Source organism: Pongo pygmaeus, chromosome 10 (genome assembly GCF_028885625.2).
Source record: "Pongo pygmaeus isolate AG05252 chromosome 10, NHGRI_mPonPyg2-v2.0_pri, whole genome shotgun sequence".
Lineage (NCBI taxonomy): Eukaryota > Metazoa > Chordata > Mammalia > Primates > Hominidae > Pongo > Pongo pygmaeus.
Window position 1 is genome coordinate 69,529,123 of NC_072383.2, and position 144,179 is coordinate 69,673,301.

General features: G+C 37.7%; 3 protein-coding genes, 1 long non-coding RNA gene and 1 other non-coding gene across 14 annotated transcripts; 3 read left to right on the forward strand and 2 right to left on the reverse strand.

Annotated features, from left to right (window-relative positions):
- Positions 1-2,616: 2,616 nt before the first annotated feature.
- On the reverse strand, positions 2,617-57,403 carry ZFC3H1 (zinc finger C3H1-type containing). The gene is made up of 35 exons (XM_054445430.1): positions 56,026-57,403; positions 49,895-50,311; positions 40,734-40,798; positions 37,860-38,058; positions 37,077-37,300; positions 35,440-35,563; positions 31,413-31,510; positions 29,853-30,062; positions 29,493-29,657; positions 28,445-28,582; positions 27,701-27,822; positions 27,152-27,301; positions 26,266-26,440; positions 25,891-26,022; positions 24,977-25,519; positions 24,782-24,891; positions 23,822-23,953; positions 23,600-23,721; positions 22,610-22,711; positions 21,922-22,041; positions 20,757-20,940; positions 19,260-19,446; positions 17,104-17,292; positions 16,356-16,593; positions 13,184-13,289; positions 12,899-13,097; positions 12,284-12,378; positions 8,227-8,337; positions 7,855-7,959; positions 7,556-7,721; positions 6,356-6,456; positions 4,804-4,905; positions 4,077-4,116; positions 3,714-3,776; positions 2,617-3,584 (listed from the first exon to the last, which is right to left on the reverse strand). The coding sequence occupies exons 1-35, from the start codon at positions 56,621-56,623 to the stop codon at positions 3,447-3,449; spliced, it is 5,970 nt and encodes a 1,989-aa protein (XP_054301405.1). The 5' UTR covers positions 56,624-57,403; the 3' UTR covers positions 2,617-3,446.
- LOC129011074 (small nucleolar RNA SNORA17) lies at positions 32,356-32,482 on the forward strand. The gene has a single exon (XR_008493202.1). It is a non-coding gene; the product is annotated as a small nucleolar RNA SNORA17 (small nucleolar RNA).
- On the reverse strand, positions 50,320-56,009 carry LOC134737598 (uncharacterized). The gene is made up of 4 exons (XR_010122629.1): positions 53,285-56,009; positions 52,367-52,566; positions 51,631-51,732; positions 50,320-50,654 (listed from the first exon to the last, which is right to left on the reverse strand). It is a non-coding gene; the product is annotated as an uncharacterized LOC134737598 (long non-coding RNA).
- THAP2 (THAP domain containing 2) lies at positions 56,988-73,666 on the forward strand. The gene is made up of 3 exons (XM_054445432.2): positions 56,988-57,588; positions 67,244-67,439; positions 69,696-73,666. The coding sequence occupies exons 1-3, from the start codon at positions 57,518-57,520 to the stop codon at positions 70,113-70,115; spliced, it is 687 nt and encodes a 228-aa protein (XP_054301407.1). The 5' UTR covers positions 56,988-57,517; the 3' UTR covers positions 70,116-73,666.
- Positions 73,667-78,809: 5,143 nt separating this feature from the next.
- On the forward strand, positions 78,810-125,052 carry TMEM19 (transmembrane protein 19). Of its 10 annotated transcripts, XR_008493077.2 has the most exons (12): positions 78,810-79,825; positions 82,594-82,707; positions 89,422-89,559; positions 90,262-90,516; positions 91,862-92,071; positions 93,802-93,995; positions 94,905-94,977; positions 96,906-97,259; positions 100,357-100,425; positions 113,039-113,157; positions 124,066-124,269; positions 124,436-125,052. XR_008493077.2 is itself a non-coding variant. In XM_054445433.2 (7 exons), exons 1-6 carry the CDS (start codon positions 79,696-79,698, stop codon positions 93,963-93,965), a joined length of 1,011 nt encoding a protein of 336 aa, XP_054301408.1. In that variant the 5' UTR covers positions 79,102-79,695; the 3' UTR covers positions 93,966-93,995; positions 96,906-108,349. The 10 variants fall into 10 exon arrangements, 4 of the variants coding, with proteins under 4 accessions (XP_054301410.1, XP_054301412.1, XP_054301408.1 ...); XR_010122631.1 differs by lacking the exons at positions 100,357-100,425; positions 124,436-125,052 and adding an exon at positions 120,150-120,268 and having other exon boundaries at positions 79,102-79,825; positions 124,066-124,293; XR_010122632.1 differs by lacking the exons at positions 100,357-100,425; positions 124,436-125,052 and having other exon boundaries at positions 79,102-79,825; positions 124,066-124,295.
- The last annotated feature ends 19,127 nt before the right edge of the window (positions 125,053-144,179 follow it).

Sequence of the window (144,179 nt, forward strand, 5' to 3'; positions counted from 1 at the left end):
AATGGATTCTGAAATGAAAAAAATGCCTGATTCTCTTCATGAGGCTTCTGAAAAACATGTTGTGGGGTCCCTCTTGTGAAGGTCACCAAATGAGAAGTGGAGACAAACTCTATATCCATTTTGCCATCTGTGGAAGACAGAGGCAAGTTTCCATTATCTACCTCAAAGATGTCAGAAAAAATTGAAAAATCTTTTCACATTTATCATAATCTAAATCAAGTAGTACTGAAAAAGTAGTGAGGAAGGTTATGTGAATGATGGTGGAAGATGGGAATGAGGACAGGACGGAACAGCACGTAGAAAGATGGAACACCTGTAGAAAGGGAGCATTCTGGTGGCATATGGAATAAACCCCTCTATCCCCCAAAAAGATGAAAGAAAGAAAAAGCTCTTTTTCAGCTTGACTCTAACACCTGCATTAAGAAGCATCACAGCTTGGAAAGATACAGTCCTAATTTTGAACAAAAAAGAAACAATATTAGAAATGTTCATCAGAAGCTTGCCTTTCTTGACCAGCTCTTGTTCAAAATGTTCTGTATAATAATTACTGCTAATATGCACTAAACGGCAATGATACACCTGCAGGCATAATCCTCAAACCTGAAAGGTCACTAAAATTGTATTTCCCCATTCTTCCCTCACATTAATGTTAACATAGACATGAAAGCAGACTTGAGGAAATTAGGACTTATCTGTGAACACATGACAGCTTTAACCAAGAATATTGGCCCTGCTTTGTATTCTAGCCACATGTTCCTACTTTTTCAACAACCTTGAAAAATAAATATTTGAACTACAATCTTCAATAAAGTCCCCCTACATTTGTTGTCAGTCTTAATCACTTTTTTCTTGTCTGCTTAGTGCCTTTAGCTCTTAGATGTTGCACCTGGAGATTCTTGCTTACTTTATGATGTAGGTTTATACACCCTTTAATTGAAAGCAAACCGCCTTAGATAATCGAGTGAAAAACAATGTTACAAGGTCCACTTTCCGTTAAAAGGCAAATAGAAATATTAGGCTGTTCTCTAAAATGAACAAAAACACATAAAAATACATCATCATCTACCACTCCATTTCCTTTATCAGAGATAAAATCTCACAGCCTAAAAAGGCCTCTTTTGTGTTCATGTTTTGTCCCCCAGCAGGGGTGGCGGATACAAGGGACTGCAGTTCTCAATGACTAGTCTTTTCTCTGTCCAAAAGAAAGACTTTAGTCACACAGTATGTGAAATCTTTTTATATTCATGTTTCTACAATAACCATAAAAACTTTAACCCAAATTTGTTTAATACTTTAATTATCATGTACTGAAAGCACTTCATTAAAAAAAAAAAGTAAAACTGATAATGGAAGGATGACAGGAACATATACCTCACCCTTAAGCAGTGTGTGTGATTTTTTTTTAACGTGAAGGTTAAAGTTGAGTTTATAAACTGACAGGAAAAGATATGAGAATTTATCTTTAAGGCAATATCATTTGTATAAGATACCTTTAAATAGCAATATGACAACGGATCAAAGAGGAAACAGGGCCTATTCCTACATGACTGTGCGGAACATGTGAATGGCCATCCCTAGAGTTGTTAGTGTACAGCCTCCATGGATGGACCCTGTGACTGCATGCACTGAGTGGAGTTCTACATACACCAATGCAAAGAACTCATTAAAAAAGAGACAGAGACAAAATAGTTACTGCTGATGAAAATGTTAATGCAACAAAAGTTCAAGCTTAGCACTGTCTCCTAAAAACTACTGAGACATTTCAGTTAACATAAAAACTGTTACACTATGTATGGAGGCACACACTGGAAATATTTTACTAAGTACCTAACAACTGTTTTCAAAAAATCAGAGGAGGAAAAGCTTTCAAAGTTATATAAAGTTAAATGCATACAGTGAGTAGATATCTATTCCTCTAGGGTTACTATTTTCCACCCACATTTTTCTGGTTTTAGGGAAAAACCAGTAAGCCTCCAGCTTTCTTTTTGATTAAATGAAAGACACTAGACAAATGGATTCCATTCTTGACCCCATCAAACAGCACTTACTAGCCAAATCACCCTGTCTGGTAGGCACAGAATAGGGACTCAAAATATGGTTCTATTTTTAGTGAGCATTATACAAATGTAAACACGTACAAGTTTCCTAGTATTTCATGGGGTTGCTGCTCTGCCTCTAACAGTTCAAGCACATGTAGCTGTAAGATCAGATTTGTGGCCGTGTGTGTGTGTCATTAACATTTTTCCTGCCAAGGTTAAAACCACCAAATATAAACTGAAAACAAAATAAAAAGCAAGGTCTCCTTTGCATTCAATCACACTGATATTCGACATAAGATGGCATGTCACTAGGCAAATCATTCAAACTACAGTTGGGAGGCACTTTCTAAACACTGAGAATTTGAGAACAAGGAATTTAATGGTAGTGCAAACCTCTCTGTTCCCTGTCCTCACAACAGTATCCATCTTCTCATGAATTAAAAAGTCATTAAATTTTTTTTTTAATGGGAAAGCAGTTTCAAGATAAAAAAGTATTGCTATAAGTTATGGTGAATATCCGTATCTCTGACTTCAACCCTTTCCCACCAGTGTGAAAAGTGAATAAAGACAGCAAGAGTTTTTAGAAAGTTAACTTATATTAAAAAAGTATATAAACAATTTTAATACTACAAAGTAGTATTTCAATACAAAGCAGTTCAAATATTAACTGTTCTTTAAACTGTTAAACTTTATTATAAATTAAAATTTCTTTACAAAAAAATTGCACATAATATTTGACCACTCTTAGGTTCTGATGCACTGGCATTTGCAATAGTTTCTTTAATCTTCAAGTTAAACAGTCTCGGCAAGGAGTCCAGAACGTAGAAAGGGTAATAAACAACCCTGATAGAGCATTCAAGTGCAACTAGCAGACTTGTGGCCATGGCAGTTACACTTTCCTTAAGATGGACTGCTATAGTTTTAAATCCTGAAATGAAGAATCTCAAAAAAATTTAAAAAGGAAAAACTAAAAGGGACTGCCTGCTTTTTTACTGTAAACACAGCCCTGGATATTAAATCCCAAACAGGAATCTCTCAGGCATCAGAGAGTGTCAAGTGAATCAGGAATAACACAAAATAAAGGAATGGGGGAGAAAATAAAAAAAAACAAAAAACAAAATTAAAATAAATGTCAGTCACTTTGAGGAACTATACTTACGTATATGATGTTATGAGAATCTGGCAGGGCCTAGAAGCAGGCCAAACAGGAAGTTCATTTATCCAACCGAAGAGGATCATGTTCATTGCTTCCGGTTTTGAGGACAGGATATTGTAGGGAACTTGATATGATCAATAACGCTTGTCTGCCTTACACAGACCTTAGCCAGGGATCAGCCTAATCTTGAAGAATCATTCAAATAATTTTGGCAATTATTATAAGGACTTAGAACTGACTGCACCCAGTGTTCAGTGATTCTTGCTTTCTGTTTTGTTACTGTTTAAATTTAAGAGCTCATTTAGGCTGACTCCAATCTCTTGGCACTTGGAAACTAGTTTTCTCAGGTTATCAGTTTTACCTCCTTCTGATGCTTCAAACAAGAGTTGCTGTAAAAGACAGGGAAGCATAGAAGTAAGACTTAGCTAGAGTTTGAGCATTACCACATCAATGGATATGGCACATGCAGAAAATTTACAGGAAAACATCGAGATAAAATAAAAGATAAAAAGCATTACATCTTTCCACAGTGATGCACAAAGAGGTAACTTCTGTAAGGCTCTCTGATATAAACGGTGGACCTGTAAGATAGATATAGACACAATTCCATCAGAAAATATAATGAAAAACACCTTCATAATTCCATCTGTTTAAAGAATGGTAATTCACAGTAACATCTGAGACAAAATGGTTATGCTGAGTTTTGGAGTTTCTGAATATTTGGTGCTCTTAAAATGTTAACTACTTTTGTTTCCCCACCTGGTTCTTAGTGTGCATGAAATGTTAACTTCTGCGCTTTAATTCTTTTAAATTGAGAAGTCAACAAAAGGGGCAGAAAAACTTTTTAAAAGTGACCCATCTGAGATTCAACCATGGCTTACCTCTCTTTGTCCCTTTAGAACAATCTCAGCAGCAATGGCTCTAAGAGAAAAAAAAAAGAAAAAAAGAAATATAGAAAAAGGAAAAGAAAAATTTATATATCTTTGAACAAAATGAAAGACCACCACTGGCAGAATACTGACTGTGGGAATCTGAGTACAAAACTTCCTGAAAGTTAACAGGCTAAACTTCCAAGGAGGAAAACCTATAGTGAAAAGAAAAATTCAACAATTTTTATCAACTTTACAAGAAAAAAGCAGACCAGTGTTTTGAACATAAATAACGTTCACGGGAGGAAAAAAAAATAACAACAACAACAAAAAAAAAACACCTCATAATTACTAGTCAAAAATACCTAACACTAACACCTTTAAAAGAAAGAAGAAATCAGACTACAACAGGGTAGACACACCACCATTTCAAAAGAGGTGGTCTTAAAATGTCTGTGGCAGATTTGTTTGATAACAGTACTGTTACCTAAATGTTCTCCTTCAAAGAAATTTAAAAATCTATGCTTTTTGCTTTTAGAGGCAATTCTTAATGAGTACTCACTCTCATTAAACCTCAGTAAATGCTAAAAACAAATCTAAATTAAGAGTAGCAATCTGTCCAGGAAAAAAATAAAAATATATATATATATATAGACGTCATTTCAGATTTACCTGTCTGGAGCAAACCTTATAAATAAAAGCAATAGCTATAAAAACATGTACATGATTGTTGCATTACATTTTCCAGGTGGCCAGGCATGTTGGGATATTATATGTAAACATCTTGGCTTGAAGTTTCAGAATCTGAACATTGCTTTCTTCCCATTCATGTTGAAGTAACCTGTAAAGTACATTCAGGAAAATGAACAAAGCATTGCAAGTATAGCGAACCCCAAATGTGCTCTATGAGCACAATGACGAAGTATAAATTTTTGATTAGTTAAATTCCATCAAGACTACCCAGCAAATATTTTAGAATGCCTCTTACAAAAATTACCCTGGGACAGGAATATGCAAACTACGAAGAGGTCAAGTCAAGATCTATGCTCATCTTACCAAACTACACTAAGGTCCATGTATTTCTATAGGACATGAAAGCATTCCCTCCAAATAACAGTCCCTGTTTCCCACCCCAATTTTTTTTTAAAGTAATGGCTTTTTAGTAACGCAATTTCCTGGTATTTTTCTTTCTTAGAGTATGATCAATCTTGAATGTTTCTTGAACTAAAATGCATGTATAGTAACTATTAAAGTTCTTTATTCTCCTGGAAAAAAAGAACAGGGATGACCAGAGGAAATAAGTATCAAAACACAGAGGTAGGGATTTACCAACAAAATAAACAAGTAAACTACCTATATTCTAAAATGCCTATCACAATAGAAAATAATCTCAAAATATGACCACATTTTCTATTTCACGTTTTATCAAAGGTGTTTCATAATTAACATTTCTGTAATGAGCTTCTACAGATTGGCAGGCTTGCTAAGAAAACTGTAAAATACTACCATTATGTTTGTCTCAACTTCAGTTTTTAAACTTTTATACGATTTTCCCCACAAACATGCTAAATGAAATGTAAATCCTTTAAAACATAAGGGAACATTTCATAAATATTTTAGGCATCTTATGATCCATAAAACGTTAAGATACAACTGATGCAGTGGGAATGACTGCACAAGTGGAAGCCAATGCATTAGCATGCAGGGTACCTTTTTGAATTAAAAAGCATAATTCTTGTGGATGAAAGTGGGTTTGCTGTATCAGAGCAGAGAAACTACAAAGAAAGGCTGAGAAATCTCGTTCTGATTGAATATATGAAATCCCTAATCAGTGCTTCAAAAATGTGGTGTGAGGGCTCAAGGTCAGGAATCTACATTTTAAATGAGCATCCCAGGAGATTCTAATGTTTGCCAATATTTGAGAGCAACTGACCTAGGTGAAAATATGAAAACCTCTTAAATAATATTCCCTTGCCATGGAAAACAAGCTTACTGCTTATAATGCACATGCTGAGGACAGATGGTGTGTGTTTAGGGAACACAGATGAACTTTACTTGAATGGAATTATTTGCCCCTTTGTAACCTAAAGTTTTCTGAAGCGACCAGAATTTTTACACTGACTTTTGAATGAATAGCTAAATATTGGCTTAACAACTCTGAAATTAAGTAGTATATATTCATGAGGACATAGTGGAACAACAGACTATTTTTATCAAGTTTTCAAGAATAATCTTATATAAAGAGCCTATTCCATTAGGCAGAGGACCAAAAGAATGTTACTTTTTCTTACCTCAATGCAAGTCCAGAATTAGCTGGCATAACTGAACAAAACCGTTCCAAGGTTTTGGAATGCTGGGTCTTTGGAACACAGCTCAAATAAAAGAAAATAACCTGTAAAGGTTGAGGGGGGCGAAAAATGAATGCAACCAAAATGTGAAATCCAATTACCTATGTGTTTTAACACGAAAACCAAAATGGTCTTTAAGATATGAATTATAAATTATAATAATGTATGATGTTGTGAGTTACAGTTCCTACCATTAATTTTATTAGTGACTTTCCAAATATGAATTAGGAAATATGGTCTAGCGATGAGAGCCATGGGCAGAACACTGACAAGAAGCCAGGAGCCTGGGTTTTCATTCCTGAGTCTACCTTTACTTGCTGTATAGCTCGGCAAGTCATAGGGCTAATAATACCTGCCACATCTTGCTCATGGAATGCCCGTGTGTAAATGACTTAATGTCCATAAAGTGGTTTGAGATCCTGGGATAAAGAATGGCATAGAAGTACAAAGCATAATAATTGGTTATCCTGATTAGCAACAAAACCACCCCACCAAAAATAAATAAATAAAACATACATATGTTTTAGTCTACAATGAGCTTTAGCAAGGAGCTTTTTAGCCTATAATGCACTGAATAAAAGTGGTGTCTGAAAAAAAATTTTTTAAAAAGATAATCACAAAACTATATCATTAATTAGATTCTACTTTTAGAATTATAAGCAGCACCTAATTTTAAACTTTCTTATGCCTTGTGTATAGCTATATTTGCTTGACAAAATACTAACAAAAAGAGCAGCTACAATGTATAAGTCCATTCTTATTTATTTTGAAGTTACTAAATTTTTCATTCAGTAGAATTTTCAACTACTCAAGCAAAACATTACAGGTATTACAATAGAATCTTTTATTTGACATGTTTTTTCATTAATATGTATTACACCTTAATATCCCTTCAATTTTGCTTCAAATGTTAAATTTTCATAACCATAACATAATAATTGATGCACATTTTAATTGAGCCTTAAAGGGCTCTATTGCTAGACTCTGAATAGATAAATAAGAAACACAGTCAAGAATAATAGTGAATGTTAAGAAAGTAGTCCTAGGAAAAGCTCTCTTGATATAAAACAGGAGTTTTGCTATCATTTTTAAAGTCTCTTTGTTTTACACAAACATCTAAAGAAAAAAGTTTTGAGTTCTTACCCTATTATGAAATTCATAGTTGGACCAGTAATCAGCACTGCTAAAAGGAATGGGGTATCGGGCAGGGACTGTAACCAAACATCTATTCACTAAATCAGTAAAAAATTTGAATTCTTGAACTTTGTTTCTGGATCCAGCAGCTCTATTATTCGCAAAGACAAGATAACTGCCAAAAGAAAAATATTATAATTTAGAATAACTAAGACAGTAGTTCTCTCACCAAGAAAGCTGATCACCCCTTTCCCAATCATACCCCTTTATCCCCAAATCCCATTCTTATCAAGAAAAACTAAACTTACTCCATCCATATCTTCTGTACTATATCACATCTCATAGCCACCCCTAATGCTGCCTCATATGCCTCCACTGTCTCTTTAATACTTGATTGAAGAGGATGACAAAGGCTGTTTAATAAATGAAGGAAAAACATATGTCTATCATTCATTTCCATCAGGTGAAGGAATGACAAAGTATTTTAAACATTACAGATGTTATTAAAATAGAATCCTCTTTTGACCCTTCTTCTCTAGTATATATTAAACCTCAGCATCTCTTCAATTGTGCTTCAATGACTTTAACATCAAGTTAATTATAACAAACACAGTGTAATTCAGTAATAAATAGCAAATGCAGGCCTAGTATGCAATATCTCTCCACAGTGGATGTCTCACCAGTAAATCAGCCACAAATAAGGAACTTGGTGGTTAAACATATCATCATCAAAATTCCCTTTACATAAACGAGATGGAATGTCAATTGGTCCTGGAATATTTAAGAGATACCTGAAAAAAAAAATCCAAATATTGTTTTAAATTACACCTACACACACATGAATTACACACATATTTTTTAAAATCATTAGTTTCACTTAAATTTCATTGAAATATTTTTTAGAAAGCAATGAGACTTTCTTTTCATATGCATACCATACTTCTTTGGTCACATCTCTAGGATTACACATTACTCAAAATGCTTTTGTTTGTTTGTTTTTGAGACAGAGTCTTGCTCTGTCACCGAGGCTGGAGTGCAGTGGCGTGATTCTCATGTCTCAGCTTCCCAAGTAGCTGGGACTACAGGCATGCACCACCACACCCAGCTAATTTTTGTATTTGTAATAGAGATGGGTGTTTCACCATGTTGGCTAGGTTGGTCTTGAACTCCTGGACTCAAGTAATTCTCCTGCCTCAACCTCCCAAAGTGCTGGGATTACAGGCATGAGCCGCTGCGCCTGGCCACAGTTTTATTATTTTATACCTATATGAAAAACTCTCCTCCTAAAATGAATTTTTTATTCTATCCCCAAGATTAAACAAAACACCATAATCCTCTAATTAAACTTAGTTTAAAAAGAACAAATGAGTCTACCAAGTATCTGAAATTTTCCAATGAAATCTGTACTTTCTTGTTAAAAAAAAGATTTACAAGGCCTGGGGCTGTGGCTCACACCTGTAATCCCAGCATTTTGGGAGGCTGAGGCGGGTGGTTCACTTAAGGTCAGGAGTTCAAGATCAGCCTGGCTAACAACTTGGGTGAAACCCCAAGATCTCTACAAAAAAATACAAAAATTAGTCAGGTGTGGTGATGCACACCTGTAGTCCCAGCTACTCCCGGGCTGAGGTGGGAGAATAGCTTGAACTCAGGAGGCAGAGGTTGCAGTGAGCTGAGATCACACCACTGTGCTCCAGCCCATGTTATAAAGTGAGACCCTTTCTTAAAAAAAAGATTTACTAAACCTTATATCTGAAAGTAATCTCTCTCACATATAGCCATACACACATACAACCCATTTAAGTTTAATTTTAGACATGATATCAAAGTGTATTCTATAACACATTAGCCTGTAAGGTACCTGTCAAAAGATCTATGATCAAATAAGGTTGGGAAATAATTACAAATTATAGCCCCTTCTTGAAAAGCCACAATACTTACTGGGATTCTAAGTCAATCCCAGTGACTCTTAAGAAGTCAATCAGTATAGAATTCTACTTGACTAAGTCCATTTTCCTTCCAATGTATTTTAATCTGTGTGTATGATACTTACCACCATCTTTAAGAACAATGTTTTTAAAGGAAATACATTGATTGCAAAAATGACAATCTAGTATAACTATTGGTCTTAAATTTTTAAATAATTGCAAGGGAATAAGTCTTAATGAATTAGATGGGCTGTATGGGGGGCAAACACAAGAAAGAGAAGAAATAGAACATCTAGAAGTTAGGTTATCATCCTGACTTTGCCAAGACAAGCTACATTACCGTGAGTTAATCCCTTAACTTCCTCACTGAAAACTGAGATGGTCAGAAGAGATGACTTCAAATCTAATCTACTTAAGACTATAATCCCTAGTTTAACTTTACTAAAGTAAATGAAATCCCCAAATTAATTTTTCTGCCTATCTACTTAATCTTCAAATTGACTTGAAACACATGCAAATTACCCTATCTAGTTCTTTCTGCCTGCCATCTTTATACTAAATGTCACATAGAGAGTTGACAGAATTCAACTCCAGGTAAAAATTATAGTGCTAAGTATTTTGTTTAACAATTTCTACTCACGAAATTTTAAAAGTATTTTGAACCAATTAAGAGCAGATGTCTCCTATTAATAAACATTGACAATTTATGAATTAAAAAAACTTGTATCAATATACAACAAGTATGGCAATGCCAAAAATTGTCTCATCTATTGTCATTCTCTTAATATCTGATGAAAAAGACTTTCTAAATTAACAGAAATGCACAATCTCTGTATAACCAACAGTTTCACTATTGTCTAAATAAGCTATAAACAGGATACCTTTTTCTCTTAAGTCTCAGTGAATTATGACTATTTCCACAAAAGAATTTAATAAAGATGACTTAGTAATGAGAATATATTTGGAGACAACTCATTTTCAAATTTTTATTGATGCTTATTTATTCTGCCTAATTAAGCTGGCATCAAGAAGATCTGAAGATCTTTGATTAGTTACCAAGGCAGAAATTGGTGGCATTTTCTTTTAAACTAAACCAATTATCTCTGTGCCCAAGACCAGAACCAGCAAGTCTCTAAACAGTTTGGTTCAGCCTTGAATTAGTCCTTTGCCTGAGCTTGAGATGTTAAAGCAAACTAATTTAAACGAGGAAGAAACTGAGTATGGAGAAGCTGAAAAATCTCTAAATCTCTTATGGAAGTTTAATTATTTTATATTAATTTGCATTTAAAATTATTTCATTTCTAATTATTTGTAAATATTAATCTGGATGTAACAGAGCAGAAAGAAGGGCCCTTTGGGAAGGGCACTAAAATCGCTATGGCAATAAACTGGCTACCATAAGAGGACATATATAAAGACTCAAGTCTGGGAGGGAATAGTGTCCCCAAATCTTAAATAAAACTGCCATGTTCACAACAAGTTCTAGGGTGGGCCGGGCGCAGTGGCTCACACCTGTATCCTAGCACTTTGGGAGGCCAAGGCAGGCGGATTGCCTGAGCTCAGGAGTTCGAGACCATCCTGGGTAACACGGTGAAACCTGTCTCTACTAAAATTTAAAAAAATGAGCTGGGCGTGGGGTGTGCACCTGTAATCCCAGCTACTCGGGAAGCTGAGGCAGAATTGCTTGAACCTGGGAGACGGAGCTTGCAATGAGGCAAGATCGCACCACTGCACTCCAGCCTGGGAGACAGAGCGAGATTCCGTCTCTTAAAATAAAATTAAAACAAAACAAAACAAAACACAAGTTCTAGGTTGGATAGATCACTTACTTAACAAAATTTGGGCTTTAAGATTCTATTTTCACTCATCTGTATTTTCTACAAGAAATTTTTTGGGGAGATATTCAGCTTAGGTCTTTCTTCTCTTGTTCTTCCTAATACAAAATAATAGAGTATGTCATGATAAAATATTTTCCTTTTGATGCTGCTTTACTTAGGATCGGCAAACCATGCCTATTTTTGTAAACAGTTGTACTGGAACACAGTCATAACCATTCATTTACATTTCATCTATGGCTGGTTTCTCAATAAAGCAACATAGTAGAGTAGTGGTAATAGACCACATGGCCTGCTAACCTAAAATATTTACTTTCTGGCTCTTAAGAAAAAAGTTTGCTAACCCCATAAAGAGATGAGGAGGACAAAGGAAAGATAATTTTAAGAGCCTCCCCCCAAAAAATCATTATTCAAAATCTGCCATGACCTCTTATTGTTGGAATAGGAACTCTCAGGAAAGACAGTAAGCACAGCTCTATATGAGCTATTAAGAAATTAATGGTTGAGAAAAGAATCCTCTGAAGCTTCTTACTCCGTAACATTTCAGAGGCTACAGCAGTTCTCTTCAGAATTAAAAAAAGAAAAAGGCATATTATTTATATTCACTTTGATGACCTATCAAATAAATGAAAATATATTTTGTAAAAAATCACTGAGATTGCCTTGGGATAATTAAGTGCTATAATATTAAGTACTAAAATTAACAACAATAACGATAAAGTAAAAGAATGAGTTACTATGGTGTTAATATATGCCTTACTTTGTACAGTGTGTTTAATCCAAAGAATGTTAAAGAATTTTCCATCTTGCCTCCATTTTTATTGTTCTATTTATTCTGTTTCGAGTATTCTGTTAAGTGGGTACTCAAGTACTAAAAAGTCAGTCTAAAATGTCATCATATAAGAAAAAAACTGTAATCTTTCCACTGAACTGTGCTATCGCTCATTCCTCTACAAACTAAGAATTCTACAACTTACCGAAACAGATCCAAGTTATTATACTTCTCAAACCCCGGTTTAAAGAAGGATGCAATAAATTTCCGCAAAAATGGAAGAAGATTATCGCCTCGATTCTATTTTAAAAAGAGGGAGGGGGATATATATCAGGCTTACAATGTTTAATTAAAATGTCACAAGGGAGAAAAAAGGCCTTAAAAAAGTACTAATTAGATTAAGTTTCTTGGGTGGGTAAGGGGCACAGGGGATAAGTTTGAGACATACTCAGAAAACTTTTATTATATTTTACTCTCTGAATTAAGTTCAACTAACAATTAAACAGCTTAACCTCTAGTATTACCACAAGCTCACATTTCATCCACCAATTATGTATTAGCCATCCAGCACTGTGGTAGGCGTTGGGCTGCAAATATGAGTAAACATGTTCCTTGCCTTCAAGAAGTTTAGTAAAGTATATATTAAAGCAGCTAGGAATAAAATTACAAAGCACTGTAGTAAGTGCTATGGCAGAGAGAGAAGGAACACCTAACACAGCTTGCAAAGGGTAAAAGGACCAGGAAACACTTCCTGGTGAGGCCAATAGCAAAATCTGAAACATAAAAGCATCATATTTAAGAATTATGCATCATTTTTTACCTGTAAGATGAAGAATTTGCACATATGATAAAAAACCTCTGCATTCTGAGGATTTTTTTCAAATGCAGTAAGCCACACTGCTCTGGCTTTGTCATGCTGATTTGTTTGCAAATATAATGCAACAAGGGCTTCCAGCAACTGGCAGTTAATGGGACATGATTCCAATAAAGATTTACAAAGCTCCATTGCAGCCTCATACCTTAACAAAAGAGAAAAAAAAAAGGCTAAAGACATGAAAAGATCACTTTTTAATATACGGTTAGCTGCTTGGCAATTAAGTTGTACCTCTCCAGGAGTTGGTGCAGAGCAATCATGTTTGTGTAAAGTGGAAGGCAGGCCTCTATTCTTTCCTCAACAGTAAGGCTCTCATCTGTGCAAGCTTTCACTGCATCTACCCAAAAACATCACAACAACATGAATCATGTCAATCATAAAAATGAAATATTTGACTGTGTTACTTCAACTCTGAGAGACCAATGAGAAAAGATGACCCCTCCCTTTGATTACCCATCCATCATCTTATTCACCTTTACTGAGCTTCTGGCTTTTACTCAAAGGAAGTAATTCAAGTAACCTCCAAAATCCTAAAATTCAATTCCTTACCCTCAACTTTCCTGGTAAGAATAAAGCCATCCCATATGAGCTTTTGCATCTATCAGTGTTTTCATTTAAACAAGTATCTCTGCAATTATCCTAAATTCTTTAAAACCCATCTCAAAAAAAAAATTACAGAATAAATTATCTTTTCATCTTTCCCTGACCACTGCAAAGGAGGTCGTGCTCTGCCGCCCCACAGCCATTTGAATGTCTCTCCAAACTAGATCCTTTCCTTACTCCATCAAAACACACTTTTCCCCTTGTAAAGAGTTCTTTCTTGATCTTGTTGCTACTTACTAAACGGTACAATGTTTTACTTTGCCCAGCTGTGACCATTTCCTCCTTACCCAATGGTACCACAACTTCCCAGATCTGTGGAGTTTAAAAGTGAATGCAATCACTTTGAAACTGTGCTCTTGAAGTGCATTCATAAGGACTCATATCTAACCAAACATAAAAGCTCACCTCTACCTTCATTTTATTTAACATTTGACAGTGTTCTTTCCCTTCTTTTTAATTTCTTCTTGCCTCTGCTTCCAATAGATTGTTTAAATTTCCTCTTAGTCCCATTTTAATGACTCTACTCTCCCTTTTACTCCTTACTGTTATGCTTTTAAATCTCATTTCCTTAGAAAAAATATCTCATAGCCTCAACTACTGCATAATTTACTTCAAAAGCACATTATAAAAACTGTAAAGCACCCTCTAACACAGTAACTTCTATGTGAATAACACTCAAATCCACTTATGTATTGATAATTGTCCAATTAAGGTCCACTTCCCTTTTTTTTTTTTTTGAAACGGAGTCTTGCTCTGTTGCCCAGGCTGGAGTGCAGTGGCACGATCTCGGCTCACTGCAACCCCTGCCTCCCGGGTTCAGGCAATTATCCTGCCTCAGTCTCCCGAGTAGTTGGGATTACAGGCACACACCACCATGCCCAACTAGTTTTTGTATTTTTAGTAGAGACAGGGTTTCACCATGTTGACCAAGCTGGTCTCAAACTCCTGACCTTAAGTGATCCACTTGTCTCAGCAGATTATCAAGTGCTGGGATTACAGATGTGAGGCACGACGCACGGCCAAGGTCCACTTCCTTATTTCCTACCACCAACAATCATTTCCACTTGAATGACCAATTACAATCACAAATACTACTCCTACCATCAAAATCAGTCTTCCCAACTTACCAGTTTTCTATTAATGACACTTTCCTTTTCCCAGTCTCAAAACCCTGAAATCTTTGTTTACTCCTTCTCCTCTTCCCTGACATTTAATCTGCAACGCCCCCGCCTCACTCCCACGTATTTCCATGTGATAACTTAAAATATCTCTAATATCCTCCTTCCCAGAATACTTTTCTTGTACTTCAGTTACTGCCATCAGCTTCTGGTTGGTTTTCCTACCATTGGTATAATTTCTCTTCAAGCACATTCTCTTTCTTAAAGAACCTCTACTGCCGTCAAGTCTATCACATTTTCAAGATTCTTGAAAATCAAGTATCATTCTACTTATCAAGCTTAATCACTACTATTGTCCAGCACAGAATTCTCAGTCTGATAAGACCTATCCCTTTTCCCAATCACACTTCAAATCCATTGCATAAATTCCCTTCTACCTGTTGCTTTTTGTTTATTTAACTCCCCTAACAATAATGTCCTTTCTTTTATTTCCTTCCTTCACTGGGTATTTAATAAGCACTTAATAATTTGCCAGACATCCTTACAGGCCCTTAGGAGTAAAATGATAAATAAGACAAGGGTCCACCCCCATCTCTGACGAGACCCACTTTGTCATATTGATAGCCATGCTTCAACATCTAGTTCCAGGTCCCCATTCTTCTATGAAGACTTCCTTGATGATGCCAATCTATAATAATCTCTTCCCTTTGGGTTCATGGCCTGTATCAAATAATTCTATAAATCACAGATCCTAGTCTCTTTTTTTTTTTTTTTGAGACTGAGTCTCACTTTTTTTTTTTTTTGAGACTGAGTCTCACTCTGTTATCCAGGCTGAAGTACAATGGCGTGATCTCAGCTCACTGCAACCTTCGCCTCCCGGGTTCAAGCGATTCTCATGCCTCAGCCTCCCGAGTAGCTGGGAATACAGGCGTGAATCACCACACCCGGCTATATTTTGTATTTTTAGTAGAGAAGGGGAGTCATCATGTTGGCCAGACTGGTCTCGAACTCCTGACCTCAGGTGATCCGCGCACCTCGGCCTCCTTGGCTGGGATTACAGGCGTGAGCCACTGTGCCTGGCCCTAGTCTCTTTTACGTAGCATACAATTTAGACTATATACTAACACACAGTTATATGGCCTTGTATGTTTAATAATTATGACAAATGTATAGATTTTATCTTCTGACTAGGCTATATACTTCTTTTAGGAAGAGGCTTTATATCTTCTAATGTGTTCCACAATAGTCGTATCATTTAATATAGAGAAGCAACCAAACTCACTGACTGATGAAGAAAATATTAATTGGCTGAAAAGATATAAATCTTTAAACTTCCACCTTAACGGACTGCTAAAAAAAAAAAAAAGTACCTAGTTCTCTGATTTAATCAATTCATCAAACTTTCATAATTTATTTTCTCTACGCATTTAACAGATATCCTTTGCCACAATCAGAAAGATAAACAATATAATATCACGCAGTTACTGGTTTTCAAAGATGCCAGTGTCCATCTTCTCTGATTCAATACTTAATCTGCCTAATAAATTGTGAAACTAAAACTTGCAATATAGAGATATAAATTTGTTCCACTTAATTACGGAGAATCACAATAATGGGTAGTTAATGTTCTAAACACTGATGTTATAACAGTTGATATTACAATTTATAAACTTTATACTTACCTTCAAAAACTGCTAACAACATGTCAGGATTGGTCTTTACATCTTGAACTGCTTGCCATGGCATTACAAATGATTCAGTGTTAACAATTCTTGAAGGATTATCATTAGATGGATCATAAAATTTTGAAGGGAGAATGTCGAATTCAATAAGATGTATGTAGGCCAACCATGCCAAACATCGATCACTGGTTTTAAGGTATTCAGCTACTATTCCATCATTAGCAGATTTCAATGCATTCTAGGTAAAATTTAAAATTTTTTGATAAAAAAATTATCTAGAGATGTCAATATCAGATTAACATAATTTTTACTATGCTAAAGTTTATGAAATAATAAAAAGGTCACATTTATTTGTACATTTTAAGTGTCCTGATACTTAAAATCTAATAAGACAAAGACAAAACAGTAAAAACAAAAAAAAATTTTTAAACCACACCCATATAGATTATTTTCATCAGACTGATTTTTTTCCCTTATGGCTTGAATCTTGAAGTTTATCTGTGGATACTTAACATAAAATATTTTCATTGAAAACTTACAAAAACTCTAAAGATATTATACCCATCAGGCAAATGAGGAAATAAAGTCATAAACTTACCCAATGTCACATGACTTACTAGTAAGTGGAAAAACAAGGATTCAAATCCAAATCTTGTGCTTTCAACCATTAAATAATGCTATGGATAACGGTGTAGACCTTTTAAAGTTTTTCTACAAAATGCAATTAAATGCTGTAGCAAGTGCTTACCTGTAAAATTGCCAGTGCACTTTGGCATCTTCCAGTAAATATGTGCAGCTGAACTCTAAACAAAAGAGCCTCTAAAAGCTGAAAGGACAAAATATTGGATGTTTCCTGCTTGGCTGCTCCCATCAGAAACTCCAACATTCTCTCACATACGTAATCCTTTTCTTCAAAGGTGCTTTCTAGGTGTAAAAACTGCCCAAAGGGCCTTTATATTATTAATCTTGCCTTTCGGGAATAAACCAAAACTATAGACTTTTCACATTTCGTTAAGAAACCATCTCATAGTAAATCTTCAACTTCTGCAAAAAGGATAATTGTAAAAATGTATAAATCCATCTTCTAGTACTACAACCTAGACTCCCTCTTCTATCACATATCGAAAAGTGGAATCAGATGAAAACTAAAACAATACAGATATACTCTTAGAGACATCACTGAAGCAATTTCATTTCTCTTTTCTCCGATTTAAAAGGTAAATCGCAGCAAGATCATGATGAATATCCAAAAGTACACATTTATTATCACGTACAATTTGTGTTGCTTAGGTGTGTGACTGTATAAAAGTTTTGAGAATAGATTTATGTTAGAAATGTGCTGGATGTGGTGGCTCATGCCTGTAATCCCAGCACTTAGGGAGGCCAAGGTGGGTGGATCACATGAGTTTGAGACCAGCCTGGCCAATATGGTGAAACCCCATCTGTACTAAAAATACAAAACTTAGCCAGTCATGGTGGTGCATGCCTGTAGTCCCAGCTACTTGGGAGGCTGAGGCAGGAGGACTGCTTCAACCCGGGAGACGGAGGCTGCAGTGAGCCAACATCACACCATTGCACTCCAGCCTGGGTGACAGAGCGAGACTCCGTCTCAAAAAAGATTAAAAAAAAAAAGAAAGGAAATGCATTACAAAACACATTAAAGACCAAACAACTTCAAAGAAAAATATTACATCTTTTGAATATTCCACACCCTATAAAATCCTGTAGTGATAACAGCATTCACTTTGGTACAATGCTCTAGGTTAAAAAAAAAAAAATCAAGCATCCTTTACTATCCAAATCTGTTCACTACCTGAGTCCAAAGAGTAAGAAATAGAGTAGCAAGTTTATTAAGGGGTATCATGTTATCCAAATCTATCTGGTTCACAACTTCAGTTGGTAAGTAAGTGACAGATCTGACAGCAATAGATTTATTTAAAAATTTATCTGAAACTAATGGCTCCCAAGTTCAGGTGATAAAAGTTCAGGTGAATATTTATTTTATTTCTCAAGTGGATCAATTATAATTTTAAGTTTGGGTAAAAAACATCCCATTCTTGGCTGGGCATGGTGGCTCACATCTAAAGTCCCAGCACTTCTGGAGGCCCAGGCAGGAGGACTGCATGAGCCCAAGAGTTCAAGACCAGCCTGGGCAACAGAGCAAAAACCCATCTCTACAAAAAATCTAAAAACTATCCAGGCATGGTAGCACGCATGTGCGGCCCCAGCTATTCAAGAGGCTGAGTCCAGGAGGACTTGGGTCCAGGAGGTAGAGGCTGCAGTGAGTCACGATTGCACTACTGCACTCCAGCCTGGGTGACATTGTGAGACCCTGTCTCAAAAACTGACAGCCAAAAAAACCATCTCATTCTCTTGGAGAAAGAGGAAGAGGCCATTTTTTCTCAATCAAATGTTTTTAGCTTGGCAAGTTTAGATATTAGTGTGAATTACAGATTGGGATTATTTCTATAAGCAATGGAAACAAATAATAAAAAGACAAAAATGTTTCCTGGCAGTCATTATAATTTCATAGAGGCAATTTAAGATAAATTTAAAAGAAACAATTTTTTCAGGTGTTTTGCAAAAGCTACACTTAACTTTGCCCAAACTAAAACTGTGTAAAAATAGGTAAGTGTGAAATTTTTAATAATTTTACATTTTTTCTTTACCAATAAAGTTAACAACAACAACAAAAAAATCACCTCTTCACTAAATATTGTCTTCTTGCTTAGTCTAAATTCTGATCCAGAAGTGACTTTGTGGTTACTAGAAACTGAAAGTAAGGTTATTATGTCTATATTCAGATAAGGCATATGCTCTATTAAGCTACTTATCAATATTTAAGATGATCCAAATGATTATACACACACACACACATACACGTACGTTATCTTTTCTACTCACAGTCCAAAAGCTTTGATAATCTGGAGCATATTCAACAGCTGTTTCACACATTTCCTGCACCTCATCCTTGGTTCCTCTTTTTGAGAACAATCTGAGGTAATGGCACCAAATTTCTGGATTGTCTTTGTTATTTTCCAATGCTCGCGCCAGAACATTTAAAGCAGAATCCAAGGATTCTGAGCACTCCCTGTATATATAAAAGAAAAGGCAGAAGTGCTTTTTAGAACCTGCTTGAAAATTTAAATAGGGCTAATCCAATGAGTCAATTTTAAAATTCCATTTTCTACTAGAATTTACCAAGAAGTCAGGATCACTTATGAAAAGGGGTACTAGATTAAGATTAAATCACATGCCTAAAAGTTTCTGATTTTCCACAGACCCAACAATTTTTTTAAGCGACTGTTCAGTAAGCATTTACCACAGATAAAAGTACAATGTTATAAAACCACTAAGATTATCAACTTCAAATGTGCTTTATGTCCATATTCAGCAATACCTTTTATGATTTACACTGTTCGGGAATGCGAAAAGTTAAACAACTCTCTCTCAAGGCCAGCTACTGAAAGTACAAAATATCAAAGCTTTCAGTATAATAGTTCTTTTCAACGGTCAAGGGCTTGCTATCTCTTGGAGAAGATAATTCTTTCTCATGATCCTATTCATAAAATAATGTACGGTTCTTTTGGCCTTCACTCAGTAAATGAGTCAGAAAAGAAAACACTGTAACTTATCCCATTAACATGGAAATGACACACAGGAAAGTTAAATAAGCAACACATCCAGGCATGTGTGGGTTTATTAGCACTCTGCAGCACTGCCTTATTTAAAAGCTTTTAAGATAGTCAAATATTTCAAAGAAATGTGTAAAAAAAAAAACAACCCTTGAATTATTGTAACTATAAAGTTATAATTACGAAAAGATTATTCTTGGCTTATTTCTACTACCAAGAAGTTAGAAGATGCCATTTGCAATATAAACTATTGGTTGTATAAGTTAATTACTATTTACCTTATTTAAATACATATAATTTAATATGACACAGAGACAAAAAGAAAATTCGCCATAATTTGGAGGTTCTCAGATAAGCTTTAAATATCCATTACAAATTAACAAAATTTAACCTGCTCCACCATTATTTTATCATAATTTTATTAACAAACTATGACTACTATGATTTTTTAACAAAACAATAATCAATCATTCCACTAGTCAGAATTTACTGTTTTAACTAATCCTACTTTGAAATAAGAGCCTACTGGAGTAAAAAACTTTAGTATAATTTATTACCCATACACTGAGCCATGCACACAAACTCAAGATCTAATCTTAAACTTGTCTAATAGCTTTTAAACAATAAAATGCTTTTGGCTTTGTCAAAAAACAAAGACTCCATTGATACTAGGAAAGAAACCTGACTGATTACCATAGGTAAAAAAACCTCAAACATAAAAATATAAATGTGCAACTATTTACACAAAGATTTGAAGCTGACCTACCCCTCATTCTGATTCAAGTACTTGTACGCAAGCTTGAGCCAAAGTTGTACATGAGAAGGATTTTCAAGCACACTTGCTTCTAAATTAGTGATGTCATCAGTCTCATTTGTAAAGTATCTGACATCATCTGGAGTGACAACTGTATCCAGAGCTGGAACATTTATTTGGTTCTCTGGCTGGAAAGCTATTTAAAAAAAAAAGTATTATTAGCTTCACATTTTCTTTAGTCCACAGATGCAAGAAAAAGAAAACAATTGGTCTCATCTTTAAAATAACTTAAAAACCTAAAGATTCTAATGATATGTACTAGCTCATAGCTTTAAGGTAGAGCTATGACATAATTTATCACCCAAACCAGGACCCTTCTGAGTGGAAAGAGGTGCTACTAAAAATTACACCAGAATAAAAGGAGTAATTAGGACTCTGCTATTTTAAGGCTAAGTGACATTACCTTTTCAGTCCACTTATCAGTAACTATGATTCAACTGCTTTTTCATTATTATCAAATGAATTCACATTTGTTAAACTGCAAATTATAATTAAGAAATTAAAAGTCATAATTTATAAAGATTATTCTACTATATCTAAACTAGAAAAACAGTGTTACATTAGTGTAAATAAGTACATAATAGCATACATCTCTTGGATACTTGCTAATTCACAAATAATGCAAACTTGAAATTAGAAAGTAAAATGTGCCTAACATATAGGCACTCATTCATACATTATTTTGTTCATTAGTTCATTCATCATTTGTTCATTCTCATTTTTTGAGCCTTCTGCATGTCAGAAAACATATTCAAAGATGAAGTAAAATAGAACACCTGCCCTTAAGGAGGACACAGGCTAGGCAGTGGTTCTCAAATGGGAGCTACCTTCCCCACCAACTAGTGTATGTTTGGAAATATCTGAAGCAGTCATAATTATTAACTAAGCAGTGCTCCTTGCATTTACTGGAGAGGAGCCATGAACACAAATATCCCGCAATTTCAGAGGCAATCCTGCACAGTGAATTAACTGTATTGTCTAAAAACCCAATGGCATCGTTTAAAAAAAATTTTTTTTAACCAGGCAGGCTGATACACCAAAGGATTAGCAAAGTGTTAAATAAAGATGGAACACCACAATTTAATAATGCTGGATCTTAAATTACATAACTTCTTACCATACTTAATTGGTCCTGTAGACTGTTCCTCATCACTACTGAAGCTATTATCTGAAACAGGTTTTCTCCAAAACTTTGGCTTCCACTTTCTTTTATCTTTGTAGGTTGTAAATGGAGGAGCTAAAGTAGATAGGAGAAGATTGTTAATTGATATAACTAGTTCTTTTTTTGTTTTAACATTTTGAAGGATACTCAAATAATATTTGAAAAGAACTACATTCACTCCATCTTAGAAATGATATGTATTTTTTTTTTTTTTTTTGAGATGGAAGTCTCACTCTGTCACCCAGGCTGGAGTGCAGTGAAGTGCAGTGGCGCGATCTCAGCTCACTGCAACCTCCGCCCCTCGGGTTCAAGTGATTCTCCTGCCTCAGCCTCCCGAGTAGCTGAGGCTGCAGGCACACGCCACCACCACCTGGCTAATTTTTCTATTTTTAGTAGAGACGGGGTTTCGCCATGTTGGCCAGGCTGGTCTCGAACTCCTAACCTCAAGTGATCAACCCACTTCAGCCTCCCAAAGTGCTGGGATTACAGGCGTGAGCCACCGCACCCAGCCTGAAATGATATGTATTTTATATTAAGAACATAATACCAACAAAATTTCTGTCATACAGAAACTAAAAAGTCCTTTTCAGAAAGAAATACAGTACACACACACACACACATACACACTTATATATGTACTTACTATGACCTTTACTTTCATTGATATTGCTAACAAGGAGAACAGCCATCTGGTCCATTGACATTCGATCTTTGTTTACTCCAAAAAGTTTCTCAACATATTTTTCTGAAATAAGAGCAATGCAATCTTCATGATAAATATCAATTACAGAGACTAGGATAATTAAAATGTATGACGTGAATTAGTTTAAGAATTAAAGGCGATTATATGGTACTAGTCAATAACTCCTATGGCATTTGAAAGGGCAAAGCCTGTATTATCTTAACTACTATGGCAAATCCTACCACATCATATACCCCATTTGGGATTAAAAAAAAAAAAAAAGTAGTTCCTAAAATGAACTAAGTAATTAAGTTAAAGTCCCAAATTGGGAGCGATAAAATATTCAGTGACATTACAATCACTCTGGGCTGTGATAACACCAAATTTAGTAATTATTATTTCCTTTACTTCCAAAAGATTTGTAGCTTGAGGTTTATTACTTGGCACCAAATCTGAGAAAAAGCTTAATAATATTTGCTCACAAGTGTATGAAGTCTTATTTCATTATAGAATTGGAAACAACAGCCATCGTAATTTCCAGCCTTCCTCTATTTTTTGAAAACAATAAGTAAAAATAGGGTCCTATGTTAAAATCAATAGTAAAGTTTCTATACAAATAGCTTAATATTTTCTTTTAAATAAATGGAACTAAATATTTAAATGAGCTCTGTCCAAAGAACTTTCTGAAATGTTGGAAATGTCTTAAATCTGTGCTGTCCTACTGGCATGCATTTGCCACATGTGGCCATTGGGTACTTGAAATGTGGCCAGTATAACAGAGGAAGTAAATTTTTACCTTAATTATACCGGATACAGCAAATCTAGATAAAGTATTATGGGTAAATATACTGAATTATAGTAAGTATTTTACAATGTCAACAACTAATATAGAATTTTTAAGTTGCCTAAATTCAATTTTCATTTGGGAGAGAATAAGAAGTCTTTAAAAACCTGCTGAAGCAGTAATTTCTTCATTAGTACTTGTCTCTGCACAACCAATCAAAGACAGATTATATGACAGAATGTCCTGGAATAACTGTTTTCGGCTAAGTGTATAGTCTTGTATATGCTGCCTAAGATAAAAAAAACACAGAAAAGATAATCATGTACATATCAAAGTTAAGCAAACAAGACCATTTTTCAAATTACAAAATGTTCACAAAAACTACTCACCATTGACAATCATCATCATTACATGTTCCTGTTAAATCAAAACGGCAGAAACACTGATCCGGTTCAATCATATTACTGTATGATACTGAGCTCAGGGGAAGTTTTTCCTTGGTTCGATAGTATGGACTAAATCTACGGCGAAGAGAGTGAACAGGTATATTATGCCCAACAAACATTCCTCAGAAAACTAAGAAAACTTTAGTTTTTCTTTCTCAAGTTAAAATTTCCATACTTACTATTTATGAGCTATTTATCTAATTAAATTAATGCCAAAGTTAATTCAAGAAAACACCCAGAATATCAAGTAATAGAAACAAGCCACTTTTATACCAAGAACATAAAATAGTTGAAATAGAAAAAAAACCTTGTATTCTAAAAGTAGTTTCTCACCACATGATAAAATACTATATAATACTGGTATTTCTTACACACATTACCAGCCAAGACAGGAAAATCTGGAAAAAGTCTATACTACCTGGAAGGTGCTTTACAATTTTAAGATAAAAACATGCAACCCTTTAACATTCTCACAACTTTTAAAAGTCTAAAAACTTTGGGGGACCCACAAAGTTAATCATATGAAAATGTCTAAATAAATTTTATGAAGGCTGGCCAATGCACTTCTTAGACTGAATAATAGTAAAATTAAAAATCAAAAATTAAAAAAAACCTCTGAGATTCCAATTATTTTTCTTAAAATCCCTAACAAACAGAAATCCAAAATTCTCCACATTTCTACCAATAGCCAGAAACTGGAATTTGATATGAACTGATAAATCCAAGAGTGTGGTTTGAGCCCAACGGCAGGACACTTAATTTTTACGTTCCTTAAAAGGGTAAGTCTGGTTATCGATAGCAATGATTCAATTGCTTTTTCATTATCATCAAATATTCAAGATAAAATATTAAAAACCAAACAGAAATCCTGAAATTCAAGCTTATTGAATCTTTCTTTTATACCTGTAGGACTTAAAAACTAGAAGAGGACTATGGTAGGGTCTAAAAGGACATGGCTTCATTTCCATTGTTTTACTTTGTGCTGTGACAAAATCCATATCTACAGAAATCTCCTGCAAAAGAAAATAATAATTCTGTAAGGCAAATAAGGCTGGGGTGAATTCCAGATTTTAGAGAAAATATGAAATGTTCAATTACCTGACCATGCAAAACCTTCTCTGTAATGCCTGTGGTGGTTTTTAAAATCAGCTGTTTTAGGCTGTCAGCTTTTGAATATAATTTTTGCAATTCACCAATTTTTAACCCTAGAAAAAGTTCTGGTTTTTCTACAGTATTTTTATTAAGTTTGTTTATGCATTCTTTGTTAGCGGTATCAGTGTGCTTAAGGTTAGGTTTAGTAAAATAATTGGATTCTAAAAAAGATCTTCTTCGCTCTCTACTTGAACCAGACAAAATTTCATCATCAATATCATTTTCTTCAGTGTCCAGGGTTAATTTATCTTGTGTCAGATCATGAAGTGAGGGTTGAGGTAAAGAAAATTCAGGTTCCTCTTCCACAACTGGAGAGATATTTTGTTGTTCCTTTGCTTTAAGGGCACGGGCTTCTTTTAATTTTTGAATTTTCAGGGCATATTCATATTCCAGCTTTTGTAACCGTCTTTTCTCCATAGCAATTAGTTCTGCTGAATGCTTTCTTGGACTTGATACTGGAGAACTGTCCAGTCTCATCATTTTGTTTGGCTAAGGGAGAAAAATGATACACATATTTTACATCACTGTGATTTTATAAACAATTTTTGGTAAGATAATTGTGCTATCCCCACCATACAATGCCAACATTATAAAACTAAATCAATATGGAGAATAAAACAGAGTTTAACGTAAGTAGCCAAAAGTTTTGCTAGTTAATCTATGACTTACGAAAAAAACAAAGTCAAGACAAAATAATAAAGTAGACATCCAAAAATGTGGATGTCATTTAAAAACAAAGCTTTAATCTTAATCTCTTGGAATTTACAGCAAAGAGTTACTTTATATATACATCTTACCCTTAAAACTATCATAAAAACTTTCTGCTTTCCAAAAGTAAAATATTTCTATAAAAAGCTCACCCCAAAGCGATCTTGTTCCAGTTTACGTTTTCCTATTTCTTTACTAGCCACTGCCTTTGCCCGAGCAAGCTCTTCTCCATATTTTAGAGTCAAAGCTTTCTTAATTGTAACACGCTGTTGAACTCTGTGAATCTGAAAAATATAGAATAATCCTGAAAATGTAAATGAAAACCTTAAAACAGGAAATTTCTTCTCAAACACCGCAGCTTTACAGCATTCAACTGAAAATAAAAATATTCCAATATTATTTCTCAACGAGAAACTATAGGTTACACATATTTTGCTGGCTTTAGTATACGGTGGTTTGTCTTACAGAAAATTTGGCCTATAAAAATGTGTAGTAAACAGGAGACTACAGTATTTTAAAATAATTACTTGTTCCTGAAGCTTCTTCAAAAACATTCTGTTAACATTAAGAATTTTTTCAGTTGCTTGAAGCTGTTCTGTAAGTTTTGTAATCTTTGCTTCAGCATTTCTAACAGATTCTTTCTTCTTAGCTTCTTGCTGCACTAAATTCTTTAAAACAGATTCATCCTTCATCAAGAGAATCCTAAATGAGAAATAACAAAATTCTTGTTAATGTCTCCCTACGAGAGCAGACTGTCAGAATAAAACAATTTTCAAAGTATTAACACAATTTTTAAAAATGCATCTACGAGACACAGATAAAAACTTAAAGGGATGAATATTTTTATATTCATCACACGGGTATTTAAATTAACATTGCTACACTGATAATAGTAACTATGAGACTGATCTTTTAAAAAAAAAAATATTAAGCCTGAGGTATACGTGAATTACTGTTGAAAACTTACAGTAAATATTCAATGTTGGGCCAGGCGCAGTGGGAATGCATTTCCCCAGTTCAAGAGATTCTCCCGCCTCAGCCTCCCAAGTAGCTGGGATTACAGGCATGCACCACCATGCCCAGCTGATTTTTTTGTATTTTTAGTAGAGACAGGGTTTCACCATGTTGGCCAGGCTGGTTTCAAACTCCTGATCTCAAGTGATCCACCCACCTCGGCCTCCCAAAGTGCTATGATTATAGGTCACTGCGCCTGGCCGGTATTTTTATTTAAACATTAATTTCATTACTTTATGTAAATGTAGTATCATTCAACAAAATGATAGACTTCTACATTCTACAAAGTTTAAGTGAGAAAATGTATAATCTTATAGTATGCTTATTAATAACATACACCACAAAAATGTATTTCTCTACCACAGGAACAATTAGATATGTGAAGATAACGAGGCTCACCTATGTTTCTTCAGTTTTGATTCTGCATCTGTAACCTGCTTAGTAACCATTGCTATCCTGCCAATACCATCAATTTCCACATCAGAGTTTGCTGGGGATGATGAACTTGTCTTCAGCTGATCTGATTTAATCAAACGCTGTTTCTCACGGCTAAAATTATCAAAAAGGATATATGCATTACACCCAAGAATAAACTTAAACAATTTTTAAAATGTATTCTATTTCATGCAGTAACAATATTAATCACACCGACTAATAATAAAGATGATGACCAATATGCATGACCCAAGTTAGCATTCAAAGTTGATAGTGGAGTCGTCCTCTTTGAGTGTTTTCGTCTTTTTTCTAAGCTGGTTATGTCTTAGCACATCACTCTATTCAAGTGTATGTATGACCATCCAGCACCCTCTTCTGTGTGAGTTATAAAACATTAACTCTGTATCTTAGACAAAAGCATCATCACTCATTTCCCAGTGCCAATAAACTCTATAAGAGAAGTTTTGAAAACATCACATACTTTTAATGTTAATTACATAAAATTACACTTACTTGGCAATCTCTTCCTTTAACAATCTATATTCAATCTTCTTTTCTTCAGGCAAAGCCTCCGGTGTTCGCAAAGGATCATTTTCTTTTTCAGATTTTGGAGGTACTTTCGGTTTTGAAGCTTGCTAAAAAAAAAAAACATTTGAAGTCAACTAGATCATCAGCTTTCCAAAATTCCATACTAAGATTTGTATTTTACATTGCAATCCAGTGTACACTGAATTTATTTAGAAATACCTGAATGTCTTCATCATTTTCTATTCTTTTTTCTAAAACAATGTTGGTTGATAACTACTAAATTGTATACGCCACCAAGTAGTGAAGATCTACAGTCTGAAAATCATTGAATTAAATCATAGCTAAACAACTACTGAAATAGGGAAAAAATGATAAAAGTTGTACTTAGAGAATATATTTTAATAAAAACTGTTTTCCGGTAACACAACACAACTCTAAAACAACAACAGTCTCCTTACCACACAGAGCAATTATCCAACCAATTTTACTATTTTGAAAAAGGAAATACTTAATAGGAAACACAAATAATGGAAACTTTTAATAGTAAAATCAATCTACATTGATACATGCTTCATTATATAAAGTCCTAATACCACAAATACTTAAAATATTTCCACAAATCAATGTTATTAAAAATCTATAACTTTATGGTTTAATTTTCAGGAAAAAATAAACTTTACTGATTGTCAAAAGGTCATCTTTCTTTCCACCTTTAATTATTGCACTTACCTCAGCAGTTCGTCTTGCTTCTTTAATCATGGACTCTAATCCACCAAAAACACTATTTGTTGACTTGGAAGCCTCTCCATCAGATTCACTATCATCTGAATCATTTAGTGTTACAACCACTGATTTATGCTTTGGAAGCTGCAAAGACAATATATTTATTATTCGTGATAACAAAAGGATGTCATTTAACCTCGTTCAATTTCAATCCACAAAAATAATGGGCTCCAGGTAGATCGTCTATGGCTTCTTCTAGGGTTGTATTACATAATCCACTGTGTCGACCAATACTGGTTATATGACTGAGACATAAAATGCTGTATATTCTTTAAGTCTTTCTATACTATAATTACTCTCATTAAAATTTTATTTTTGCTAACTTTCTATTATAAAGAACCATAATGCAATTTAAATTAACTCTTTTAAAACCAAAGAAAAATTTTGTTAATTTTACATAATAATTATCAAAATTCTGTACTTTGTGGTTACATATAGAAGGTAAATTGCCAAAACTGGCTTACCTAACAGAGGTAAGATTTCAACTTGTCTTTGTTCTATTTATTTTATTTTGAAGCCATTAGAAAACAAGGTAGAAACAAACTATCATTTCAACCTCCTTAATAAACATGATAAATAATTTCTTCCATCATAGTGTAGTCATTGGTTGGAAAACATACACAAAGTATACAAAGAGATGGGAGAAATAAAAAACATGCAATTTGTTAAAATTTTGACTCCAAAAAGATAGAAAATCCGAATGAGCCAATTTCTATAGAAAAAAAGCTGAAGAAACGACAGAGGAAAGTACACCACTCTGATGAAAACAATACCTCCCCCAACACACTATCACCAAACTCTACCAGTTTTCAAGTGAAGCTGTTGCTCTCATTTTATCATTAATAAATTAAAAATAAATTTTAAAAATTTGTATTTATACATGAATATATGTGTGTATATAAATAAAGCAAGGGGTAGAAAACAGGACAGCTAAACTTCATAGAAATTTCTCACAACTGTTTGAATAAAAGTAGCATTAGATTTTTGTTTTTACCGAGATCACAGTTCGTGGAAGACGGGGTCCTCTGTGAAACTTTGGATTCTGTATCCTAGGCTGCGACACTGTGTTAATACTGACTATTGATAGATTGCTTCTTGGCACAGGATGTGAATTGTTCAGAACTGGAGGTGAAGGTGGGTCACTATTGCTGGATGTTTCCTATATAAGGAAGAGAAAGATATGAAACATTCCTAAATAAAAATAAATTTCTGCCACCTTTAAAAATCTTGAGCATGTTAGAATTATCCCCACTTTGCTGAAAAGCCCAATGAAGCCCAAGTAACCAGAAAAAAGTAGGACTACCGTAAAGCTAAGCTCAAGAGCACCACCTAGAGGTTCAGGTACCTAAATTACCTCTGGCTTAAAAGCTCTTTTATTTGCTAGAGATTTAAGTAGTTCTTCTCGAAGCAGCATTTCTTCCTCCTCTTCCTCATCTGCAAAAGGTGGTTTTGGAGGCTGTTCTGGATCTTCAGGTGGGAGAGGTGGTAATGGTGGTAGAGGAGGTAGAGGTTCAAGAGAAACACACAAGCCTTCCACATAAGGCTGGCTCAAAGGTGGCAGAGACTATTTTTTAAAAAAGAATTACAATGCAAATTTTATCAACTCAAATCCTTATCTCTGCAGCAATATTAAACTAGAAAAAAATAAACTTTATACTATTATTTTATCTGTAAATATAGTAAGCTAAGTATATGTTAACCTCAAAACAAACCCAGAAATCAATAGCCAACCACGAAAAAGTGTTATTTTTACAATTTTTTAAAAAATCAACAATATTTGAAACATTGATTAACTTCAAGGAAAATTACAGAAACTTCTCTGTTCCCATTCTTATATCCATTTAGCATTCTAGAAGATATAGATATCAAACTGTACAGGGTCCTTTCTTCTAGATGACTACCTGAAAGCAAGTAGATACTGAAACCCAAGACATAATATTTCAGTAAAAAATAAAAATTAGAAACCAAGGGATTCTGTGAATAATAGTCCAGAGTACTTTAATCATTAATTAAGTATCAAGAAGAATCACTACTACTCTCTTAAAAGGGCTTCTTAGAGAATATCTGTAAAGGAAACTAATTTTACACAAATACCTAAATTTGGGTATGTATTTGCATCAAAGATCTTCCAGTATTTCTCTTGGCATTTAGTTCATTTATTCATTCCCAAAAAGAAAAACATTACAACAAAGAAAGTGCTGTTTTCTCTCTCACTATCAGCTCTAATATTCCCCTCACCATACATGTTCTAGAAAGACACTAGATGTCTTTCCTGATATGGAAAGGTTCCCTCTTACACCTACTGAGAGATACTCAATTTGATCTCTAGGCCCTCTCAATCTAAAAACAATGTCAAAACTTTTAATGTGTGATTCCTCTACTTCCTTTTTTTCCTTTTCCTTTTATTGTTTTTGTTTTTTTGTTTTATTTTTAGTGGGAGGACTGGAGACAGGAGGAAAAGAAATTAACTTCATAGAAAATGCTTTTCTTTTGCTGGATTTTCAAGTTAAAAATAACCATTTTTATGAAAAGAGGAGAAAGGAGAGTATTAATTTTTAGAAGCATCCTAATGCACGTAAATTCCAATTCCCTAAAAAAGAGACAGTCCAAAACAGTAGATAACTTATGTTTTTGAATAAATTTTCTGAGTAGCTACTATCTGAGAGTAAAGAGAAGAAGGAAACATGATAGGTACCGAAAAGTCAACATGAAATTAAAAATTAGCTATGAAAAAAATCTACCAAATGGATAGCTTGCTGGTATAATCAACTGTTTATTCTATGTATTTCATTGCTATTAATTCTGGTAAGCAATTCTGATTTTTAAGCCCTCTTCAAACTTAACCATTCGTTTTTAAAAACAAATTAGAAAAGATAAGACAAAATAATTTCCTTAGAAATCAATTCTGACTTACAGAAACCTGAGGTGGTGGAGGCAAAGAAAGAGATGGTGCTGGAGAAAAATACCCCAATGAACATTCAGAGAAAAATGGCGGTTGCACTGGTGAAGGAGCTGTAAAAAAATTTTTTGTTAAGAGTTTAATAACAGAAATACTTCATTAGGAATATATTGTTTATGTTATGTTTGAAGAAATACATCTAGGTGGAGTGCAAATTAGATTTTATCAACCTCTGATAAAATCTTTAACCCCCTCATGAGTCCATCTCCAGCCATTTAAAATTGTCATATCATCATAAAGTCAGCCATTCACTTTAAACTAATAATTAGTCCCTCAAAACTCTCACTTTGTTCCACTTTTAACCTAATGATGAGAGCAGAGAATAGAGCAGGAAAAGATAGAAACATACTTTAAAAAAACAAACAAACAAACAAAAAACACAAGCATACTTTTTAAGAAATAATGAAACAAAAAATTCCCTTGAATTCTGCCAAAGTGCCCTAGCCAAAGGAAAACAATGATGTGGTGACTTCATTATTCCCTTCTTGTGGAGCAAAAGAAAGTTGAGGACATGGACCATATAAGCTGTGCTGAAAGCAAATAAAACTAGGAATGAGAAGAATTACTTAAGTGTATTTAGTCAATAAGGTGCACATTTTTTCACATTTTAATTTTGAAATAATTACAATTGATGCATCTCAGCATTTTTCTTCCTTGGTAGCAGATAAAAATAATTGTGTATTTTATCTTCAATGACTTGTTAGGCTCACTGAAATACAGCAGTTTCAAAGACTACTCTTACTACCCTACCCACTAACTATATAATCAGAGAAAATCTAACATTTCTTCTTTATCCCAGTTGTCTCACAAGTCAATACATTATTATCCACATGCCTTATATGTGGTTGACTTGATTCCCAAATGAGATAATCTGAATATACACTAATCTTTGGAACATTTTACACAGCGCTGCAGATGTGGCTGCTGTGTCACATTTGTGTTATTAGGTGGCAGAGAGAAGAGAGGCTATGTCTATGCTCAGTGTTCTGCCCCATGAACATTTGAATGTTTAATAGTCAGACACTTGATGGTGCTATTGTTTTATGGACTTGGCATGTTTTCCCTTTCTAATATCTGGGAGACAGGGTGGACCTAGTGAGTGCAGTGATCTCCGAGGAAAGCCCTCCAGGCTCCACTGTCCTCATCCAGATTTAACCAGCCCTGACTCACTGCCAGGCGCCAGGAGAGGCTTCTGAGGACTTTCTGACCTTTGTGTTGGGCCGGCCACTAGGGGTTCTGAAAGGACAGTGGGAAGGTAGAGGGTGCCCTCAGCAAGAGTAGCCTTCATTCATGAATTTTAGAAACTAGTGGTAGGAAAGACAAAGTCCATTATGTGCTGGTTCATGCTACCCACCATGTCAGGATCATCCAGGAAGACAAAGAACTAGGAAAGTGTTTGCTGGTGTTTGATTCAGTAAATAGTATTAACAGTAGCCCCTTTTACTATGCTCTTCATTCTGTGTCAAGCTTTCTTGTTATTTATTTTTGAGACAGAGTCTCACTCAGTGCCCAGGCTAGAGTGCAGTTTTATTGTGCTCTTGATTCTGTGTCAAGCTTTCTTGTTATTTATGTATTTATTTTTGAGACAGAGTGTCGCTCAGTGCCCAGGCTAGAGTGCAGTGGCACGATCTCAGCTCACTACAACCTCCACCTCCCAGGTTCAAGTGATTCTCCTGCCTCAGGCTCCTGAGTAGCTGGGACTACAGGGGTGAGCCACCACTACCAGCTAATTTTTGTATTTTTAGTAGAGGCGAGGTTTCACCATGTTGGCCAGGCTGGTTTCGAACTGTTGACCTCAGGTGATCCTCCCGCCTCGGCCTCCCAAAAGTTCTGGGATTACAGATGTGAGTCACCGTGCCCAGCCATTCTTGTTTTTTAACACAGGAAAGAAGTTGACATAACTTGTGATTGGCTTACAGTGTGAGCACTGGCCAGAAAGACCAGGTGGACTGGCCCCAGCCCAGATCAAGATGCAGAGGCCAGGATGTGGGCCTTGCCCTGTGCCAGGGGGCTGTTTGGAACAGAGGTGTAGATATAGGCTCCACCTGCTCTGGGACCACCAGTGGTGCTCAAGGTATTTGCAGCCTCAGAGCTTGGCTTTCCACAAGTCCACCCACCTCCAAGGCCATGCAGCTGCAGTTCCTGCTCTGCTTTCATTACAGGGAATGGGCAGGCTGGCATTGGGATGCCCACTGCCTCTGGCCCTAGCCTCTCTACCTTGGTGGCACTGTGTGCTCCAGCTGGCCAGGGGCAGCTGCCGGGACCACCCCATCATTTTAGTATTCTGATTTTTAAGTTGTTCTGCCATTGTGGTATCGTAGTGAAAAAAAAAAAATAACCTTCTGGCAATTTTTGAACTGCCTGAAACCTCAGATCCTAAACTAGTTTTTTACTGTATTTGAATTCTCTTGGTTTTTTTTCCCCCGCCAAGGGAAAAACTCTACATGGAAAACATTCTTTTTTAATACAAGATAAAGTGAATTAAAAGATGTTTTTAATGCACATTTCTTCAAATATAATATGTCTGTGTCGGCAAAATTTGAGAAAAAAATTGATCTTGAATGGAAAAAAATACATATATATAAATATCTGCAGTTAACGTGGCAAAAAATTAAAATTTGACAAAGCTGCGTAGAGAGTATGTTCTCTATATGCTTCACAAAATCATTTAAAAAGCATAGATCATAAAGTTATTTTATAGAAATAAAGTATTAATAATATTGTCAATACTTCGGAATTATAATGAATCATCTCCAAGAATCTGAAAATAAGAAAATTAAAGATTGACCAAAGCAAGTTAAATTATGTTATCAAAACATAATATAATGTAAGACTATCAAACACCAGCTTAAAATAACAACCTGAAAAATGAGCATTTTAGTAAACACTAGCCAAATAATACATATTTTGTTTTGTCTCTAGTCTAGATACACCGAAGTAGGATTCCAGTTTTGATTTGGTCTCACCATGTGACTACAGGGAGAAATACACTGATCATGTGTTCTTTCAAATTCTCCAGTTCCTGGAATGCCAACTGTGTTCTGTTATCTGCCTCAGTCTTATGTGTTTTAAATTATTTGTGAAGGAACAGGTAGGTCTCTCACAGCCAATCACCCCTGAACATCAACAAAATCAAGTCTCTGGCCCTCAAAGATAAGTCAGATTCTAGACTATGCAACCTAAAGGAAAGTTACAGCCCTGACCAGTTCTAACCAGCGTTTCCTGAGATGCCACTAGTATCACTTTCTGTCTCAAAATTTCTACAAATTATCATACTGGAATGAGACAGGAAGCCAAATAGCAAAAAAGGAATTTTGTTCTTTGACTAAAGCAGAAAGAATCTTGGATATAAAGATCAAGAGTTTGTTTTTTTAAAGAGTAGTGTTCTCATCTTTCCCATTTTTCACTTTTTATTTTTTGAGACAGAATCTTGCTCTGTCATTCAGGCGGGAGTGCAGTGGTACAATGTCAGCTCACTGCAACCTCCACCTTCCAGGTTCAAGCAATTCTCATGCCTTAGCCTCCCAAGAAGCGGGATTAAAGGCACATGCCACCACACCCAGCAAATTTTTGTATTTTTAGTAGAGACAGGGTTTCGCCATGTCAGCCAGGCTAGTCTCCAACTCCTGGCCTCAAGTAATCTGCCTGCCTCAGCATCCCAAAGTACTGGGATTACAGGCGTGAGCCACTGCACCCAGCCCAGTCTTCACTTTCTGGAGCAAACAGTTAACAGAGTTTAAACAATGCCTTATTTATTTATTTTTTAATTTAAAGGCTATCTAGAAACACTCAGAAATAAAGGTTAATATTACTTATTTGAGGTTTGCTAAGTATTTACAACAACAAATAATGTCTATCGTCATACAGTTCATCAGCAAATCTCACTTTCATTACACATTTCTTTCAAGGTTTTGAGTACCATAATGACTATTCTCTATTTAATACATGTAAATACACAAAGGTTTCAAGTTTTGGCTCATACCTGGAGAACTGGTTTCACTATCTGTATCCATAGCAACTTCTTCATAGTTATCATACTGATAAATGCCTCCTCCACTATCAGTAGGTTGCTTATCTAACGATCGCCTCAGGTCAGGATCTGAAGACTAAGTATACAACACTTTTTTTAGTTTCAAAGCATTTTCTGTCTTGGGTTACAAATCACAAAAGAACTGATAGTTATATTCTAGGGAAGAGTATCAAAAATCATGGTGATACAGTTAGATCTGCCTATCACATCTTTGGGAAATTCAATTTAAATGATAGCTACACTGGTTGACATTTTATAACTGTATAATCAGATAGAAAATGGAATTTCCAAAATACTAGCTATACAGACGAAATCCCCCATTGTTAGCTGAGCTACTAAATAATTAGCTCTTCCTGTATAAAATGACACCAAACTCTTGTACACTTATGACTTCTGTATGATTAAGAAACTAGAGGAATACAAGCAAGTTTTATGTCATCACGACTGCATAGAGACTATTTCCCCAAAAATTCAAAAACATTTTAATTATGAATAAATTAATGATACCTGAAAGCTATAAATTCTGGGTAAATGTGTTTATCTATTGTATGTTGTCTTCTTGTCTACTTCTTACTATGTTTCACTCAGAGACAGTTTATAATAAACTAAAAACTCACAAAACCTCTCGAGAAGGAGGTAAAGAATAATGTGCAAATAATACCATATTTATCTCTAGGAAAAGATTCTACTGGCCTGGCGCGGTGGCTCATGTGGTCGGGAGTTCAAGACCAGCCTGGCCAACATGGTGAAACACCGTCTCTACTAAAAATACAAAAAAAATTGGCCAGGCATGGTGGCGGGCGCCTGTAATCCCAGCTACTTGGAAGGCTGGGGCAGGAGAATTGCTTGAACCTGGGAGGCGGAGGTTGCAGTGAGCCGAAACATGCCATTGCACTCCAGCCTGGGCAACAAGAGTAAGACTCCATCTCAAAAAAAAAAAAAAAAAAAAAATTTCAAAGTATAAATATTTACAATATTCCTTGCTTAAGCAAACCTAACTCCAATTAACGAATTTACTCTTTAATATCCCTCTACTCTTCATTAATACATTCTCAAGTATACTCTTTTTGGGCTTTTTTCTTCTTTTCGGGTGGAGAGGGTAAAAGAAGGGAGGGAAAGAGAAAAAGAGAAGACGACAAGTATATTCATATACATAGTAAATGTTCAACAAATGTTTGACCACTAAATACAAAATAGCCACATGCACTAAGGTTATTACTATATCATGATTTAACATTTATTAAAATAGTCCATACTAGTCATGACACACTTCTCAATCTACATTACTAAACAATGAAAAACTAATGAAATTCTACCCCTGTACTTAAGAAACAGCCATTTTCAGAATAAGTTTTCACCACAATTTAGTAATCCTACTTTCTTCTAAACAGAAAGCAGTCTCTGCTAATAATAATCTTAGCCTTCATTTCTTCTTCCAATACCTACAACTATAAAAGATGCTTTCCCAATTATAACCTACCTTCCTTTTTTCCAAGAGTTATTTATAAAATAAACTTTGACAGAATCTATGAAATATGACTTTAAGGAAACAGAGTAACGTTTTGATTTTATATTTTTGCATTTCTTACTTTACTTCTCGATCTCCTCTTGCCACCAACCAATTTCATGAATCGATTGTACTGTTCTTCCTGATTTGAGAGATCTCGAATTTTTCTGATTTCTTCCTCTCTTTTCCTTCTCTCTTCTTCTTCAGCTTGTTTCCGCTGATCCTCTTCTTTCTGTCTTTCCTGTTCTTTTTGTTGTTGTAGTTTCTTCCATGCCTTTGTTTGCTGCTTCCTCAATGCTTGTTTAGCTTTAAATAAAAAAATACATAAACATTAGCATCTGTTAGGAGATAGAAGAAAAATAAGAGTCTTAAAAAATATCTTCATTATCGATTAATCAATGATGATGCTCCTCTTAAGTTGTTTACATAAGATTGTCTTCCATTTTAGGGCCCTCTAATTCCCCAAACTCAAAACTCTGAATTAAAATCTCAAAACTATACTTCTACATGAATTCAACTAAAATAATTTAACAGGCAGTGGCTCATGCCTGTAATCCCAGCACTGTGGGAGGCTGAGGCGAGTGGATCACCTGACGTCAGGAGTTTGAGACCAGCTTGCCCAACATGGTGAAACCCCGTCTCTACTAAAAATACAAAAAATTAGCTGGGCGTGGTGGTGTGCGCCTGTAATCCCAGCTACTTGGGAGGCTGAGGCAGGAGAATCGCCTGAACCTGGGAAGTGGAGGTTGCAGTGAGCAGAGATCATACCACTGTACTCCAGCCTGGGCGACAAGAGCAAAACTCCGTCTCAAAAAACAAAAAAGAAAACAAAACAAAAACACAAGAATTTAATAAAAATGATCACCTGTAGTGCTAACTTTTTTGGCCGAATGTGTTTTTGTACTTGTTTTAACTTTTTGCTGTACAGTTTTCGTCTTAGTCAACTTTTCTTTGCTTTCTTTCATCACCTGCTGTTCTTTTTGTTGCCATTTTTTACTGGCTGACTGAAGAGCCAAAAGGCGAAGCTGTAATTCAGATAGTTCCTCTTCATCTTCACCAAGTTTCTTTAAAGCAAAAAGAAAGAGCTAAAAATTTTTAATTCTGTTATTTAGCTTGTACATTTCATCAAGTCAAATCCTTTACAAGATAAAAATTTAAAGTTTGAAGGCAAATATGACAAGGCAAATACAGATAAAATAAGTAAACTAATTTACTTCCCACAGCCCGAGACTCTAATGTAATTCCTAAAATACGAATAGAAGATGAGTCTGCAGAAGGTATGTGTATATATGTAATGTAGGGCTGGTGAGGCGGTACAACTGATAGAACAGGATAATGCAAAAAAGAAAAGAGTTAGCAGCTAACATTTAAAAGGGCTTCCCAAACTGGAAAGAGTAAAAGTCTGATGGCAGCAAATGCAATGAAGAAATCAAGACCCAGGAGAGGTAAGGAAAGAAGAAGGAAGTGGTTCCTGATCACGTGATTTGCTGGCCTCACCAGTAATAGAGAACAACAGACACACTGAATATCAAGATTCAAAATTACAAATTTTCTTTTATGTGTACATTTTTAAATTCTTTAAATTACTATTGAAGGGAAAAATATATAGAGATTTGCTTACAGCTGACTGTTATGTGTTCTAAGACTACAGATATTTATCTGAATATTTTATATATTTTGAACACCCAAGACTTTCCTTCAGGAAAGCTAAAACAGGACAATAATGTTAAAAGCAGATGTCTGAGAACTTTTTTCCAATTGAAGTAACTTAACTTTTGCATTTCACTTTCGAAATAGTTTAAAAAATTAATCTATTCTGTCCATTATAGCAAAAATAGAACTGAAAAATGTCAGGCTCCCTAGACGTTTTTAATGAGAGTCCATGGATTTTAATAAGGGGTGGGAGGATAGCTTTGGCTTCCCCACCCCTGAAGTTAAACACAAACTGTTTTTTCTTTATGTATTTGCATGGAAGGGAAAGGAAGAGTCAAAAAAGATTCCAAAAGATTAAGGCCCACTTATCTAATAACTTTTTCTTATAGGTACATTGTAATTATATTTTCTCCTAAAATCCAATCAAATTCTTTCTATTGTTAAACATAAAGAAAATAGTGGATACTAACTAACGATTTCACCTGAATATGAACTACTATAAGCCCTAAACTACTGTCATACACTTCAGTACTTCAGTTTAACCAAACCAGGACAGTCACCCTTTCCACTGTTGGTAAGTACATGTAAGCAATAATTTTAAAATTATTATGGTTCTTTTTTAAATTGTACGTCACTTAAATGTATCAAATTCTATTGCCTGGTACTGAAATTCCAGAGCTGTGCTGTTCAATATGGTAGCAATGAGCCACATGTGGCTATGTGAATTTAAATCAACCAAAACTGAATTTAAAAATCTGTACCTAAGCCACACTAATCACTTTTCAAGTTCTTCATAGCCACATGTAGTTAACAGCTACCATATTGGAGAATTCAGCTATAAAACATTTCCATTATTGTAGAAAATTCTATTAAACAGTACTCATGTAGAGAGTTTAACTAAAATAAAGCTATCCTCACTGTTTCATTGAGACAAAGTCTTTTTGTTTTCTTCTGTTTTAAATTATTTAATTTTTTTCAAGTTGGGATCTCTCTATGTTGCCCAGGCTGGTCTCAAACTCCTGAGCTAAAGTGATGAATCCACCTCAGCCTTCCAGAGTGCTGGGATTACAGGCATAAGCCACCACGCCCAGTGAGACTTTTGATTACTTTTTGCAACCACTCTCTTTGGAATGAAAGAAACCACTGATTCTGTCACCCACCTATATGCTACGTGAGGTAGCTACTTGAACAGCAAGAGCACAGAACTAAGGTCGTTAGTTCCCATTAGTCAGACAAGCTCATTAAATTACTTGCTCTGACACTCAATTCCTATGTAACTTTAGGCAAGTCACGTAATCTACTCAAATGACTCTTACTTCATCTACGAAATGTATATAATGTCAACTTGATTCATAGGGTTATTGTGAGGGTATTAAAAAATGTGTATGTGTACGTTATATTATCATTTCTAAATTCAGGGCCATCTTTCTCCTAAAGCTCCTAGACTATTTAAATAATTTCAATTTATGCAAAAAAACAAACTGAAATCTCAAAATAAAAAAACTAGAGATATTTCAGATCTCTAATTCAACAAATTGAAAAGGCTTGGGTTACTGAGTCCCTGTCATACGTCAAACACAGTGCTTGAGGCTTCTGTATTTCATTCTACTGAAGCCTCACAACAACCCAGATAACAGAAGACATTAAGTTCAGTTTGTAGAAAAGAATATAGAAGCAAGCAAAGGCTAAATAGTTTATACAAAGTCATTCAGTTAACAAGAAGTGGAGGTAGAATTTAATACCAGGTGAGTCTACCTTACTCCAAAAGCTTACCCACACAGGATAAACCACAAAAAATGGAGAAAATATCTGGATCAAAATTAAAGGTTTCAAAAAACAAATGATTAAAAAAAGATCCCGTATGAATATATATAACACTTTAAATAAACATAACTTGCAGAACCCAGGGAAAAGAGACTACAAGATGCCGATCCAGAATTTCTTTAAGGCTTATGTCCAAATGGAGTTATAGGAATGATGAAAGAAAATGAGTGAAAGACAGAATTTCCCTTACAAAAGAACAAAATAAAGCAATGCAAAAATGGGTCTTACAGAGATGATACAGTCTCACAAAGCAGTATCTTACCTTTTCAGACAGAATATCTGAGGTACTAATTCTTCTTGTTAAATTTTGTTCTTTATCTTGTAATCCTTTAAAATAAAATAATATCTTTTGAATAATCCAATAGCCACAATCTAAAATAAAATAATCCTATATAATATCTGGTAATTATTTTAAAAGATATCATTAAAGGGTCTCATTTTTCTCAATCTCTCAACCAAAAGGAAATATCATTAAAGAGAATGAAAATCTGAACAAACTCTTATCAGCCTCATTCCTGAAAGTTATAAGGCAAAATGATTCAAAATATTAAAATAAAACCACACTTTTAATAAAATGACTTCTGAACTAGAAATAGTCATTTCAAATGGGAACAGAATTTATAAAGCATAGAAACAAGCAGCAACACTTAATTATCAAGTGGATTATCCACACTGATAGAATATAATGATGACTAAATTAATCCAGTCCCCTAAATTGGAATGAATGCAATGTTTACAGACTGTATTGGATTTGTGCATTAGAGAACTGGTCTTTTATTTACTTAGAAAAGCATCAGTAGAGGCAGCTTAAGTATCAATAACATTAAGTCCATCTATACATTTTTTCCAAATATCTAGCCTTGGGCCCAAATGACTGATGAAACAATGTACAAAATCTTACATTTATATATTACCTAATCTACAACAGCTTTAAACATCACATAATAAAGTTACAGAATATCTACAATCCTGTTGAGATACTTTTGTAGCTAAAACAGATTATGTTAAAAAATCAGAAATCTTTCCTTAAGATGACAAAACTGAAATTGTAAAGCTAGGATTTAAACTACATCTTAATTTTAAGCCTAGTGTTTTTACCGTAACACCACACCTGTCAATGTTCCAAACATCCTAATTTGACTGCTCAAGTGAACCAAAGAATATCCAACTTATTCAATAAATAAAGAACCAAAGAATATCCGACTTATTCAATAAATAAAGAAATGACTAATCTAGCACCTCAATCAATGTAAACAGAAGGCAATGACCAAATTTCAAGACAAATGAGTTCTGTTGAAAGGCTTAGTCTATAAATGTGAATTTGTTGCAACATGACTGATACATTAGAAAATAATTTGAGCAGCCAGGCACAGTGGCTTATGCCTGTAATCCCAGTGCTTTGGGAGGCCAAGGCGGGTGGATCACCTGAGGTCAGGAGTTCAAGACCAGCCTGGGCAACATGGCAAAACTCCGTCTCTACTGAAAATACAAAAAATTAGCCAGGCATGGTGGTGCATGCCCATAGTCCCAGCTACTCGAAAGGCTGAGGCAGGAGACTCACTTGGACCCGGGAGGTGGAGGTTGCAGTGAGCTAAGATAGTACCACTGTACTCCATCCCGGGCAACACAGCAAGACTCTTGTCTCAAAAAAAAAAAAAAAAAAAAAGAAAAGAAAAGAATTTGAGCATAACACAAATTTATATTTACTTATGTGTGATTTGTCTCAGAGAAACACTAAGAATGCAGAAAACTGCACCCAAGTGATCTGAGCCATGTAGGAATACACAAACATATACTTCAAACATCTATCAAATACCCACGTTCATTGCGTGTGTTATAAGTCACATCCATCCACATCTGGTATTACAATTTACTGCCTGATTTCAGGTAACACTGCTTGTTTTACTTCATAATAACTCATAAGTAACAAATATTCCACTTCCACAGGTGTACTTCAGGTCTATTTTATGAAATGCTGACATGTTTACTTTAATATTTCACACTTTTTTCTCCATTTCACATGCAAAGCTGTGCTATCATTTTTCATTTATTTCTATCTTTTTTTTATATGCCACGGACAAAGTTTTTGAGTGTTGTTCCTCTAACCCCATTTTCTCCACATACCCTATTGTTTTTATTGCATAATTTTGCAGTGTGGTAATGTGTATGTCCCATTGTAGCAAAAACGATCATGCTTTTAAAAACAACAGAATAGTAATAACTATTACACAAAAATAAACAGGGAAACATTAAACACTAAATTATTCTCCTACATGAGAAACTTATGAGTTTCATTAGGTCATGAGAAATCTACTGGTTGATTAGGATGTCACTTTTCTATACAAAATGGCAGCACCTCCCTTTAATGTAGCATAGAGGCAAGTATCTATTAACATAGCAGTTACCTTATGACTACATTGCTACCTTAAAAATAAATACAATAGGCTGGGTGTGGTGGCTCATGCCTGTAATCCCAGCACTTTGGGAGGCTGAGGCGGGCGGATCACGAGGTCAGGAGATCGAGACCATCCTGGCTAACATGGTGAAACCCCGTCTCTACTAAAAATACAAAAAATTAGCCGGGCGTGGTGGCAGGCACCTGTAGTCCCAGCTACTCGGGAGGCCGAGGCAGGAGAATGGTGTGAACCTGGGAGGTGGAGCCTGCCGTGAGCCAAGATCACGCCACTGCACTCCAGCCTGGGCAACAGAGTGAGAGTCAGGAGAATGGTGTGAACCCGGGAGGTGGAGCTTGCAGTGAGCTGAGATCACACCACTGCACTCCAGCCTGGGCAACAGAGCGAGTCCGTCTCAAAAGAAAAAATTAATAAATACAATAAATTCAATAAATACAAATTTCAGACAATAAATATAACTTTACACAAAGATTATAAATACAGGTTTAAACTGATCAAATGGGTAGCCAGACATTGTTCTACCACTGTCATAGGTCTGTATAATAAAATTATCTCAAGTTTTACTCAAAACCTCCAAAATGAACACTGTTCTTGTCACACAGTATTTAAATTACCAACTGAAAGTCTAATGTGAGCTAAAGTCACCAGCACATAGGCAGTAGTTAAAACCATAATAATGAGAATATCCCTAGAAAATGGGACACTGAGGACATGACAAATTAAGAAATTACACAGGAAAAGTAATTATTTAAAACAAAAGACAGAAAATGAAAATCAGAAAGTTATTTTTAAAATCCATTGCAGAAATCCCAAAATTTCAAGGGAAGAAAAATATCACTGAATATAGTAGAGATGTCTACCCCCAATAGAATATTCTCAGCAATGCAGCCAGAGTGATGCCTTAAAAATATAAAACAGATTATGTCAGTCCTTTGCTCAAAACCCTGTAAGAGCTCCCCATTTCATTAGGAATAAAAAAACAAAGTTCTTACAAGGCTCTGTCTATAAGATCTGCCCCCTCCTGCCATCTCTAATCCCTTCTCTCCCATTATTCATTCCCCTCACTCTCTCTTCTGTATTAGCACAGGACTCTTTGTTCTTCCCCAAACAGGTCAGGCATCCTTCTGTATTATGGTCATTTCTCTAGTTCAGCGATGCCCAAACTTCACCACATAGCAGAATCAACAGAAGGGCTGGTTAAATACAGATTGCTAGGCTCCATTTGCAGAGCTCCCAGTTCAAAAAATCTAAGGTAGAGACTGAGAATTTGTGTTCTATCAAGTTCCCAGATAATGCAGTCCCCAGGAACCACACTTTGAAAATCACTGCTCTAGTTATTCCTTTTGCATAGAAGCCTCTTCCACCAGATATCCATTTGGCTATTCCTTTACTGTCTTCAAAGTCTTTCTTTAAATCTCACCTTCAAATAGACACCATGCTGACCACCCTATTAGTGCTGCAACCTGTATCCTCAATATCCCTTTCCTACTTACCCTGCTATACTTTTTCTTTCATAAGTTAATTTACTTACCATGTTTACTGTTTTACCTTCTAAAATGCAAGCCCATGAAAACATAAGTGACTATTTTGTTCATCAATTTATTTCCAAGAGCCTGGAATAAAGTGCTCAACTAATTTTTGAATGAATGGAAGAATGGAATAAAAAACATCCACTAAAATTTGCAATTAGGTCACAGAAAACTACCATGAGTAGTTTCAGTATTGTGATAGGGGTAGAAAAGCAAACCGTATTGGGCTAATAAGGAAATGAGAAGTAAAGTGAAAAGCTGGTACAGACTAGACGTCTCAGAAGTCTTATTGAAAAGAGGAAGAATACTTGACATAATTTAAGAGAGAATGTAGGAAGAGGTGGAAGAGGATTTCCGTTTTTGGATGGAAAAGTCAAATATATTAAGAACACCCTAAGGAGACAATGGTTCAAGATAAAGCAGAATAAATAAAGCAAGGTCCCAGAGAAGGCAGAAGAAGTTAGAGCCAGGAGAACAAGTTAAAACAAAATGGCCATGAACAAGACAGTCATTACCCTCAGGGTGAAAGAACTGAAGTGAAAATTGATATAGATTACAAACAAGTTTATGGTTAGGAAGTGAAAAGCTGGAATTGAGTGTGATCACCTCCATTAAGAGGCAAGCTTGTATACTAACAATAATAAAGGTTGAGTAAAAGGCCTGAAAAAATTATGAAGGTATAGAAGAGTTGTCAAGAGATATGGAAAAAAGGCTCACCAATAACGTAAGTTTGATAGTAGAGTCTTGCTGAGGATTGGTGGGGAAATATACATGTAGAAACACTTATATATATAATTTACTGATTCAGATGACATTTTAGCTTCTTTGATTTTCCTCCAATCACTCTTCCATACTGATGCCAGTTATTTTTCTAAAACACACGTCTGATCACATCATTTTCTTGCTTAAAAATATTTAACAGCCCACCCAACGTTTAAAAGGCAAAATTCAAATTCTTTAGCAAAATATTAAAGGCCTTCCCAATCCAACACTAACCTGTCCTTTTATAATTTTCTGTCCAACCACTCACCAAAAAAATACCGTTATCTCTCACACTGCATACATATTTGATTAATCTCAATGCCCTTAAAAAGCCCTCTGTGCCTATCTACTCATTTGGTTCCTTCTGACTTCCCCAGTGGAAAAGATTCATTTTTCCAGATGTGTATCAAACATTTACATCTCTATGAAACCTTTCTAAAACCAGGTGAAGATATTTAATCCTTCCTGTGTTACTCCAGGCTTTCACACATAACTCATATTATACTCCATGATAGAAATTTGTGTCTTTTCTATCCCTCTGTGTTATACTTTTCAAAACTGCTTGTGTAGAATCATAGTACTAAATTGAAGAGGGGAAAGAAAGGCATCTCCCTGAGAATGTGCAACCCAAAATAATCATCACTTAGGTTTGCAACCAAATTCACACCATATGGACAGCCAGTGAGGGCTGAACTGATTCCAAGGCTGAAGTCTTTAGCAAATTCTCTCTGGGGAATGCATCTTTGTCCCAGGTCTCAAAAACTTCCCACCACTAAAATTCAAAAAGAAAAATGACTACCTCATATTAAAACAAAACAAAACAAAACAAAATCACTAAATGTTCAAGAAAAGACAGTACCAGAAATGAGTAATAACAAAACAAACATCAGAAATCAAACCCCCAAAGACCTGAGATACTGAAAATTAGCAGGTAAGGAGATAAAACAAAACAGACCTATGGTTAATTTGTTTAAAGAAACAAAGATAAAGCTGAAAATATAAGCAGGAAGAAGAAAAGTGGAAAGAATGATCAAAGTGATTTGAAAACAAAACAAAAATGAAATAGTAAAATAAAAACTGTAATTGAAATTTAAAACTCAGTAAGTGGGCTTAAGGCAAATCAAATACAGCTGAAGAGAGAATCAGTAAAGATGTATCAGAGGAAATTTTCCAGAATTTGTTAATTACAAAGTGACAGAAACTTAGAGAAATTAAGAGACATGAAAGATAAAGTATGATGACTTAACATAACATACATCTATACCGAGTTCCAAAAAAGAGAGAGAATGGGATAATATTCTAAGTGATAATGATCATTTTTTCAGAACCAATGCAAGATCCAATCCAGATTCAAGAAACAACAAATTCCAAGCTGGATACATAAAAAGAAATCTACAATCAGCACATCACGCAGTTCAACTACAGAATATCAAAGACAAAAAGGATCTTTAAAACAACCAAAGAAAAAAGATTATCTTCAAATTGGAAACCATTAAGACTGATAGATGAGTTTTGAAAATCAACAATGGAAGCCAGAAAATATTGTCAGTAAGAATATAATTAGGGGCTGGGTGTGGTGGCTCATGCCTGTAATCCCAGCACTTTGGGAGGCCAAGGCGGGCGTATCACTTCAGGCCAGGAGTTTGAGACCAGACTGGCCAATATGGCGAAACCCCATCTCTACTAAATACAAAAATTAGCCAGGCGCAATGGCATGTACCATAGTCCCAGCTACTCAGGAAGCTGAGGCATGAGAATCACTTGAACCCAGGAGGCGGAGGTTGCAGTGAGCCAAGATAGTGCCACTGCACTCCAGCCTGGATGATAGGGCAAGACTTTGTCTCAAAAACAAACAAACAAACAAAAAGCATATAATTAAACAACCTAGAATTCTAAACCCAGGGAAAATATCTTTCAAAAAGAGTAAACAGAAATCGTTTTCCACCCAGCAAAAACACATTAAAAAAAAAAAAAGTCTAAAGAATGTATTTAAGCACAGAGCACGGTGGCTCACACCTGTAATCCCAGCATTTTAGGAGGCTAAGGCAAGAGGATCACTTGAGCCCAGGAGTTTGAGACCAGCCTAGACAACATACTGAGACCTCGTCTCTACAGAAATTTTTAAAACATAGCCGGGCATGGTAGTACATGCCTGTGGTCCCAGCAACTCAGGAGGCTGAGGTGGGAGGATCACCTGAGCCCAGGAGGTCAAGGCTGCACTGAGTATTGATCACACTCCTGCACTCCAGCCTGGGCAACACAGTGAGATCTTATCTAAAACACACACACATAGAGAATATATTTATACATATATAATTCCAGACATGATACAAAGAGTGAGCCAAGAAAGTGCTAAATATATAGGCAAAGGAAGCAAACATCATTCTTTGTATTTCGGGGAAAGAGTAAGGTTCTTGATTAACTTTAAATACTGGTAGGAATATAAGACCAGAAATTTAGTATGCAACTTCCAAACTAGCAAATGAAAAAAAATTGTGTGAAGAAAAATAAGAGCCTAAAAAGAAAAAAAAAGAAGAAATTAAAAAACCACATGTCAATAATCATAAAAAATGTGAGTAGACTATATGTTCAAGCTAAAGGACAAAGACTGTCATACTGAATTATAAATTAAAACCAGTTCTACACTATGTACAAGTAATATCTGAGACATGAGGATACAGAAAGACTGAAAGAGTGGGAAATTATATAAAGAGAAAGATGATGTGGCTATTAATATAAGACAAAATAGTCTTTTAGGCAAAAACATCAGAGATAAAGTCGCTACATAATGACTCAATTACCCAGCTTCAAAGTATTTAAAGCAAAAAGTAAAAATCACAAACCCATCATCATACTGGCAAATTTTAACAAACTCCTCTTAGTAACTGATCAAGCATATCAAAAAATAAAAAAAGTGAACAACACAAAAAGCTCAAGTAATCTATAAATTCATTTCAAACATACATAGAACTCTTACAAAAAACTGATTACATACTAGACAAAGGAAGTTTCCAAGTATTTCAAAAGATTGGTTATCATAGCAATCTTATTTTCTGACAGTATGATTGACTTAGATATCAATAAAACATACTGCTAGACAACCTACATGTTTAGAAGAAACATACTTCCAAGCAGCCTACAAGTCAATGAAAAACAAAAATTAGAAAACATTCAGAATGAATGAAAAAAGTTAAATAACCCAACCTGAGACAGAACTAAAGTCAAACTTTATGGCCTAAAATGATCTTAATAGGAGACAGGCTGAAAACTGAGTTTAAAAACCTATGTACTTATTTCAGGGGAAATTAAAGAAGAGAGCAGGGGAAAAAAAAAAGGTACAACTTATAAATACTACAGATAAAAAAGTAAAGGATTCTTAAGAACAATTTTTATAACTTCTGTAACTTATAGGAAATAGACACATTACAAAAAATATAGAGTTTACATAAACTGCCTTAACAGAAATAGAAAACACGAAGTCAGATTAAAACTTTCTCAGAAAAAAACTCCACCCATGCCCAGACACTTTTATCAGCAAGATCTACCAAGTATCTCAGAATGTTTCCAATCTTAAACTACTACAGAGAACAAAGATGAAAACAGCCCCAACTAATTTGAGTATCACAACCTTACACTAAAAACTGCCAAGGAAAAAGAGGGGGGGGAAATTACGGGCTCTGAACACATAAAAAATTCTAAACAAGACACTAGCAAACCTTCATTTGTAATTGCTGAAAGTTGGAAAAACCCAAACATAATTGGGAAATGGATAAACTACAGTATGATGGGATACAAAGAACTACTGACATATACAATTACATGAATGAATTTCAAACACATTATGCTCAATGAAAGAAGCTATAATCAAAGGCAATATACTATATGATTCCATTAGTGTGACATTCTGGAAAAGGCAAAACTATAGGGACAGATCAGTAGTTACCAGGTGAACTAAGGGCTGAGGGAGGGGATAACTACAAAGACACTTGGAGAAACTGTTTGAGGTTGATCAAAGAATTCTGCATCTTAATGGTGGCTGGTGATGGTTACCCACTGTCTACATTTGTCAAAACCTGAAGAACTACACACTTATACGTTTATAATGTTAAAAGGTAAATTTTACTGTATATAAATTATATCTTAATAATAAAGAAGAAAAGAAAAAACAAGCCAAATCCATGATTTAAAAATGGTATATCATAAACTGTATTAAATGCAAGCATACAAGAATGGTTTAATACTAGAAATAAATTATATAATTCATTACACTAACAAATTAAAATAAATTAGATGCTCATCCCAATAATGAAGAAAAAAGATTTGGTAAACTTCAACATCCATTCACGCTGAAAATTTCAAACCAGGAATAGGAGTAAAACCCTCCTTTACCCAATAAGGGATACCTACAAAAAAATTAACATCATATTTAATGGTAAATGTCAAAACCATTTTCTTTAAATTAGGAAACAAAGGTGTCCACTATTATCACTTATGTATAACATTCTATTATAGAGGCCAGCATGTCAGACAAAAAAAAAACAAAAAGACTAAAAGTAAACAAAATTAGTAATTATTCAATGATATGAATGTCTACATAGAAAGTACAAAAGAATTTACAGATAATTACAATCATTTCAACGAAGTACACCGCCAAAACAAATAGTTACTACTTTAGAGGCAGAAGAGTCATTACTAACTGAAATATTTAATTCCATTACCTTGACTAGAATCAGTAGTGTCGGATTTCAGGGAAAGTGGTTTTGCTCCATCTTTAACTTTTTTCAAACGGTTCTTATCTCCTGGTAAAGTCAATTTTTGCCTGAGTGGTTTTAATTCAAATGCCTGAAAAGTTTTGACTTGTGTTTTCTCCTCAGGAGCTACTTCTTTACTTGAATCCTTTGTAATACTGACATTATCAGTGCTAGTTTGGTCCTCAAAGTTCAATGTTTTAGGATCTTCCTGCACATTCTCTTCTTTGCTACTCAATGCTAGCTTTTCATCCTTATTGATGCATTCTAGTTCCAACTGTATTTGCTTATATTTTAAAAGCAAATCTTCAAAAGTTTCTTCCACAGAGTTTTCATTTTTTGATGAATAATTTTGTTTTCTTGATGGAGACCTTCCAAAACTTTTGGCTGAACAGCATATTAAGGAAACTAGTTTCCAAAACTTTTCCACAGTTAAATTTAACAAAAAAACATAGATTATAGATGAATTTTCTCCCTTTTTAATTTTTCAAGAAAAATGAATCGATATTTTTAAATTACTAAATTCCATTTAATGTATGTGCAGCTAATGCCCACTTTCATTATGTGCCCATATTTGAATTGAATAAGTACCATATAAATAGTCCACTTACAAAATCACTAGTGTCATAATTACCCGTAGTATCCACAGACAGTCCACCTAGTTAGGTTATAGCATCCTTCCTTCTGTGCCAGGAAAGTCCATAATTAGCTCTATGTTAGAGATTATTTTCTGAAGGAAGAGGGGAGAAACTCAATGCTTTGTCACACATGTGGACAGTTTACACTTCAGGGGGCCAGGTGAGGTGGCTCATGCCTGTAATCCCAGCACTTTGGGAGGCCGAGGCAGGAGGATCACTTGAGGTCAGGAGTTCGAGACCAGCCTGGCCAACACGGTGAAACCCCATCTCTACTAAAAATAAAAAAGTCAGCCAGGCATGGTTGTGCAGGCCTGTAGTCCCAGGTACTTGAGACGCTGAGGCAAGAGAATTGCTTGAACTCAGGAGGCGGAGGTTGCAGGGAGCCGAGATCACACCACTGCACTCCAGCCTGGGCAACAGAGGGAGACTTCATCTCAAAAAAAAAGAAAAAAAAAACGAAACACTTTGAAATAGTACTCAAAATATATCTATTTTTCTCCTACAGACAAGGCAAAATGTTATGAAAATAATCTGAAGCAACTGTTCTTACTTTCTTCTCTAACATAGTGATACACGAAAGGTAATTTCTTCCTTAGAAACAGCTACAAAATTTCAAACTACAATTTTTATTCTAAACAATTCATACATGAGAATTGTTATACCTCATTTTTCCAGACCAGATATTAGCAAGAGAAAAGACAGTACCTCTTGTGGTTTTAATATATCATTTATAGATTTTTTTTTTTGAGACAGAGTCTCGCTCTGTCAGCCAGGCTGGAGTGCAGTGGTGTGATCTTGGCTCACTGCAACCTCCGTCTCCAGGCTCAAGCAATTCTCCTGTCTCAGCCTCCTGAGTAGCTTGGATTACAGGTGCGTGCCACCATGCCCGGCTAATTTTTGTATTTTTAGTAGAGATGGAGTTTCACCACGTTGGCAAGGCTGGTCTCGAACTCCTGACCTCAGGTGATCCACCCGCCTTGGCCTCCCAAAGTGCTGGGATTACAGGTGTGAGCCACTGCACCCAGCCTATAGATTATTTTCAGTTGGCTAGGATGTAAAATACAGTACCCCAAATATGGTTCTTCTGTTTAAACTCCTCACAGGACAAGCAGCAGAAAAGGTTTTTAAACTCTCCTGATGACCAGTTCTAAAAATGAGAATTACCATCATCTGAGAAACAAAAATAAGCAGTAAGTACATCTGAAAATCTTAACAGTTCTACAGCAAAACTGTTCTAGTAAATCTTTGGTTCTCTGATCTCTTCAAAGCCAAGTATCCTGAAAGAAAACTAGTTTCTCTGTACCCTTCTTACCAAATGGAATCTGGTTTCTGTCCCATTAATCTAGAGCCTGCTGTGGCTAAGTTTCCCTATCAATGTTTTCAAACTTTATTTTTTTTTTACCTGACCCCTCTGAGAATCTGACACCATAAACCACTTCTCTCTTGGCTTCCATAACTCCATGTCTCCCTTTGTTTCCCTACTGGTGTTTTGTCTTTTAAGTTTCCATTGAGCCTTTTCTCTCCAAATTGTGAAATAATGGTGCTCTTCAGGGAGCACTACTTAGCCTTTCTCTTTTTATTTTGAGCATTCTAATGCACCTCCACAGTTTTACCTACCACAGGAGAGTTTACCCTGGTGATAAGATATTTCTCTATCTCCTACAAGCCATCCTTCATACTGCTGCTGCCAGAGTAATCTTTCTAAAATACAAATGTAACATCATTCCCCTTGTTTAAATTTCCCTAATAAAAAAGTCCAAAATCCTGAGAATAATCTGACCTGTGCTTTCCTTTCCAAACTTACCTTTTCCTTGTTCATCACAATTTTTGCATAGCTTTGTGTCTAAGTTTGTCTGTTCTTCAACTTAACCCCAATTCAAGTGTCAGCTCTGTGAAGCCTGAGTTTCTCACTCCCCCTTCCCCTCTTATGCATTCTTTGTATGTAAGTTCTGCAATTATCTGCATTTACATCTTACTTTTCACTGGAGCCATTTAAAGGAACAACTGCAATTAAAAAAAAAAAAGAAAAGAAAGGGAAATGATTAAATATACTAACAAAAATGCTAAATAGAAAAATAAGGAAAAGCAATTGAGTTACAACTGTAACTGACTAATCTCCTTTAAGGCTAAAGAAAATCTATCCCTATCTATACAGAATAGCTAAGATCAAACCAGCACTTACCAGATTTAATTTTAAGCTTGTCAAGATACAATTTCTAACTGAACCTTGGTTTAAACAAAAAGAAGTGCTATTCAACCTTTTCAGCTGCAGCTGAAAATGGAATGACTTTTTACTGATGAGAGACACTGGCCTAATTATGTTAGCTCTCCTCAGATTTGGAAGTTTAAAAGAGTAGTCATTCAAGGGAGACATGCTAAGATGTACTGACAAAGTGTCTATCATTAAGAAAAATTAAGGGTGAAAATAAGAACTGCAATTGAATCTAGTTTATTCTATTTCTTTAAAGTTGCAACTAGCATATCTTAGTTATTACAGTGAAAGGAGTTATGGCAAAAATAGAAATAAACCCTATACTCAGGCTACTTTACTTCTAAATTACAGAAATATGCCACAGAGTAACCTGCATTATTTCTTTATACTGTATTTGTAAAACAAAAAAGGTATTATAATCACATAGTGGAAATATGAATTAAACTGAGTACAACCTTGATATTAAATAAATTTGAATGAAGTGTTGTAACAAATATTTTGTTTGCTCACATTACATAAAAGTAGCTGGGAACTACATTTTCCTTCTCAAATTCTTAAAAAGAACACCACCTCTAGGATGGATTACTGATATTTCATGAGGAAAACAATGAGCAGAAGATCAAAACAAGCATCCTTTTAAGTGCAGCATCTGTGAAAAGAAAAACAGCAAGATATCTTATTTATGACAAGTTACTATGGAAATCAAAGTCACACAAGCAGACTGGATATTTTCCAGTACTTTTTTTTTTTTTGCAACATCATATGCCAGTTTACTAATAAAAACATGCAAGCTTACCAATTAATAAAGGTCTATGGTAGAGGCCCAAAATAGTATTGAATAAACACGCAGAAAGAGGACAAAAGCAGAAAGCCCACTCACCTCCCACTTTTCTAATACAGAATAAAAATTTTAAGAAAAACCTTTGCGCTCCCATAGTACTTTTTTATATACATACTTCAGTTTCAACTTTTTATACTAAACTGCAACTACTTATTTTCATTTGTTTCCCTAATACAAATTACAGGTTTTATCTTTGTACCTTTAAAAAACACATATAATCTGGTGGCTCTCGCCTATAAATCTCAGCACTTTGGGAGTCTTAGGAAGGAGGATCTCTTGAAGCTACAAGTTCAAGATCAGCCTGGGCAACATAGCAAGACCTAGTCTCTCCAAAAAAAAAATTTTTAAATAAACTTAATAAAAAATTTTTTTAATTAAAAAAATTTAAAAACCATCCACATTGGCCGGGCACGGTGGCTCATGCCTGTAATCCCAGCACTTTGGGAGGCCGAGGTGGGCGGATCATGGAGTCAGAAGATCAAGACCATCCTGGCTAACATGATGAAACCCTGTCTCTACTAAAAATACAAAAAATTAGACGGGCGTGGTGGCGGGCGCCTGTAGTCCCAGCTACTCGGGAGGCTGAGGCAGGAGAATGGCGTGAACCTGGGAGGCGGAGCTTGCAGTGAGCCGAGATCACACCACTGCACTCCAGCCTGGGCGTCAGAGCGAGACTCTGTCTCAAAAATAAATAAATTAATTAAAACCATACACATATATATGCTTAAATAGCTTTTCTGGCTTTTGGATTCAAAATAGACAACAAATCCATGGATTAAGAAACATCGTGGACAGAGGTTTTCTAACCTTCTTGGAAGAACCATTTGCTGGCTTTTAAAAAAGTTAAATATCTATATAATTTTTCTTTTTTTTTTTTTTGAAACGGAGTCTCGCTTTACCGCCCAGGATGGAGTACAGTGGTGCAATCTCTGCTCACTACAACTCTGCCCCCCGGGTTCAAGTGATTCTCCTGCCTCAGCCTTCCGGGTAGCTGGAAATGCAGGCACCCAACACCATGCCTGGCTTTTTTATTTTTAGTAGAGACAAGGTTTCACCATGTTGGCCAGGCTGGTCTGGAACTCCTGATCTCAAGTGATGCACCGCCTCGGCCTCTCAAAGTGTTGGGATCACAGGCGTGAGCCACCACGCCCGGCGCCTACATGATTTTCTCTGAAACAATCCTGAAATGCTCCTAACCCAACTTTTGGTAGCAGAAGTAAGTTTTTTCAGGGGACTAGCATCAGAAGCTGCTGTTTCTCACCTAAATGTACATTCCTTGCCCCTTTTACATCATGACATTTGAGAAAGACCTATTCTGGACCTAAGTGTTCTATAAAAGTAATTCTGATTGTCTTCCAAATAACTGTCATTACTTTTAAGTTTCACATATAATAATGAAATTAAAAATCATCACACTATGGGAATTTCAACCAGTAATGAAAGTCTTTAAACAATTTTTGCAATGATCACAGAATAAGTCAAGATAGTGTTTTACAAACCCATTATAAAACAGGAAACCTTCGGATGATTGATTCCTCTGTATAAATGCTGAGTAAACTCAGTAACGTTTAAAACTGAGAATAAGGTTAGAAGTAGCAAAAATCTGGAATGTTACTATTTCCTTTCTCAACTTATCCGTAATCTCCACCCTCGCATACACATTCCTCCACTCTAACGTATTAAAATAAAAATGCTGATAAGTTTATCTTTCTCTCTCTGGCCCTCATTTAGTCAGCACGAAGTTGTTACACAATGTGCAAAAGTGAACACAGATAGAAACGTAAAGGAGGTAAAGTATTCCAAAAAGATCAAATGAATCAAAAAGCTCTGAAACAGACTTGGTAAAGACACCAGAGTTTTTTTTTTTTTTTTTTTTTTTACCCACCCCCATCCCCCCACTTTAAAAGGCAGCAACCAGAATAAATCAAGATAAAAACAGAATCACAAAAACAGTGCAGGACTGTGCAGACTGAAACTTTACAATTTTCAATGTCAAACTGCAATATGATAAAGCAACAGTATTACCTAAACTGTTTATATTTTTTCTCTATCTAACGATCTAAGTCAACTTCACATAAAATATAAAGTTTCTGTACCAGCAAAAATACAAATGCTAATGAAACTTGGGCTTCTAAGGTATTATTACAAATCAGACTTAACTGTCTTAGATTTCATAAGCTTAACCCAATCCATAGCACGTTAATATACCCAGTGAAGCCGTCTTAAGAATAACGCTATAGTGTGACACATGGGGAATTACCAAAGAACAACTTACTTTAACTATACTGACACAGGAAGAAATAAGTGGTTCTGATGATTCAAAGTTACACTTGTCTCACAGACCCAGAATGACGCTAAAGGGAACTTTAGTAAGTGACACACCCAGCGCCGACCGCCACGTTAAGGATACAGCTCTTCCGAGGTGGAGAGGGCTCTCGCCAGCTCTGACTGCTGCTGAACCCGGATCCTGCTCCTCCTCCCAGAGGAGGTCTGCACCCCGGCTTGCCTCCTCGCTCACCCACTCCTCGTCCCCGACTCCAGCGACTCCCACCCCGGTAAGGCCTGCCTCGAAAGCGGAAACGGTCCAAGGCGAGGTGGCTCCGCTCCCAGAAAGACGGCCGGGGACTGCTTTCGGACAGTGAGCTCGAAGGCATCCGTACAGAGGGCGGATGAGACCGGAACGGTTCTTTGGGTCGGTAGCTGCTGGGTCCCCTGAGGTGGCCCCGTTCAGACGCGTGCCGCGAGCGTGAGAAATTCCTCAGCTGCTGCTGAGAAGAGGACGATGACGAGGAAGAGCCACCGCCTCCGCCAGATCCACCGCCCCGGGCCGAGTGAGGAGGCCTTCGCCGCGGATAGGGTAACAGCCCGCCGCCGCTGCTGCTGCTGCTGCTCCGGCTCCGTATCTGGCTGTTATTATCGTCGTCACTGATTTCCCCATCTTCAAGCTCCCCTTCTTCCTTCGGCGAGAGGCCACTGGAAGCCGGGGCCGGAGTATCTGCGGTCGCCATCCGGGGAGCAGCGCCTTCCACGCAACCTTAGCCCTCCGTCCACGGATCCGCCCGACAATTGCCTCGTTTCCCTTCTTTCCTAACGGACCGGGTCGGTGCGGTCTTACCCTACTCGGACACCTAGCGGCCTCTGCTCCCCAACTTCCCCGCACCCCAGCTCTCTCTCGCCGGACCGTCGCAACCCACTTCCCTTTCCTAGCGCCCCCTTGCTCCTCAGCGATCGGGGTTCTTCCGCCTCGCGAGAAAGGGACTCTGGTAGCGGCTGTACCCGAAACGTCACTTCCTGCGACACGCAGGAAACAAAGGCTCCCAGTTCACGCGATAATAAGACCAACTCGATACTCACTAGGATTTGTAGTCTTTCGTCTTTCTTCGGGTTTACTCTTCCGGTCTAAGGTCGCACCCACCGCAGGATCTGGCTTGGTACAGCTGGGTGCATGCAGAAGTAGGTGGAGCTGCTGTTAGTTGCCGCCTTGAGAGAGTTTTATTGTAAAACTCTTATAATTTATAGTAATCGGAGGGGAAAACATCTCTTCCTTTTAATTGCTCTGAGGACCGCTGCCAAAGAAACGCAGTAGATCCGCTCCCTCTTGGGGGCGGGGAGAAAGAACGGGTTGTGTCCGCCATGTTGGTGAAGTCAAGCGAAGGCGACTAGAGCTCCAGGAGGGCCAGTTCTGTGGGCTCTAGTCGGCCATATTAATAAAGAGAAAGAGAAGGCTGACCGTCTCTCGCCTCCGCCCCCACATACACACCCCTTCTTCCCACTCCGCTCTCACGACTAAGCTCTCACGATTAAGGCACGCCTGCCTCGATTGTTCAGCCTCTGCCAGAAGAAAGCTTAGCAGCCAGCGCCTCAGTAGAGACCTAAGGGCGCTGAATGAGTGGGAAAGGGAAATGCCGACCAATTGCGCCGCGGCGGGCTGTGCCACTACCTACAACAAGCACATTAACATCAGCTTCCACAGGTAACCTGGGCAGGGAGTGGGGGTGACGGAAACTGGAGTTCCTATTCTGGCTATCGCTTGTGTGGAAGGAACAGGAGGATTCTGCTAATTCTAATAACTTTCCCAGCTGGTAGCAGGGAAGCATCATATGTCCTTTGTGTTTCTCAAATCTGCCCAATTATTCCCTGCTTTTGGGGAAGCTTTACTCGTTTTTTAAAAGAAATCCAAGTACTGTTTGGTCATTACCCCTTAGTAAAAAAAGTAACAGGAGGATATCGTAATTTTCTACTGTTTTATTCCTCTGTTAGACCGGGTCTTGACATGAATGACGCCGTAAGGGAGAAAGAGATCTTCCCATTCAATCAGCAATCACCGTAAAAGCCTGCTGTGTTCCCGTTAAAATTAGGAAATTCTCACTAGATGAATTGACATGGGAGGCATTTAGATTTCTAATAGTCACATAGTAATTCTGCGGAGGAATTGAATCATCTTTGATAGCCATGGAATTAAGCGATGTTAATTAAAGTGCAAAAGATAACCTTTCTGTTCTTACAATAGAGTAATAAAAAGAACCTAGGTTTTCTTTTGTTTGCTGGAAGAAAAATCAAAATTCTTTAGTTCTGTCAAACCAGAACTCTTGAAAGCACTTTGAACAATGCCTGGAAAATAACAGGTACTCTGTAAACGTTTACCTTCTTTGCAAGTGCCTGCCACGTGCCCGAAGAAAAGACACATTAAAAAGTTAAGTGACACCAGTCCTGATTTTATATATTTTATATACCTAACAACGTATATGATGTTAGTATGTAGAAATTATATCCTTGACCTTTTTCCCTACCTCACTATTACGAACTGTACTTTTATTAAAAGCTGCCACTTAAAAAAAATCTTGTGATGTTTCTGTTTTTAAACTAGTTCATGCATATGTAGTGCTTTGTTCATTCATCCATCAAATATGTACGGAGTTCCTAATTACCTGACATTGTGCTAAGGATCCAGAAAGTTCTAACCCTCCTGGAGTTTAGAATTTAATGGTGGAGAAAGACATAAATAATTAAGTGCCACAGAAGAAACATTCAGAGAGCTAACTTAGTCTTGGAAAGTCAAAGAACACTTTTCAAAGGATGAGACATTTCAAATGAGACCAAAGGATGACAGATTGGGTCCTGTATGCTACTTAAGTATTTTTTGTTTTATCCTAAGAGTACTTGAGAAGCCATGGAGGGTTTAAAAAAGAATGGCACGATTAGATTTGCATATTAAAAAGTCCTCTGGCTGCAGTGTAGAGAATCGTAGTGTTACTGAAAGTGCTGGTCAAGCATCATCGGGAATGAACTTGATGAGAAAGGAACTTATTACAGAATATTAATTTACCTATTTTTTTCCTTCACAGGGAAATCTTGCTACAATGTCAACTAAACTAAACCCTTTACTCAGTTGCTGGCACAATCAGCATTGGATTAGGGAATGTGTGAGCTGACAGAGAAAAACTAGTTAGGAAGCTGTAGTAAATAAAACAAGGAAAGTCCACCCAATTTTCTAGACTAGGGTGATATTAGAGTAGAAATGGAGAGGAGGGGACAGATTTGAGAAATGTTCAAGGAGAAACTACTGAATTTAGTAATTTGATTGGATAGATGAGAGAGGGGAGTCCGGACACCAATAACAATGTTTAACCCAGTGTGGTGGCTCACACCTGTAATCCCAGCACTTCGAGAGGCCAGGGCGGGCTGATCACTTGAGCCCAGGAATTTGAGACCAGCCTAGGCAACATGGTGAAACCTCGTCTCTACAAAAAAATACAAAAAATTAGCTGGCCGTGGTGACGCATGCCTGTAGTCCCAGCTACTCCGGAGGCTGAGGTGGGAGGACTACCTGAACTGGGAAAGTTAAGGCTGCACTGAGCCATGATCATGCCACTGTACTCCAGCCTGGGCAATACAGTGAGACCCTGTCTCAAGAAAAAACAAAAAACAAAACAAAACAAAAGAGATGGATGGTGGTACAATAACATGCATAAAATTTGCCTACTATGAATTTAACATTTTTATGTGTAACCTCAGAAATTTAGGTCTTAAAATAGTATTCATTATAATAAAAATACATTCCTATTTTGTAAATACAGACCAGGTTTAATTGATTCACTCCTTTTCTACTGGGACATTAGTAGACTTTTTTTTCTTTTTCTTTTTTTTTTTTGAGACAGAGTGTCAATCTGTCACGCAGGCTGGAGTGCAATGGTGCGATCTTGGCTCACTGCAACCTCCACCTGGCGGGTTCCAGCAATTCTCCTGCCTCAGCCTCCCGAATAGCTGGGACTACAGGCATGCCCACACACCTGGCTAATTTTTATATTTTTTAGAAGAGATGGGGTTTCACCATATTGGCCAGGCTGGTCTCGAACTCCTGACCTTGTGATCCACCTGCGTCTGCCTCACAAAGTGCTGGGAGGCCAGGCGTAAGCCACCGTGCCTGGCCATTAGTAGACTTCTGTATCTCTATGTGCAAGTTATTTTGCCTAAACTTACTGTCTCTCTTACCTCTTAGCCAACTCTAGTCATAAGTCTCCCCAGTAATCTTCTGAAATTGCTCTTGCTAACATGACCTTTATGTCTCTCTACATTCATTTTTCATGATGTGTGATCATTTCCTCCTTGAAATACTCTCTACTTTTGAATTAATTGACACTAATTTTATGATTATCTTCTGACTTTTTTGGCCTGTCTTCAATCTCTTTTGCTACTCTTCTCTCTACTCCTTAAACCAGGTCTTCACATTCATATCAGAATAATTTCAGCTGTTCTGTGGTCTCAGCATCTACTTGTTGATGCCTCCCAAATCAGTATCTCCAGTCCATCTCTGTTTAATGAGTTCCAGACCTATAGGCCAAGTATCCACTCAGTATTTCTCTGGTCTCCTTTTAGTGACCCAGATTCATTATCTATGTTGACAAACTGCCCTTCCCCAAACTTACCCCCACTTCCTGTACTCTGCTGCTCAGTAAATGAAGATACTACCCATCTGGAAGCTTGGAAGTCTTCCTCCCTTGACTTCTCACCATTACCCCTTGATTAGATTATTACAGTAGGCTCTTAACTGGCTCACTGCTTCCATCCATGCACTCGTAGGCACTCTTCTATAATCAATAGTATGTTGCTAAATATTTAATAAATGTTCTCTGGGGGGGGGGGGGGGGGAAAGCCCTGATTTGTAGTGTTTCCCCACCTTCTATGATGTAAATACTACTACCAAGTCTAGTTTCAAGCTATCAGTATGACATCACTGATTATGGAGTTGGAAAGAGATGTGCAGTCTCACACTATTCTATAGTATTTCCACCATACAGATACAACAGACAACCTTAAGAGTAAAGGTAACAGTAAAATCACTAGGAAATTTGGGGGTTTTGGTATTGATTACGTTTCATTTTAATTTATTTAATTGCAACTTTATATTAGTTTAATTTTAATAATGACTGTGTTTAACAACTGGCTCACAGATTTTCTGTTAACAATCAGCTCTCACAATTCAGCCTTTTAATGGCTTACCACTGCCGTTTTGGATAAGGTGGATAAGGTTCAAAATTACTCTTTGACTTAGAAGGCCCTCCAGCATTGTTTCATAACACTATTCTCTGTCCCCAAGATACTCTTAACACTCTACTGTCCCACCCTAACTTCTCTAGCTGATTCCTATAATTTTTAAGGCCTCCTGACTAGACTAGCTCTTCCTGTTTTATGGTTCCACACAACCCTGTACTTACCCTTTTATAAGACTCATTGACACTTGTAGTTACTTTTATTATAATAATAAATAGCATTTATTTAGTATTTAGCATGTACTGTGCACTGGGCTAAGCATTTACTGACATTTTTTCATTTAATCCTTATGACCACACTAAGTGCCATTCTTATCCCCAATTTATATATGATAAAAAGGAGACCTAAAAAGGTTAACTTGCCTGAAGTCACCCAGATATTATGCAAAGGAGCCAGGATTGGTGCCCTGATTTGAGTCCAGAGACAGTGGCCACTCTATTCTATTGCATCCAGCTATTTGATTGCCTACCTTCCCCATTACAGTATACACTCATGGAAGAGAAGTCCTATGTCTATTTTGTTTCCTACTGTGTCTTCAGTGCCTAGGACAGTGCTTGGAATGTACGAGGCATTCAACTAATTATTGAAGATGCACACAGAATAGCACTGTTTAAACTACTGAGTGATTTTCCAAAACATCAAATATTTATAAGAGCCTGGTTCTATTACTGCTAGATAGGAATATATCCTGTTACTATCATATTAATTTTATTGTATTTATGTGAAGATTTATTATTAAATTAAGGTGAACTTAAATTTAGCTTCTGGGCTATATCTCCCACCCTTTGAATGTGCTGAGAAAAATCCAAACAACACATCCAAAACATGATCAAGGTTAGTGCTGTACAAAAACATTACACCAAAATTAAATATAAAATCATTGATTATTCATATTCAGCACAGAAAATCTAAAGACTAGTAGTGCCAAGTTAACCCCATTAGTTCATTCATTCATTGATTCAGAAAAGTTCATTGAGTGCTTAACAGGTACTATGCTAGATACTATGCTAGACCCAGGGACAAAGCAGTGAAAAACACAGCTCCTTCCCTAGAAAAACTTACAGTCCAGTGGGAAAGATAGAAAAGTAAACAAAAAACTGTGATATCAGTGCTATAGCAACATCTAACCCAGTCCTCTGATCATGGAAAACTTCCTTAATAAGATAGGATTCCTAAACAGTCTTAAGTAGAATTTGGTCAACTTAAGATTTGATTCAAGGCATTGATTTCCTAATTAAGGATCTAGTTTTAAAAAGAGCTTTAAAAGAGAATTAAGGACCTGAAAAATAATATCTGAAAGACAGTCTTATAGTGGAAGAGTCTTATACAAATAATAATACAATGATAGTACATATTTATTCTGAGTCTCTATTGAGGCCCTGACAAGAAGAAATGTGTCTAAAGCCTGATTTTTAGCTTAGCCTTTAGGAATTATTTCCAAACCGTCAAATACTGGGACAGAGATCTTTGAAATGAGACTAGATTGTCATTAAGAGGTGAGGCTAGGCAGAGTAAATACGTTATCAGAAAATTATTCAGCCAGGTGCGGTGGCTCATGCCTGTAATCCTAGCACTTTGGGAGGCCGAGGCAGGTGGATTACCTGAGGTCAAGAGTTTGAGACCAGCCTGGCCAACATAGGAAACACCATCTCTACTAAAAATACAGAAAAAAAATTAGCCAGGTGTGGCGGGCGCCTGTAATCCTAGCTACTCGGGAGGCTGAGGCAGGAGAATCACTTGAACCTGGGAGGCAGAGGTTGCAGTGAGCTGAGATCCTGCCACTGCACTCCAGCCTCGGCAACAAGAGCGAAACTCCGTCTCAAAAAAAAAAAAACAACTCTATTTTCTTGTAAAATAGAAAAAATGCATATGTGAATTGTGGAGTGATATACAGATGTTAGTATCTTCAGATCAGCGTACGTATGGGGTTGAGGGGGATGGGGACAGACAGAAGATGGGAGAGTGTTGACTAAATCCAGACATTCATTTCTTTGTGCCCCTCATTGCTGGTAGTGTTAGCAAACCTAGTATATGCGATATACCCAAAGCTGTTACCTAATGAGGCTGCATTTGGGGCTTCTGAACCACATGATCTTCTAACTTGGATTTTGTGGTTCTTTTTAAACACTAGTCATTTCATAATTAATATTTAAAGGATAATGTAGTCAAACTAAAGAGTTTTACACAAACTTACTACATGTGAATGTTGATTCTTATATTTCCAAGTTACCAGTAGAATTTTTAGAGACAGCCCCTTATATTTGTCTCTTCCTTAATAGGTACACACTGGATGCATATCAGTATACAGTTGACCCTTGAACAATGCAGGGTTTAGGGGTGCAGAAGCTCCCTCACCACACAGTTGAAAATCGGAGGATGACTTTTGATTCTCCAAAAATTCAACTAATAGCCTTAACCAATAACGTAAAACAATCAACACATATTTTTTATGTTATATGTGTTCTATACAGTATTCTTACAATAAAGTAAGCCAGAGAAAAGAAAATGTTATAAAGAAAATCCTGCCGGGCATGGTGGCTCACCCCTGTAATCCCAACATTTTGGGAGGCCGAAGCAGGTGGGTCACCTGAGGTCAGGAGTTCAAGACCAGCCTGGCCAACATGGTGAAACCCCGTCTCTATTAAAAATACAAAAATTAAGCGGGCGTGGTGGCAGGCGCCTGTAATCCCAGCTACTCAGGAGGCCGAGGCAGGAGAATCACTTGAACCTGGGAGGTGGAGGTTGCAGGGAGCTGAGATGGCACCATTCACTCCAGCGTGGGCAACAAGATCAAAACTGTCTCAAAAAAAAAAAAAAATTAAGAGAAAATATATTTACTATTGATTAAGTGGAAGTGGATCACTATAAAGGTCTTCATCCTTGTCATCTTCACATTGAGTAGGCTGAGGAGGAGGAGGAAGAAGGGGGTTGGTTTTGCTGCCTCAGGCATGGCAAAGGTGAAAGAGGTGGAAGGGGAGGCAGGAAAGGCAGGCACGCTCGGTCTAACTTTATGGTAATACATCATAATTTCTGTCTTACTCTTTTTCATTTCTCTAAAAATGGTTCTATATTGTACCAATCCTTCTTCCCTGTTTGCTTTAGTTTCAGTGACTCTATTATAGAAGGGTCCATGTCATAAAAGAAGTCAAAAGCAGTCTTGAATAATCAGAACCCTTCTGCCAGATTTTCTAATGTCAATTTTTCTGGCATTGCTGCTTCTACAACTTCTTCCTCATCATCTGGCAGTGGTTCAGAGGCACTCAACTCCATCAAGCTGTCTTCTGTTAATTCCTCTGGTGTGGTGTCTTAAATCAGCTCTTGAATTTCTTTAAGATCCATATCTTGAAACCTGTCACTGCCCACCTTTTCTGCCATATCAACAATCTCTTTCATGATTTCCCTTATCAGCTCTGTCAGAAAGACTGTGAGGTCATGCACAACATACACACACACTTTTCTTTAGCAGGAATTTATTGTTTTGGGCTAGGTGTCTTTCACCACTTTTTCTGTAACAATTTTCAATGGTGCAGTCCTTGCATACTTTCATGATGTTTTCTATCTTTGTTGGGGTTTTCTTCCATAGCGTTGGCAATCCTTTCCATAGAGTACCATGTGTAATGATCCTTAAAACTTGTGACCCTTTCATCTAGAAGTTGAATTAAAGACATTGAGTTTGAGGACAAATAGACCACTTTGACACCTTCTGTGTCGGACTGGATCTTGGTGGCCAGGGGCATTGTCCAAAATGGAAAGAACTTTGAAAGGCAGTACCTTACTGGCAGCGTACTTCCTAAATTCAATGGAACCAATCCAGAAAAAGGGTTCTCATTGTCCCAGCCTTCTCATTTTACAACAAAAAGACTGGCAGCTGGTGTTTATCTTTCCTTTTCAAGGCTCAGGGTTTAGCAGGTTTGTAGATAAGGGCAGAACTGATATAAACCCAACTGCATTTGTACAAAACAGTGTTAGCCTATCCCTTCTTGCCTTAAGTCCTGATGTTTGCTTCTCTTCCTTACTAATACATATCCTTTGTGGCATTTTTTTCAAGAAAGGGCACTTTTGCCTGCATCATAAACCTGTTCAGACAGATAGCCTTTCTCTTGAATGATCTTAATGGAATCTGGGAACATCTGCAGCCTCTTGGTCAGCAGAAGCTGTTTCTCTGTCATCTTGACATTTTTTAAGCCAAACCTCTTTCTAAAATTATCAAACATCCTCTGATGGCATTAAATTTGCAGCTTCAGATCATTCACCTTCCTTTTGTTTTATCATATAACAATGTCACTTTTTCTCCAGAGTTCTATATAAACTCTAATATGATTTTTCTAAAAAAATTTTCTTTCTTAAAAAAAACTACCCCTAGTCCTGGAATATAGGTATGGCTTTCTTACAGCAATTGTGTACTCACATAAAAGCTGTATTTCCAATACAGAATAGAAAGATATTTCACAAAAAGTGCAAGGTTTTTGTACCTGCTGGCACAGCTGTAGCAACAGCTTGATGATTTTTTTTTTTTTTACAATGGTCCTGGATTTATTTATTTTGAAATGGCAGGCAACAACAGCTGCAGACCTAAATCTACGGGGCATATATATATATATCTCTCTCAAGCAATTCAACTTTTTCTTGTATTGTCATGACTCTGCTTCTTAGAGCACATCCATCATCACTAATGGCACTTCATATGGGTATCATGGTATTATTTAAGGTTTATGGTATTGCACTAAATACAATGAAAAATATGCAAGAACTGCGAGAGATCACTTTCTGCCATGATACACAACTTACTGGAGAGACAAATTGCTTAGACAGAGATAATTAGCATCACATGGCACTTTAAGTGGGTACTCACAACACTTATTGAGCTCACTGCAATAGACGATGGCTATGAAATTATTACAGTGGTACAGTATGTACTACAGTTGGTTTTATGCAGTTATTATTGTACTGCATCTTTGCATTTGTTTACATTCTTCTGGACTGAATGATGCCATGTGTGGGCTCTGTAAATTTTGATAATTTTAACTTTCAAAAATCTGTGTACATTTCACGGTAGTAAATGACAAAATAGACTAGTATGTGTATATTTCATGGTAGTAAATGATAAAATAGACTGGTATCTACATATATTTTATGTATTAATGACATACCTTTTTCTTAATTTTTTTGATGTTTCCAGGCTACATGGTTTGTCTGCAAGTTTTTTCCAATAGTTTCAAATTCAAATATATTTATTGAAAAAAATACACATATAATTGGACCTGTGTGGTTCAAACCTATGTTGTTAAAGGGTCAACTGTATTTTATATTTGAAATATGAAAGGAAAAACATTGCTACAAAGCATTTTACCTTTTTGTAAGTTTACTTTCTGCTGCACTACATAATTAAAGAGTTGACTTTTTAAAAATATTTGCTGTTAACTACATACAGTATATTATTACTCTGTATTTGTATTAATTTAGCAAATTTTGTTGAATCCCTACTGTTTGCAAACCATTGTGCTAAGTGTCAAAGATAAATACATGACAAGATATAATGATCCCTGTTCTCAAGAAATTTATAATCTTTATGTCACTGGAAATTAAAATGGAAAAATTACAAAACAATGTGGTAAGTGTCATAATGATGGGACATAGACGAAGGAGTACCAGAATCTGCCTAGGCTTTCCTTGACAAAATTTAATCTTTAGATATCTGATTTTTCTTGACTACATATATCAGCAGCAGATTAAAGCGTGGTGAAATTACTCCCGCTTATAATGGTTCTACTTAAACTTGATTTAAATCAGTTTAGTCATGTTTTATTTACTGCCCAGATTAAGGGCTAATTGGGAAGAAATGTCTCTTTTTAAAAGCCCTGAAAAATAAACGACTCAAGTCAGTTTTCAACTAAGTTTTTCAAACTTATAAAACATTACCATGAATTGGTTTCTGTTCCAGTGTCTGGATATTGTGAGTTTAAAATTCTTTATGTAAATGGGACACACTTTTAATCATCTTCGAAATTTCTTTTAATCATTTAGGTGCAGCCAGAATTATGATAGTTGGAATTTGAGTTGCATTTTTTTTTTTTAAGGTTTCCTTTGGATCCTAAAAGAAGAAAAGAATGGGTTCGCCTGGTTAGGCGCAAAAATTTTGTGCCAGGAAAACACACTTTTCTTTGTTCAAAGCACTTTGAAGCCTCCTGTTTTGACCTAACAGGACAAACTCGACGACTTAAAATGGATGCTGTTCCAACCATTTTTGATTTTTGTACCCATATAAAGTCTATGGTAGGTAATGTTACTCTCCTTTTGTTAAAACCATTTTTAGAACCCATTCCTTTTTGTTTATGCAGTTATTAACTGAAATTCATTTATAGTGATATGCCTCAAAAAAGTTGCAGACCTTCCTCTTGTACGGTAAAGGTACAGGCTAGAATCAGAGTTTGGGTCTCCTGACTCCAATATTCTTTCCCCAATCCAAATTGTTTTACTATATTGGAATTTGACATTATTACCAATTATTATTAATAATTGCACCATTGGTAAAACTGAAAAATCATATGAGTAATGAAACCTCCAGCATCACTGTGCTTTGATTTTAAAATGACGTACAAATAACATGTGCAAAGTACTTTAAGAGCACACAGCCAGAATTACACCAAAGAATGTAAGTTCAGAGGGAGGCAGGCATGACAGAAATCTTCAGAGAGCTTGAGCATTCAGGGTGGGCTTTTGAAGCCTTGGGAATTTAAAATAGAGGAAAGGGACCTTGGCTTTGCACAGAATAATTACAGTTGCATAATGAGAACAAAAAGGAGTGGGTTGAGGGGTGAGTAGGAAATGTTAGCAAGTGATATTTAAAAGGAAAGAATGAAGAAAAAATGAAGCAAAAAAAGTAAAATAAAAAAAAGAAAGAATAAAGGTATAAGATGAATGACTTAAAACAATGTTTTATCTAGTTAGGGAAGATCTGACCAGAGAGGAAAACCTAGCTGGGAAAGACAGGGTCACCAAGAGTAAGAAAGGGTAAAATGAACACAAATAGTTTAGCTTTGGAAGGGAGGACAAACATGTTTTCCTCTGAGGGAAAAACTACTGTTTCTCTTGTTTGTAACAGTTAAACTTTTAAATGTATATGAGTTATTATCTGAATGGGAGACGAGGTTGTGGTAAGCTAATTACCACTGATGTTAGAAAAGCTCCTCAGCACCTCAAACAGTGCCTGGGACATAGTATATACTCAAATACTTACTGAATTTGAAATGTACCTTATTTTTGACATTTTGATAATTTATTTAGTTAATAAATACAACTAAACTTTCCATTATGCCAGAATCTAAGCTCAGTGCTAGAGATACAAAGATCAAAAAAGAGTCCCTGTCAATTCCCTAGGCAGAGGGACTAACTGTAGGTTTCATGAGGATAGGAACCATATCGTCTTATTTGTTCAGTGTTGTGTCCCCAGGAATGCATAGTATGTGTTTCAATAAATGTTTAATGAATTAAAGACACAGACTTATGAGGATATGATATAATCTGGAAACTCTCAGTGGCTTAGTATTGCTGGAGTATAAATCCAGATGGTAAATTGCAGAATGGGGTGAGATGCTAAATTGTATAGTATGCCATGTAAATATTTATTTTTCCTTTAGATAATAGATAGGCAAAGAATAATTTGGCCAGAATAGAAAAGCCAAATATTCTAGAAAAATTATTCTCATGGCAGAATGTGGATTAATGAGGATCAAAATGAAGTGGAGAGATCAATAAAGAATAATATAGTCAGAACAGATATGATACGGGCCCAGTGTAAGTAGTGACATTAAGAATGACAGTGTTCAGCCTTATTGTGGAACAGAGAAAGGAAAAAAAAAGAATGACGGAGAGGAGAGGATTCATGGTAGGAATATTTAGTGGGTAGAATTAACAGGACTTGATGACCATTTGAATGAAAGAGATAAAAGCAAAAAAAGTCTCCTGATTTTGGCAAATGTTCCTAGCCAGATTTTAAATCCTTGAAGATGTAACCATCAAAAATTAATAGGTAAATCTGTTTAGAAGCTTGGTACTTAAGAATATATTTCTACAGATCCTTCAGTTTTCATTAAGTAGGACCCTGAGTCTAAAATATTCATCAAATTGAGAAAAGGGTATTTAATTAAAAGGGGATCAAATTAATATCATAAATAATACCTACATATATTCTAAATTGACCTTAGTAAATTACAAAGGATCTTTAAAGTCTCTATAGAATCAGAGTCAATAATTTGGAAGAAACCTTGGATGCCCATTGTCTATTTCCAAATCAGTGTTTGAATCTCTCTGGATATGGGACAAAAAGAAATAGGTGACTAGAGTTAATTCAACCAGTTAAAAAACTTAATCTTGGATTACATGAGATGGCTGCTGCTGTTTCCTATTAAAGTTTTAAAATTGACTTTTAAAAGAGCAGTTTAAATACTCTGTTATCCAAAACTGGACACTCTGTGCTTCTTTGTGATATTTCATAATTTATGTTCAACCCTCTAATTTTATTCGGCTCAGAAACTCAAGTCAAGGAATCTTTTGAAGAAAAACAACAGTTGTTCCCCAGCTGGACCATCTAATTTAAAATCAAACATTAGTAGTCAGCAAGTACTACTTGAACACAGCTATGCCTTTAGGAATCCTATGGAGGCAAAAAAGAGGATCGTTAAACTGGAAAAAGAAATAGCAAGCTTAAGAAGAAAAATGAAAACTTGCCTACAAAAGGAACGCAGAGCAACTCGAAGATGGATCAAAGCCACGTGTTTGGTAAAGAATTTAGAAGCAAATAGTGTATTACCTAAAGGTACATCAGAACACATGTTACCAACTGCCTTAAGCAGTCTTCCTTTGGAAGATTTTAAGATCCTTGAACAAAATCAACAAGATAAAACACTGCCAAGTCTAAATCTAAAACAGACCAAGAGTACCTTCATTTAAATTTAGCTTGCACAGAGCTTGATGGCTATCCTTCATTCTTTTCAGAAGTAAAGATAATTATGGCACTTATGCCAAAATTCATTATTTAATAAAGTTTTACTTGAAGTAACATTACTGCATAATTTGTGAAGACTTGATTACAAAAGAATAAAAAACTTTGTATGGAAATTTTATTTGAAAATGAGTGGAAGTGCCTTACATTAGAATTACGGACTTAAAAATTTTGCTAATAAATTGTATGTTTGAAAGGTGTTTTTTGTTTTTGTCTTTTTAAACTACTGTTAAAAGAACAGCTTATGATAATATGTTTAACTTACATTAGAGAAGAATTTTTTCCTGTACCAAAGTTGGCATATTGCATTCTAAATAAGATGCTAAATAAGAGTTAACCAACATTTAACATGACCTTAAAACTGCTGGGTTTTGTATTAATTAAATTATAATTGGCACTGTGATTTGAAAAATTTATAGAAAAGGTACAGGGCAAGTTTTTAAATTAAAACTTTCTATATTTTGTTTTACCAGTAAAAGTGAGCTTATCATGGCCTCTCTCATGAGAATATTAGATTTTAAAATAGGTTGTAAAATATTTTGAAAATATTTGAATGTGAAGTACCATTGAGTCATCCAAACTAGGTAAGGCCTCAAGTACTTTAAACTAGTAAAATCTAGTAGCTGATAATATTCACCTAAGTAAGTGTTGTAAAATAATTCAGAGTTCAGGACCTAGCTTAGATAAATGTATACTACTCTTTTTCTCATAATAAAAATCTTACATTTCCAACTTCAAAATTGGTGCTTCCATATTTGTTGATAACCAGAACTCCTAAGGTTTTTTGTTTTCTTTTTAACTACTTTCCAAATGTATGCTATACCTCAGAAATAGCATATCAATATAGTGGGCTTTTTTTTTTCCTCTTCATAAACCCACAGTAAAATTTAATCACAGGAAACTACTTATATCTTCACACTTTGTATTGATAACTTAAAATGGCATCAGTTTATCTTAGACATCAGCTTGCTTTTTAGCTCCTTTTTTAGTGAGTGAAATAGAGCAACCAGCATGCCTGTGTTCCCAGCTACTTGGGAAGCTAAGGTGGGAAGATCAATTGAACCTAGGAGGTTGAGGCTATAGTGAGCTATGATTGCACCACTGCACTCCAGCCTGGGCGATGGAGTGAGACTCCTGTCTCTAAAACAGCAACAACAAAAACAAATAAAGCAACCATAGTGCATAAGGGAAATTAAATGTTCCCTATAGAAATATGTGTATGTCTGTGATAGTGGTATGCAAATGCTAATTATTTTACAAAATAAAAGTTCAGAACTATTCTTATCATTGCCACTTGAACAATTAAAGGGTTTGCTTTATTTCACTAATATTTAATAGGAACCCTTTGCTTCAAACAGCTTTGTTGAAATCATGTAAAAATTTGTTAATAGAGAATCAAGTTATTTAACTCAACTTATTTAATTCAAGCTTGTGATACTAACATACAAAGGTAGCATAAACCAAGTCATAAATTGCTGTAAATCTTTCCTGTAAAGTAATAGCTACTTTATGATTTTTTTTAAAATTCCATTTTTTTGCTATTTAGGATTGCATTTGCTTGGCTCCTAGTAACAATTCTTTTATAGTATTAGCACTCTTTTTACTAAGGAATGCCTCCCAAGGAAATGCAAAGGTAGGAAAAGTCTCTTAGAATGCCCATGGGGTATTTAAAACAGATATTTATGAAAATCTTTTTGTGAATGTTATAAATCTTGCTAGTTATTTTATCTTTATCTTAAGTATTCGATGTAGTTCCTTGGAATTGTCATTACATATTTATTTTTTTCTAGTATGGTTTCAAATAACTTTTTGCCAACATATAATCATCATCAAACATTCACTGACCATATCTATTTTATAACTCAAAATAAGCTGGACAAATAATCATTTTAATAAAAACTATTTTTTCCAAGTATAACCACTCTGATGTGGTTCACCCTTCACCCCAGATACAAAACACTTATTTATGTAGTCCAGTTCCCATCTACAATAATACCTTGAAACCTTAATAAATTTTAAAAATCATAAAAATAAAATATTGTAAAATACAACAACTTTTTGACAAGGTTACTTCATCTTCATTCATTATTACCTGACAGTATTAAACTACTACTCAATAATTTTAGAGTAAACTTTTCTGTGTTTTCTCCATCATTTTCATTTTACTGTCCTGACAACATGGTCCAAACTCTTTGCATCAAATTGTTTTATTAACATACATTTGTCTACCTTAAAACTAGCTTGATTCACAGAGAAAAACCTAAAAGGAGTCTATTAAAATGCTGCTTTCAGTTTGATAGGTTTTTTTTTAATCACTCTGACCATAAAACTAACTGAAATTATAATAGTTTTTTTTTCCTCTCCCGGTCAAAACACAGATCTTCTATTCATTTGTTCTCTGTCTACTGGGTACCAACCTCTACAAAGAACCAGCCAAAGGCTAGGTACTTGATATAAAAAGGAATATGACATTATTTTCTGCCCTCAAGTTGCTCTATCTCCCGAGAGAAACAAGTAATATTTATAATACAATATGATAAATGCTACAAAAGAAATAGCTGTAAAGTCCTTTGGTAAATGCTGTTGAATTGGAATTCAGTAAGAACTATAAACTGTAGACCTTTTTATAATCAAGTGCTTTTGTTTTGAAACAAAACAGATTCCTCCTTATATTGACTTAGCAAAGGAGGTACAAGGACATTGGCATTTGACCTGAATTACGGTGTTTTATTGAATGACCTATAAGACAACATTTTTACCCTTTAAAATGAACACTGAACAAATGTGTTGTTAATGGTATCTTTGTTAAAAGGAAAACATAGCTATAAATAAAACACTACATCGAAATCCAGTACTGGAGTTCATTTGAAATTTGATATTTCGTGCAAAATAACAAACCTATTAACACAGATTTTTAAAATAACTCAGAATCGTATAAAGCACTTTGGTACTTATTTGTTCTCTTTTCCCTTACATTCTGTGTGGTAGGTGGTATTATCTTTGATTTACACATGAAGACATCTTTGTTAATGCAATTTATTTATTCATTCTGGCATTTACTATGTGCCAACTTGCACAAGGAATAGAAATGTCTGTGATCTAGATAGTTCTAGATTGAACATAGATCATCTGCCAACAAATCCTCTCTGCTGTTCACATTATCCTTTGTTTAACATATGAACCAGGTTACTAAAATAGGATAAATCATGTGTCTTAAAATATGAAAATAGTAAAGTCTTTGAGGTCACTTGATCTTTTCTAAGTAGACTTTATAATATTGTGTTTTATCTCATTTCTCAATATTAGAATACGGGTAGATTTTAATTTTGCTATAATATAGGAAATGGTTCATCTTTGTACCAAAATATTGGATTCTTCTGATATTTAGACAGTTGGAAACTTTCTAAAATTGAGGATTTTGTAATTTATACTAAATAATTGCATATTCAAAAAAATGTATTCTGAGTATGGTGATATTAAACATTTTTCCCCAAGGAAATTACTGTCATGCCTGTTATTTCTTAAAAATGTACATAAATATTTCTGTGAAAGTTCTTTTACATTGACCCCCTGAAAGACTTCCGTGAAGTCCTTCTCCCTAAACTGAAGCAAATGGTAGAACAAAGATAATGTAAAGCCTTGAAGAGAAATTATTTTCATTTTTGTTGCTCACGTTATATCTAAATGTACATTATAGTTTATTTGCACTGTTTCAGATAATAGGCAATCTAGACGATATATGAAGGGCTATGAAAATGGTAACAGTCTATCTCTATCCTGACCATAATTTGAGGCTCACACAAAAATTTATTTGCAGGCTAGGTACAGGGGTTCATGCCTGTAATCCCAGCATGTTGTGGGGCTAAGGTAGGTGGATCAGTTAAGGCCAGGAGTTTAAGACCAGCCTGGGCAACTTAGCAAGACACCCATCTCTACAAAAATAATGAAATAAAAATTAGCCAGGCACAGAGGCATGTGACTGTAGTCCCCTAGTCACTCAGGAGGCTGAGGCAGAAGGACTGCTTGAGCCCAGGAGTTCAAGGTTGCAGCGAACTATGATCGCACCACTGCACTTCATCCTGGGCAACAGAGTGCAACCCTGTCTCTTTAAGCAAAACAAACAAACAAACAAACAAAAAACAGACATTATCAAAGCACTATCTTACTAACAAAAGGGAAAGATTGTGATATTTTATTAATTTCTTCTGATTAAAATATTGTTTTGGGCCGGGCACAGTGGCTCATACCTGTAATCCCAGCACTTTGGGAGGCCGAGGTGGGCGGATCACAAGGTCAGGAGTTCCAGACCAGCCTGGCCAACATACTGAAACTCCGTCTCTGCTAAAAAACAAATACAAAAAATGAGCCAGGCGTGGTGGTGGGTGCCTGTAATCCCAGCTACTCAGGAGGCTGAGGCAGGAGAATCGCTTGAACCAGGGAGGCAGAGGTTGCAGTGAGCCGAGATTGTGCCATTGCACTCCAGCCTGGGCAATAGTGTGAGACTGTCTTAAAAAAAAAAAAAAAAAAAAATTGTTTCGAATACTGTAATTCAAAAAATCCTCTTTTTTTTTTTTTGAGATAGATTTTCGCTCTGGTTGCCCAGGCTGGAGTGCAATGGCGCAATCTCGGCTCACTACAACCTCCACCTCCCGGGTTCAAGTGATTCTCCTGCCTCAGCCTCCTGAGTAGCTGGGATCACAGGCATGTGCCACCATGCCCAGCTAATTTTGTGTTTTTAGTAGAGACATGGTTTCTCCATGTTGATCAGGCTGGTCTGGAACTCCCAACCTCAGGTGATCTGCCCGCCTTGGCCTCCCAAAGTGCTGGGATTACAGGTGTAAGCCACCGTACGCGGCCCAAAAAATACTATCTTAACACTCACTAAGAGACACTGATCAAACTAGGACGTGCCAGACAGACATGGTGTCCGTCCTCAAGGTTACTGGAAAACAGTATTCCATTTCTTTATTCCTGCCCTCATTGCTCCCCACCCTCTCCCTAAGGCCCTTTTAGAATGAGCTCAATCTAATACAACAAATCCATCTTCAAATTGCTCCCTAGTCTTTTAAAATCTATACTACAAACATTTAAAAAACAAAATATTTGGGTTTAATGTCAAGAAGGCACATATGGGTTGGATGCAGTGGCTCACACCTGTAATCCCAACACTTTGGGAGGCCAAGGCAAGAGGATCACTTATAGCCAGGAGTTTGGGACCAGTCTGGACAACACAGTGAGACCTCACCTTTATTTTTATATTAAAAAATTTTTAAAAGAGGTGTCTATTTCTCAGATGAATTTTCAGTTTAATAAATTATTTAGCAAACACTCCAAAATGTGTTATTTCTAACTCTTCTCCATTCTCTTGAACTTCCTATTTTCATGTTCTTTTTAGCCACCAAACAAACCTTTACAAATTGCCCTTGTTTAGCTTAGTCACTGAACAAGTCATTGAACTCATCTTTCAATTCTTACTTTGGATGCTCCCCTCTATTGTGTGACACCATCCCTAAACATACCAAAGTGACATAAGTGCTTTTCTCCTTGAGTCCTGTTTATATATGACTTGGATAAAGTCATCATCTTTTTATAATGTAATTGTCTACATGTCCATTTTCATCTGCTATGCTCCTTCACCACACATACATATGTGGTGTATGTGTGTTGGCACTCAAATCACTCAAATATTCGCACATTTCAGAAAATCTAAACCAATCCCTTTGAATTAGATTCAAAGGGATTGTAAATAAAATCTGATAATTTCCTATCACACAGTAAGTGCTTTTTGACATTAGGATAATTTTTGTGATTGGTATTGAATATAAATGTCTATCATAGAAAAATCCAAACTTTATATCAAAGAGCACTTAACCATAAATGGATATTTATATTGTGAAATTTAAAGATCAGCGCAACAATGAACTTTCAGTTTATTCTATGATCGCTATAGTAAGTCTCAAACTGCATGTTTTCTACAGGAAATAAATCTGATGAAGACAATTGACTGTTGGAACCATTTAAACAAATGTGTTTGTTTCTTAACTTGTTAGAGTCATTAATAATACACTCTAACTATCCCATGTAGAGACAATATTTCTCAACCTTAAATTTGATCACAGGTATCTTTTGAGTGGTGGAGATGCCTACTAATAACAAAGAATAACTACTATTAAGTTAAAAAATATAGTTTAGGAAATGCCTAACCGGAAATTTTCCACTGCCAGAAAATGGCTTCTAAAGTAAATAGAAAAACAAAGACTTTGTTGAAATTTTTAAGATTGATAGTCTATAAAAATTGTAACAGTAAAATCGTGATTTTTTAAAAGTATACAAGAGCCCCCCACTCCCTTTATCCTTGGAGATACATTCCAAAACCCTCAGTGGATGCTTGAAACCCTGGAAAATACCAAAACCTATATATACTATTTTTTTCCAATTCCTATATACCTATGACAAAGCTTAATTTATAAATTAGGCACAGTAGGAGATTAGGAGGAATACCTAATAATAAAATAGAACAATTATAACAATATATTGTAATAGAAGTAAAATAAGGGCACTGTGATAGTGCAACAGTCCATCTGATAACTGTGATGGCTCCTAAGTGACTAACAAAAGAGTAATGTCTATTGCATGGATATGCTAGATAAACAGAGGATTCATGTCCCAGGTGGGAGGGAGGATTCACATCCCAGGTGGATGGCATGAGATTTCATCATGCTACTTTGGCATGCAATTTAAAACTTATGAATATTTCTGGAATTTTCTTTTTAATATTTTCAGATTGTTACCGGTGGAAGGTGTCCAGGTTCTTGGTGTTTTGAACAAAGAACTGGACAAAGCACACAAGCAAAGCAAGGAAAGAATGAAGCAACAAAAGCAGAGATTTACTGAAAACAAAAGTACAGGCCACAGCGTGGGAACCACCTGAGCATAGGGGCTCAAGAGCCACCTTACAGAATTTTCTAGGGTTTAAATACCCTCTGGAGGTTTCCCATTGGTTACTTGGTGTACACCTTATGTAAATGAAGTACTAGCACACAATCAGTCTGATTGGTTGTGAAAAACAACCAATTAGAGGCTGAATCGAAGTTACAAAGTTACACTCCTACGCAAACGTCTGATTGGTTGCAGAAAGCTACCAAGCAGAGATACTTTCAATTTTCTATCTGCCACGCAGAAAAAAAGAGGGGTTTGCAAAGGGAGTAGCTTTGGGTCCTTTTGTTACTTAGATGTGGGAAGTTGGGGTTTTCCTTTTGATTTAGCTCTAGGAAGTCATCATGAATCAGCCTTAGGTTCCCTGCCTCCAGACCCTGTTCTCCTGCCTCAAGATCATGTTTAACCCTTGGTAACTGAAACTACCTATGGCATATAAGGAAGAATTGCTGTATTTTAATTATATTAACTCCTCTAAATTATTTTGGTCTTAAGCTAGAATAACTTTTATGGAGAAAAACATCAATAATTGGTCACTGAAAAAAATAGAAGGGAAAATATTCATCTAAAGGGTCAGTTCACTGACACTACTATTTAATATGCATTTTTAGCCAGATCTAATAGTCATGAGAAAATCATCCCTGACATCCAGGGACTGATCTGACACAGCTACACCCCAGTGTTGGGAGACAGCTTGACATTCACAACTAGGCTATGATTTTCCTATCGAACACCAACTAATCAGAGAGGGTCACTCTGTGACTGTGGTGAAACAAGGCAAAAAAAAAAAAAAAAGAAAAAGACCAGTTTATAATTTTGTCTAAGTGGAGACAAAAACAATGCGACTATGCAAACCACAAAACATTAGCTTTCATTATTAATAATTCTACCCAGTAGTCTGGTAACATTGATATTGGCCAGTCAGCTTGGTAAAATAATCCAAACATTTACCTATGCAGAACAGACTAAGACAAAAATAAAGTAGGCACATAATAAATTTCAGCATAAAGACCATATATGTATATCATCTAGTACAGGAAGCCCACTACTATTTAGTCCTACTTCACAGATTTGATTCTTAGTTAACTACTCAATTAGATGCCTTACCAAAGAAAATGACAAGCTGTCTTGGCATGTATTTTGAAATTTAAAATAATGTGAGCTTTTTTTAAGTAACTACACTTGGGGCTTAAAACACAATTGCATACTGTGTCTGAAATGGATTTGGCTCCTCTTCTTACACTGTCAGCAATTAACTGAAAAAATTGATAAATATTATATAATTATCAGTTACTGTTAACCCAGGCAAACAAGTTAATTTCACATAAAACATGAAATCAGCCCGGGCGCTGTAGCTCACGCCATTAAATCCAGCACTTTGGGAGGCCGAGGTGGGTGGATCCTCTGAGGTCAGGAGTTCGAGACCAGCCGGGCCAACATGACAAAACCCCGTCTCTACTAAAAATATAAAAATTAGCCGGGCGTGGTTGTGGCGCCTGTAATCCCAGCTACTCCGGAGGCTGGAGCAGGAGAATCGCTTAGAACCTGGGAGGCGGTGATTGCAGTGAGCAGAGATCGTGCCACTGCGCTCCAGCCTGGGCAACAGAGAGAGACACTGTCTCGAAAAAAAAAGAAAAGAAATCAGCCACGATTCAGATTTTTAATGCTAACAAGACGTTTTGCTTTCTAAATGCACACACTTTAAATATAAGGGGTGTGAGGACAGATATTTCCACAATCTAAGTGGTGTTATGACAATAATTACGAGAGCTCAGTAATAGAAACTATGTTTAACTTTACCTCGCTAGCAGCCAGGAGTCTAGCACATTACAGGTACTAAACATGTTGTTTAGTACCAACATGTACCTACAGGTACATGTTGTTTAGTACCTATAATGTGGTTTCGGAGAAGCAGTGCAAACGCTGCCGGCCAGGATGCCAGCAGTGCCTGCCCACGTGAGCTAGGCAACATCCCCCTAAGCGGCTGCGGCGCATGCCCACAGCGGGCGAGGCGCTAGAGGCGGAGGCGCAGGGAGGCGCCAGGTTTGCTCCTGGGGTCTCAGCCTTGGCCGGCTGGACCTGACCCTACGGCGGCTTGCGCAGCTGTCGGGACGTGACTGCGTTCAGCCGCGTTGGGCGTGCTTCCCAAACTTGCCCAGGTTCGGGTGCCCTAGCTGCCCCTTTGCAGCGGCTGGCCTATCCCGCCCGCGGGTGAGAAGGTTGCGACGGGAGGTGGGTGGAACTCGCCAGCACCGGGACCGCGGATTGGCTGCCTCGGCCTTCTCTTTTCCCCGTGGGCTCCGGCGTGAGGCGCTGAAGCGGCAAGCGGCCGGCCGCCGGCCCTCACCGTCGGCCGGGTTGCGCTTTGCTTTTGTGGTGAGGCGTTGACCACGCCCATATGAATTGGAGCTCTCCGCCAGCAGGAACTTCCGGAAGGAGTTTGAATTTTTGTGATTTTTTTGCTTGTTTGGTCGGTGGAATATGTTGGGATTTATGTTTGCCTCTGAACAAGTGTCTTGCTCACATCGTAAATGACTTTCTCTCCGAAACGCTAAATATTCTCTCCCGCAGGAGCTCATATCCTTATTTTCCATGACAGATCTTAACGACAATATATGCAAAAGATATATAAAGATGATAACTAATATAGTTATATTGAGCCTGATCATTTGCATTTCGTTAGCTTTCTGGATTATGTCAATGACTGCAAGCACCTATTATGGTAAGTCTGAGTGTTCTAAGTTGTTTCTCTGTAATCTAGTCAGAGGAAATTAAAACCATACCATTGTGAAATCCAAAACTCATATCCTCTGGTTATGAATGGTTGTGTTTACTTAACTTCCATAGCCTGATTTAACTTACTAACATGATAGTATAAACAATGCCTTTAATAAATGCTTGTTGTGATAATTCGAGTTATACCTATTTCTTTTTTTTTTAATTTTTATTTTTTATAAGATAGGGGTCCCTCTGTTGCTAGGCTGGTCTCAAACCCCTAGGCTCAAGTGATCCTCCCACCTGTGTCTCCCAAAGTGCTGGCAATACAGGCCACCACTTCTGGCCTAGTTATACCTATTTCAAAATGTCTTTAAATTTTATGTAACTATTCCATCTGTCTTGGTGAAAGATAAGTGAGGTGAATATAGCTTTGTAAACCAATTACAGTGTTGCTTTTATTTTGAATAAGAATATTAGTAATGGGCCAGGCGCGGTGACTCACGCCTGTTATCCCAGCACTTTGGGAGGCCGAGGCGGTTAAATCACCTGAGGTCGGGAGTTCAAGACCAGCCTGGCCAACGTGGTGAAATCCCAGCTCTACTAAAACTAGAAAAAAGCTGTAATCCCAGCTACTCGGGAGATTGAGGCAGGAGAATCACTTGAACCCTGGAGGCGGAGGTTGCAGTGAACCAAGATCGAGCCACTGCACTCCAGCCTGGGCCACAGAGCGAGAATCCGTCTCAAAAAAAAAAAAAAAAAAGTAATGTAGTTTATCAGTTTCACATGTTCTGTAAAAATAATAAGAATTAAAGACGGTATACTATTTACATTTGGAGAGCTGAAGGACTTATCTGCCATTTGGTTGCTTCAAAAGAATAGACTCCTTTTAAAGCCTAAAGCTGCATTGCTTAAATATAAGGTGCTCTTGACTCAGATCTTTAAAGTTTTAAAGGTGCTTTAGAGCATAAGCCTCCATTTACACAAACTTCCTTCTATGAAAACAAAATACTGGTCAGTTTACAACAAGGGAAAAATGAAAAGGAGAAAGAGAATGCTTATATCGTAAGGGATTGCCATTTCAGACTGTAGGCTTTTTGCAAAGAGACGTGAATAGTTGGAAAGGGTTCTCCAGGGTACAGAAGCTCTCAGTGCTGTTCGTTCATAATGATTCACAGTGGGGCATCAGAGTTTTAGGGGAGGGGTATAAGAGAAGATTCTTGTTAGTAACAGTATTTACTATGACTTGAACTAAATAGAATAAATCAGGATTTGTAAACTGAAATATCCCTCTGGGGCCAGTCACTGAATGCAAATGAATCTGTGTACTTTTTTTGTATTAGACCTGTGGTAATAGTTTTCACTTCCAGAAATAGGATATTTCTCATCTTTTGTTGAATGTTTGAGCCCTCTTTGTCTTTCATTTCCCCTTTATTTTTCTGAGATGGAGTTTCACTCTTTTTGCCCAGGCTGGAGTAGAGTGGCACGATCTCAGCTCACTGCAACCTCTGCCTTCTGGTTTCTCCTGCCTCAGCCTCCCAAGTAGCTGGGATTACAGGTGCCTGCCACCATGCCTGGCTAATTTTTGTATTTGTGGTAGAGACAGGGTTTCATCATGTTGGCCAGGCTGGGTCTCGAACTCCTGACCTCGGGATCCTCCGGCCTTGGCCTCCCAAAGTGCTGGGATTACAGGCATGAGCCACCGCGCCCGGCCCATTTTCTCATTTTTGATAGAAACATAGATACAAGCAGTGGTTCACAGTTTTCCTTACCATAAGGAAATCACTTCACCTTGGCGTTTAGGAGCCTATCAGGAGTGGTGGAAACTTTAAATGGGAAAGCCATGGCCTGTTTAAAGGAGGGCACCTCTCTTTACCTTCAGTCAATTCTGCCATGTTGGCCAGAACTTCCCAATTTTAAAACAGAAGCCAAGAATCTGGATTTTTATATGATATCTCCTAATCTTTAAATATTGACTAAAATTATTTGAAAACACTCTGCTAGCCAAACATCTGTGAGCTGGATGCAGCCTCTGGAATAATCAGTTTCTAACCATTGAATGAGATGTCCTCTGAAAGGCAGAGAGGAGTAAGATCCTGTTACAAAAAGAGTTTGTTCTAGGTAATCCTTGAAATTTAATATGTGCCCACTTTAAAAAAAATGAACCAGAGATTCATTTTAAATATCTAGATATCCATTATTATCATAAATAGCAGTAAAAGGTTTTCAAAACTTGGACATAACCTATTTGGCCATTCTCCAGTAAGACTGTTTCTCTGAAAATATGCGTGCATGTCTCAACATAAATACAGTCATGCTCCGCCTAACAATGTTTTGGTCAATGACAGACCACACATACAACATGTTCCCATAAGATTATAATACCATATTTTTACTCTACTTTTTCTATGTTTAGATACACAAATACATTGTTATAATTGCCTGTAGTATTCAGTACAGTAACATACTCTACAGGTTTGTAGCCTAGGACCAATAGGCTATAGCATATAGCTTAAGTATGTAGTAGGCTCTACCATCTAGGTGTGTGTAAGTACAGTCTGATGTTTGCATAACCGTGAAATCACCTAAGGATGCATTTCTCAGAACATATCCCTATCTTTAAGTGATGCATGACTATATATTTCTTTGGTGACTTCATCTTGGTGTTTGTACTTATGACAGTATTTTAGTCCAAAAGCAGTAATGGAAGTTTACTGCCAAAACTAACCTGTGCAGACTTCACACAATTTGTGCTCCACCTTTATAATTTTTCAGGTAACTTACGACCTATTTCTCCGTGGCGTTGGCTGTTTTCTGTTGTTGTTCCTGTTCTGATCATCTCTAATGGCCTTAAAAAGAAAAGTCTAGATCACAGTGGGGCTCTAGGAGGTATGTTTTTATTTTGAATGTTTACAGTAACTACTAAGTGCTTGCTTATATAATTTAAATTTATGTTTTCTAAATTCTGAATATATGAGACTGACTACAAATCATAGTTATATATTTTAGACAATGATAAAGTTACATCTTGCTCAGCATTCCTATTGTCAAAATTTCAGAAACTAACTTACACTTTTAGTGTAACATACAAATTAAACTCTGTGATTGATACAAAGTAGATTAATAGGATAGATGAACCTTCACTATTCTGCTCCTTTAGTTTGATTAGTCTTCTACCAGCAGAAACACTGGAGCACTCCCCCTAGATGTAAAATAGAGCATTTGGAGAGAATAACTTTTGGAAATTGCTGTTGGTAATCTCAAACAGAGCAGTCCAAACTTAGTGTTCTGGATTAATTTTCCAAAACTGAGTTGAGAACAGGCTATGTATTCATTCTTTTAGCATTTTTTTTTTTCCCGAGACAGTCTTGCTCTGTTGCCCAGGCTGGAGTGCAGTGGCGTGATCGGCTCACTGCAACCTCCTCCTCCTGGATTCAAGTGATTCTTGTGCCTCAGCCTCTGAGTAGTTGAGACTACAGGCGTGTGCCACCATGCCCAGCTAATTTTTTCTGGTATTTTTATTAGAGACAGGGTTTCGCCATGTTGACCAGGCCGGTCTCGAGCTCCTGGCCTCAAGTGATCACCTGCCTGGGCCTCCCAAAGTGCTGGGATTACAGGAATGAGCCACCATGCCTGACCCCTCTTTTAGCAAATTTTTATTGAACACTTACTAGTATGTACTACTGTTCTAAAAACTTGGGATAGATCTGTAAACAAAAAGAACATGGTGTCAGTTCTCATGGAACTTACATTCTTTAGGGCAGATATATAATAAATAAAATGTATAAAACTGTTCAGGTAATGATGAAGTTTATGAGAAAAATGAAAAGATAATTAAGTGTTAAGTGTGTATGTTGGAAGATGTGGTGCATTCTTCTGTAAATGGTATCAGGTGCTTTTCTCTAAGGAGGTCATTTTGCACTGGTGTCCAAAGAAGCTAGCAATGAGATCTGACAGAATCATGTTCCAGGCTGACAGAATAACAACTGCAAAAGTCCAGATATTTTAGAGGCTTATTTGAGAGTAAGAATAATAAAGCTCATTTGACTAGAAAATGGTGACAATAGGAAAAGAAGTGAGAGATAAAATTGAATAAACTCTAGCAATGTACTCTCATGGTCCTATGGTTTTGTCAGTTTTGCAAAGGTCAAAACTTTTGTATTCTTTTTCTTAAAGAGGGAACCCCAAATTATATAAGCTTTGGGCTTCACAAGGCCTGGATCTCCCCCTTATTTCATTTTTAGGGCATAGAGAGAATTAAATGCGATAATTTAAAGTCCTTACCTCATTGCCTGGACACATAGCCAACATTTATTCAGTGCTTGTAACTATTATTATTAGGCAGAGTTCTTCAAAATCATGCCAGTTCTCTTCATAATTAAGAAATATTGTTTAAGTTATATTGTGAGATTTCTTTTCCTTTTGTGGGGTGATTGAGAATTAAAGTTAACTAGACATACTGATATTTTTATATGAATTTTATTTTACCATATAATCAATAAGTATTAGGAATGGTTATGTTTTATCTATTTAACAAATGCTTATGTCACACTTTCTATGTACCAGGCACTGCTGTTAGCACTTTGTTAGTATTAACTAATTTATAACATAATTTGAACAATCTCTGCTTAAATATAATAACATGGAGTTATGCTTTGCTAAAAAAAAGTTCTTTCTGGGCTGGTCGTGGTGGCTCACACCTGTAATCCCAGCACTTTGGGAAGCCAAGGCAGAAGGATCACTTGAGTCCAGGAGTTTGAGACCAGCCTGGACAATATAATGAGACTTCACCTCTACAAAAAAAAAAAAAAAAATTAGCCTGGCGTGGTGGTGCACACCTGTAGTCCCAACTACACAGGAGGCTGATCGTGACACTTCAGTCAGCTTGGGCAACGGAGTGAGACCCTGTGTCAAAAAGAAAAAAAAAAAGCTCTCAGATATCCTTGCCTTGGAATTTATTATTCTTACAGAAAAAAAGGTCAAGTCCTTCTTGAAATTCTGTCTTCCTCGGGCTTCTGTGCTGTATATTGTCCTGGTTCTCTGACTTTTATCATCTCTACTGTTGTTTCTTTCCTGCTGCTAGAAGGGCTGCCTTGTAGCCCTTGGGCATCTACTCCTCTATGTTGATTAGAATTAAAAGATATGAAACCTAACACTGCCATCTGTTATCAGTGCAAACTTGGGCATGCTGCATAACTCCTAGGAGACTCACTTTCTTAATCTCTTATGAAATACCTCCAATAGTAATATCTTACGGGCTTATTGGTAAAACTCAGACAAGATATTATGTGAGGCAACACATCTTTGTAAACTATACAAAAATTTTCATTGTTAGTGATTATGTACTTTCAACCATATTTTTATACATGAATGACTATTAAATTGGCATTGCCACAAACATTTCTTTCTTTCTCCATACCTCTGCTCACGTTACTTCTCCCCCTCCGACCTCTCTCCTACCTCATTATATATGCTGATTATTATTATCATCTGCATTAATAGAGAAGTATATAGAGAGGTTTGAAGGATGAAGAGACAGTTCTGGGCAGAAAACAATGAAAACTGCAGAAAATTGAAACTAATGCTTGCAGAGTAAAATTAAATGAAGTATTCCCACTTAGAAAGTTTCTGGTTCTAGGCTTCTTAGTGCTTAATGAAGTATTCTTATTGAATAGGATTCAAATTTCATGAAGTCATTTATTTGCTGCCAGCCCTTAGAGTTGGAAATAATCAAATGTAGTAGTAGATGGAAGCATGTCCTTAACTTACTTTCAGTAGTAACTGATAGTTCTAAAGTCAGGTAGCAAAAATATAATATGCATGTTTCTAAAAATTATCCTGGTGCTATAACATGCCACTTGATCTGCTTGAGCATAAAGGAAATCTGCTAGATTATAAACTCCTTGAGGACAAAGAGTATCTTATGCTTCTGTGTCCCATGTTTCTTTGAATAGTGCTAGATACATAATAGATGATTAGGAATAGATGTAGTCTGATTTTTAAAAACCTTTGCTTTTTTCCTAATTATTTCATTCTATGAACTGTTTGTCTTTTCTTCTTTTTTGTAAAAAAAAAAAAATATGGCCAGGTATGGTGGCTCACACCTGTAATCCCAGCACTTAGGGAGGCCAAAGCAGGCAGATCAGTTGAGCCCAGGAGTTTGAAACCAGCCTAGGCAACATGGTGAAACCTCGTCTCTACTAAAAATACAAAAATTAGCCAGGCATGGTGACAGGTGCCTTTAATCCCAGGTACTTGAGGGCTGAGGCAGGAGAATCGCTTGAACCCAGGAGGCAGAGGCTGCAGTGAGCCGAGATCATGCTGCTGCACTCAAGCCTGGGTGACAGAGCGAGACCCTGTCCCAAAAATATTTTTTTTTAGAGGCAGGGTCTCTCTCTATCACCCAGGCTGTAGTGCAGAGATGCAGCCATAACTTAGTGCAGCCTTGAATTCCTGGGCTCGAGCAGTCCACCTGCCTCAGCCTCCTGGGTAGTAGCGACTACAGGCACACACCGCCACACCCAGCTTTTCTTACTGTTTGGAACTTTTTGTTTCCTTAAGGATAAAAAAAAATCTAATGCTGATTTAAAGTATATCATAGTAGTTGGGAATATTATCCTAGAGTATGACTGCAAGTCACTTAAACTCTCAGTGTTGTACTTGTCCTGTCTATAAAATGTGAAGGAATAATGGTATCCATAGCAATGAATTATCATGAAGTGTTATCCATGTAAAATGCTTAGCACAGTACTTGGCATACAAATATTTTATAGATGTTAGTTATTATTACTGTTTTCCTTCCACTACTGCTATTCACAGTGATATAGTTTGACCATGTCTCCACCCAAATCTCAGCTTGAATTGTAGCTCCCATAATTCCCACATGTCAAGGGAGGGACCTGGTAGGAGGTAATTGAATCATGGGACAGGTCTTTCCCATGCTGTTCTCATGATAGTGAATAAGTCTCACGAGAGCGGATGGTTTTGTAAAGGGGTGTTCCCCTACACAAGCCCCCTTGCCTGCCGCTATGTAAGATGTGACTTTGCTCCTCATTTGCCTTCGGCCATGATTGTGAGGCCTCCCCAGCCATGTGGAACTGTGAGTCAGTTGAACCTCTTTTCTTTATAAATTACCCAGTTTCAGGTTTGTCTTTATTAGCAGCGTGACAACAGACTAATACACACAGTTATAAGAAATTTTACTTTGCTACATCATGACTTTAGTGTGTCTAGGATTTAGAAGTAAGAGTTACAGAACTTCCTCAGGATCTGCATATTTAGAACCATTCATGACAGAAACATATACCTCAGTGTTGAGAGGATTAGGCAGGGGTTCAGTCACAGTCAGTCTCTAAGCTGCACACTGAAGTGGAGGGCTCTGGTCTCTTGGAGAGAGAGCAAGCATTGCCAGAATAAGGAGAGGGTCACATGAGGGGGATTTGTGGCAAAGTGTTTGTGGAAGAGCACAGCAAGAGGGGGTGTTGTCAGGAAAGGCCACTGGTGGTGCTCTGTGTGGTTTCACAAAGGGTGGCCTGACCTCTTTTTGGTCACTATACTTTGGGTCTGGTTTCAGTTTTTCTGAAGTAGAAGCCTCACTCTGTCATGTACCCAGAGTTGATTAGAGCCTAGAAAGCTGGTTGAATGTTGCTCATTGTCATAAAGGATTGCTATATGAGCCAGAATGCCACTTTATTAATCAGATAGAAGAACTACCAGGCAGAAGAACACAAACATCACTGTTCAGGCATGCCCTATTCTTGTAGTCAGGCCACTTGAGAAGTCAGATTATAATTAGAAGGCTGCTTTGGTGAGTACGAAGTCCAAGAAACAGTTATGCAAATCCACAAATCAAAGGTTCCCCTCCCTTGGACATGGTTCAAGAAGTCTGCCAACCTCTGGTTCTTTTGGCCTTCACTTTCTACATTTTGGGCTAGCCAAGTAAATTATTATAGAATATGTATGAAGCAATAGGTGAGCTTTGAGTTTATTAAATTACTATGAAATTCCAGTCCTGCCTTTCTCTTTTATGCCTCCTGGAGATTACCCAGGTCACCCTGATTGGAATTTGGGGTATAACTCTACTCCCATTGTCAGAAATTTGTAGACAGTGTCATGTTACTCCCCCAATGCTATCTGTTAGGTACAGAATTTACCTGTTTTAGGCTCAGAAGGCAACCATAGTCCTCAAGTCTTCAAATTATTTGGGAGTACCCTATTGTCATATATATGAACTCCTTATCAATGATATTTAGAGATCTGCAGGATGGAGAGGTGGAAAAGATATGAACAGGAGATAGCAGTTACTAATCTAAAATGTAGACATAGGTGGGAGTTGCCAAAAGCTCCAAGCTATCTTTAGACTACATGAAAGAAACCATTCCCTCAAAGCTTGTCTTGTTCATTTCCTCAATCTGAAGCTGTCACCAACATGAACATTGATCGCTTCATGTGGTATTTTAAGGTGGTTGAAGTGAAAAGGATATAGATGCCATTTGTAACATCTCAGTGTAGGTTGTGTAGGGCTCTTCTACTTTGGGTTTGTTTGGAGATGGTGGAACAAATTGTTAACAGTGAATATTCATGAAGAGGAGGAGGGGAGACACTATGGCTTTCAGTTTGTATACTTCCATGTGTTTTGACTTTCCCCTTCAGTAGTTGCATACAACTTTTGTAATGTTTTAAAAATCAGTTGAAAAAACTTAAAGGTTGGATAACAATATTATAATATTTATCATTATTACTGTTGAGCTTTTGCCACTGGAACTGTTGCTGTTATTAGTATCCATGACATTAGGTAACACTTATTAAGGACCTCTTACATCCTGGATAATGCAATAAGCATATTACAAAAATTATCCCTGACTTTTTACAGCAAGCCGATAAAGTCAGAATTCTGATTATTCTCATTTCACCAATGCAAAATTGAGACTTAAGGAGGTTAGGTAACTTATCCTAATCTTGAAGAGGTAAGTGAAGGAGCCAAAGTTTGAACTCTAGACTGTTCACCTCCAGAGCCGAAGCACTTTGTTATTATTAATACTTTATATCAAGTTACCCTGTTTCTTGTACTCTCGATTAAAAGGTACCAAAGTTAAATACCAGTAATTGAGTATCTCTGGAAGGGTCAATGAGTAACTATCACATTGGTTATGATATCTGAACTTTGAGCTAAGCAATGGAAAGAGTTATTATAGAAAAAGAAGGCCAGGTGCTGTGGCTCACTCCTGCAATCCCAGCACTTTAGGAGGCCAATGCTGGGCAGATTGCTTGAGCCCAGGAGTTTGAGACCAGCCTGGGCAACATAGTGAGACCCCATCTGTATTTCTAATTTTTTAAAATTAAGATAATTTTTAAAATATTATCTAAAATATTATCTTACGTTCATATGGCATTGTTTGAAAGGAGATTAAAATATGGTAAAAAATGTGTACTCAAAATGGCATTCAGTTTACTGCTTGCTAAGAACTTAATTGGTAAAATGCAAATTGTTAGAAATGTACATTTCAGGTTATAATATAAAAATAATGGAAAAAATCCATTCTTTTTTCACAGCATTGATGTATGCATTGAATATAATTCTGTGTTTATATATGTTTCTTTCAGGGCTAGTGGTTGGATTTATCCTAACCATTGCAAATTTCAGCTTTTTTACCTCTTTGCTGATGTTTTTCTTGTCTTCTTCAAAACTCACTAAATGGAAGGGAGAAATGAAGAAGCGTCTAGATTCAGAATATAAGGAAGGTAAAATTATGTTTGATATTATTCAAAATAGTAAACTTCATTTAATCCTAACATAAGCTTTTTTTTTTTTTTTTTTTTTTTTTTTTGAGATGGAGTCTTGCTCTGTCGTCCAGGCTGGAGTGCAGTGGCGCAATCTCGTCTCACTGCAAGCTCCGCCTCCCGGGTTCACGCCATTCTCCTGGCTCAGCCTCCCAAGTAGCTGGGACTACAGGTGCCTGCAACCATGCCTGGCTAATTTTTTTGTATTTTTAGTAGAGACGGGGTTTACCGTATTAGCAAGGATGGTCTCGATCTCCTGACCTCGTGATCCGCCCGCCTCAGCCTCCCAAAGTGCTGGGATTATAAGCGTGAGCCACTGCACCCGGCCAACATAAGCTTTTAATCAGAATGTTGTTTAGACTGTCAAAACACATCAATTTTATATGAGAATTCCTTTAGTAGCCAAATTGAGTTTATAATTTATTTCACACCAATAGGAAATAACAGCGGAATTTTAGAAGCACTGGAGTCTGTCATAATTTTTCCAGATTTGTTAATAATAGTATAGAATCTGGGCAAATATACCATAACACTTTTACTGTTTTTAAATATTTTTTCGTTGTTTTTCTTTTCTTAAACTTTAAAACATAAACACCTATAACTGCATGGTTTTTCTTCTAAGAAGGAAGCATTTGTTTGTCCTTTTCATCTGTTTGCTTCCAGGTGGGCAAAGGAATTGGATTCAGGTGTTCTGTAATGGAGCTGTACCCACAGAACTGGCCCTGCTATACATGATAGAAAATGGCCCCGGGGAAATCCCAGTTGATTTTTCCAAGCAGTACTCTGCTTCCTGGATGTGTTTGTCTCTCTTGGCTGCACTGGCCTGCTCTGCTGGAGACACATGGGCTTCAGAAGTTGGCCCAGTTCTGAGTAAAAGTCCTCCAAGACTGATAACAACCTGGGAGAAAGTTCCAGTTGGTGAGTTTTTTCTTCTTTTTGACCCATTGGTAGACACAGTTGGTGAGTCTTGATTTGAGATTCTTTAAAAAAACCAAAAAACCTCTTGATTTAATGTATTTTAGAGCCTTTTAAGAACTTTATTTAGTCTCTTTAAATAATAATTGGAAAATTTCTATCAACTATTAAATTGGTAATAATAAATAATATTTGCAGGAAATGTTAGCAAGACCTAGATAAGCAATACAGGAACATAGAGATTGATTTGCAAACATATCAGTAGGGAAGGAAAAGAAAGGGAACAATAGAATATTTATTGAGGGCCTGTTATGATATCAGTGCTTTAACATATATCTCAATTCTCCGTTATCAACATTATCAACAACTACATAGGTTGAGCATCTCAAATCTGAAAATCCAAAATCCAAAATGCTCCAGAATCTTAAACTTTTTGAACACTGACATGTTGCTTACAGGAAATATTCATTGGAACATTTCAGATTTACGATTTTCAGATTTGGGATGTTCAACTGTTAAGTCTATATAATGCAAATATTCCAAACTCTGAAAAAATTTGAAATTCAAAACACTTCTGGTCCCAAGCAATTCAGGTAAAGAGAATACTCAACCTATACTGCTTCTTCTTTTTGTCCTCTGATGCTTCTCTTCCTCTTCGTCCCCTTCTTTTCTTTCTGCCCCATCCTATCCCCCATCATCACCTTCTCCTCCTTTTTTTGCTCCTCTTCCTCATCATCATTATAACAGCTAGCATATTTTAGATGCCTACTACAGAGCGCTATTCTAACTGCTTTACACGGATTGCCACTTAGTACTCCTAATAATCATATAAATTGGTTCTTTTATTATTTATATCTTATAAAGAAACTAAAGCACAAAGAAGTTAGATAAATTAACTACAGTCACACAGCTTAAGAGTAGCAGAATTGGGCCCGGCAAGGTGGCTCACACCTGTCATCCCAGCTACTAGAGAGGCTGAGGTGGAAGGATCACTTGAGCCTGGAGTTGGAGGCTGCGGTAGGGTATGATCACACCGTTGTACTCTAGCCTGGTTGATAGAGCAAAACCTTGTCTCTGAAGAGAGAGAGAGAGAGAAAGAGAGAGAGGCAGGCAGAACCAAGATTGAAACCAGGCAGTCTGGCTTCATTGAACCATTCTGCTTCATTGCTTAAAATGTCAAGAGTTACTGAGGAGGAAATACTGTTTTCTAAATAGCTACAGTCTTTAGATTGCATTAAAGAGAATGCTTTCTTTAAATTAGTCTTGATTAGATAGGTACCTTGCTGTCCTTGCCTTTATGTGTTTGCTGATTATTAACCGGATGATTTTCTGCATGTTTCTTCTTCAGGTACCAATGGAGGAGTTACAGTGGTGGGCCTTGTCTCCAGTCTCCTTGGTGGTACTTTTGTGGGCATTGCATACTTCCTCACACAGCTGATTTTTGTGAATGATTTAGACATTTCTGCCCCGCAGTGGCCAATTATTGCATTTGGTGGTTTAGCTGGATTACTAGGATCAATTGTGGACTCATACTTAGGGGCTACAATGCAGTATACTGGTAAGAACATTCCTTCATTCTTGCAACTTATTGGTGTGTTAAAGAAATAGGGAAAAGAAAGAAAAAATGTCAACAATGAAAACAAATCCAAAGACACAGGGTGTTGAGGGACTAGAAATGATAGGGCAGAGTCTCTTTCACAATTTTGGTTTTCTTATTCTTTTGTGTTAAATTAATTGAAAGAGAATTAGTCCTGCACAGCAATGAGTAGAAGCTGTGTGGGGAAGATACAATAGTGCAGAGAACAGACGTTTTTGTGTGAGCCATTACCTAATCCCAGAAAAGCAAGACATTTGGGATCAGATCATTTTAATACAATTCCTTCCATTCATTTTCCTATTCCATTTGAGGAGTAATTGTACTAATCTGACTATACACACGACCTACTTTCTTACTGTGGTATCATGCTTACTATTCTTGCCTCTGAGTTTTTTGCTTCACTCAAGATATATGGTAGATGTCTGGGCACGGTGGCTCACATCTATAATCCCAGCACTTTGGGAGGCCAAGCGGGGTGGATCACTTGAGTCCAGGAGTTCGAGACTAGCCTGGCCAACATTGTGAAACCCCATCTCTACTAAAAATACAAAAATTGTCTGGTGTAGTGGCACCTGCCTGTTATCCCAGCTACTTGGGAGGCTGAGGCAGGAGAATTGCATGAACCTGGGAGGCGGAGATTGCAGTGAGCCGAGATCATGCCACTGCTCTATAGCCTGGGCAACAGAGCAAGACTCCATCTCAAAAAAAAAAAAAAAAAGATATATGGTAGAGTGGTAGAGTATATTTTTCTCAAAATTTTCTGTGCTTTGTTTCTAAGGCTCTCCCATCCTATCAGTGTACTCACATATTCTGTTAGGTGTGTATTTGCTCCACACTCTCATCAACCATGTTTCTCCTTTGATTGACATCAGGAAGAGGTTGGAAGGCTAGAGAAGGGTTCTCTCAGTACAGTCCTCGCAGCACTCTTCATGCCTCAGAAAATCTATGTGCCCTTCCTCCCCTCTCCCCATTCAGTCAGAATATTTGTTCTCCATTTTGTTAGTCTCATTTAGATTTTAAGGATGAAGCAATCTGATCTTAATTCTCACTAAACAGTCAATAACTCTACACGCACACACAGACAGTAAACATGTTTTTTAAAGAGTGTAGGTTTTATTCTAAATTGGGTTCTAACTGGAGAAGTTTCTGATTGCATTGAGTGGATTGAAAAGAAATGCATGCAGTAGGGGAGATTTTGTAAATCTTCATGTGCCTCCTTTGTGCCAGCCCCATGCTCAACCCTGTGTTTACAGTACTGTGGCCACAGACATGATCCCTACTCCCAAGGACCTCATAGATCAGTCTTGAAGGGGAACCACTGGGAAGGCAGGCCCAACCTGCCAGTTTCATGCCCTCTCTGCTTTTCATGTTCTCTCTTCCACTTCTGAAGCAATTCCAGAGGTATTGACAGAAAATTACTGAGAACCCATTTATTCAAAGAGGCCAATTGTAATCAAGGGTCCCATATCTCTCATCATACAAATGATCCATTAAAGTCATTTAGCAAGTCACTTAGAACCTTTCAAAGATTGTCTCCTTTGGAGGAAAAAGCCTATTTTGTTATTTTTTTAAAATCAAGTACATGTACCCTAGAACTTAAAGTATAATAAAAAAGAAAAAGAAAAAAAGAAAAGAAAAAAAAGTCAAGTCATTTGGGTTTTCTATCTCACTTGCTTCTTTTTCCATTCCAGGGTTGGATGAAAGCACTGGCATGGTGGTCAACAGCCCAACAAATGAGGCAAAGCACATAGCAGGGAAACCCATTCTTGATAACAATGCAGTGAATCTGTTTTCTTCTGTTCTTATTGCCCTCTTGCTCCCAACTGCTGCTTGGGGTTTTTGGCCCAGGGGGTGAACTTTATTTCATTTCCACAGGTTGAAACTGGTGAGTCCAGCTAAATTTGCAATTCCAACTTTCATCCTAAGAATAATAACTGTAATGGCAAAGCAGAAACGCCAGTTCCTCCTATATTCCATTGTGATGGGATTTCACATTTTCCTCTCATCAACTCCCCTGTAACAGCTAGCATCTTTCTAGTGAAAGAGAAGAATAACTAGAACTTATGCATTTTTTTTTCTGCTGAATGGAAGTCTTGAGCAATGAAACTATATTGTCCCTACATATTACTATATATTGAACTGAAAGTTCTTACATAATCAATGTCAAGTTTTGTCTTACTTTGTTTTGTTTGTTTAAACCAGTGTAGGAAATAAAAGTGATATTTAAAATAGTTCTCAGTAGAAGCAGAGAAATGCCACTGTGCTAGTTGCCCAAATGTTGTGTTTATTTTAAATAGTTTAAGCTGATGTGTATGGGAGCCTAAATAAGTGTGGTATCCTGAACTTCTCCCATTAATTGCTATTCACAATTGGGAAAAGTGTGGAGATTGGTTCCTAGTGAGTTTTGTGGCCTACTCCACATTTGTTCTTCCTTCCTCAGGGTTAGTGATGAAAAAAAGTAAATATCTTTTTCATATGTCCATTAGAATGTATGAAAAAAATCATTTTAACTAGAAGCAAAATAACTTTATCTTATATCTTAAAAATGTATACCTTACTATAGGTTTCAGTTGCTCTCTGAACAAAAATTATCTTCAACTTAATAAGTGGAATGTCTTTTCTAGCTTTCTTTGAATTATGTATGGCAACCTGGTTTAGCATTGGCATCCTGAACAGTTAAGAGTCACTGGGAAATTATTGTATTTCTTTATAAATTTCCTAACATATCAATTGCTGGAAAATGCTATGATTTTCTATTATTACCTTCTAAGTTGTATTCTCTCTTACACTGTAGCCTCAACTAAGGCAAATTCTGCTATGTTTGTTCTTCACTATGATTTACTGTGTGCCAAAGGAGTTTTGACATGGTACGGAGTGTTTTACTAAAACTATTTTTAAATGTTTCTCATGTGATTTCTGTACCTTCTTCCTCCTGCCTCTTTTGCTTTTTTAAAGAAATTGGGGAAGGATTTATGAATACACCACCACCAGAGTAGATAATGCTTAGAATTCTTTATTGGTGGCCCTACTATCGTGATGATCTAGAACTGACTTACTTCAGGACAGAAGAAAAAACAATCACACCCTTAATCTTTAAGCCAGTCAGATTAGGGGGTTGCAACAATTGGGTTAAACTTTGAGTATACATTGGAAGCACCGGGGCATGTTTGCTTTTTTTGTTTATGTGTTTGTTTTTTGAGACAGAGTCTCACACTGTGGCCCAGGCTGGACTCCAGCACAGTGGCATGATCTCGGCTCCGCCTCCCGGGTTCATGTGATTCTCATGCCTCAGCCTCCCAAGTAACTGGGATCACAGGCGTGCACCATCACACCCGGCTAATTTTTGTATTTTTAGTAGAGACATGGTTTCGCCCCGTTGGCCAGGCTGGTCTCGAACTCCTGACCTCAAGTGATCTGCCCACCTCAGCCTCCCAAAGAGCTGTTACAGATGTGAGCCACTGTGCCCAGCCACCAGGGCATGTTTTTAAAAAGTACTGATGTCTGGGTTTCACACTGCAAAATTCTGATTTATCTAATCTAAGGTACAGCCTGGATATTGAGACTTTTTAAAGCTCTGACTGTACATTGAATCATCATGTAAGGAGTTTTTAAAACATTGTTGCCAGGGCCCCTTTCTAGACCAAGTCAGTCAGAATGTTGGACAATGAGGCCCATGCATGGGTATTTTTACAAAGCTCTCTGGGAGATTCTAATGCTTAACCAAGTTGAGAAGCACTGAATAAGAATATCCTGGGCCGGGCGCAGTGGCTCATGCCTGTAATCCCAGCACTTTGGAAGGCTGAGGCGGGCGGATCACTTGAGGTCAGGAGTTCGAGACCAGCCTGGCCAACATGGTGAAACACCGTCTCTACTAAAAATACAAAAAATTAGGCGTGGTGGTGCGTGCCTGTATTCCCAGCCACTCAGGAGGCTGAGGCGGGAGAATTGCTGGAACCTGGGAGGTGGAGGTTGCAGTGAGCCAAGATTGCACCACTGTACTCCAGCCTGGGCAACAGAGCGAGACTCCATCTCAAAAAAAAAAAAGAATATTCTAAGCACTAGAACTACATAATAAGAATGTCCTAAAGCACTGTATCTAAGCACTTGAAAAGAATGGGACTTTTCAGTTTTAGGGAGATAACTATTAGCAACCACACAATATGTTATCTTTATGGATGAATAACTTCTGGTAATGACACAGTGTCTTACAGCTACATCGCTTATAAAATCATGTGTCAGTTTTCACACAGCCTGCACATCGTTCTGACATGCCCTTTTTTTCCCCTGGAGATTTATCCTCATGACATACGAGGGGACAAAAATATTTATTGGGACTATCTTTGAATTTAGTAGAATCACTGTATCATTAACCGTTTGGGGAAATACTGCTTTGCAATCCTTTATTTGAAAACTTAGGCCTAGTTGTGTTTTGCAATCAAAATTTTTGAGATATTCAAAAACTAATAGGATCTGTATAAAATATTTCACTTGAAACTACTAAAAAAAAGTCTGGGATGGCAGCTCATTATCAAATATATTCCTATTTTTGTGGTGATTTATGAACATCCCCACTAAGTATAACTAAAGATCATAAAGAGCCTCAGATCAAGTTTGGTCAGGTTTTGTCACCAAGCTTTGTTAATAAACTGGTTTTCATAGCTTTTTGGAGATGAGAATTGAGGATAAGAAATTGTGTCTCTGTCCTTTTTTTTTTTGTTAAGTCTTACATGTATTTTACTGTAACATCTTTTGAATTGGATATTTAACTAATTCAACATATTTTTCCTCTTTGCAGAATGGGCAGTTCATGTTAAAATCACTTTTCATGGAAAGAGCTCTATGTAACAGTATAATAAAACTGCCTACCTAGCAGCATAAAGGTGTACTATTTCTTATCATACTGTTCCATGATAGAAGAGAGCAGATATATGTGGCTTGGGGCAGCTCCTGAAGAAGACTTCCAGGAGTAGCATGTTGAAAACTCGTTAAATGGAGCCACCAGGAGACCAAAGAATTGATACAGCAGGTCATTCTATTATTAGCTTTTCTCATTACTTGAGTTATCTGTTTCTCATATATATCTTTCCTGTTTCTAGCTGCTGTACACATAGGATGCTGCCTGCAGAAATACCAGCCCCGCCCCAATTAGGTAAAGGACTAGTATAGAGAAAAAGCATGTGAAATGATGTTTTAAACTTTGCCGCATACCTGTGATGTGAACAGCTGCTGCCTGTTAGGCACAGTGGGTATACTAGGCCCCAATCATCTGATCTTCCTGATGTTTTATCTAATGTTCCCAGTGCTATCACAATGAGAATGATCTATACTAGCCACCAGATCTCAGGTGAATTGTGGTGTGCTTTAAAAATGAAAACACAGCCGGACAAGGTGGCTCATGCCTGTAATCCTAACACTTTGGGAGGCCGAGGCGGGCAGATCACGAGGTCAGGAGTTCAACACCAGCCTGGCCAACACAGTGAAACCCCGTCTCTTAGCCGGGCATGGTGGCACATGCCTGTAGTCCCAGCTATTCAGGAGGCTGAGGCATGAGAATCACTTGAACCCAGGAGGCAGAGGTTGCAGTGAGCAGAGAGCGTGCCACCGCACTCCAGCCTGGGTGACAGAGTGAGACTCCATCTCGAAAAAAAAAGGAAAACACAATTATGTGGCTTAATTATTTAATCTCCTTTATGGAGTATCTGTTTTTATAACTCCAAGTGGTTCTTGATATTTTTAAAATACTTCAGCATTCAATATGTATTCATTGAATTAAGTTGTTTGACTCTAACCATTGTTTCTTTTAAGAATGACTGGAAGGTGGTAATCAGCACCATATTCCCAGAGAAAAATACAAAATGAAAAACCAGTTTGGCTACCTGAATTTCTGAGAACTGGAATGTTTCCAGCATTTTTCAATCATGCAAAACAATATTAATGGTTTTGAAACTAATGAGTCAGGAAATTATTGAAGAAGTGAAGGAGTGGCAGGGCAAGGCTTGAAATTATTTTCCCTGACAAGACTTAACTCTCCATTTATCATAACTACCCTCTTCAAAAAAAAAAATTTTTTTTTTGTAGATGTAATCATGAATCCAGACAAGATTTATTTTTATTTATTTTTTATTTTTTTGAGACAGGGTCTTACCCTATTGCCCAGGCTGGAGTGCAGTGGCACGATCATAGCTCACTGCAGCTTCAACTTCCTCAGCTCAAGTCATCCTCCCGCCTCAGCCCCCAAGTAGCTGGGACTACAGACTTGCACTACTACACCTGGCTACTTTTTTCTTTTTTTTTTTAATTTTTTGCAGAGATGAATCCAGACTATGTCCTATGTTGTCCATAATGGGCTTGAACTCCTGAGCTCAAGTGATCTTCTCACCTCAGCCTCCCAAAGTGTGAGATTACAGGTGCAAGCCACCACACCCAGCCAAAAATTTATTTTATAAATATGGCAACTCTTCTTTTAAGTTTGGATTTTTTAATTTTTATTAATATTAAATAATACACTGACTATTCCTTTTTTAAAATTACAACATTAGGCCAGTTGTGGTAGCTCATGCTTATGATCCCAGCACTTTGGGAAGCCAAGGTGGGAGAATCACCTAAGGCCAGGAGTTTGAGACCAGCCTGGGCAACACAGCAAGACCCCGTCTCCACAAAAAATAAAAAATTAGCCAAATGTGGTAGTGTACACCTGTAGTCCCAGCCACTCAGGAAGCTGAGGTCGGAGGATTGTTTGAGCATGGGAGTTGGAGGCTACAGGGAGCCATAATTGTGCCACTGCACTCCAACCTGGGTGACAGAAACTCTGTCTTAATTTAAAAAGTAATAATAAAAATAAATAAAAATTACAACATTAGACATAAAGCTAAAATTTTTTTATTTTTTTTAGAAGGAATCTCGCTCTGTGGCCAGGCTGGAGTGCAGTGGTGCAACTTCAGCTCACTGCAACCTCCACCTCCTGGGTTCAAGTGATTCCCCTGCCTCAGCTTCCTGAGTAGCTGGGACTACAGGCACGCACCACCACACCCAGTATTCTTTTGCCCCCACTATCTCCTCAGCAACTCTAAGCTCCTCCTATCTTCCCCAAGCTAATTACTGATATAAATTTGGGATATGGGCCAGGCACAGTGGCTCATGCCTATAATCCCAGCACTTTAGGTGGTTGAAGCAGGAGGATTGCATGAGGCCAGTAGTTTGAGACCAGCCTGGTCGACATAGTAAGACCCCCATCGCTACAAAAAAATTTAAAAATTAGCCAGGTGTAGTGGTGTATGCCTGTAGTCCCAGCTACCTGGGAGGCTAAGGCAAGAGGATTGCTTAAGCCCAGGAGTTCAAGGCAGCAGTGAGCTATGATTGTACCCCTGTACTCCAATCTGGGCAGCAGAGTGAGACCCTATCTTTAAAAAATAAAAATAAATAAATTTGCAATATTTTGTACATAATTTGTTTAAGTGTGTTTTAACACATTTTAAACTCAATGAAATTGTTATAATTAGTATTGTCTTTTTGCTGCTTCAAGTCAGGTGCTTACATCCTAGAAAAATGTAGGAAGAAGGCCGGGCACGGTGGCTCATGCCTGTAATCCTAGCACTTTGGAAGGCCGGGGTGGGCAGATCACTTGAGGTCAAGAATTCGAGACCAGCCTGGCCAACATGGTGAAACCCCTTCTCTACTAAAAAATACAAAAATTAGCCAGGTGTAATGGTACATGCCTGTAGTCCCAGCTACTCAGGTGGCTGGCTGAGGCACGAGAATCACTTGAACCCAGGAGGCAAAGGTTGCAGTGAGTTGAGACTGCACCACTGTACTCCAGTCTGGACAACAGAGTAAGACTCCATCTCAGAAATAAAATAAAATAAAAATCTAGGAAGAAAGATTAGAAGGATGTATACCAAAATATTCTTGTTATCTGAGATAATTACAGATGTATTTAATGCTATTAAAAATACACATACAAAACTAATTTTAAGTACTTTTTTATGCAGTCTATAACCAAATTTGTTTTTTCTATGAATCAAAAACATGCTCAAAGTAAACAAAATAATCTCTGGGAATCACCCTTCTTTCTCTTCCACCCCCTCCTCATTATTTCAAATCATATTTCTTCTCTTTATAAACTACTTTATTAATAATGAACTGAAAGAGTAAAATGGAATTTTAGTATAACATAAAAGTAACAGTGGATACTCAAGGGAATTTTTTGATACCTTTAAGACGGGATATTTCCCTTGACCTCTTCACAGGACTTGTGAAGGGGTAGCTCGTTTACTCAGCCCAAAGCTCTGAACCCCTCAAGAAGCGGGAGCACACAGGTGAGCAGGTGCAGGAGCCGGGGAGAACAAATGCTGGAACCATCTGGTCACTCCTCTCTGGTAGGATCAAGCTTTGAGCAGGCCTCGCAGCAGCGTCCAAACATGTTACAATGCTCTTTTAGCTCTGCCTTCCAGGAGGGGGTGTCTGTGACCCCCAGAGCCCCAGAGGGCATGTGTTACCATCAGTGCTCTTTTAGCGTTTGCTGTCCGCAGATGGCTAAGTGTTCATCACCTCAGTGGAGAGTGAGGGTCACAGCCTTTTATACTCTTCCCCTCTTGGTACTCAAGTTCTTGTCTGGCATCCAGGAAGAATCAGGTCACAAGAACCAGTTGAAGGGTGGTGTATGCGGATAATTTTATTGAGCGATGGAAGTGGCTCTCAGTGGGAAGGGGAGCTGGAGAGGGATGGAGTGAGCAGATAATCTTCCCCTGGAGTTTGGCCATGCCTGGCCAAACTCTTCTCTGAAGTCCTGCCATCAAGCCATCCCTCTGAAGTCAAGCTGCTTTTCTCCAACTGCTTCTCTTCTCTCCTCCTCTGCCGCTCCGCTCTGCTCTCCTGCCAGTGGAGCTTGGGGGTTTTATGGGTACAGGGTAGGGGGTGGGGCGGGCCATGGTGGTTTTGGAAAAGGCAACATTTGGGTGGGAAAACAGGGATGTGAAGTTCTCATTTAGGGCCTCGGGTCCAGGCTTGAGGGTGGAGTCCTCACCAGGGACCACACCCTTTTCTACGTAGTATTTCCCTGCTTCGTGTTTGTATGACCTTCACTTTCAGATTCTTGTAGAAATTAATGTAAGTATCACATATCTTCTTGCCCATGTAGCGAATCTGGTATGAGACTGGGGTTTTGGCAGATTTTTCAAATTCTTCTGATCTTGCTTAGCTATTTGCATTTGGAATAATACGTGGCAAACACCTTATTGCATGACAAGATTCTCAACACATTGTCATAGCATTCTAGAATACAGAACCTTGAGGAACCTTTTTACCTCATTGCCCAGACTTGAAGCTAAAAAATACATATACTATCTCATATGGGTGAGTATAATCTTATCCAACTCTTGAATGCTTCGTTTCCTCTATATACCCCTCCATTATGGCTGGAGTTCTTTTCTACTCCCTTACTGATCCTTCAAAAATCAGCTCAATAACACTTCCTCTGAGAAGCTTTTCCAGAGTGTAAGAATTTTCTCTTTCTATTAAAAATTATTTGAACATATTTCTAATGGCTGGGCAATCCAGCTTAGAGATCACCATACTTTCATTTGTTATTTGAGGGCATTTAGTTTTTTATTCTATATATGTTATAATAAATAGCATAGTGATGACTGGTTGATGGAAAAGCTTTGGACTACCTTGTGGAATTGTTGCATCAAAGCCTATTGTTAAGCATTACTTAATTGCTCTTTGGAAAGATTTCAGCAGTTTCTAATGACTCAGTGTATGAGTGTACTGGTCTCACTGCAGCTTCAGCAGCACTGAACATTATTGCTTCCTTAATCTTTGCCATTTAGACTAAAAAATGGTGTCCTGTTTTTAATTTATAAGAAATGAATTTTGAAGGAGGACATAGAAAACTGCACAGTCTATGTAGTCTTCCAAAGGAAAAGCATTTTGGAATAATAATAGTAGTAGTTTACTCTGTGCCGGGTACTGTTTTAAACACTTTTCGTACATTAACTTACTTAATTCTCACAACAACCATATGAGGTAGGTACATTATTCATTTTTGTACCAATAACAAAACTGAGCTCAAAAAGGTTAAGTAAGAAAGCATGGGTGATAGACACTCAGATTAACTAAAGATAGAAGAAAATACTGAGCAGTTAGGGAATTATTATTTGTGTTGTAATAGCAAAGCTATAGCTTGTTCAACCAGCACTGAGATTTTCCAAAAGAAGAAAAAAAATCCAGTGGGTAATTGTGCTAATGCGACAGGAGAATTGAGAGAATTGAACTATTCCCATTCAGCAGCCCCTCTAATTGCCCTCTGACTGAAGTTTTTGTTTTTTCTAAAGCAAGGCTCTATTAAGAGTGAAAAAGTTACTTCCAGTAGTAGAAGATATCTGCAGCATGTAGGTCCAACAAGGGATTCATATGCAGAGTATAAAACAAACACCTGCAAATTAATAAGAAAAGACCCATCAACTCAATAGAAAAATGAGCAAAACACTTAAACAGTCACTTCATAAAAGAGGATATCCAAATGGCCAATAAACATCTGAAAAGGTGCTTAACATCTTTAGTCATCAGGGAAATGCAAATTAAAACCACACTGAATACCCCACCTACCAGAATAGCTAAAGTGAAAAACAGTAGAAAATACTAAACTGTTGGAGGAGATGCAGTTCAAATAGAACTCTTGTTACTGCTACAGGGAATATGTTTAGTACAACCACTTTGTAAAAGTGTTTAGCAGTATCTGCTAAAGTTGAACACATACACTTTGACCCATTGATCTCATGCCGAGGGCATATTCTCAAAAGAAATACCCATACCAGTTCTCTTCCTCAGTTTTCACAACGTCATTTTTGCTGCAGTTATTGATCATAAAAGTCACAAGGCCAGTAACACTCAAGGTGTAAGAAAATATATTCCACCTCTTGATGGAAGCAGTAGCAAAGTTAGATGCAGAGGGGAAAGGTGGCAGAGAGGTATGATGCATTGGGGGTTGTTATTCTAACACTATACCACGTTGTTGCTTTCTCAGCCCCTAGGTATCTACCCTCTTTCTGCTAGGCAGTCTCACCTCTCCGGCAGTGATCTTGGCCAAGATTTAAGACAACCTCATGATAGGGTTTCACCAGATCATCCACATGCTCCATGGGAAAAATCCCTTGCTTTGACAGTCCCTGAGAGTGCTAGTAGATCTCAGTGTAGCAGCACCTTTCTGGTTCACCATCAGAGAGGCAGGCATTTTTGTGTTTTCTGGAATCCCTGGCCATGAGTCAGCCCCCAGGGTAACAGTCCATTTAATTTTCTCAGGCATGAGTCAGGCACCAGTCATCTCTCTCTCCAACTAAACGAAACACTCTTCAAAGATGCACTTAATGCCCCCTCACTAGGCCTGATGTTGGAAGGCGGCAATCTCCCACTCCTCCCCAGGTTGGAGATTTACAACCTGACTACCACTGCCTCTAAATAAACTCTTCCCTAGTCTTACAAAAGCTTTTTCCTCTCAGATTCCATTTTATGATCCTTACCTGGCTAAGGAGTCTAGAGGTTGTGCAACACCTTGTAGACTTGTGTCTAAACCATTCTTTTTATAAGTTCTACATAGAGAGATGTATGTCTCACCCTCAGTTCAGTTTCTTGTTGTCTATTATACCACTTCTCAAGCAAAACTAGGCAATTAGAGTCATTTCTATCCTAAAACCCCATTTGTTAGCAGTGTACACATGATGTGTGGCTAATGTGTAGCAAAACACTATACACTAGTGTATATGTATGATAATAGAGGATATGACAAAGTTCAGTGAGACCTCTCTACCTAACTGCTTGGTGGCTGAATTGTGAAGGGGCATGACATGTGTGAGGGGTGACTGTGACTAGAAATTAGGTGGAGGGAGTTGTGTGAAATGAAGCTAGAGAGGTATGATGAGATCCATTTGTAAAAGCCCTAATACTAGTATAACCCTGGGGCAAAAAACAAATCTATTAGTCTTCCTGTATGGAAAAGTACTGTAATTTCTATTCCACCACACTGTTGATATTAAATGAGTTAATATATGTGAAAATCCTTTGGAGAAACCATGTATAGTAGACAGTAAGGGTCCCCCAAAAATGTCCATGTTCCAATCCTCAAAAATGGTAAATATTTGCCTTCTGTGGCAAAGAGGACTTGCAGACATGATTAAGGTTAAGAACTTTTAAATGGGGAAATTAACCTGGATTGTCCAAGTGGACCCAACCTAATCATGAGTCCTTCAAAGCAGAGGACCAGTCAGCAAGATAGTGGACTAAGAAGCTACAGGCCCTCCTTCTCCCACAGAGTCACCAAGTTGATAGCAGTATACCGACCAGAATACCTCTGTGGGGATGCTAAAGGTCAGTTGAGAAGCTACAGCACCAAAGTTATTGTAAAACTAAGAAGGGAGCTGGGTGTGGTGGCTTACGCCTATAACCCCAGCCATTGGGAGGACAAGGCAGGCGGATCACCTGAAGTCAGGAGTTCGAGACCAGCCTGGCCAACATGGCAAAAACCCATCTTTACTAAAAATACAAAAAAATTAGCCAGGCATGGTGGCAGACACCTGTAGTCCCAGCTACTTTGGAGGCTGAGGCATGAGAATTGCTTGAACCCGGGAGGCAGAGGTTGCAGTGAGCCAAGATCATGCCACTGCACCCCAGCCTAGGCAACAGAGCGAGACTCCATCTCAAAACAAAACAAAACCAAAACCAAAAAGGGAGTACCAGCAAAAGGGATAGGAAAAGAAGGACATTATATAGTGATGGAAAAGTCAATGCTCTAAGAAAATATAACAATTATTAATATTTATGCACCAAACCTCAGAGCACTTAAATATATGAAGTAAACTTTGACAGAATTGGAGATAGAATTAGATAGCCACATAATAGTAGGAGACTTCAATACCCCACTTTAAAAAAAAATGGAGAGAACAACCAGCAGAAGATCAATAAGGAAATAAAGAAATTAAACAACACGGTAGATCAGTTGGACCTAAAAGATATATACAAAGCACCCCACCCTAACAACAGTAGAATATACATTTTTTTCTAGGGCGCATAAAACATTCTCCAGATAAACCACATGTTAAACCACAAAACAGGTCTTAACAAATTCAAGAAAATGGACATCACAATGGATTAAACTGGAAAGCAATAGCACAAAGAATATGGAAAAAATCTACAAATATGTAGAAATTAAACAACATACTACTTTTGACCAATAGGTCAAAGAAGAAGTCACAAAGAAAATTGGAAAATACCTTGAGACAAATTAGAATGGAAACAATATTTCAAAACTTATGAGATGCAACAAAAGCAGCACTAAGAGAAGTTTATAGCTATAAATGTGTACATTAAAAAAGAAGATCTCAAATCAACAAGCTAACTTTACACCTTAGGAAACTAGAAAAAGATGAACAAACTAAATCCAAAGCTAGCAGAAGATAATAAAGATTAGAGCAGAGAGAAACTAAATAGAGAACAGAAAAACAGAAGGAGAAAATCAACAAAACTAAGAGTAGCTTTTTGAAAGGATCAATAAAATTGACAACCCTTAGCTAGATTGACTTAAAAAAAGACAGAAGACTGAAATAACTAAATATAAATGAAAGAAGAGACAGTATAATTAATGCCAAAGAGATAGAATAGTATAAGTGAATACTATGTACAGCAACAAATTGGATAATCTAGAAGGAATGGATGAATTCGTAGAAATATACAACCCACCAAAACTGAATCATGAAGAAATAGAAAATCTGAGCAGACCAATAGCAAATAAGAATATTGAGTCAATAATCAAAAACCTCCCAACAAAGAAAAGTCCAGGACCAGATGACTTCACTGGAGAATTCTACCAAACATGTAAAGACTAATTAACATTTGTTTTCCTCAAAGTCTTCCAAAAAATTGAAGAGGAGGAAACACTTCTAAGCTTAATCTATGAGGCTATCATGACCCTGATACCACAGTGAAAGACACTACAAGAAAAGAAAACTATACACCAATATCCCTGATGAATAGTGATGCAAAAATCTTCCACAAAATACTAGCAAACAGAATGCAATAGCACATGAAGCAGATTATACGGCACAAGCAAATAAGATTTATTCCTGGACTGCAAGGATGGTTCAGCTGGTGAAAATCAGTCAGTGTAATACACCACATTTACAAAATGAAGAGCAAAAGCCACAGGATCATTTCAATGGATGTAGAAAACACATTTGACAAGATTCAACACCCTTTTATAATAAAACACTCAACAAACCAGGGATAGAAGTAAACTACTTCAACATATTAAAGGCGATTTATGCAAAGTCTACAGCTAACATACTCAATGGTGAAAGACTGAAAGCTTTTCCTCCAAAATCAGGAAGAAGGCCAAGATGCCCACTCTGGCCGCTTCTATTCAACATAGTGTTAGAATTTCTAGCCAGAGCCATTAGACAAGAAAAAGAAATAAAAGTATCCAGATTGGAAAGAAAGAAGTAAGACTACCTCTGTTGGCAGTTAACATGATCTTATATGTAGAAAACCATAAAGATTTCACAAAAAAAAAACTATTAGAATTAATAAATGAAGTCACCAAGTTGCAAGATACAAAATCAACACAAAAATTAGTTGCATTTCTGTACACTATCAATAAACAATCTGAAAAGGAAACTAAGAAAACTGCAATTTACAATAGCATCAAAAAGAATAAAATACTTAGGAATAAACCTAACCAAGGAGGTAAAACACTTGTATGCTGAAAATTGTAGAACATTGCTGAAAGAAATGAGAGAAGACACAAATAAATTAAAAGACATCTTGTGTTCATGGATTGGAAGACAATATTGTTAAGATGTTCAAACTACCCAAAGCAATCTGCAGATTCAATACAATCCCTATCAGAATTCCAGTGGGGGCCAGAGGCAGTGCCTCATGCCTGTAACCCCAGCTCTTTGGGAGGCCAAAGCGGGTGGATCTCTTGAGCCCAGGAGTTTGAGACCAACATGGGCGACATGGCGAAACTCATTTCTACAAAAAAATACAAAAATTAGCTGGGTATGGTGGCATGCTCCTGTAGCCCCAGCTACTCAGGAGACTAAGCTGGGAGGATCTTTGAGCCTGGGAGGTTGAGGCTGCAGTGAGCCATGATTCCACCACTACACTCAAGCCGGGGCAACACATCAAGACCCTGTCTCAAAAAAAGGAAGAAAATTCCAATGACATTTGTTGCAAAATAGAAAAATTCATCCTAAAATTCATATGGAATCTCAAGGCACCCTAAATGGCTAAAACAATTTTGAAAAAGAGTAACAAAATTGAATGACTCACATTTTCTTATTTCAAAAATTATTACAATGAGACAGTAATCAAACTGATGTGTTCTGTCATAAAGACAGACAAATAGACCAATGGAATAGAATACAGAGCCCAGAAATAAATTATCTTATATATGGGCAAATGACATTCAACAAAGGTACCAATAATAGACAATGCCAAAGGATAGTTTCTTCAACAAATGATATTGGAATACTGGGTATCTGCATGTAAAAGAATGAAATTGGATCCTTACCTTATGCTGTATACAAAAATTAACTCAAAGTGGGTTAAAGACATTAACATAAGATCTTGGTTGGGTGCAGTGGCTCACTCCTGTAATCCCAGCACTTTGGGAGGCCAAGAAGGGTGGATCGCTTGAGTCCAGGAGTTTGAGACCAGCCTGGGAAACATTACAAAACCCTGTCTCTACAAAAACTACAAAAAATTAGCTGGACATGATGGCATGCACCTGTGGTCCCAGCTCCTCAGGAGACTGAGATGGAAGGATCTCTTGAGTCTGGGAACAGAGGTTGCAGTGAGCCAAGATTGTGCCACTGGCTGCACTCCAGCCTGGGTGACAGAGCAAGACCCCATCTGAAAAAAAAAGAAAAAAGCCCATTAACATAAGATCTAAAACTTTAAAACTCCTAGAAGAAAACACAGGAGAAAGCTTCATGACATTTGACTTTGCAATGATGTTTTGGATATGACAACAAAAGCACAGGCAAGAAAAGCAAAAATAGACAAATGAGACTACATTAAATTTAAAAATTGTTGTGCATCAAAGAATACAATCAGAGTGAAAGACACCCTATAGAATGGCGAAAATAATTGCAAATCATATCTCTGATAAGGAGCTAATATTTAGAATATAAAGAACTACAACTCAACAACTGAAAAATTAAAAAATCCAATTAAAATATAGGCACAGAACTTGACTAGATGTTTCTCCAAAGATGATATACAAATAAATAAGCATATGAAAAGACACTCAGCATCACTAATTATTAGAGAAATGCAAATCAAAACCACAAAAAGTCATCACCCACACCCATTAGGATGACAACTCAAAAAAAAAAAAAAAAAAAAAAAACCAAAATAACAAGTGTGGTCAAGTATGTGGAGAAATGAAACCTGTGCACTGTGTTGGGATGTGAAACAGTGTGACCACTATAGAAAACAGTTTAGAGGTTCCTCAAAAAATTAAAAATAAAACTACCATATGATCTAGTGATTCCACTTCTGGATGTATATCCAAAAGAATTGAAAGCAGGGTCCCAAAGAGATAGGAGGGTCTCAATCCCATGCTCATGGCATTGCCATTCACTACCCTCAAGAGATGGAAGCAACCCAAATGTCCCTCATGGATGAATGAATAAATAAAATGTGTTATATACATACACTGAAATATTATTCAGCCTTAAAAAGAAGGAAATTCTGTCACATTCTACAACATGGATGAAGCTTCATTGAGGACATTATGCTTAATGAAATAAGCCAGTCACAAAAAGATAAATGCTATATTATTCTGCTTATATGAGGTATCTAAAATTCATAGAAACGGAAAGTAGAATGGTGGTTACCAGGAGATAAGGGGAAGGGGGAAAACAGATGTTTAATGGGTACAAAGTTTCAGACTGAGGGGTGAAAAAGTTCTAGAGATCCGTTTCACAGGAATGTGAGTATACTTAACACTATTGAACTGTGCAATTAAAAATGGTTCAGATTGTAAATTTTATGTTTTTTACCACAATTCAAATAAAATAGGTAAATACAAAAGAGAACTCTTCCTAACTATGGTCAAAGAAAGTGATGCAACAACAGAGGAGTCAGAGAGATGCTGGTTTTGAAGATGGAGGCAGGAGATTATGAACCAAGGAACATGGGTGGGCTCTAGAAGCTGGAAAAGGCCAAGAAATGTGTTCTTCCTTATAGCTTCCAGAAAGGATTACAGTGCTGCTAACAGCTTGGTTTTAGGAATTCTGACTTACAACACTAAGGTAATAAATTTGTGTTGTTTTCAGCCACTAAATTTGTGATAATTTGTTACAGTAGCCACAGAAAACTAATACACCATGTCAGCTTTGAGTGGCAGAGTAATGAAGCACAGGCTCTGGAGCTCAACTGCTTAGGTTCAAATGCTAGCTCTGCCACTCTCTAGCTTTGTGAACCTGTTTACTTAATCTCTCTGTGTCTCAGGTTCCTCATCCATAAATTGTTTTTTTTTTTTTTTCCTTGGGATGGGGGGCGGGGCGGTTTTGGAGTCTCACTCTGTCGCCAGGCTGGAGTGCAGTGGCACCATCTTGGCTCACTGCAATCTCCACCTCATGGATTCAAGCCATTCTCCTGCCTCAGGCTCCTGAGTAGCTGGGATTACAGGTGCATGCCACCACACCCAGCTAATTTTTGTATTTTTAGAAGAGATGGGGTTTCACCATGTTGGCCAGGATGCTCTTGATCTCCTGACCTCGTGATCCACCCACCTTGGCCTCCCAAAGTGCTGGGATTACAGGCATGAGCCACCGCGTCCGGCCTGTTTTTGTTGTTGTTGTTGTTTTATGAGATAAAGTCTCACTCTGTCGTCCAGGCTGGAGTACAATGGCGCAATCTTGGCTCACTGCAACCTCTGCCTCCCGAGTTCAAGCAATTCTCCTGCCTCAGCCTCCCGAGTAGCTGGGATTATAGGTGCCCACCACCATGCCCAGCTAATTTTTGTATTTTTAGCAGAGACAGGGTTTCACCATGTTGGTCAGGCTGGTCTTGAACTCCTGACCTCAGGTGATCCACCCACCTCGGCCTCTGAAAGTGCTGGGATTACAGGCGTGAGACCACGTCCGGCCCATAAATTGGGGTTATTAATAGTACTTCATGAAGTAATGGGGAGGATCAAGGCAGTTAAGTCACCTGAGATACCTAGTACAGTTTCTAGTAGACAGTAAGTAGCCAATATGTTTTACCATTACTATACTATTCAACAAGACTAAAGTGTCATACAACTGCAAGGTACTTCTGTTCCTTTTATATTTATTGTTGTTACTATTCTAAGAAAAAAGATGAGTCCCAGTCTGATATGCATAAAGTGTTTGTGTAATTCATTTCGCAAAAAGTAAGAAGGATAATTTTTTTACACCAAGCTATATTAACCAAACCTCATTCTTAAACTTTTGGAGTCATTTTTCTTCTAATGAGATAAGGCATACTAATAGGCACAAGGCTCACTATGCTTCTTTACCCTTTTCAATATTTATTCTCCTAACGTGCCTCATGTATTCAGGCCATCTAGACTATTACCGATTCCAGGATATACTCTGTGCTTTCTAATATCACCACATTGTTCTGCACATTCTTTTTAGAGGGCTCTTGGTTCTGTACTGGCAGAAAGTTCACTGGCATCTGTGAGAATGTATATGTATGTACTTCTTTATTTAGAATTAGATCCTGGAGTGATTCAGGAATGGTAAACTAACCTGTGTGCCAATTTACAAATTCCTTTCCTCTCATTTAATTTTCACCTCCACCCCGACCTCCAAATGCCCCTAGAGCCCTTAAGGGAAGAAACAGGAGGTATTACAAAAAAGTAAGAGATCCTCTCTGAATGTCTAAATCACTGGGTTTCCTGCTCAGCTTCCCTCTGGTAGAAAGGGGGAAAAGTCAACTGACTTGAGAGGACACATGGTCTCTGAGCCATCTTTGTGCCATGATTGCTGTCTCATTTTCCCTAAGAGCTGAATGGATTTCACCAGTTTTTACATAAGTAATATGACATTTTGGAGGGTTGGGCTGTTGGAGGGTTTTTTCACTACCCACCTATCAGAAGTGGGTTAAGAAGCCACTGTTGGCTTCTCAGTTATAATTAAGATTGTTAAGGTGACTTGACCCTGTTGGTGTGTAATTAATAATGCAGCCTTCAAAAGATATAAATGCTCTTTTAATTAGCATGGTAAGACAAAAGGGAAGATACACTCTTACACAAAGGAATAAGAAGCTTATTACACAAAACGGTTTGGATTTTGTTTTGGGGTTTTTTTACTTTTCATTTGGAATGTTTAAACGTATACAAACAGATTAATATAATATACCTTGATATATTCCATGACCCAACTTCAACCATTATGGACATGCTGCCATTCTTGTTTATCTAGACCACCACTCATTCCCAGTCCCAGCTAGATTTTTTTTTTATGGTCCTATTTTTCTGAGGTGAATGTTTCTACATTGAAATACACACATATTTTTAACTGTGCAACTTTGACAAACGATATGCCTATGTGAAGCACTCCCCTGTCCAGATATAGAACATTTCCATTATCCCAGAAATTCCCTTGTGTCATTTCCTGTCAATCCCTCCTCTTTTCAGAGGCAAGACCATAGTTTTGCCTGTTCTAGAACAACATACAAATGGAATTATGTAGGATGTACTCTGTTGTGTCTGGCTTTTATCACTATAATATCAGAGCTTTCTGTGCATGGTGGCATGTATAAGTAATTTGTGGCTTCCCATTGCTGAAACGTATTCTATTGTATGATGTCATCCACAACCTCCAGGATGGCTCCTTTTTAGTCCCCTCCCATATTGAATAGGGGACAAAATATTGGTCTGTGTTACCAGTAGGACATAGATGAAATGACGGTGTGTGACCTCTGAGGCTAGGCCATAAAAGACATTGCTGCTTCCACCTGCTTTCCCTGGGATCACTCATATTGGGGAAGGCCAGTCACCATGTCATGGGGACACTAAAGCAATCAGCAGAGAGGCCCATAGGGGGAGAAACTGAGGTCTCTTGCCAACAACCAGCACTGTGTAAAATAGATCTCCAGTCATTGTCAAGCTTCCAGCCTGGCCAAAATGTTAACTGCATCCTCATGAGGGACTTCAAACCAGAACCACCCAACAAAGCTGCTCCTGAATTCATGACCTACAGAAACTATGTTCATGAGAGATATGGGTCTGCAGTTTTTCTTTCTTATAATTAGGCATTAGGGAAATGCTGACCTTATAAAGTAGTGAGTTAGAAAGTGTTCCCTCTGCTTCTGTTTTCTGTAACAGTTTGTAAAGAACTGGTATCTTCTGTTCCTTAAATCTTTGGTAGACTTCACCAATGAAACCATCTAGGCTTGGTAATTTCTGTTTGGAAGGTTATTAATTATTGATTCAGTTTTTAAAATAGGAAGCCCTGTTCCGATTATCTCTTTTTCCTTGTGTGAGTTTTAGTAGATTGTGTCTATGCAATAATGGCCAATGGCCAGGTCAAGGGTGGAACAGGACACAACCAGCAGAAAAGCCCTGAGGCAGGAAAGAGCTTGGCATGTTAAAGTAAGGGAAAAGTGGCTCTTTTGTCTGGACCCTAGTGAGACAAGGAGGTGGGAGCATCAGGCAGAAAGAGACTAGACCCATGAGCTTTGCCTTGTCAGAATTTAGGACTCTATCTTACGGCAATGGGAAATCACTGACAGCTTTTACAAATCTCCTTGAATCTGAGATGTAGCCACATTCTGAAGTCCTCATTCTCTTTAAGATCTGCATTCTGCAAAGCCAAAAAATCTGTCTGGGGAAGTTCAGCAATGACTAATACGCGAGTAGATCAACAGGCAAACATTGATTTCTTTTTTTTTTTGGCACAGGTATTAAAGCAGTTGTTCTCAACGTTGGCCTCAAAGTGGAATCACCTGGGGAGTTTTGAAAATTCCTACTTCCTTGAAACCCCAATTTTAGAGACTTGATCTAACTTGTCTGAGATAAGGTAGGAGCATTTCTAAATGCTTCTCAGTAATTCATATGTGGAGCCAAGGTTGAGAACCATTGGCAGGGAAGCTAGAATGCTCACAGTTTTAATAATTTGTATTCTACCATGTATGCATTCATTTTCAGAAACAAGTTTTAACAATAGCCAATATGTTTGCCAGGAACTATACTTAGTGCTTCAAAAAGGTAGACTTTTTAAATTGTCATGACAGCTCCTCAAGAATTTTCTTACATACAATTAAATTTTTTTAATCCTATTTTCCCCCATTGGATAGATAAGGAAACTGAGATATAGAATTTGAATAATTTGCCCAAGGCTTCATCACTAATAAACACAAGAGCTGGCATTTGAACTCAGGAAGTATGGCTCCTAAGTCCTCTTTTGCATCTACTGTTCTCAAACCTCTATTTATGGAGTCAAAATGAAGATGACAACCTGCCTGCTTTCTACATTGCCAGCACAAAGAAAGAGAACTGCTTCTTGTAATTCAGGTCCTCCAAAAACCAGACCCAAGCCCAACAGGAAAAAGTCATAAAATAATAATCTCCACCAAAAGGGAAGAAATTTTATATTTATATATTTTTAAACCACATAATGAAATTCGAGTGTTATAAAGAAAAATTACTAGAAATATAAAAAATATGAATCCCCAATTAAATATATTGGTAGGTAACTTGAAAAAGAAGTAGGTCACTGTAGTGGCCTAGAAGGTAAAGTAGAAGAACTCTCTTAAGGCATACAGCAAAAAAAAGTGATATGGAAATTAGGAGAGAAAAGATAAGCAGCTGGAGGAAAAAGTCGAGAGGTCTAATATATAAAATATAGGCATTCTAGATACACAAAAGAAACATTGCAGGAGGGCTAAATACCTAATTTTATAAATTAAAAGAGCTCCCAGAAATCCAAGGTAGACTAAATTGATGAAAAATGATATATGTAAAATCAGGTAAAATTCCTGAACTTTGAAAAGCAAATATTACTTGCTACCATTTAGAAAGAAAAAGTTGTCAAAAAAGAAAAAGAATCAGACTTGCATTGTACTTTGTTGGAAACTTGAAAGCAGTGGAATATCATCTTTAGAGAAAAGGCAAGATTCTCTACCTAGCTATGCTATGTGAAGTATATCCTAAGCCCCCTGACTGACTGAATGGACCCCTCTTGGCCAAGGAGAACCCAGAAAAACTAAAAATTAAATTTCTAGGCCATGACAAGACAGGAAGTCAGTCACACCTCAGTATACCCCTTTGTTCATTAACTGTTACCAGATCTTTTCTTTCTTTCTTTTTTTTTGAGACGGTGTCTCGCTTTGTTGCCATGCTGGAGTACAATGGCACGATCTCAGCTCACTGCAACCTCCGCCTCCCGAGTTCAAGTGATTCTCCTGCCTCAGCCTCCCAAGTAGCTAGGTAGCTGGGACTACAGGCGTGTGCCACCATGCCCAGCTAATTTTTTTTTTTTTTTTTTAGTAAAGATGGGGTTTCACCATGTTGGCCAGGATGGTCTTGATCTCTTGACCTCATGATCCATCCATCTTGGCCTCCCAAAGTGCTGGGATTACAGGCATAAGCCACCACGCCCGGCCCTGGATCTTTTCTTAAGAGTTAAACAGAAAGCAGCCTTGGCAAACAAAGAATGGAAAACCCTTCCACTGACTTCAGCTTCAACCACCACCTGACACTATGGCCAGACTCCCCTCCCTTTTGCAGTTGAGACATGGCAGCTTACCAGTTTCACAAAGTGTTCCTTCCTGATAAATAACCACTGACCATGAGCTGTTTCCGGCCGGTTTACAGAGGCTATCCACACAGCACCTCTGTGTCCTAAGTTTCACATTTCGATGTATAGGGCCTAATTTTACTGCATTTTAACATTAGGTCTCCACCCCAAAGTGAACATGAAACATATGTAACATGTATGTTTGCTTACCATGCATGACGCAACCCCCACTTCATGAATATTTATAGTTTCTCCTTTAGCCTGTTAAATATGTGTTTAGCCAACCCATTTAGCATAAAACTCCTGTCCCACCCTACCTCCCTCAAAGTGTGCTTTTGGTCTTAGCTGGAGGCTCTGCTTCCCAGCCTACAGGTTGCAGCCTTACTCAAGAAATAAAGTTCTCCTTTCCAGATTTATAGATCTCATGGTTTTTAGGTTGACAGATATAATTTCTCAAAGGGAAAAAAGGTCTTTGAGAATGTGCAATAATTCAGAGGGTCACTCACATGACACATCTGAGAAAGATATTAAAGAAAAGACAACAATTTATTTTGAGGTGTACAAGCACCTCAAAATAGTGAGAAGAGAGAAAAAACAGAATGAGCAAAAATACACCCTGCCATATACGTGCATAGTTATATGTAAATGAATAAGAATATACTGGGTGTATTAGTCTATTCTCACACTGCTGTAAAGAACTACCTGAGGCCGGACGCGGTGGCTCACACCTGTAATCCCAGCACTTTGGGAGGCCAAGGCAGGCAGATCACCTGAGGTCAGGAGTTCAAGACCAGCCTGGCCAACATACCAAAACCCTGTCTCTACTAAAAAATACAAAAAAAATTAGCCAGGCATGGTGACGGGCAGCTATAATCCCAGCTACTTGGGAGGCAGGAGAATCGCTTGAATCCAGGAGGCGGAGATTGCAGTGAGCCGAGATGGTGCCATTGCACTCCGGTCTGGGCGACAAGGCGAGATTCTGTCTCAAAAAAAAAAAAAAAAAAAAAAGTAAATATAAAAGCTGTTCAAAAGATTAAAATGATAAAGTTAACAAGATAATAGGCAAAATATCTCAAGCAAATGCAAACAAGAAAGCAGAAATGACACCAATAATATAAGAGTAAGTGGAATTTAAGATCAAAAGCACTAAACAGGATAAAGATTGACATTATGTACTTTTTAAAAGGCACAATATGGCCAGGCGCGGTGGCTCATGCCTGTAATCCCAGCACTTTGGGAGGCCAACGCAGGCAGATCATTTGAGGTTGAGAGTTCGAGACCAGCCTGGCCAACATGGTGAAATCCCGTCTCTGCTAAAAATCCAAAAATTAGCCAGGCACTGTGGCATGTGCTTTTAATCCCAGCTACTCAGGATCTTGAGGCAGGAGAATTGCTTGAACCCAGGAGATGGAGGTTACAGTGAGCCGAGATTGCACCACTGCACTCCAGCCTGGGTGACAGAGGGAGACTCTGTCTCAAAAATAAATAAATAAAATAAAAAATAAAAGGTACAATTTATGAAAAAGGTATAATTTTATTGTACTTATTTTATTTATTTTTTTAGAGACTGGGTCTCACTCTGTCACCCATGCTGGTGTGCACTGGCATCATCATAGCTCATTGCAATCTTGAACTCTTAAACTCGTGATCCTCCTGCCCCAGCCTCCCAAGTAGCTAAGACTACAGGCATGTGACACCATGCCCAACTAATTTTTAATTTTTTTTTTTTTTTTGTAGAGACAGGAGCTTGCTATGTTGACCAGGTTGGTCTTGAATTCCTGGCCTCAATCAATCCTCCTGCCTTGGCCTCCTGAAGTGTTGGCATTACAGGCATAAGCCGCCATACCTGGCCTGAAAAAGGTAGAATTTTAAAATTCTATACACCAAACATCAGGCTGGTAAATTATGTAAAGCAAAAACATTAGAAATGCATAATATAGAGAAGTATTTAGTGGAAGACATAAGTATATTTCTCTTAGAATTGATCAATTCTAGGGGAACTACACAATAAATTACCTTGCTTTAATAGCTACATTTAGAATCTTATATTACTCTAACAGACAATATTCTCTCTTTTTTTGTATGTCCTTAGAACATTTACATATACCATGTATTTTCTCATGAAGAATATTTTAAAAAAAAATAACAAATTTTAAAAAGTAGAGATACTAGTGACTACCTTCTCAGATAATAACACAATAAAAATTAGGAGAAAACCAAAGGTAAGTTATAAGCTATTTTGGAAGCAGTGAAAAGAAGACTGCATACCAAAACTTATAGGACATTTGAAAGCTGAATCCAGAATGAAATGTTTGCCATTAAATAAATTTATTATTAAATAAGAAAAACAAACAGGAACTAATTTTTTATCTTAAAAATTAAAAATTAACAAAGTATACTGAGACACGAGGATTTTAAAAAATAATCTAGTGGCCAAAATCAGTGAAACAGAGAACAAACAAAAAAAATAGAAAGTGTGCATAATTAAATAAACTGGTTCTTTGAAAACAAAATAAACTCATGAGTCTGATAAAGTAAAATGGATACAGCAAAATAGACACAATTAGGCATGAAAAAGAAGACATACTATATATTCAGCAAAGAGGAAAATAATTATGAGGCTACAAGGGGACTTCAAAAAGTTCATGGAAAAAAATGGATTAAAAGATAAAAATAAGCAGGAGGCTCACTTGAGGCCAAGGAGTTTGAGATCAGCTTGGGCAACAAAGAGAAACCTTGTCTCTACAAAAAGAAGAAAGATAAAAATAAAAATTACAAACTTTATTTCTCAACATGAGTTCCATCAAGTGCAAGACAGTTTTGTAAGCAATCATACCAGCCATTTAGTCCATCCCTAAAGAACTGAGGGTCCTGGGAATTTAACCATGTTGATGCAGTCTTTTTTACATTATTTACTTAAGGAAAATGAGTGTCCTTTACAGACTTTTTAAGATAAAGATACAAAAATAAGTAAGAAGGAGCCACATCAGGACTGTAAGGTGGATGCCTAATGATTTCCCATCAATACTTTCACAAAATTGCCCTTATTTGATGAAAGGAATGAGCAGGAGCATTATTGTGGTGGAGAAGGACTTTGGTAAAGCTTTTCCAGATGTTTTTTCTGCCAAAACTTTAGGTAACTTTCTCAAAACACTATCATTATAAACAGATGTTATTGTTCTTTGGCACTCCAGAAAGCCAACAAGCAAAATTCCATGAGTATTTCAAAAAACTGATGCCATGACCTCTGCTCTTGACTAGTCCACTTTTGCTTTGACTGGACCACTTCCACCTCTTGGTAGCCATTGCTTTGATTGTGCTTTGTCTTCAGGAGTGTACTGGCAGAGCCATGTTTCATCTCTAGTTACAATTCCTTGAAGAAGTACGTCAGAATCTTGATCCCACTTGTTTAAAATTTTCATGGAAAGCTCTGCTCTTTTTTGCACCTCTGCTCTTGTTTGCAACTGATCTGGTGCAACAGTTTTGGCACACATGAAATGGAAAGTTTGCTCAACTTTTCAGTCAGAATTGCGTAAATGGAATCAATTGAGATGTCTATGGTATTGGCTATTGTTTGTGCTGTTATTCATCACTACTGTTCAGTTAGGGCACAAACATGATTAATATTTTCCTCAAAAATTGGATGATCTTCCACCACAGACTTCATCTTCAATATCATTTCTTCCCATCTTAAAAGAAGCTATCCATTTGTAAACTGCTGATTTCTTTGGGGCATTGTCCTCATATACTTTTTGGAAAGCATCAATGATTTCACCATTCTTCCACTCAAGCTTCCCCATAAATTTGATGTTTGTTCTTGCTTCAATTTTAGCAGAATTCATGTTGCTTTGATTGGGGCTCTTTTCAACCTGATGTCGTATCTTTCTTAGTGCCTCAAATTAGATCCTGTTCAGACATGTTATAACAAGTTAGTACAAGTTTGCTTTGGTGCAAACAAATTTTGGAATTTGTGCATAGTTTTTTTGTAATATGCATTTTTTATGAATCTTTTGAAGTCTTACTACCAGCAATTTTACAGCAATAAATTTGAAAGCCTTAAGCAAATGAATAATTTTTTAGTCAACTATGTGACCAAAAATTGGTACTCTGTAAAAAATTGCAGTCTTTACAAAAGAGGTAGTGCTATGGACTAAATTGTGTCCCCTAAAAATTCATATATTGAAGCCCTAATCCCCAATATTTGGAAACAGGGCCTATAACAAGGGAATTAAGAGTGGGACCCTAATATGATAGGGTTGATGCCTTATAAGAAAAGGGGGCTTGGCTCGGTGGCTCATGCCTGTAATCCCAACACTTTGGGAGGCCGAGGCAGGCGGATTACAAGGTCAAGAGATCAAGACCATCCTGCCTAATATGGTGAAACTCTATCTCTACTAAAACTACAAAAATTAGCTGGGCGTGGTGGTGCATCCCTGTAATCCCAGCTACTCAGGAGGCTGAGGCAGAAGAATCACTTGAATCCGGGAGGCAGAGTTTGCAGTGAGCCGAGATCGCACCACTGCACTCCAGCCTGGCAACAGAGTGAGACTCCATCTCCAAAAAAAAAAAAAAAAAGAACACAGGTAAAAAAGATAAGGAGGAGTCATCAGAGCTCTCTCTCTTGCTTTCTGCCATGTGAGGACACAGTGAGAAGACAGTCATCTACCAGAGAGTCCTCACCAGGAATTGAACCAACTGGCACTTTGATCTAGGACTTTCCAGTCTCCAGAACTCTGAGAAATACATTTTTGTTGCTCAAGCCACCCAGTCTGCAGTATTTTGTTATGATAGCCCAATCAGACTAAGAGAGATTTTGGTTGCAGAAGTGGGGTGCTGATGTACAAATATCTAAAAATGTGGAAGTGGCTTTGAAACTGGGTAATGGATAGAAGCTAGAGAAACTTTGAGGTGCATGATAGAAAAGGCCTGTATTGCCATGAAGAGACTGTTGGTAGATGCTCAATGGTTCCTAGGTAGCCATGGCCAACCCAGTTTCTCCCCTTTTTTCTTCTTACCTGGAGTTCTCAGAATGATAGAATGTGATGGGAATGCAGTATCCTAAAATAGGGAGGACCTTCCCCAAACAGCCCAAGCCTTGTTTCTATCCCTCTGAGGAAATGTAACATCTTGAATTAGGGAGAGACTGAACAGGACAGCCTGAGCTTTGTTCCCTTCTCCTCTAGAATCAGGGTGTCCTTTAAAGCTTTGCCCAGTGATATATTTTTCTCTGAAAGTATATGACCCAGTGTTGGCCACCTTTCTGTGTCCCTCAGCTGTGGTGCAAATGAGGCACATGTCGTTGAGACTCCATCCATTCCAGGCGGATTTTTTTGAGCCTTGGGGGAAAGCTCATGATGGATCCTAGGCTTCTTTTGCCCCTTGCTGCCTATCTGTAAGTAATAAATCTGTTTCATATAACCTGTTGCATGTTAGTGTGTTTTGTCTTATGGACTCAGGTAATCCTGGAGCCCAGCATGCAGTGGGTGGAAGTATTCAGACTCCTATTCCTGTTGGTTGGTATAATGGAGGATCTTTGCTGTCCTCCACATAGCGGGAGTCCTCCCTTGAGATTGGTTATTAGTAAGACTGCTTGACAAAATTGGTGCAGTGAGCAGGGTCCAGTCTGACAGAACGATGACTTTATTGGAGAAACAGGGGGAGTGATAAGCCTTAGTACTCAGCCCTGGATAGAGATGTCAGCCGAGGGATATAGGGTCTAAACATGCAACTGGTTGATTTATGAGGAAGAAAGAATAACAAGTGGAATGTAGATTACATAACTCCTGCCCCTTGCCTCACAGATGTGAGGGAGCTGGCTATATGGACTGAAGCAACAGGAAGAAATGTGGAAACAGGGAAGCATGTGCTCAGTCCCCTGGCTGTTGGGCATTTATGTAATCACTCATTTCTGGAGCTGGAGAGTTCAGGAATTGGGTACTCAGATGGACCCTGAGACACAGGGAACAAGAATGAAGTCCTCAGATGGTCCCTGAGGCATCTAAGAGGGAACCAACAAGTGCAACGTGTGCCTTCACAGGAAGGGAAACTTATGATCTAAGGGACAGATATGGGGAAAAAAAACAAGAAAGGCATATTATCTTGGCTATCTTAGATGGTTGTTCAGGGGGAACAGGACATTTTGCTCTCCTGAAAAAAAATGGCACAAGTAGGGATGGGAGCCAGGTCTCCACATTCCCATTGGAGGCCAATGGCCCTATACTTCTGTCAAGATAAAAGGAGAAAAAATAAACCATTATATCAAGAAGTTTTGGGAGAATGTGGTAATCCATGGTGCTTATCTGCTGGTAGAGTTTATCTCCTTACAGGTGGGGCACTTTGGGCCATTTCCAGTGCTAGTGACCATGGTTACAACCTCTGAGTACATTATAGGCATTGACATTTCAGCTGCTTGTGACACACAATATCACCACCACCTAAGGGGTTATGCCTCCTGACAGCTAAGAATTCAAGCCTTAGCAGTGGGGCATATCCACTCTTGCCTGCCACTCAAGTGTCTGAAGCTCCAATGGGTTATTCAACAAAAGTAGTGCTGCATACTAAGTAGAGAACAGGATATTATTGAGTTAATTCAAAATTTACTATAGAGAAAAATGTTACAACCCATCCTGTTACAATGTAACAGCCCAATTTTGCTGGTCAAAAATACCTTACAGGTATGAAGATTAACAATGGACTGTCACGTGCTGAATGTCAAGTCCACTTGGACAGGAAGACAAAAAAAAAAAAAAAAAAAGAGTATCCCAGATATGGTCATGGAAAATGTTTAACCTTGGCAGTACCCACTCATAAAAAGGAGGCCCAATGGCTGGTAGGCCACTTTGACTACTAGACACAGCATGTACCCTACTTGGGTGTTTTTTGTGTTCCTTTAGTCAAAGTGACTAGCAAACTTAACTTTGAATGGGGCCCTTTGCAGCAGAAGACCTTGGAAGTCATTTAACAAGCCATGGCTCAGGCACTACCTTGAAAACCTTTAGAGACTGCTAACCTGATGAAATTACAAATGTTTGCAACCTCCGTGCATGTTGATTAGAGTTTGTGGCAACAGAAAACTGCCACTGAGATATACCAGCCTGTGAGATTTTGGATATGTAGGTTACCTGAGACAGCCACCAGATATACATCTTTTGAAAGGCAATGTCTTGCTTGTTATTGGACACTGGTGGAGACTGAGCAACTTATGGCAGGGGTGCCACATGTGACAATGCAACCTGAACTTCCCATTCTTACTAGGGTGCTCACAAAACCCCAAAATAAAATTGGATCAGCTCAACAAAGCTCCATTATCAAATGGAAATGGTACAGTCAAGATTGGGACCAACTGGAACCCCAAGGGACCAGTAGGCTCTATGAACAAATGGCTAGCTTACTAGAAAGGACCAAGGAATGTTTAAGGTGTGCTTTGACTCTTCCTGTGGCCACTTGAAGCCCAAGACTCAGAGGGTGCCTACTGACAGTATGACATGGTTTACTGATGACTGCAAAACAACAAGCAGATTGGGTCCACTGGACCGGGGCTACCATCTGGCCAATGTATGGCCATCTTTTGACTGAGACTAAACATGAACATTCTGCCAATGGTCTGCACTAGGTGCAGTGGTGATGGCCATGCAAGCCACCCCTACAATCATATCTTGCTACATTTTCACTGATTCATGGGCTGTTGCTAACAGCCTAGCCATCTGGTCAGGAGAATGGCAATTGAATGACTGAATATTAAAGAACCCACTGTCAGGGGACAAGAACTATGGCAACAGCCTTCTACCTGGAAGGGACAAATATACAGATGCTTCTCCACTTACAATGTGGTTATGGCCCAATAAACCCATTGTAAGTTGAAAAGATCATAAGTTGAAAATGCATTTAACACACCCTAACATACGGAATATCATAGTTTAGCCTGGCCCGCCTTAAATGTGCTCAGAGCACTTACATTAGCCTGCAGTTGGGCAAAATCATCTAACATAAAGCTTATTTTATTTTATTTTTAATTTAATTTAATTTCTTTTTTTGAGATGGAGTCTCGCTCTGTTGCCCAGGCTGGAGTGCAGTGGCGCGATCTCGGCTCACTGCAAGCTCTGCCTCCCGGGTTCACACCATTCTCCTGCTTCAGACTCCCGAGTAGCTGGGACTGCAGACGCCTGCCACCATGCCCAGCTAATTTTTTGCATTTTTAGTAGAGATGGGGTTTCACCATGTTATAATAAGATGTTGAATATTTTGTGAAATTTATTGAATACTGTACTGAAAGTGAAAAACAAAATGGTTATATGAGTACTCAAAGTATAGTTTCTACTGAATATGTATTCTTTGCACCATTGTAAAGTTGAAAAATCATGATTCAAAGCATCATTAGTTAGGTATGTCACTCGAGTAGATACTGAGACTACCATAGCTGTCCTTGAAAAGAACCTATGTCATGTTTTTGGATACCTATGGGACTTCTTTCTGGTTAAAGAACATCCTTCACTCCCCCAGCAACATGACAATGAATATACTCTAGTGGAATATGATGGACTTTACATGCACCCCATCATCTGCAGATGAATGGAGCTATTCAACAATGAAACAGCTGACTCACAAAGCAACTGAAGAAAGAGCATTAAGGGGCTCTTGCAGTGGGTTGGTACTTCCATTTGACTAGGGCAGTACGGACACTAAACACTGCACTCCATCACAAGACAAACACAGCAATGCGGCATATGTTGGCAAACACTGAATTTGTTTGGGGTGGAGGTGGACCAGGTAGCAGCCCAGTTAGGCTGCACCTATGAAATTCCAATCTTGGTGTTCCTGATCATTCATTTTCCTTTAAAGTGCACATCTTGGGGGTGGTTTATGGTTCACACAATAGTACTCCAGACAGAATTTTCTAACTCTTATCAGGAAGTAATGCTTTCCCTGGCATCCTTCCTTCTATGGGATCCCACAGAGGTGGGTGATATCAGAATGTCACCCTTTCCTGGACTAGATGGCTGAGGCCAAAAGATCTGGGTCAAACAACAAGGGCAATCAACGGATGCCTGCAGAGGTAGTGGGCTCAGGACAGGGACAGACAGACTGAGTCATTACACCAACTCAGTGCAATCCCTGTCTGATAGGTAGAGAACATCTGAGGCTGAGGAAAGGAGGAAGGGGAACTATCTTGTCAATTTGTTCTTTCTGTAGGATCATGGAAGCAGAGGCCTGGAATCATGGGACCTTTGTGAGGTTTTCCCAAGCTGGGGACACTATGACATAGTGTTGGATTTGCCATCCTGGACCTTACTCTGTCACTGACCAGAGTGACTCCCTTGTCCTGCCAGTGGTCAACTATGCTGGCAATCCTAACACAATGTATTCTAGGCTTCTTTTGTCTTCCTCTGCTTATCCGTAAGTAATAAATCTGCTTCATGTAACTTGTTGCATGTTAGTGTGTTCTGTCTCATTGGCCTCAGGCAATTGTTAACACTGCAGCCTGTGATGCAGTGGGTTGAAGTGTTTAGAATCCTATTCTTAGTGGCTGACACAGTGATGATCTTTGTTGTCCTTTCTGCAGTGGGCATCTCCTTTTGGGATTGGTTATTAGTGAACCTGCTTCACAATAGAAATATGAACATCGAAGGAGATTCTCTTCCAGAGAAGAAAAGAGGAGAGCTGGAGAGAAGGCCTCCATCTTCTCAGATAAAATATAAATAATCATGAGCAGAATATTCGCAGAAATATGGTGTTAAAGGCCATCCTGGTGAGATCTCAGATGAAAATGAGGAACATGTTATTGGAAACTGGGGAAAGGTGATTTTTGTTATGAAGTGGCAAAGAACTTGGCCAAAGTATGTTCTGTTTTGTGGAAGAAGAACTTGCCAGCAATGAAACTGGAATCTTTAGCCGAGGTACTTTCTAAGTAAAGTGTTGGAGGTGTGGCTTGTTTCCTCCTGAGTACTATAGCAAAATGCGAGAGGAAAGAGATGAACTACAAAGGGAATTTTTAAACAAAAGAAACAAAAAGATTTGAAAAATTCTCAACCATCCATATTGCAAAAAAAAAAAAATCAAACTTTGTTCTAAAGAGAACATCAAAGATGTGGCTAGATTATCACTTGATAAAGAGTTTATGGGATTCTATTAGCAGAAACACTGCCAGTTTGAACTGAAGGGAATGGAAATGGGATAAAATAAAGGCTGCCAAATTTTTGGAATTCTACAGGACAAGATCATAGAGCTATTTGGCTGCAAATGCTTGCTCTTCTTCAAGAAAATGGGAGAATAACCCAAAGGTGATTTCAGTGATCACCAGGGCTGCCACTCCCACCACAGGTCCAGGAGGGAAGGATGTTTCCTATTGGGTTTCAGAAACTGGGGTACTTACAGAGAGCCACATGGAAGGGGCCCTGGCAGAAAGCCATAGGGGCAGGGCCCTGGGAGAGCCCAAGGGGTATGACCACCACACAGAGCCATGGGGGTGACACTGTCACCCCATGGGTCCAGAAGATGGGACCACCACTTCAGTGGATCTGGAAGATGGAGCATCAAACAAAAGAGGATTATTTTCCTTTTTTATTATTTCAACTTTTATTTTAGATTTGGGGGGTGCATGTGCAGGTTACATGGGTTTATTGTGTGATGCTTAGTTTGGGGATATGATTAATTCCATCACTGAGGTAGTAAGCATAGTAACCAATAGTTAGTTTTTCAACCCTTGTCCCCTTCTACCCTCCTTTGTCTAGTTTTCTGTGTGTATTGTTGCAATCTTTATGTCCATGAGTACTCAATATTTAGTTTCCATTTATAAGTGATAGCATGCAACATTTGTTTTTCTGTTTCTGCATTAATTAGCTCAGAAAAATGTCCTCTAGCTGTATCCATGTTGCTGCAAAGGACATAATTTCGTTCTTTTTTATGGTTGCATGGTTCCACAGTTTTCCATGGTGTATATGTAGCACATTTTATTTAGAGTATAATTCTTTAGCCTTAAGGTCTAATGGAATTTGCCTTGCTAGGTTTTAGACTTGTTTGAGACCTATCACCATTCTTACTTTCCAATTTATCTCTTTTGGAATGGGAATGTCTATCCTATGCCTGGCCTATCATTGCATTTTGGAAACTTGTCTGGTTTCACAAGTTTACAGTGGGAGAGGAATTTTGCCTCAGAATGAATCATACCTCAAATCTCACCTATATCTGATTTAAATGATGTTTAGATGAGACTGAACTTTAGACTTTAGAAATCATGCTGGAGTGAGTTAAGACCTTTGCAGCTGTTGGAATGGACTGAACATATTCTGCATGTAATAAGAGAATGAATGTTGGGGGTTAGGGGTGGAATGCTATGAGCTGATTTGTTTCCCCAAAAGCCGTATGTTGAAGCCCTAATCCCTAACATGACTATATTTGGAGACAGGGCCTAAACGGAGGTAATTAAGGTTAAATGAGGTAATAAGGGCAGAGACCTAATCCAATAGGGCTGGTGACTTATTAAAAGAAGAGACACCAGAGCTGTCTCTCTCTAATATGTGAGGACACAGTGAAAAGGTGGCCATCTATAAGCCAGGGCTCAGGTGATCCTGCCACCTCAGTCTGCCAGGTAGCTGGGACTACAGGTACATGCCACCATGCCTGGCTAAATTATTATTTTGGAGACAGAGTCTCACTGTCACCCAGGCTGGAGTGCAGTGACGTGGTCACAGCTTACTGCAGCCTTGACCTCCCAGGCTCAAGCCATCCTCCCACCTCAGCCTCCTGAGTAGCTGGGACTACAGGTGCACACCACCACCCCTAGCTAACTTTTAATTTTTTTGTAGAGACATGGTCTCCCTATGTTGCACATAATGGTCTTGAACTCGTGGGCTCAAGCAGTCATCCCACCTTGGCCTCCCAAAGTACTGGGATTATAGGCATGGGCCACCATGCCCAGTGTGAAGGTGATAAAAAAAAAATCTACCACTTGAAAAAGGCTCTGGTACCAGAGCCTTTGATAACTTTTAAAGAACAGATAATTGCTTTTTTTTAAGGTATTACTTAGATTGTAACACTTCCCAATTTATTTTAGGATGTCAGAATAAACTGAAAATCCATTTTCTAAATAAAAGTAAAAACTAGTCTGGTATTAAAAAAAACAAATTCAAGCAAGATTTGTTTCAGGAATGCAATAATGTTTGAACATCAGGAAATCTACCAACATAATCCGTTACTATAACAATTAAAAGAGAGAAAAATATATGGTGAGATCAACAAATGCCAAAATATTTATTTGACTAAATTACTAGCCATCTGTATTAAGCCATTCTTGCATTGCTATAAAGAAATACCTGAGACTGGGAAATTTATAAGAAAACAGGTTTAATTGGTTCACAGTTCTGCAGACTGTACAGGACACAGAGTACAGGCATCTGCTTCTGGGGAGGCTTCAGGAAGCTTTGACTCATGGCGGAAGGCAAAGCAGGAGCTTGCATGTCACATGGTGAAAACAGGAGCAAGAGAGGGAGTGGGTGGGGAGGTGTCACACACTCAAACAACCAGATCTCCCAAGAACTCACGATCCCCGAGGATAGCACCAAGCCATGAGGGATCTGCCCCCATGACCCAAACATTTCCCCCCAGGCCCCACCCCCAACATGGGGGATTATAATTCAGCGTGAGATTTGGTGGGGACATATATTCAAACTAGATCACCATTCTAACAAAAATTCTAAGTGAATAAAAATAGGAAGAAACTACCTAAATATAACAAAGACCATTTAGCAAACTACAGTGGCAAATAGTTTTTTAAATGGCAGGCCAAGTAAACAATTTACGTTCAAATCAGAAACTAGGCATAGAATCATGTTTTCACTATCTTTATTTAACACCGTCTTAGAAGTTTTCATGAATACAATAAGATGAGAAAATGAAAGAACTGGCATAAAAATTTTAAAAGAACAGTTTAAATGATCTCTTTCTGCTGATGACATTATATACCTAGAAAACCTAAGAAAGCCAGTAAAATACTTGTAGAGTTAACAAGATAAATTGGTAAGATGGCTATATATCAAAGCAATATACTAAATTCAATAGGTTTTTCCATTTTCTGGCAATAAGCACCTAGAAATAAAAAATGAGAAAAAATATTCCATTCATAATAATGGAAAAACTATATAAAGTGCTTCAGAATAAATTGAAAAAAAAAAACTATGGAAAGAAAAAGAAAATTTTATTGACAGCCACAATTTCAGAACATTAAACCTGAGAAAGGGGAAGATAAATTATGTTTGGATGAGAAAACGTAACAGAATAAAAATGGCAGTCTTTTCAAAAGTAATATATTAATAGTTGTCATCCAGTTATGTTTATTTTAGAAAAGGATAAAAATAACTGTAACATTTATATGAAAGGTGAAATGCTACAGAATAGCCAAAAAATATGAGAAATAAGAACAATGAGGGCCGGGCACAGTGGCTCATGCCTGTAATCCCAGCACTTTGGGAGGCCGAGGTGGGCGGATCATGAGGTCAGGAGACTGAGACCATCCTGGCTAACACGGTGAAACCCCGTCTCTACTAAAAATACAAAAAAATTAGCCAGGCGTGGTGGCGGGTGCCTGCAGTCCCAGCTACTCAGGAGGCTGAGGCAGGAAAATTGCTTGAACCTGGGAGGTGGAGGTTGCAGTGAGCCAAGATCATGCCACTGCACTCCAGCCTGGGCTAGAGAGCGAGACTCCATCTCAAAAAAAAAAAAAAAAATTAAGTGGTATTTGCTTTATTATATTTTAAACATTTGATACAAATACTATATCAAATCAATATGATATTACAGCAGGAAAACACAAAAAAAGTCAATAACCTATACAGAGAATGTCCCCCTCTCTATATATGAATTTAATACATAAAAAAGGCTGGGCACAGTGGCTCACGCCTGTAATCCCAGCACTTTGGGAGCCTGAGGTGGGCAGATCACTTGAGGTCAGGGGTTCGAGACGAGCCTGGCCAACATGGCAAAACGCTGTCTACTAAAAATACAAAAATTAGCCAGGTGTGGTTGTATGCGCCTGTAATCCCGGCTACTCAGGAGGCTGAGGCTGAAGAATCACTTGAACCTGGGAGGCAGAGGTTGCAGTGAGCTGAGATGGCACCACTGAACTCCAGTGTGGGTGACAGAGCAAAACTCTGTCTCAAAAAAATAATAAATAATAAAAATATATAAAAAAGATAATAGTTTAACTGGAGAGAGGGTGGATTATTTTTTAAATGGCATGGCACAACTGGTTGCCCATCTGGAATAAAATAAATTTAAACCAGTTATTTAACATATTCAAATATAAATTGTAGATAGAATATGATTGAACTTTTTTTTCTAGATATTTCAAGAAAATAAAATACCATATTTACAATTTTGGAGGGGAAAGACTTTCTTAACTACAAATGAAAACTCTGAAACCGTACAATAAATGGTAAACATATTTGAATTTAAAGAAACAAAAATAGGCCGGGGTGGTGGCTCACACATGTAATTCTAGCACCTTGGGAGGCCAGCCTGGGCAACAGACACAGTCTCTAAAATATATATATAAGAAATTAGCCGGGAATGCTGGCACACAGCCTGTAGTCCCACCTACTAGGGAGGCTGACATGGGAAGATTGCTTTTGCTCAGGAGGTTGAGACTGGTGAGCTGTGATCACATCAATGCACTCCAGCCTGGATGACAGAGTGACACTCTGTCTCAGATAGATAGATAGATAGATAGATAGATAGATAGATAGATAGATAGATTATAGATAGATAGATAGATGATAGATGACAAAAATAAAAATAAAAAACAAAAAATCCCCTCAATGGTCAAAATTCCAAATCAGCCAGTCAATTTCTACAATATGCTACATACAGTTGGCAAAATCTACTGGAATTTTGACTGAGATTGTGTTTTATCTATGTAGCAATTTTCAAATAATTGACATCTTAACAATATTTCGTCTTTTAATCCATAAACATTGTATGTCTCACTGTTTAAGTTTTTGTTGTCTCTCAGAAATACCTAGTAGTTTTCAGTGAACAGGTTGTTCCAAGGTGAACAGGTCTATGCAAACCTATCCCCAAAGTCAGAGAGTTATAAATAAAGTTTCAGTGCCGCAAAAGAAATCTCACTCGAATGTAAAATTTTCTTTTTAATTCACAGCAAGGCAAGGTACTTCTATAGCAGGGTGCGCCCTTACAGATGGAGGAATGGTGAGCACACACTTGGACAAGGGAGGGGAAGGGTTTCTTATCCCTGACGCACATGGCCCCTGCTGCTATGTTGTTCCCCTATTGGCTAGGGTTAGACTGCACAGGCTAAACTAATTCCGATTGGCTAATTTAAAGAGAGTGAGGGGGTGAGTGGTTTAGTGGGAAAAATGGTTATGACAGGATGAGTCAGGGTGGAGTAGGTAATTGAAAAAGGTTGCTTTACCAGGAAGTTAAGTTTAAAAGCAGAAGGCAAAGAATTGAACATACTGACATATTGATTCTTCGAAAAGAAATTTAGAACTTATATCTAACAAGAGGAAGCTGAGAGGCTGATGTATCCAGTTTTTCAGAAAGAAACATTTCAAAGAGACTTATGAACAGAAGCCATGTCCGTGTCTTGGGCGGTAGGGAGACAAGATAGTGTCTGGGTCTCCCACGACCCAGGACTTACATACCATAGGAAAAGCGTGACTCAGAAGGGTGTGTGGGACAACTGAAGTATGATAACATTGTTACGGAATTTCTGGGAAGGGAAGAGCATAGTCCTTTAAATGATGAAGGGAGGAAGGGAGGAAGGAAAGTTCTGGGTAGAGTAGGGCAAGGTCTCTGACTAGGGCTCCACCCCCATGGACCTAGCTAAGGACAGGCACTCTTGCCTTGGAGCCCAAATGTTGCATTTCCCAAGTCCATCTTGGCCCACCATGCCCCCAATCCTGTGGCTATAAAAACCCGAGACCCTAGCAGGCACACCCACAAGCTGCTGGACGTGGAGAGGAGCAGATCTGTGGAAGAAGACACAAGCGGCTGGATGAGGGCTGGCATGCCAGCAGGCCATCGACCAACGAGACGAGGTGGAGTTTGGCCCAGGCAGTCGGAAAAGAGCCAGACCGCTCAGCGGCCAAACTCCAGGGGAAACCATCCCCCTTCTTGCTCCCCCATCGGTGGAGAGCTACTTCCACTCAATAAAACTTTGCACTCATTCTCCAAGCTCACGTGTGATCCTATTATTCCACTGCACCAAGGCAAGAACCCAGGATACAGAAAGCCCTCTGTCTTTGCGACAAAGTAGAGGGTATAACTGAGCTGGTTAACACAAGCCGCCTGTAGATGGCAAACTAAAAGAGCACCCTGTAAAACGTGCCCAAAGGGGCTCCGGCTGCAAACATTCACCCGTAGACACTGCCGTGGGGTTGGACCCCCATAGCCTGCCCGTCTGTTTGCTCCCCTAGAGTTCTGAGCAGTGGGGCACTGAAGAAGTGAGCCAAACCCTCATCGCACACCCTGTGAGGGGGACAAAGGAACCTTTCCGTTCCAACATCAAGGTTGTTTTGACCCAAGGGCAAGATTTACAGTAAGTACATGCTGTTACACAAGGAACAATAGATAAACTCGAAATCGTAGCGGTCTTCCCAGAATAGGAGTTAATCAGAAGTCAACATGGTGGATTAGCATCCAAGATGGAGTTGCTTTGGCCTCCACAAAGATCTTGCTTATATTTTGTTAAATGTGTCTTACGTATTTTATTTTTTTGGATGCTATTATAAATGAGATTGTGGGCAGACACACTAGCTCACACAAGTAATCCCAGCACTTTGGGAGGATGAGGCAGGAGGATCTCTTGAGGCCAGGAATTTGAAACCAGCCTGGGCAAAAAGACAGACCCCATCTCTCCAAAAAAAAAAAAAAAAAGGAGAGAGAGAGAGAGGCCGGTGCCAGCGGCTCATACGTGTAATTTCACAACTTTGGGAGGCCAAAGTGGGAGAATCAGTTGAGCCCAGAACAACATAGACCAGCCTGGACAACATATGGAAACTCCATCGCTACAAAAAATAAAAATAAATTAGCTGGGCATGGTGGGATGCACTTGTGATCCCAACTACTTGGGAGGCTGAGGTGGGAAGGTAACTTGAGTTTGGGAGGTTGAGGCTGCAGTGAGTATGATTGTGCCACTGCATTCCAGCCTGGGCAACACAGTGAGATCCTATCTCAAAAAAAAAAAAAAAAAAGAAAGAAAATAAAAAACAAAAAAGAGCCTGGGTGCAGTGGTTCTTGTCTGTAATCTCAGCACTTTGGGAGGCCGAGGTGGGAGAATCACTTGAGCCCAGGAGTTCAAGAGCAGCCTGGACAACATGGCAAAACCCTGTCTCTACTAAAAGCGCAAACATTAGTCTGCCATGTTGGCGAGCACCTGTAGCCCTAGCTACTCAGGGGTGAGGCAGGAGGATCACTTCAGCCTGGGAGGCAGAGATTACAGTGAGCCGAGATTGTGCCACTGCACTCCAGCCTGGGTGACAGAGTGAGACCCTGTTTCCAAAAAGAAAAAAGAGACAGAAACTGTTTTCTAATCTTGATTTCCAAATGTTGCTATTATAAAGAAATACAACTGATTTTGTTTTGTTTAGTTTTGTTTTTTGGAGACGGAATCTCGCTCTGTCGCCCAGGCTGGAGTGCAGTGGCGCGATCTCGGCTCACCGCAACCTCCGCCTCCCAGGTTCAAGCGATTCTCCTGCCTCGGCCTCCCGAGTAACTGGGACTACAGGTGTAAGTTGCCACGCCCGGCTAATTTTTTTAAAAAATATTTTTAGTAGAGTTGGGGTTTCACCGTGTTGCCCAGGCTGGTTTCAAACTCCTGAGCTCAGGGAATCCGCCCGCCTCGGCCTCCCAAAGTGCTAGGATTACAGGCGTGGGCAACCACGCCCGGCCTACGACTGATTTTTTAACATTAAAAATCTTATAGTTAGTCCCAGCTACTTGGGAGGCTGAGGCAGAAGAATGGCGTGAACCCGGGAGGTGGAGCTTGCAGTGAGCCGAGATCGCGCCACTGCACTCCAGCCTGGGCGACAGAACCAGACTCTGTCTCAAAAACCAAAACAAAACAAAACAAAACTTATATTTTGTGACTTGCTAACTTCAGCTTGTGGTTCTAGTAGCTTCTTTATAGATTCCTTAGGATTTCCTACATCAACTTTCGTATCTTCTATGAGTAAAGAGAATTTTACTTCTTTCCAATCTTTTTGCCTTTTATTTCTTCTTATTGGTGTATTAAAATGTCTAGGACCTTCAGTATAACGTTGAATAGAAGCTGTGAGAGCAGACAGCCATGCTTTGTTCCTGATCTTAAAGGGAAAACGTTCATTCTTTGACCATTATCATATTAGCTGTAGTTTTTCACAGATGTTCTTTAACAGATTGAAAAAGTCCCTTCTATTCATAGCTTGCTGAGAGTTTTAATCATGAGTGTGTGTTGAATTTTGTTTTTTTCTGAATCTATTGAAATAATCATATTGTTTTCCTCCTTTGTTCTGTTAGTATAGTGAGTTGCATTCTTTGATTTTTGTTATTGTTGTTGTTAAATATATTCTGGATTACTGGGATAAACTCCACTTAATCACAGCGTATCATCCTTTTATATATTACTGGATTTAATTTGCCAATTTAAAAAATCATTCTTGTGTCTAGAGTTATGAGGGGTATTGACCGGCAGGGTTTTTTTTTTTTTTTTTTTCTTGTAATTTCTGCCTAATTTTGGTTTTAGGGTAATGCTGGCATCATAAAATCAGTTGCAGCCAGGCATGGTGGCTCACACCTGTAATCCCAGCACTTTGGGAGGCCAGGGTTGGAGGAACCCTGGAGCCCAGGTGTTTGAGACCAGTCTAAGCAACATAGGGAGATCCCATCTCAACAAAAAAATAGAGAAAATTTGCTGGGTGTGGTGGCGAATGCCTGTAGTCCCAGCTACTTGGGAGGCTGAAGTGAGAGGAAAACGAGCCCAGGAGGTCAAGGCTACAGTGAGATGCGATCATGCTACTGCACTGCAGGCTGGGTGACAGAGTGAGACTCTGACTCAAAAACATAAAAAATAAAAATACATAACATAAAATGAATTGAAAATGTTCCCTTGTCCTTAATCCTCTGAAAAACTTTGTGTAGGATTGGTATTATTTCTTCCATTAAATATTTGGTAAAATTCACCAGTGAAGTCATCTGGCTCTGAAACTTTCTTTGCTTAAAATTTATAAATCATAAATTCATTTTATTTAATAGCTATAGTGCTATTCAAATTTTCTATTTTTTTGAGTCAGTTAAAGGAATTTTAAAATTCCTGTCTTTACAGGATTTTTTCCATTTCATGTAGGCATTAATTCACATGAGATTTTCTTTCATGGATTTTATATCCGTAAGATCTGTCATGATATCCCCTCTTTTATTTCTCATATTAATAATTTGAGTTTTCTTTCTTTTTATTCTTGCCAGGTTTATCAGTTGTTTTAATATTTTCAAAGAGGCAACTTTTAGCATTGTGAGTTTTCTCTACTTGTCTGCTTTGCTACAAATAATTATCTTTTAAATAGATTAAAATATGAGGAATAAATTTAATGTTTCTTTCTCAAAGATTTCCCATTCCAGGTACTCTTCATTCCTTTGCACAGATCCACATTTTCATAATTTTTCTTCTGCCTAGAGAGCTTTCTTATAGTGCACATTTACTTGCAATGAATTTTGTCAGCTTTCATTGATCTGAAAAGTTACTTTAACTTCATTTTTACATTTTTAAATTTATTTTTTAATAAACCTACATCACTCAACAGTACTCTCATCCAAGTACTAACTAGGCCCAACCATGCTTAGCTTCCAGGATTGGACATGACTTCATTTTTGAAAGACATTTTCACTGGTAGATAATTACTGGTCGAATATTTTTTCTTTTAGCACTTTAAAGCTACCATTTGATTGTTTTCTGGTCTGCATGACTTCTCATGAGAAAATTTTTACTTTTTAAAAAATCTTTGTTCGTTTGGCTGCTTTTCTCTTCCACTGGTTTTCAGCAATTTGAAACTGATTTCCTTTCATGGAGCTTTCTGTATACTGCTTCTACTTTGGGTCTGTTGACTTTTTTGGATCTCTGGATTGACAGTTTTTATCAAATTTAGAAAGTACTTGACCATCTTTCAAATATTTTTGCTCACCTATCTTTTGCTAGGATTTCATTTACATATACATTAGACCACTTGATATCGCCCCTTGGCTCAATTCACTTACATTTGGTCTTTTTTCTGTGTACTTCATTTTGTATACTTTCTATTGTTCTTACCCAAGTTCACTGATTGTTTCCTCTGCAATGTTTAATGGGCTCTTAATCCCATCTGGTGTATTTTTCATTTAATAAATTATATTTTTATCTCTAAAAATTTTATTAACATTTTTTGTGTCTTCCATTTCTCTCCTCCTTATGTTCACATTTTCCTTTAATTCATTAGTGTATTTTTAAAATTTATAGTAGCTGTTTTAATGTTTTTGCTCACCAATTCCATCTCTTCTGTCATTTCTTGTCCCATTTCTATTGACTAATTTTTATCCTAGTTATGGATCATATTTTCTGCTTCTTTGCAGGCTGAGCCATTTTTTGTTAGATGCTGGACATTGTGAACTTTACATTGTGAAGTACTGAATTTTTGTATCCTTTTAAAGAGTTTTGATTTTTTGTTCTGATGTTCACTTTAATACACCTGAGGATCAGTTTGAACCATTTGAGGCTTCATATTAAGCTTGCTATGGTGGATCCAGAGAAGGCTTTACTTGGCTGTTTGTCCACACTCCTAAGGCCTGACTCTTCTGAGGGCTGTACCTGGTGCCCTGTCTATGATGAGGACTCTCCAATCCAACTGGTGGGAACACAAATTATTCTCTGTATGAATGCTTGTAATTATTTTGCTCATTCCTTTCCAGTGTCTATTTCCAAAATTCCTTTCAGTCACGTGCAAATCAGTACTTAGTCAAATATTTTATGAAACCCCTCTACAGTTCTCCAGAAGTCTGTCTCTACTCAATGCCGTACCCTCTAGTTCTCTGTCTCACAATTCTAGCAGCCTCATCTCCCTGAACTGTGATTTCTGTCTTCACGAGTTTTTTGTAATATTCCTTTAAAGTTATTGTAGTATTCCTATGGAGTATGGAACTTTATTCTAGAAGGTAATTAGGTGACTTTTGGATCAACTTCATCTTTTCAAGGTTTGATTTTACATGTTTTAAGGTAAGTAGAGGTAGCCTTTACTATAGAACTAGTTTAGCTCTACTATTAAGCTGAAACCCTCTGGGATCTCTACTCAATGGCCCATTTATTCAATGAGGTCTCTCTACTTTCTCTGATGGGCACTAAAATGATCCCCAGGCTTTTGGGAGTTCTAGAAATTTTCTACATTACAGCACCTCTGTAAATGTTCATTCCACAGCATTTGTTCTTTGCCCAGCCTCATGGAGTTTCACCCTTCAGGCACACAGATTTGAATTTAGTCTCAAAGACTCAAGGGAGGAAACCCTATGCAAATTTCTGGAGTTCTTTTTCTAGCTCCTTTCTCTCCTATTTACTGTCCCACAAATTTTAGCTGCTTCGGAACCCCTGAACTTCAATTACTATCATTCCATCTTAATGAGACCTTCCTACACTGTGGTTAGAAATTGTCCCCAGACAGAAAGCCAGTGCAGTTAACATGCTCATCTAGATTATTTCCCTTCACTCAAAGATCACAGTCCTGTGCTGCCTGTTGTCCATTTGTTTAATTCCACCCTCTCCACCCTGTTTCTTGTTGTCTACAGTAGGAGGGAGGGGAGTCCCAGAGTAGTTACTTCTTTAAGCACGAAAGCAAAAGTCTAGCTTTGACTTAATAATCAAACTGATTCTTTGTAGCAGTCCCTGAAATTCTTGAACTTACAGAGTCAGTGATTGAAAATGGTTGAAGAAAGTTCCTTTGCTTTTGAACATGAAAGAAAGCTCATGAGGATGGAGGCAGTAAGATGCTATATTAATGCTGTCAAGCCCATAGTTCATGGCAATAGTCTTTCTAATGAAAATCATGCTAGGGGGTATTATTATAAGGCCATAATATCAATTTATTTATTTATTTGTTAATTGACAAATTAACATATTTAATTTCCCTTTCTCCGCAGAGCATCATAAGGGGTCCTATTGGGGAAGAGAAGAATCATTGAGTTTCAGCCAAGCTTTATCTCCTTATTGAATCATAAAAAATAATACAGCTGGCCTGGCGCAATGGCTTATGCCTATAATCCCAGCACTTTGGGAGGCCGAAGCGGGTGGATCACTTGAGGTCAGGAGTTTGAGACCAGCCTGACCCACATGGTGAAACACTGTTTCTACTAAAAATACAAAAATTACCCAGGTGTGATGGCGGGGGCCTGTAATCCCAGCTACTTGAGAGGCTGAAGCAGGAGAATTGCTTGAACCCAGGAGGTGGAGGTTGCAGTGAGCCGAGATCGTGCCACTGCACTCCAGCCAGAGCAGCAGAACGAGACTCCATCTCAAAAAATAATAATAATAATATAGCTCATAAAATCTATGCCTGGAGAGATTTTCTTGTTTGCTGCAGTAAAAGTGACAACAAATAATATACCCATTATTAATAAATGGTTTTCAATTATTTATTGATTTAACAAATTATTTTTTAATGCCTACAATGTGCCAGGCACTATAGTAGGCACTGGACATACAAATATAAAGAAGAAACAGCATCTGATGTCAGGGAGCTTATGACACAGTGAACAGTCCGGCTCCTTGTCTTAGTCCACCTGTGCTGCTATCACAATATAACACAGACTGGGTAATTTATAAAGAGCTGAACTTATTTCCCACAGTTCTGGTGGCTGGGAAGTCCAAGATCAAGGTTCTGTGTCTGGTGAGGGCATTTTCCTCATAGATGGCACCATCTAGGTGTCATCACATGTCAGAAAGGATGGAAGGGCAAAAGGGGGATGAACACTATGTCCTTTCACATGGTGGAAAAAGTGAGAAGAGTGAATCCATTTTCTCAAGTTTTCTTCTAAAGGCCCTATCCCATCCATTAGGGTTCTGCCCTCATGACTTAATCGCTTCTTACAGGACTCCATCTTTAATATCACATTGCTGATTAAGTTTCAACATAAGAATTTTAAGGGGCCCATTTAGACCATAATACTTCTGAACATTTCATTATGATACACTATATAACTGCAAAAATAAGAATGTATATAGGGCATTATGGGAACACAGAGAAGAAATATCTAATGCAGTTTAGAGGAGAGAAATTTGTAAAGTCAAATACAACAGAAAATGCCAGAGGAATAACTAAGAAATGTCTATTGGATTTGACAATATGAAGATTATTGTTAATTATATCAGAATAGTACTATGGGAGCAGATGGCATGGTTAAGAAGTGAAAAAAGTAGAGACAATGCATGAAGACATCCTTCTTGAAATGTGGATTAGAAATGGAAGAACAGGCTGGGCGTGGTGGCTCAAGCCTGTAATCCTAGCACTTTGGGAGGCCGAGGCGGGCTGATCACTTGAGGTCAGGAGTTTGAGACCAGCCTGGCCAACATGGTGAATCTCGTCTCTACTATAAATATAAAAATTAGCCAGGCATGGTGATGCATGCCTGTTATCCCAGCTACTCAGAGGCTGAGGCAGGAGAATCGCTTGAACTTAGGAGGCGGAGGTTGCAGTGAGCCGACATTGTGCCACTGCACTGCACTCCAGCCTGGGCGACAGAGACGCCATCTAAAAAAAAAGAAGAAGAAGAAGAAATGGAAGAAACCCCGTTAAAGGTGGTGAAGAAATATAGTGTGGGATTAATATCTGAAGCCCCAGTGCTTGCATTTGGAAACTGCTCTAATGTTCCTTAGTGTAATCTTGATCCAGTTACTTAAACCTCTTTGTCACTTGGTTTTCTTTTCTTTTTCTTTTTAGATGGAGTCTCGGTCTGTTGCCAGGCTGGAGTGCAGTGGCTTGATCTCAGCTCACTGCAACCTCCACATGCCAGGTTCAAGCGATTCTCCTGCCTCAGCCTCCCTCCGAGTAGCTGGGACTAAGGTGCGCACCACCACGCCCAGCTAATTTTTGTATTTTTAGTAGAGACGGGGTTTCACTATGTTGGCCAGGATGGTCTCGATCTCTTGACCTCATGATCCACCTGCCTCTGCCTCCCAAAGTGCTGGGATTACAGGCGTGAGCCACCGTGCCCGGCTGTCACTTGGTTTTCTTAATCTGTAAATTGGAATGATACTAATAATGCTCATAAAATTGTTATTAGGATTAAATTAGTTAATACATGTAAAAAGAAGTCTAGTACATAGAAAATTCTGAATAACTGCAACCATTGCCATTATTATTAAGTAGGAGAATTGAAAGTTGAGGGAGAACGTATCTATCAATCTAGTTTTTAGTAATCAAGAAGGCAAAGTCATCTACTGACAGTACCTGTTAATGGGCTTAATTTGGACTGGGAATACCAATTAAAAGACAGAGATTGTCAGACCAGATTAAAAAGCAGGGTTCAACTATATGCTTTCTATAAGAAACCCATAGACATAGATTAAAAGTAGAAGGATAGCTAGGCACGGTGGGTCACGCCTGTAATACCAGCACTTTGGGAGGCCGAGGCGGGCAGATCACGAGGTCAACAGATTGAGACCATCCTGGCCAACATGGTGAAACCCCGTCTATACCAAAAATGCAATAATTAGCTGGGTGTGGTGGCGCACGCTGTAGTCCCAGCTACTCGGGTGGCTGAGGCAGGAGAATCCCTTGAACCCAGGAGGTGGAGGTTGCAGTGAGCCAAGATTATGCAATTGCACTCCAGCCCGGCGACAGAGCAAGGCTCTATCTCAAACAAACAAACAAAAAAAAGTAGAAGGATAGAAGAAAATATACCCTGCAAACAACAATGAAAAGAATGCTATAATATCTGTATTAATATCAAACACAGTAGACTTCAAAACAAGGAATAATATCAAGAATAAATAGGTACATTATATAATAATAGAGGGATTAATTTTCCAAGAAGACAGAAATCCAAAATGTGGATGCACCTAAAAATAGTTTCAAATATGTGAAACAAAAACTAATAGAACTGTTGGCCAGGCATGGTGGCTCACACCTGAAATACCAGCACTTTGGGAAGCCAAGGCAGGCAGATCACTTGAGCTCAGGAGTTCAAGACCAGTCTGGGCAACAAAGTGAGACCCCCATCTCTATAAAAAATACAAAAATTAGCTGGGCATGGTGGTGCATACCTACAATCCCATCTACTTGGGAGGCTGAAGTGGGAGGATAGCTTGAGCTTGGGAGGCAGAGGTTGTTGCAGTGAGCTGAGATCCTACCACTGCACGCTAGTCTGGGTGACAGAGCCAGATCCTGTCTTCAAAGAAACAAACAAACAGGTGAACAAAACAAACAAAAACAAACCTAACAGAACTGGAAGGAGAAATAGACAAACCCACAACTGAAGTTGGAGACTTGAGGAGACAGAAAATCAATAAAAATAGAAAAGATCTGAACAACTTTATTAATCAACTTGACCTAGTTGACATTTATAAAAAACTTCACTCAACAACAGCATAATGCACATTCCTTTCAAATACACATAAAACGTTCACGAAGATAGATCAAAATCTTGTCAATGAGACACTTAAACTACAATCATCTCTCAGTATCCAAAGGAGATTGGTTCCAGGAACCTGAGAGGAAACCAAAATCTGAGTAGTGTTTGTGTCTAACCTATGCCCATCCTCCTATATACTTCAAATGAGAGTTCATAATACCTGCTACAATGTGAATGCTATGTAAACAGTTGTTATACTGTATTGGTTGTTATTTGTATTACTTTTTATTGTTGTATTGTAATTTGTAATTTTAATTTTTTTGAGACGACATATGTCTCTGTTGCCCAGGCTAGACTACAGGGGCACAATCTCGGCTCATTGCAGCCTCAACCTCCCAGGCTCAAGCAATCCTCCCACCCCAGCCTCCTGAGTAGCTGGGATTACAGGTGCATGCCACCATCCTTGGCTAGTTGTTTTTCTGGTTGTTGTTGTTATTGTTGTTTTCTTTTTTTAAAGATGAGGTCTCACTACATTGCCCAGGCTGGTCTTGAATTCCTGGGCTCAAGTAATCCTCCTGCCTTGGCCTGCTAAAGTCCTGGGATAACAGGCATGAGCCACCATACGTGCCCTTTTCATTTCTTAAAATATTTTTTGTCTGTGGTTGGTTGAATCCTTAAATATGGAACCAGTGGATACAGAGGTCAGACTGCAAATCAAAGAATAAATATCATATGAAGTATGTTCTCAAGCCATAACAATCAAATTATAAATCAATAACAGAAAAAGATGTTATGGCAAATCTCCAAATATTTGGAAATTAAATGACACTTTTTAACATCACTGTATCGCTTTCTATTGCTGCTGTAATGGAATTATCATGATTTTAGTGGCTTAAAAAAACACAAATTTATTATCTTACAGTTCTGTAGGTAAGAAGTCTAACATGGGTGTCACTAGGTTAAAATGAAGGTACAGGGGCTGGGCATGGTGGCTCACCCCTGTAATCCTAGCACTTTGGGAGGCCGAGGTGGGCAAATCACTTAAGATTAGGAGTTTGAGACCAGCCTGGCCAACATGGAAAAACCCTGTCTCTACTAAAAATATAAAAATTAGTGGAGCATGTTGGCACACACCTGTAATCCCAGCTACTCGGGAAGCTGAGGCATGAGAATTGCTTGAATCCCAGAGATGGAGGTTGCAGTGAGCCGAGATCGCGCCACTGCACTCCAGCCTGGGCGACAGAGTGAGATACTGTATCAAAATAAATAAATTAAATTAAATTAAATTAAAGTATAGGAAGGGCTGCATTCCTGTCTGGAGGATATAGGGGAGAGTCATTTTGTTTGCCTTTTTCAGCTCCCAGAGGCCACCCACATTCCTTAGTTCATAGGTTCTTTTCCTCCATCTTCAAAGCTCACAATGGTGGATCCCACCACTCTGATTTTGCTTTTGTAATCACATCTCTAACTCTCACTTCCACTTTAAAGAATCGTGTAATTACTGGAAACACCTGGGTAATCCAAGGTACTCTTACTATTTTAGGGTCAGATGATGAGCAACTTTAATTCTATCTGCAACTTTAATTCCCTACTTTGCCACATAACTTAACATATTCACAGGTTCCAGGAATTGGGATGTAGACATCTTGTGGCCAGGGCAGGGGGAGGGCATTATTCTGCTTTCTACAATAACCCAACCATCAGAGTGAAAGTCTCAAGGGAAATTAAATTATATATAGTATATTTAATATATTAAATTATATATTTATTAATAAATAGATCAACAAATACATCTATTAATAAATATTATATCAATAAATATCTATTAATAAATATTATATCAATAAATACATCTATTAATAAATATATCCATAGATATCTAGTAATAAATATTCTATCACTATATCTATTAATAAATATTTTATTAATAAATATATTCATTAACAAATATATTAATAAATGTCTTTAAAATGTTGAATTATATTTATAATATAAATATATATTTATATTTCTATATAATTTAATATATGTATGTATATATTAAATTATATATATAATATATATGTATATATATATTAAATTATATATATTTTGTCACCCAGGCTGGAGTTCAGTGGCACACTCTCAGCTCACTGCAACTTCTGTTTCCTGGGTTCAAGCAATTCTCCTGCCTCAGCCTCCTGAGTATCTGGGGCTACAGGCCTGTGCCACTATGCCTGGCTAATTTTTGTATTTTTAGTAGAGACGGGGTTTGACCATGTTGGCTAGGCTGGTCTTGAACTCCAGAACTCAGGTATTCTGCCCACCTCAGCCTCCCCAGGTGCTGGGATTACAGGCATGAGCCACCACACCTGACTAAATATATATATTTTTAACTGAATGAAAATGAAAATATGCCATGTTGAAATTTTTGGATGCACCTAAAACAGTGCTTAGAAATATATAGCATTAAGTACTTATAATAGGAAAGAATAAAGATCTCAAGTCAGTCATCTAATTTTCCATGTTAAGAAACTGGAGAAAGAAGAGCAAATTAAACCCAAAGCAAGCAGGAAGTAGGAAATAATAAACAGCAGAAATCCATGAAATTGAGAATTGAAAAATAGTGGAGAAAATCAATGAAACCAAAGTGGACTCTTAGAAAAATAATTAAAATTGATAAATCTCTAACTTGACTGACCAAGAAACTGAGAATTCTTGATAAATCTCTAACTTGACTGACCAAGAAACTGAGAATACTTAATAACCAATATCAAGAATAAAAGAGGTAAGATCTCTACAGACCCACAGACACTAAAGGATAATAAGGGTATGCTATGAACAACTCTAATTAGGACCAGAAGTAGACTGAGGAAAGTTTGTAATAGTGGTAAAGGAAAATAAGACAGGAAGCTGAAGCCAGAGGAATATAGGGACTGACAGCCCTGAGAATGAAGTTAGTAACCATGAATTTGTATTGATGCACAAAATTCAGGTGGCTTAGAAAATTGTTCCAGAAGTTCACTTTAAGGTTGGTGTTTTGTGATGATGCACTGGAAATATAAGGATATATGAAAATGAAATGTGCTGGTAAGAGTTTAGATACTCAATGCGGAGTCTGAACCTGATTGTGAGCAGCATGGGAGTATGAGGCAGCTAGAAGTCAGGGAGAGGGAGAGAGGCCGAGAGAGGACTGGTGGATGGACTGGGGAGGGAGGTTGCGCTTGGAAGTTCAAGGAAATGGAAGTTTGTACAAAAACCAAAAAAAAACAAAAAACAAAAAAGTGAAAATGAAGTCATAAGAATAATACCTTTAGCCATTTATTTTGCACCTACTGTGTTTCAGTCATTATTCTATACATGGGATACAATGGGAAGCAAAACAGGCAGATCTCGACTAGTTCAGGAACTTACAGCTTTAGTACTGATAAATAAGTAATTATAATACTCAATAATACATGCTAGGAAGTACTTAGAAAGGGGTATAGGAGAATGGTAAGATTTTGTTTTGTTTTGTTTTAGAGATAAGGTCTTGCTCTGTCACCCAGGCTGGAATGCAATGGCATGATCGTAGCTCACTGTGGCCTCAAACTCTTAAGCTCAAGTGATCCTTCCACCTAAGCCTTGCAGGTAGTTGGGACTACAGATGCATGCCACCATGCCTAGCTGATTTTATTTTTTTAAAAATTTTTGGTAGAGATGGGGGGGGTCTCACTATGTTGCGCAGGCTGGTCTTAAACTCCTGGCCTCAA

Excerpts from the sequence above, each read along its gene's own strand:
- ZFC3H1 (XM_054445430.1), bottom strand. The coding sequence starts at position 56,623 with ATGGCGACCGCAGATACTCCGGCCCCGGCTTCCAGTGGCCTCTCGCCG. Across the intron at positions 27,302-27,700 it reads TTAAAGGAAGAGATTGCCAA|CCGTGAGAAACAGCGTTTGA; the intron begins GTAAGTGTAATT and ends TGATAATTTTAG. Across the intron at positions 17,293-19,259 it reads ATTATCAAAGCTTTTGGACT|TTTTTACACCTAGAAAGCAC; the intron begins GTGAGTAGAAAA and ends CCCTTTGGGCAG.
- THAP2 (XM_054445432.2), top strand. The coding sequence starts at position 57,518 with ATGCCGACCAATTGCGCCGCGGCGGGCTGTGCCACTACCTACAACAAG. Across the intron at positions 57,589-67,243 it reads ATTAACATCAGCTTCCACAG|GTTTCCTTTGGATCCTAAAA; the intron begins GTAACCTGGGCA and ends TTTTTTTTTAAG. Across the intron at positions 67,440-69,695 it reads GTACCCATATAAAGTCTATG|AAACTCAAGTCAAGGAATCT; the intron begins GTAGGTAATGTT and ends TATTCGGCTCAG.
- TMEM19 (XM_054445435.2), top strand. The coding sequence starts at position 79,696 with ATGACAGATCTTAACGACAATATATGCAAAAGATATATAAAGATGATA. Across the intron at positions 79,826-82,593 it reads GACTGCAAGCACCTATTATG|GTAACTTACGACCTATTTCT; the intron begins GTAAGTCTGAGT and ends ATAATTTTTCAG. Across the intron at positions 82,708-89,421 it reads TCACAGTGGGGCTCTAGGAG|GGCTAGTGGTTGGATTTATC; the intron begins GTATGTTTTTAT and ends TGTTTCTTTCAG.